This window comes from Nycticebus coucang, chromosome 5 (genome assembly GCF_027406575.1).
Source record: "Nycticebus coucang isolate mNycCou1 chromosome 5, mNycCou1.pri, whole genome shotgun sequence".
Taxonomy (NCBI): Eukaryota; Metazoa; Chordata; class Mammalia; order Primates; family Lorisidae; genus Nycticebus; species Nycticebus coucang.
In genome coordinates, this window is record NC_069784.1 from 44,421,499 (window position 1) to 44,564,451 (window position 142,953).

The following is a 142,953-nucleotide window of genomic DNA, read 5'->3' on the forward strand; positions in this document are numbered from 1 at the left end:
GTTCACTTACTGAGCAGAAGCTTTCCCAGGGAAGAGCTTGTCACTGGAATCACTGCTGAAGTGGCTATCCACTTACCCTGTGTGCCAAAACTGGTCTCCCTCTGTCCCCGAGGGTTAGGGCTGCAAGGCGGCTCAGACCCCACCCTTAGGCTACTTGGTCGCTGGGTTACCAGCTCCCATCCAATTCTAGCTCTGCGACCCTGAGGGCGGAGCTTGCGGGGCAGATCGCTCACAGTGGCTGCCTGTGACCCAGAGCCAAACACTATTAGCTCCGTCTGGCTCAGCGGCTCAGACTGGGGCCCTAGACAACGGCCAAAGTTCTCCGCACTCCCGCTCAGGCTCTCCCCAAGGCAGTTCAGCTGAGTGCCAAGTCCAAAGACACCAAAACTGTTCACAGGTAAGGCCTTTCTGGTTTGCAGTCTCACTGCTACTGAACTTACAGTTTTGGGTGGGTTTAGACGGATTGAACACACGCGACCACTTGCCAGTTTTCCACTGTTTTAGTCCTCCTCTTGGGGTCCAGAAGTCTCTCGCTGACTCCCTGTATCCTCTCAGGGGTGATGATAGGCAGATCCCACCAGCCAGAGATGCCTGGAGTCCTATCTCCCCAGACTCACGGTGCCCAGATGCAAGGAAGCTGTTACTCGGCTGCCATCTTGCTCCACCCTCTTATCTTTTTTAAATACCTTCCTTTTCTGCTTTAATTAGCTAGCGTGGATTCTATTGTCTGCTACTAACAAAACTGAATTTTATCTCCTTTGTATCTTTTATGATATCATTACAACTATTTATTAATATGATAATTTTGCAAGACTTTACTTTTGCAGGGGACTCTACTTCTTTAGGTAACATAGTAAGCAAATATTTGGGCTGGCACCCTACTCCTTGAGCCACAGGTGCCACCTGGAAGTATTTTTTTTTTTTTTACTTTTTTCAAATGATGGAGCCAATTGATTTTGATTTACCATCATCACTAGAACAGTTGAAAAAAGGAGTTAGAATCAGTGTAACCTGGCTTATTGTACCCTCAATGAATCCCCAACAATAAAAAAAAAAAAAAGAAAAGAAAAAAGGGGTTAGTGTCAGCTTAGCAAGAATGAGCTGACCCTCTCAAAGCTTGGAATTAAGGTTACTTCAGGGACAAACTAATAAAAACAATTTCCAATGGATGTGATTGTATGCCTGTGGGAATAAACTAAGAGATTGTCTATAATGTGGGATTTAAGAATTTAGAATTTAGGAACATTGGCTAGGTGCAGCGGCTCATGCCTGTAATCCTAACACTCTGGGAGGCCAAGGTGGGAGGATCCCTTGAGCTCAGGAGTTCAAGACCAGCCGGAGCAAGAGGGAGATCCCATTTCTAATAAAAATAGAAAAATGGGCTGTGCCTGTGGCTCAAAGGAGTAGGGCGCCAGCTCCATATGCCGGAGGTGGTAGGTTCATACCCAGCCCTGGCCAGAAACTGCAAAAAAAAAAAAAGAAAAGAAAAGAAAAGAAAAATGAGCTGGGTGTTGTGGTGAGCACCCGTAGTCCCAGCTACTTGGGAGGCTGAAGCAAGAAGATTGCTGGAACCCAGGAGTTTGAGGTTGGTGTGAACTAGGTTGAGGCCCTGGAGCTCTAGCCTGGGCAACAGAGTAGGACTCTGTCCCCCCTTCCACCCCCCAAAAGAAGAATTTGGTAACACATAAAATTCTACTCAACGTGTTTTGGGAGGAATCTCAGGGAGGTAGGACTAAAATGTGATTGTAATTTAGTGAGTAGTAACCTAGTGATCAAATTCCAATGATTGCTGTCATTTCAGAAAAAATATGTGTGTATTAAAGAAGAGTCAGGGTTTGGCACCTGTGGCTCAAGTGGCTAAGACGCCAGCCACTGCACCTGAGCTGGTGGGTTTGAATCCAGCCCGGGCCTGCCAAACAATGACAGCTGCAAACAAAGAATAGCCGGGCATTGTGGGACGCCTGTAGTCCTAACTACTTGGGAGGCGGAGGTGGGAGAATTGCTAGAGCCCAGGAGTTGGAGGTTGCTGTGAGCTGTGATGCCAGAGCACTCTACAAGGGCAACAGCTTAAGTCTCTGTCTCCGAATAAAAAGAATAGGCAGGTTCAAACCCCAGTGCTATTGATATAGACAGTCTCTGAATCTTCTGTACACGTTTCTCTGACCAGTCATTATGGCAGCTGTTCAGCTGTTCTTCCTAGAGCTCCCCTCGCTCCCTTTCCATAATTCTCTGGCCCACCCGCTCCTTCTTTTCTCCTTTCTAGCTCCCTTCTCCTCACACATTCTCAGTCTCTTTTCCTCCTGGTACTTTGCTTCCATCAATCTGATTAGCTTTTACCCTCTCATTCCACCCATACTCTGATCCAAAAGGTAAGAGTGGGAGAATTTTCCTTAGAAAGCAGAGGGTGGGGGCCAGACTGAATACATTCATATTTTTGTCCTTATCTGAAATAAAAGGACTTATTAGTTCTTAGATTCTTTTGATACAAGTATCCAAAATCAACTCAACCCAGGTAAAGTTAAAAGGAGAATGTATTGTACATATTCATGGATTCAAAAAATGTGTTGACTAATGAGGTATCTGAAAGGTTGAGATTCAGGGCAGCTCGGGGGGCTTAGCTCTTGAGATATCTGTGGGTCTTTCCTCCAGGGTAGAGATCTCAAACTTTCCATGGTGATCCTCTGATGAGAGACAAAAATCTCAAAACTTTTCAATTATTCCCGATTTCCAGAAGACAAAAAAAAGTCCATATTACATGAATTACCACTATAGTAATAAAATTGCAAGGGGCGATACGTATTGCACGTACAAGGTTGTGATGAACCTTATTTGAATTATAATGTATAGTTTCAAAGTGTAATTATTGAAAATTTGTAAGATCACTACACGCAACAGCCACCAACAAACTTCACTGATAATTCTGAAGCTAAAGAATCATGCAGCCAAATTTACAGTAATTTATAATTAATGACCAATGTAATTAAGCTATGAAAAGTCATAGTTAATTCAAAGCCACGCTGGTGAAGCACCAACCATAAAGTGCCATTACCCCAAACTGCAGGGACTCCAGCTCTCTGTGTGCCTGTGCTGGTGACAGGCCACCTGTGTAGCAGAAAATGCCATTAGAGTTCTTAGGACACTCTCATAATAATCATTTTAGTTTGTGAATTCTAAATTTTAGCAACCCATAAGAACCATTCAGTAAATTATTAGAAAATAGTCCCTTATCATATACAAAAATGTATGGCTTTATATGTAAAAGTCATTTGCACGTAAGAATTATCACATAGGCCTGTAGTCCCAGCTACTTGGGAGGCTGAGGCAAGAGAATCGCTTAAGCCTAGGAGTTGGAGGTTGCTGTGAGCTGTGTGAGGCCACCGCACTCTACCGAGGGCCATAAAGTGAGACCCTGTCTCTACAAAAAAAAAAAAAAAAAAGAATTATCACATAGGGACTTGGACAGGTCGGTTTGTGGCTCCCCAGGGAGCTCCTGTGGTAATCTGGGAGTCACTGCTCTGGAAATCTTCATGAGCGTGTCTGAGCAACTAACAGCTCATATTCCTCAGATCAAAATCACTGAATCCTAAGGTGGAGATTCTGATGGACTAGCTTGAGCCAGACGTCCACCCATCCATGAAGTTGGGGCAGCGGGGGACAGAGAGGCAGGACCTCTTAATAGAAGATGTTTGTTGGGACTGCTCTGTGGGAAGGGACGGCCAATTCTTGAATAGGGGGACTCTGCAGATGGCAGTACCCACTGAAGTAACAACAAAAGTAAACACTGTATCAGGTCATAAAATTTATTTCACACCTTGAACATGCACAGGGCACTGGAATCTATTTTTGTCTTTAGTCTCTGGGTAGCTGCAAGGAAAATCTAGATTCTGTTCAATTCAAGACAACACAAACAATACTTCTAGGAAATATTCCATCTCTTTGTGTAAAAATACTTGGTCTCCCAGCTTTTGGAGTCTCTGTCCACTTGTCCCCCCACTACTGCTCTCTTGGAATCATGTGATGGTGTCCCTGGTCCTGGCTCCTGGGCTCTCCCTCTTGTCCCTAATCCCCGCCTCAGCTTGCACTGCCCAGGGCGGCTGCTAGAGGGAGTTGTGAGTTGGTGTCTCTCAGCCTGGCCAGGGCCCTGACCGACTCCTCGGCTGACTCAGCTGTCCTTCAGAGTTTGTGACTGGGTAAAGATCCCCCGAGGTTCCGTTGTGTCCCCCACTGGCTCCCGGGTGGTCTGCTCATGGTCTTGTGGATGGGACAACTCCCAGAAGGCTCTGGAACTGTGAAGCTCAGGAAAGCACAGTAGACCCTCATTCTGCCTAGCAGGCTGCTTAGGCCTCGGATCTGTGTGTTACCTCATGAGGCCTCTGTGTTCTCAGCCCTTTTTATTTTCTGGGTATTTCAGAAGCCCAGGTGCAACTGTGTTGTGTTGTGTGTATGTGTGTGTGGTGTGGTATGTGTGATGTGTGTGGTGGGTAATATACATGTGATAAATGGTTATGTGTGGGGCATGTGGCAGGGTGTGTGGCATGGTGTGTGGTATGTGGCATGATGTGTGGCATGGTGTGCAGCATGTGGCATGGTGTGTGGTGTGGTGTGTGGTATGGTGTGTGGCGTGGTGTGTGGCGTGGTGTGCAGCGTGTGGTGTGGTGTGTGGCATGTGGATGATGTGTGGCATGGTGTGTGGTGTGTGGCATGTGGTGTGGTGTGTGGTGTGTGGCATGGTGTGTGGTGTGGGGTGTGGCATGGTGTGTGGCATGTGGCGTGGTGTGTGGCGTGTGGCGTGGTGTGTGGCATGGTGTGTGGTGTGTGGCGTTGTGTGTGATGTGGTGTGTAGTGTGTGGCACGGGGTGCTATGTGTGTGTGGAGGTGTTTTCTTTTCCTTCTTTTTCTCCCTTTTTTTCCTGATGCCACAAAGGCTCCCCCCCCCCATTAATATGAGGGCCCAAACGCTTAGGCTAAAGTTTGCATTTATCAGGTGGCTGTGCCGTGTACTCTCACACTGTGCCCATTAGGTGGGAACAGACCAGTCCCCTCCCTCCTCTCTCCTCCCACCTACGCAAACTTGAATTAATGGAGTTGTTCTCTGGTGTGGGCCTGAATCAGTTCCTCTCCTGGCTTCATATTAGTATGGAGAACGTTGGATACTTGCTTTCTTTTTCTCACTTTTGTCTTCACAAGCCCTTAGGACTGAAAGGAAAGGCTTTCCACACTCTAGGTCTTCTGCCCTGCTACATGGAGAGGGCTTCATGGCCGCCTTGGCACTTAAAAGCTGGATCTTGAGACACTAAAAAAGAAGATAAAGGAGTTTTGACAATGGCAGCCTGTGTTTATTGAATACTTGCTATGTTCCAGATGCTTCCTGACTCCTAGGTGTTACAGTGCTGGACGTCTAGAAGGCATCTCATAAAGCTTTGTTGAATGTGTGCTGTATGTGTGTCAGCTCATCTTTAAATTCACCTTTCCCGCCCTCCTTCCCTTCCTCCCCCCAGGTCCTCCCCCCAGGCTGGGGTGCAGGGGCTATTCACAGGCACCTCATGGTGAATACAGCCTCAAACCCTCCCATCTCAGCCTCAGGTGAGCCCCCCTGCCCCTGGCTTGGATTAGCTTATTAAATTCTCATAACGATCCCCTGAGGTAGGTCCTATTATTACTCCATTTTTTCAGGTAAGGAGACTAACTCTCCTGTAACTCATCCCAGGTCACACAACTGACAAATGGCAGGCCCTGGATGTGCCCCGGGTACTTTGCCTCCAATTCTATCATTTTATCTTACCAACAATTCTACCTCTCTCAAGATAATACCTTGGATCTGCAAATTAATGCCTTACTGAGAAATCTCATTTTAAATGTCAGTAGCAAAATATTAGCTCTCTTTATTTCTTTTTGCATTATTCCGTAACAATTTAATCTCTCCCTAGGCAGATGGATGCGTGGGGCCAACCAAGGAAAAAGGTTATATTCTCTGAAGGGCAAAAGAGAAAAGCACATTAATCATTTTCCCAACTATTACCCTCTTTATGGTAATAATAACAATAAAAACAATACTAATGACAAACAAACGTAAAAATAAGAACGTGACAGGAGAAAACTCGGAGAAGTCTTGGCCAAGCAGACTCCCCACCAAGACCTCCACGAGGCTACTCCTGGTGCTGACAGGGCCTCAGGCTCCGCAGCTAAGAAATGCGTCCTGAGATGATGAGAATCCCCTAGAATGCCAGGGCTTCACTGCTCACCACGTGGCATTTCAATTGTCTCACCTACAGGTAGAAGATGCCCTTATTGGGTGCACACAAGTTTTCTTTGACAGTTATGTTTTCCAAGGCCACTAAATAGACTGGAATTCTGTGGCTTGGATAATGTGAGCTGCTCCTTTGGTTTTGAAAAAATTAAGTTTTTGAATCAACAAGGCTAAGGACAAGACATGGAGAATGATAACCAAGACAAACACCCTCTTATGGGACCCAACTGGGCAGCCAGGCGTTCCCAGGGCTCCCCCTCTCTACCTCTGTCAGAGTCGGGGCTCTGTGGGCAGAGGAGCCTGAGAGACGCCGGGCGAGGGGGCTCCTGCCTGTAATCCTAACACTCTGGGAGGTGGAGGCAGGTGGATCGCTTGAGGTCCTGAGTCCGAGACCAGTTTGGGGAAAAGTGAGATCTGCAGCTACTAAAAATGGAAAAATTAGCTACGCGTTGTGGTGGGTGCCTGTAGTCCTAGGTACTTGGGAAGCTGAGGCCAGAGGATCTCTTGAGCCCAAGAGTTTGAGGTTGCTGTGAGCTATGATGATGCCGTAGCTCTCTACTCAGGGGGACTGAGTGAAACTGTCTAAGAAAAGAAAAAGAAATAAAGAAAAGGGGAGAGGGAAAGAGGGGAGGGGGAGAAAAAAAAAAGGAAGAGCCTGAGGCAACAGCTTAAATGGGAGGATTTTATTGGAGAGGGGGAACCAGACAGTAGAAGGAGAATCAAAGATGCGTTAGCAAGTGGGCTGCTTGGTGGTTGCTTGGTCGAGAAGGACTGCGTAGGAAGGGATTTGACATTCATGTCAGGACTGTCTGTCCAGAGAAAAGAGAGAATGCATTTACTCATCAGTTCCCATCCCATCCCAAACGCGTGGTCAGAGATTTGTCCCTGCACATATTAGCCGAAGTTCACTGCTAGCGTTCCTGCATTCCCTTCCACACAGCCAGGAAGCCTTGATCAGAAGCCAGCCGTGCCGAGGTGACGGTGATCAAGTTTGAGCGTCCAGATGGTCTCAGCTCATGGAGGGCTGAGTGCTGCATGCAGAGACTGAGGCAAGGCCAGAAGTGTCTGGACAGATGTAAGAGGCATGAGGGCCACCCTGGCCTTCTTCGGCAGTCCATTTCAACCCTCGGGGCATTAGTTTCCTCAGCTGTGGAGGTGGGGGCCTGAAGGGGCAGCAAACTCAGTCTTTAGGGCCTCTTTTGGTTCTGCCACAAAACTTCCAAATGTAACCTGAGGTGAAAGGGTGGGTCAGGTACCAGACCAGAGGGCAGGCAAAGACTTCTTGGGGGAGTGTGTCTCCAGAGTCAGGAGAAGGAGGTAAGGCTGAGGTAGAAAATACGGAAAGGTTCTCAGGATATGGGGACAGCAAAAACCAGTTTGAGTAGAATGTAGGTGATTTGGCAATTGAAGAGATGACAACTTTTAAAGACCAGTTGGTTCAAGACATGTGATGTGATGCAAAGATGGGACAGAAGTGCAGATTCTCTGATCCCAGCTCTGCCACTGACAAGCTGTGTGACCTTGAGGGGTCATTAACCAGCTCCAGGCCCCAGGTCTTCACCCATAAAGTGAAGAAGGTATTTAGGGCCCTTAGAAGCTCGAGTGTTTACTCACAGCAGTTGGGTAACAGCAGAGGGCCCTTAAAATGTGGAACTGGTGCTGGGCAGCTAACCCAGCCATGGGGGTGGGGTGGGTGGATGTGGCCTTTTTCCCCCTCATAGGACAGGGCATGGATGTCTACTGATGGGGTGGGCACTCAGTTCTAAGGCTCCTGATTCAGTTCTAAGGCTTCTATAGATAGTGGAGCTCTGAGGGGAAGCTGAACTAAGTAACTGTTGGCCCAGGGAGAGGAATCTGGGGTTAGTGGGGCCCAGATATCTAGTTGGGGTTCATGGTTTGGGGTCCCTTCTGCTGGGAGAAAGACTCATATAGACTAGCAAAGCAGGCCTTTAGTCATCAGCCCCTCCAGGTAGCTACTGTGGCAGTGGTGGTAAGTGACACCAAATACATAAGCTCTCCTTCCACAGTACAGAGGTATTCTTCAGATGTAATTGTCTAGCCAGACACCACAGTTCTCCGTTCCTGTCTTTAGCTATACGCATAGGACTAGGTCAAAGGAGCATACACAGATATGATGTGTGTCATTTTTAAGCTGAGGAGATTAATTATCAGCTGTGATTCCTTCACTCCCTTGCCCTCACAGCAATCCTAGAGCCTGCATTCTAAATATGGCAGCCTTGCAACCTAGGAGGAGCCTGGATCCCTGAGTCATTGCTCGGAGGAGAGGTGCCCAGGATCATTCTCACTGGATTTTTCATGAGCAAGAAATAAACTTGCTTTCTGTTAACCCAATCATATTTTAGAGTTGTTGCCACAGCAATTAGCTTTTTTTTGAGACAGAGTCTCAAGCTGTCACCCTGGGTAGAGTGCTCTGGCGTCATAGCTCACAGCAACCTCCAACTCAGGCTCAAGTGATCCTCTTGCCTTAGTTTTTTTTATTATTAGTAGAGATGGGGGTCTTTCTTTTGCTGAGGCTGGTCTTGAACTCTTGAACTTAAGTACTCCACCTGCCTCGGCCTCCCAGGGTGCTAGGATTACAGGCATGAGCCACCTTGCCCCGCCTGGTTAGCTTATTCTATCTAACATAGCTGTCCTAGAAACTTCCAACAACCCCCAAAGCAGAAGCTCATTATTTGAGGACCTGCAACTCGGGAAACTGAAAGATGAGTTCATTGATCAATCTTTGATGATATTTATTTTAAAATATTTACAGGATGCCTTCTATCCACCAGGCCTTCTTCTTGTTCTGAGAATACAATAGTTGCATGACAAAGTATGCAAGGGTGCCCACCAGACCTTCTTCTTTGTTCTGAGAATACAATACTTGCATGACAAAGTTCACGGTCATATTCACCGTGATGCCACTGGAAGGACAGATAACAAGCTGATATACTAAGTGTGTGATTTATAGGATGGAAGCCTAACTCACGTTTTGTCATCCACTGCCCGTTTGAAGTGTATTTGGTGGTGCTGATCTGTTCTTGTAGCGTTGGCAGAGCCCGTGATTGTTCTGACCACTGGTAGCTGCCTGGAAGGACTGAAGTCCTGCCTTGCCTGTATAAGTGAGTCCTCTCCTCAGCAGAATGGCCCCAGACCATGAAGCCCAACTAGATATCTGGATAACCCTGGATTTGCCTCTCTGGTGCCATCTGCTACGTGGTTCAGCTTCCCTTCAGAGCTCCACTATCTGTAGAAACCTTGCTATTTCATCAGGAATCTTAGAACTAAATACCTGTCACATCAGTACAACTCCTGGGCTATAGATCATCCTTTGGTCTCTTTAAATTTGAGATTAAATTTATTTATTTATTTATTTTTGGCCAGAGCTGGGTTTGAACCCGCCACCTCCAGCATATGGGAACAGCATCCTACTCCTTGAGCCACAGGCACCGCCCTAAATTTCAGATTAAATTTAAAAACTGGAAGGTCAGATAGAGGATAATGATTAAATGCTCTCAATTCATCCAAAGGTTGAATTTGTGTCCTGGAATTATGGCCTGTAGTTGACGGCTTCCTGACTCAGGGAAGGCAATGTAGCTTTCTTTTTTCTTTCTTTTTTTTTTTTTTGGCAAAGTGATTACTTAATGTCTCTGTTTTTTTTTTTTTTTTAAATGCATTTATGGGGTACAATCTACTAGTTTTATATACAATTTGGAATGTTACATCGAACTGGTTAACATAGCCTTCACTGTACTTTATTAATTATTGTGTTAAGACATTTTTACTTGGCTCAGCACCTGTAGCTCAAGAGCCTAGGGTGCCAGCCACATACACCAAAACTGGCGGGTTCAAATCCAGCCTGGGCCTGCCAAGCGACAATGACAACTACAACCGAAAAATAGCCAGGCATTGTGGCAGGCACCTGTAGTCCCAGCTACTTGGGAGGCTGAGGCAAGAGAATCGCTTAAGCCTAAGACAGTTTGAGCTTGCTGTGAGCTGTGATGCTATGGCATTCTACCCAGGGTGACAGCTTGAGATTTTGTCTCAAAAAAAAAAAAAAAAAGATATTTATTCTCTCTATATAATAGATTTGCCATGTACCCTTGCAAAATGCACCATAGGTGTGGGGATGTAGCTTTTGCTGTCTCTTGTTTTATCTTCTTCCACATCTGACTTCTTCCTGGTTGTATTTTGTTTCTTTCAAAGGTTATAGGGTGTGTATTTTTGCGTGTGTGAGGTGGGGGTGGTGGGACAGTTCTTACTAGCCTGGGAGATTTCCTGTTCTTTTGGCCTACCAGATGGTTAAAGACGACTCTTTGGCCCAAATAACTGCCTCTTCAGAGTGGTAAGTTGTTATTCTTTAGTCCCCAGGAAGAATAGGACTTCACCTTCAGTTCTTTGTTGCTGGGGTCACTGTATCCCCTAGGTACCCACATTGGGCAGAATTTAAGGCAACCCTCTCTGATTTTTATCTCATGGTCCACGTTAGTCCACAGGATGTTCAAGCCTCTCTCATTACAGCAGGCTCTGGAAGTGCAAACCCAACCCAACCCAGCACCCTCTGTGCTGTTTTCCCGGGCTAACCACTTTAGTGTTCTCTTGAGAGAGTTGGGAGCAAGTTCAACTTCTAACACTCCTCCTCCCATCTCACCAACTTGAGAGGGCACAGCACACTCTCTACGTGGCTCCCTGAAGCTGTCTCTCTCCAGGATCCAAGGAGGCAGCGCTCTCCACATACTCCTTCCCCTCGGCCAGAAGAGGTGGCTCTCACAGAGCAGCAACAACTCCCTCCAAAGAAATCCTCCATAAGCCTCCTTCATTCTCTTAGCTCTTTTTATATATTTGATTTGGCCAAGGAGCCCAAGAAACATCAAAAGCTTCTTAATTATTTCCTTTGTAGGTTTTGCATATGGTTATTTAGCTTCAAGTTTTACATTTATTGTCTCTTGGTGTTTTGTCGGAAACTTCCATTTTAACATCCTGTGGCACAGGAAAACAAATAAAAGGTAATTTTAAATAGTAACAGACTCCACGAAGGAAGGAAAATGGAGTGATGTGAAGAGAGCAGCCTGGGGAACAAAGAGGCAATTTTGAACGTGTAATCAGAGAAGGCCACTGTCTTCGAGGAGATGGCAGTTTGAGCTGTGACCTGAAGGGCAGGAGGAAAGTTCTGGAAGATCTGGCAGGTGTGTGATGGGGGAGTTGGGGGTGAGGATAAAGCACTTCTGGCAGTGAGACCAGCAAGTGCATAATTCCAGGTGGGAACACATTTGGGGTGTCTGGGGAAGGCCGCTGGGGCTGGTTGTGCCCAGCTAGTGGTAAGAGAATGCTGGAGAGGTGGGCAGGGCCTGGGGCAGAGTCAGGGTTTGGGATTTTATTCTAACTGCAAAGGGAAGCTGTTGAGGGGGAGTTAAGCAGAAAATGGCCTGATCTGATTCATATTTTGAAGAGAATGATCGATGACATGAAAAGAAAGGAGGATGGAAGACTACGCTGGAGTAAAAGAGCCTGAAGGGAGAGAACCAAACTGTGTTTGGACCTAGTTGGATTCTTTTTTTTTTTTTTTTGGCCAGGGCCGGCTTTGAACCCACCACCTCCGGTATATGGGGCCAGTGCCCTACTCCTTTGAGCCACAGGCACCACCCCCTGTTGGATTCTTATTCAAACAAACTGATCGTAAAAAGAAGTTTTTGAGACAAGGTAGGAAATTTGAATATGGAGTTGGTATTAAATGATATTGAATAATTATTATTTATTTTGTTGATGTGATAACAGTATGATTCTTAGGGCAAAAGAAAACTTGTATTGGTTTGAGATGTATGGTCCAGAAGTGGTTTTCAGTGATGTGTTAGATGTCTAGGATACACTTTGAGAAATTTCAGGAAATAATTAAATAACTGAGGTTTCACTATGCTCTCTGCTTTTGTGTAGGTTTGAAAAATGCATATTGAAAGTTATAAAGAAAAAGCTAGGCATGGTGGCGGGCACCTATAGTCCCAGCTACTCAGGAGGCTGAGGCAGGAGGACTGCTTGAGCCCAGGAGTTTAAGATTAGCTTGGGCAACATAGTGAGATCCTGTCCCTAAGGAAGAAAAAGTAACAAAGAAAATAATCTGACTATTGTGTGGAGAATGAGTTGCAGGGGAGAAGAGCGAAAGTAAAGAAGAGACTAGTTAAGAGACTGTAGGAATCCAAAGAAAGGGAAGAGGTGGTGGTGACTTGGAGTGTAGGGTGGGTGAGAGATGGCAGTGGAGCAAGTTGAGAGGTAAGGCCAGCACAGCTTTGCAGGTGGGATGTGAGGATGTGATAGCAGGCCATGTAAGAAATATGAAGGTGACCTTGGGAACAATATGGGGCCCATTTTTTCCACACCAAGGATTGTTTTCTCAGATTAGTCTTCATCAAATCGAGGATGAGAAACTGGAGAACAAACATGCTTCAATTATTTATGTCTCGAGTCAAATTTACAGTTTTGGGACTGTGGGTAGGCGGAGCCCAAGGTAGCAAGGAAATGGCTAAGAAGTCTGGAACAGCTAGAAATTCTGTATTTCTACAAGGCAGACAGCTGGAAGAAATTTCATGTTAGAAATTGTTGTTCTCAGGCCGGGTGTGGTGGCTCTCACCTGTAATCCTAGCACTCTGGGAGGCCGAGACAGGTGGATCCCCTGAGCTCAGGAATTCAAGACCAGCCTGAGCCAGAGTGAGACCCTATCTCTAAAAATAGCCAGGTATCATGGTGGGCACCTGCAGTCCCAGCTACTTGGGAGGCTGAGGCAAGAGGATCTCTGGAGCCCAAGAGCTAAGGTTGCTGTGAGCTATGATGCCACAGCACTCTATGGAGGGTAACAAAGTGAGTCTCAAAAAAAAAAATGTAGTTCTCAATCTTCAGGTAAAAACCATTGGTTTATTAGCTCCTGGATTAGTTATTTTTTTTCTACACTGGCCATGGCATTATACATTTCAGTGGTGGATCCCAGAAACACAGATCTTGAATTTACTCTCTGTCAGGTCAATTATGCAAACTCAGGTTTAGCTGCTGGAACTACTGTGTCAGCATTCGGGAGCTTTGCTTCAGCCACAGTGCTAGACCAGGCAAAGGAGCTCCTGAGGCCTGAGACTGCCCAGGGGCGAAGCTGTGGTTGTAGCTATTTGTTTCTGGTGTAGTCCTTTCTTTTCCTTTTAGACAACGGGTAATACGAACGGACACGTGCATCTGTCCCTGTGGACTGTCAATGGCTTGGGTTTCTGGATATATAGAATCTTATTTATGAAGACAGGGTTATTATTATTTTTTTCTCTTGAGTTTTTTCCCTATGCGTGAAGCATTTTTTTGGTGGTAAGGTGCTCCAATGTATTGGCACTAAAATAATAATAAAATGGCAACGGGTCACAAATAATGTTTTTATTGTTCTTCAAGAAAGGAGGCTCTGAATAGTACTCGGAATGTAGCTGGACCGGCATGTCAGGTGGGCAGCCCTCAGCTCTCTTGGGCAGCAGCCGCTTAGCCCGTTCTGTATTCCACATCCTCCCTGACCCTCGATTTCCTCCCTTTACTTGGCCTCCCTTGTCATGTTGTTCTCTAGAAAATCAGGTCACCCTGTACCTAACTTTTCCCTGGCCAATGGTTTTTAGCAGCTTACTGAGCTTGTTGTGTTACATCTAATCCTTGTTCAGCCCAGCCATGTGCGTTGCATTAGGGAACATCATAAGTCATCGTTTAAGGCCCAGAATATCCACCCTCATGGTCAGAACGCGGAGTCACAGCCTCCCTTGTGTCTAAGTGGCACATGTTCCTCACCATCGTCCTGTTGGTTTGAGACCCTCGGTCAGGGTCTCAGATTTTTCTGGGATTTTTCAGGGTCTCACAGTTTTCTTTAGAATGTGCTCACTTTTGTGTTTTCTCTGCCACCAGAGATTGGTACCTGCTCCCCACCTGTCACTTATAGATGCCCCTAATAGGAATTAGCCCTAGCCATTTGCTGTCAGGCAAGCCACCGGGTATATTTGTTTTATTTTATTGATTTATTTATTTATTCCACTGAGCATATTTGAATTACGTTTCCTTCTTAGGTAAATAAGAGTAACACTCCTCTTGTCCCTCTTTCTTGGCATTGTGCTAGAGCTGGGAAGACTTTGCGTGGGGTTTACAGAGATGATCTAATGAGATAAGACTTGGGAAGGCCCCGGGAGAGGCGTCAGGCACCAACAAACCTGAGCCGAAAGAGAGACTAGAAAACATGGCTTCTGGGGACTGTGAATTGTTCAGACTGTCTCTGAGAGTGAAATCAAGTGGGAAGGCTGGAGAGGTAAAGAGCAGCTAGGCTGGGGAGGGGTTGAACATTGGAGTGCTGCTGAAAGGATTTGACTGAACGTCATGGGGGGATGTTTTGAAGGAGGAAACACGGAACAAGGGAGATCAGTGAGAACGCTACTGAAGAGACCATAATACCCTGTTTCCCTGAAAATAAGACATCCTCCGAAAATAAGACCTACTCACAGAAAAGATAAGACATGCCCTGAAAATAAGACCTAGCGCATCTTTGGGAGCACACCTTAAAATAAAACGCTGTCTTATTTTCAGGGAAACAGGGTAGCATGATCTAAGATAGTGCTGGAGAGTTGAGGAGAAGTGGGTGAATTCAAGAGATTTGGGAGGTAAAAATCAACGTTTGATATTTAATTAGGTATGGGGAATAGGGTAGAAGGCTAGTGGAGGCTGACTCCATCCCTTCTCGCTTGGAGAACTCTATGGGTGGTGTAATATTCACTGAGATCAGGGTCAGTGAAAGCAGAGAATGACTGAGGTATGGAAAGATGATCATTTCAGTTTAGACTATGACCCCTTCTTGGGGACTATGGAGTCCATGTAGAGATATATACAGCACTCAGATATTCTGATATTTACGTTTCATGATACTTGGCTGCTCACAGCTCCAGGAAGGGACAGAATTACAGATTGCATAGTTCTCACACGACTGCCTGTGCTGGCTTGCCATGGAATTGATATCAGACACAACAACAGTGAACACTGGCTGTTCAGTAATTTTTCATGCATGGTCTGGCTTAAATGAGTTACGCCAATTAGATTCTGTCTCTGGACAAGTTCAACCAACTAAGCCACTGATTACTTTGATCCAGGAATGGAGATAGGTATTGGAAGGTCTTACAGACTCAGGGGCTATGGTAGCCATTGAGCCCAAATATAAGTTGCTAAAAGGGCAGAAGAAAAGAAAAGAAAAAAAAATATATATATTTATTTATTTATTTAAATATTTAACTTTTTAACTTTAGTTTTTTTGAGTATATAACCTGAAAGGCTGTAATTAGAATAGAAATTGGTACCAGAAGTGGGGTTTCAAGATACAGAGCCTTAAAATGTGAGCCTAGATATAGTATCATTGGGGTGAGACATAATTTTTAAAAATTTATTACAGGATGGGAAATTTGCAGTCTGTTATTTTTGGTGGAAACACAACTAGTTAAGTGTCATCTACAATTCTTTGAGACTCAAATCATATGCATACCAAAGGTAAAGGTTTCAGAGGTTTAATGACTGAATGTAAGAATAACGGAGCAGATTGCTTATTGCTTGTAACCTTAGATAAAGGTTAGCTGCAAAGAGACAGGTTTCTATCCAGAATGCCTGTCCATCAGCAAATAAGAAAAACAGGATGATTATATAACTCTGGTGCAGGAAGCTCATTTTGGCTATAGCTGGAGCTCTCTGATTACTTCAAGCCAAGTCCAGAAACTAATGGGCCTTGCCAAACTATGATCTGGGCCTAATTTTCTGTCTCATTGAGTTTCAACTGCCAAAGCTAAAGCTCTGATTGACAAAGATAGACATGTAGGCCATCGGAGAAGGATTGTACAGGGGGAGCAGAGGTTTCTAGGGAGCACGGTACCCCCACAGGCTCCTCCAGGGCCTTTCTCACTCTGCATTCTTCACAAAACAGGAAGATACTTTTCTACAGAGAAGCAAGTCTCACAGCTACAGTTAGTTTTGGATAATGAAAGACAGATACAGAAAGATATGCCTAGTACTTTTGCCTATATCTCTTTCATACCACGTGGCACCAGCCCCTAAGAGAAGCACGGTCAGAATGAAGAAGCTAATCCTGGGTTCCAAACAACAGAAAATGTGCAGGCCTGGTCCTCAGGATTCACTTCACTATTAAGGATGGGCAGCCTCTGGGTGGCACCTGTGGCTCAAGGAGTAGGGCGCCGGTCCCATATGCCGGAGGTGGTGGGTTCAAACCCAGCCCCGGCCAAAAAAAAAAAAAAAAAAAAAAAGGATGGGCAGCCTCTGAAGGACGTTGGCCTTACAGTGCCAACCAGGGGCTCTGCAGCTTTGGGATTAAATATAGGCTTGGACAAGGAGCCACTGTAGGGTTCTTGGTCTAGATACCGCTTTCTTTTCTCTAGTTTTCTAAGTAAATGCTTTTTTAATGCTGTCTCCTGGTTTTGTTCCATATTGGATGTTGAGGGGATGGCAGAGGTTAAATTTATCATTTAGTTTAGAAATTGTAGGAAGATGAGCAGTCACTTTAGGCTCTCACAGAAAAACTAGAAGAGGAATGGCTATAACGTAAATGTTGTGGATTCTGCAGCAAGCAAGGAACCTTCGAGCTGGCCTCATGACACCCACTGCCTTGGAATGAGGAGCAGACTCCGCCTTCCAGTCGTTTCCTGTGGGAAGAAGATGTATGATTTGTAGTTGTAAATGTGATTGAGTTAGATGGAAGCATCTTTGAAAATGTCTGAATAGGGAAAAAGATACGTGTGCCAGGCAAGCAATAGAATGAAACTGACAGGCTTTGTTACTTGTCCTGTCTAGTGATGCTGGAAAGGACAAGTTTATACACTACCTGGACCTGGGCGGGATACCTAACCCAGGGCAGCCGATCTTGTGACTTCTGCTGTCATTCGAGCAGACTCTTTCTCCCAAAATTTGAACAAAGAGACATGGAATCCATTGCCGTTGGAGTGGGCTCTTAAGCTGAGTCCTATACATTGGGGGAATGATGAGTAGACGGAGGAGGGTGCTGAGGTGCCAGTGGAGAATGGAGCAGACGCTTGGAGAGACCCATGACTCCTCAGACAGGCAGAGCTGCTGCTTCTGGCTTAATGGGTGTCCCTGGATTTGCAGATCCTCTCAGATCTGTCCTGGGAGTTCATGGAATTTCTTCTTTCTTATAACAAATCCCAAACTGTAGCAGAAATCTAGAGTTTAGGGGAAAGAGTTGGATGGAAATGTGTTTTTCAGATCCATCTACATTTCCATGAAATCAAAACCCAAAGAGTGGACAAAATCACACAAGGAAGGTGCAGAGAAAGAGAACATGTCATTATTCTGATCATTATAAATTCCTAACATTATATAGTATATCACAAGATATTAAATGTTTGCATATGTTATTTTATCTAGCCTTCTAGAGAACTCTGTGAAATAGCTGTTATTGTCTTAATTTTATAGATGAGGAAAGGTGATAAAAAAAAAACCAACAACAAGGGTTGAGTTACTTTGCCTGAGTCACACAGCCTGTAGCAGAAGTGATGGGCCGTGTCTTCTGACTGAATCCATTTTTCAGTTTCCACTAGGTACAGAAAGGACTCAGAATTTGCAGGGAAGAGCTGTCTGCCTGGAACCAGAATCTGGACCAGAATTCTTCTCCTGGGGTGGGCACCACTTTACAATTTTAAGGACCAGCATTGCCTTGTGTTTGCAGGAAGTTGGCAAGAGAGTAAATGAATGAAACGAAGGACGTTTATCCCAGAGCCTCTGCCTCCCACTGAGGGTTTCCTCCTCCCCACACCCATCACTTGCCCTGATGCTCTCCCCTTTGGGGGGACCACCCACCTGCCCCTTCCACAGAGCAGGGAGAGACCAGTGCTCTAAATGAAGCCAGGAAAGCGGCTGCAAGTAGAGTCTGAGCAGCTCCACTGACACAGTGCAGCTGACCCTGTCTGCTCAGCCTTCCATGACCACCTAGTTCAGGTTTCACCACGACTGTGAAGATACCTGTCTCAAAAGACTTTAGGGGAGGTCATCATAAACAATAAGTATTTTAGTTTCTTTTCTTCTCCCCCTCCCCCCTCAGTTTTGGCCGGGGCTGGGTTTGAACGTCTCCGGCATATGGAGCCGGTGCCCCACTCCTTTGAGCCATAGGCACCACCCTAAACAACAAGTATTTTAGAACAGAAGTTACTTTGATGTTGTTCTCCTTGATGATTCTCTTAGATATTTTGTTGGGGTACATGTTACTCGTATTACTATTTTGTTAGAATGAAGTTTACTTTCTGGTTGTTTAAACATGTTACATCATTAGAGTGAAGACTACTTTGTGTTATTTTTTTTGTCAGATAAAGTTAAAATAGTCTACGTTTGTTTCCTTGCATTTCATTATAAAAAGTATTCAAATTGTAACGCAGACAGAATAGTCTTCGAGAAGCTCCTCTCTCTGTTCTCCACAATTGCTGGCCTTCTGATGATAAAGCTTGTTGGACCTAATCCCCATCTCTGCATTTGGCTGACAGTGACTGGCGGCTGGATCCTCTTCATCCGGTAACATAAAGTTATCCTTCAATATACCCAGTTCTTGGTCCCTGGGGCTGTATTTAATGCCCCAGTTTGACTACTTGGGGGTGGGGAGTGGAGAGGGATGGTAAATGGTATTTTGTGGAAAGAGGGGTTACATGGTCAAAGTGTTTGGGAAATGCTGAGTTAAACAAACAAAAAGAGGTTCTCGACCACAGTTCTTCTCGAGCTTTACATGTGTTAATGAGGCTCTCTCAGAAGGGCATGTTATGGGAAGAATTTCCCAGTCTCACTTGACCACAGAACAACTTCCTAATGTGGTAGCATTTTAAGCAGTTAATGGGGAAGGAGATGAAGACATTGTGGAGGTGGGGGCAGCAGGAGGTGGTGGGCAGACAAGAACATCTCAAGTCCGCCTCAAGGGGTAGCAGCCGTCTACTCTCTATTCATGAGCCTTGGCCCTGGTTGAAATCTCATCTGATAAGCGGGGTTTGTTTGTGTGTGTGCCTGAGAAGAGTGTGTGTGCGAGCTATTGTGTGTTTGTGTGTTCACGTACCCACGCACACAGGCAAAACTCCTGGCTGACAGCTCAAAGGCAGAAGCTGGATTGATTTTTATCACTTAGCTCTTAAGGTTTCCCATCCCCTAATATTTGTTCAGGATTCTTTGGGGACTCCCGGTTAAATAAGGCACAGCCTGCCTCGCACTGGCTCTGGTTGCTTGGTTGTGTGCTGCGGTGGTGAGGGGGAAGCTCATTATTATTCTGAAAAGTCTAGGAAGAAGGAAAGGCAAGTTCAGAGGACCCTGGAGTCCTGGCTCCTTGGGAGGGGGTGGCTCTCTCCCTCTTTGTCCTGCCCTAGCTACTGAGGATGTGATGGAGGAGCCTTCACAGGGAACTTCTCTCAAATTGACACCCTCTGTTTATTTTTGCACCTCTAATTACCCTTTTAACTTGCCATGGTTTATTTTTAGAGGTTCCCCATCCACCTCATTAACAACCCATAAAAGCTCCTGTCTCATATTTCCACCATTTATACCCTTAATTAAACACAGTGGCCTTTGTTATCACAGAATACAGGCCTTGTTAGAATTTAAATGGGATGAGTCCAGGCTACCACCTCTCTGGCTTTTAAGCATTCTTCCCATTTCTTCTAGTCCTGCTGTCTACCCTGGGGGGTTGTCCAGAGCCCTGTCCCCAGGGTTTTCTCTGTTCTTTTTTGGTTATTTTTTTTAAATAATCAAGGGCTGAGAGTGCAAAAGAAGGAGGCTTGGGGTTCTGGCTGCTGTTTTGCATTTTGCTTTTGTTTTGTTGATCTTTAGGGGGAGAGGAGGTTTTGCCTCCTTCCTCCACCCTCACCAGAAGGAAAAAGGTTGGCTGGATTTTTTTCAAGCTTTGCCATCCAGCATGTGAGGAGAGCACTGATACTTAATTAAATGCACACCAGGACTCTGATCCCTGACCTTACACCTGCTGATCCTCCTCCCTCATCAGAAGAGCACCACCTGATTAACTTTTCCTGCTGGCCCAGTTTATATTCAAAGCTCCTTAGTGAGACTGGCCAAAATGTTGAAAGCATCCATCATCACGGGCCCTTGGCACCAGGTACCCCTTGCAGAGAGAGGAAATCTGGTGTAGGGCAGAGTAGTACATTCAGTCTGGGGATACTGAGTGGCATGGGCCCAAGTTGGAAAGGATGATGTTTCCTGGGCAGTGCTTGGGGGTCTGTGGGGGAAACTACACTTTGGCCAGGGCAGAGCAAGCCCGGTCTTGGTGTGTCTTTTGTGCCTGGGCCAAATATGCCTGGTGCAGCTCTCAGCTCCCTGGCAAGGGAGAAAGCTGTTGTCTGAGCTGTCAGCACAGGCAGAGAAGGTCCCCACGAGCTCTAGAGGTAGGATAGAGCAGTTAGGGTCAGATGCACCCAGGTTTGAGTCTCAGCTTTTCTCCTTGGCCTAGGGAAGTTACTTTATTTCTCTTGTTTCCTCATCCATATAAAGAGATGGCACGGACAGTACTACCTTGCGGAGTTGATGTCAGAACTGCCTCAGATCCTGTGTGTACAGAGCTCGGCACAGCGAAGGAATAGCATCATCACTTAACAGACGGCAGCTGCTGTGCTGGGTGTTAGTATTATTGGAAGACAGTGGCCAGTCTGGTCCTGTGTGGCCACTTGAGACCAGAGGGGCCGTGGGATCACTTAGAGACTCTTCCAAAGATGCACTCTTTTTAGCTTATTTCTCCCAGAAATGACCCTGTGCTCTGTGGCTGGTATAGGATAATTCTGTGAATTTTATCCTGCAGAAGTCATCTAATCATTCATTCACATTTCTATTTATCCAACAAACATTTATCAAGCACCAATATGTGCCAGGCACCATATGAAGCGGGGACAAAGCAGGGATGTCTCTGGGGAATCAGGTCTCTTCGCTGATGGAGGAGGCCCTATCCATAATGTGCATTAGACGGAGTAGGAACCAGGAAGCTGCTACAAGTGTTGGGCTTACAGGAGAGAGGAAAGGGCTGTTAGTGTTGATCTGGGAGATGCAGAACTCAGGGAGGAGAGACGTTTGAAGAGGAATGCGAAGGATAAGAAAGGTCTCCGTGGGCAAGGTAGGATGGGAACATTCTAGGATGGAGAAACAGCTCTAGCCAAGTCGTGGGGCAGTGGACATTCCTGGTGTACAGAAAGTGCAGACCGGGTGGGCAGAGAGAGTGAACAAACACACAGGGCCAATGGCGGCTGCACTTGAACGCCCAGGAAGGAGGCCGAAGAAACAGGAGTCTTGAGTGAAGTGACATTAGACCTTTGTTTTACAGAGGGAGCTAATTGGGACTCTGTGAAGTAGATTGGCAGTGGGTCCCAACATTTCACCACTAGAAAACCCCTTTCATTAATTTACCCCCGCAGATCTGACAGTTTGATTTTTGACATTTAACACATTACATTTATTAATAGTCCATGAGGCTTTAGTGAGGTAAAATATACAGTTTCCAGCAGTTCTTTTAAATATTGAAGATCCTTTAGCTATCTGAGAGTGCCAGGTTGGGAATCAAAGGGGGAGGGAGGTAGAAGAGCAGAGATCTGAAGACCCCTCAGTATATTCCTATGTCCCCTGGGCCAGAAGTTAAGACCTAGACTAAAACAGGATGGGGGCAGGTCTGAGACAGGTTACTGGTAGATTGGACAGAATTTGGTGAGTGGTTGGGGCTGAGGTGAAGGAGGAATAGAAAGAAAGTGACTCAGAGGTTCTGGGTGTGGGGATAAGAGAGGGGACCCAGGGGGACTGGTGGCTGGGAGGGAGGAGAGTCAGCTGGGAGTGGAAGCCAGCTCTTGCAGCCATCTGCCTGGAGTTCCCAGCAGGGAGTAGGGGAGCGACATCACTGCTTTGGGCAACTCAAGGCATTTCCTCGTGGACAGAGAACTCAAGGCTCAGTTAACCTCCCATCTTCAGACCCAATGACTAGGGCTGGTGTCCTCCCAGGTCCCCACCTCCTCTCTTACCTTCTGTCCCTGTCAGACCCTGACCATCTATAGTCCACTTCCTAAAAGTCTCCTAAGGTCCTGCAGAACTTAGGCAATGCTTGTTGACTACAGGAAATAAAGCCTGAGTTAGGGAGAGGGTGCATGGAGGGCTCCCGAGGAGGGGCCGGGCCAGGGCAGCACGCCACCACTGCCTCCTGTCCTGCTTGTCCTCGCCTGCAGCCAGCCTGCTGTGGAACAGATGCCCTCAGTCATCAGCAGCCTGTCTGCTTCTGCTTTTGCTCCATGGAGGCAGAGGCAGGGAAATGGTCACAGGAAGCAGATGGCTTGCTCCGCTGTAGTGGGGACTGAATTGCAGTGGCAATGGTGGCACCGGGCGAGCTTCCAGAGTGTGTGCCCTTGCTAACACCTTCCTGTGCAAGTTAGCAGTGTAGTGCCCAGGGAGGTTCAGAAAGATGCTGGGGAATAATCACACCCTAAGACTACCAGACTGGGCAGACACGGACCCTCTGTGACTGCCATGTCATGTGGAATTCAGAACACAATCCCTCTGTGAGCTGGGTCTGTGTCAGGTTCTTCTTGGCTTGGAAACAACTGTCCTACTCCCGTTGCAAGTAAAGCCACATCTCTACTTCTTGGTACTAAATGTTCCTCAGTGTAGGAGCCTGGACCTTATTATGCAGCAGAACCACCTGCCACCTTGTGGAAACGGATTCCTAGGCTCCCCCAGTGCATCAGAACCTCTGTGGGTAGCAATTTACTCTTTTCTTTTCCCTTCTCTCTCTCTTTTTCTTTCTCTTTCTTTTTTTCTTTGTTTCTCTCCTTCCTTCCTTCCTTCCATTCTTACAGAGACACAATCTCAAATTGGTGGCCTCAAGTGATTCTCCCACCTCAACCTCCCAAAGTGCTGGGATTGTGCTGGCTGTAATTTGCATTTTAAGCTTTGTGGTTCAAATGCACGGAAAATGTTGAGAGTGGCTGCTGCAGATCACGCCCATTGAGTTACCTGAGACTTCATTCTTCTTGCATCCTCACGTCTTAGAACGTGTGTGTGGGGTTACCATCAGGCTTGGTTTTCTAGAAACTGTTTGCTGACACCCACAGAAAGGGTAAGCCCCAAAGCATGTTTTTAATCTGTGTACTTGACTCTGGTCTTATGCGTCCTGCCCCTTTCTAGCAGTAGGTGTCTCCTCTCAGGCAGGCTCTCCAGGATGGGGCACCTGGCTATGCAGGGTAGTCGGAAGGAGTCAGATGAGAAATAGGCACGAAGGAAATGACCGGTCGCCAGCATCTGCTAAGGGAGTGCGCTCAGCACCGGCTTCGGGGCGTGGAGGGGAGCACTGCCCCTGCAAAGGGAGAGGAGGGGGTTGCGTTTCACCATAGGAATGGGTGGTGAAAACCCATCAAGTGTCCTGAATGCCAGAGTAATGCATTGTCAGTTTCATGTAAGGCAAAGTCCCAGGTAATTTTTATTTTATATTTATTTTTATTTTTTCCAGTTCTCTGAATTGTTTGGAGCTTGGCAATTTTTAAAGCTGTATGAAGACATTAATCATTCCTTTCCCCTCCTGTGGGCAGAAGGGAAGTCAGTACAATTCTTTGAGTAATAACGGTGGGATACATACCAAAGGTACTGGAGTGATTCAGCTATCAGGAAGTGGAGCCCGGTGGTGTACAGATCCAGAAGCAGTCGGCCAGGGACAGAATCTGATTAGTCTGCCTGGCAGCGAGTGTTTGTTTTTCAAATACTTTGAATGTGAATGTCTTCAGATGGAGCTTTCACCTGCCAGTTCTTAGGACCTGCCACGTTACCTTTGTTTTATAGCCTCCCACTTAATTCTGGAAGGTATAAGAAAATTCAGGCCCTGGGTTGGCCTGGAGGAGGGTGAGAGGATGAAATTCCAAGTCGGAGAGACTACAGCAGGAATCCAGGAGGGACGCACTGAGGGTCCAGAGAAAGGGTGGGGCAGCAAGATAAGAAAGGAGATGACGCTGAAGAAGAAGAAGTAAACAAGACACAATGACTGACTGAGGGACAGAGGGAGGCGGGGATTAAACCAAGGGGACAGTGCTGCTGACGCCCATGGAGGCCGAGGAGCCAGCTCTGAAAGACGTTTACTTTGAGGTTCACGGGGTTTAGGTTGGGCCTTGTCTAGTGGCAGCTGGCAGTTTGGGTCTGGCCCTCAAAGAGTGAAGACACTGGGGGCAAGGGTCAGCCCAGGCCCGGAAGTGGTAGGTGAGCTGGACGCAGAAGCAGAGGTGGGTAAGAGTGTGGGGGAGGGGCGGAAGGCTGGGGAGAGGTTTCAGACTGGGCCTGGGGACTTCTCGCTTCCAGGAGTTGTGTGTAAGAGCTGGGGCGGCAGCAAGACTGGACCCCACCACGGAGACCAGAGTTGGATAAGGAGAGAACCTCAAAGAGGGACTGCAGGGGGCACTCTGCCAGCTGCGAAGAGAATTGATGGAGCATGCTTGTCACGTGGTGTGGCTTTGCTCCCCAACAGGGTGCACTTAGACGGTGGCTCCGGCTTCCCCTGGGGGGCTGGCATGGACTCCCTGCAAGACCTGGCTGTGAGCTGGGCAGAGGGGACGGCCTCTCCTCTGACATGTCTCGGGGTCTTCCCTGAGCAGCTGTGCTTGGCCACCGCTGAGCTGTTAACATTTGTCCGAGCTGGCGCACCTTTTCCCTAGCTGGCCTGGAAGGCCACGGTCCTCTTTACTCCTCAAGCCAGAAGCTACACTCTGGTCAGTGAGCTGGGGTTGCTGGAACTTATAAGGCTGCCTAGGCCACGTGAACTTCCAGGCCGCTGAGCACGGGACAGTTCTCTGCCTGGTCTTTGACAGTCCCTCCTCATCCTCCCTCAGCACCCTGCCGGGTTAAGAGACCTGCCGGTTGCTCAGCTGTGGCTGTTGTGGGGAATCTCACTTTAGGGGGCAGGGACTGGAGTTTGGGATGAAAACTGTTTGGTGACGCTTGGCTTCACGTATTCCCCCAAAATGAAAACCCAGCTGGTTCGTTCCCCCGGTTTGTCACTGAAGCAGTATCCGGTATTTATAGAAGACGGAACCAAGGGCCAATCATCTCAGAATGGAAATTCCTGAGCCTGGAGTTCTCTGGAGCAACCATCTCCTGGCTTTCTCTCTCTCTGGAGTTCAGCTAAGGTTTTCTCTTGAAAACTTTCAAGCTTTTAGAAGTTCGAAGAGGCACAAGTGTGAGAATGGACACTAACACACACTCATTCTGGTGCAGACACTTTGTGTGCTCTTTAGAGTCCACGGCAAGAAGGTAGGTGGAGAGCAAGGAGAACGGCCCAGTGGGGGCCGAGGAGCAGCTGCAACGTCTGGCTCTCTGAGGGCAGTGGGCATTGTCTCCTGTCCTGGCAGCCTCTGGGACTCCTGCTTCTAAAACTACGTGCCCTGCTAACCTACTGGGCAGAAACCAGATTGTCTTTGTTAGCGCACACCTCCCAGCTGCCAGGGAAAAGAATTGTGAGATAGTTGACATTTAAAAAGGCAGCTGAAATGAGTGAGATATCAATTGACACATCCATTAAATGTCACCACTTTTGTTTCTCTTCAACGTTCAGTGCTTAAGTTATTCTAAATTAATTATACAGCCTCTTGATTTATTCCTTCCATCCCCCTCCCTGCTCCTTGCCACCTTCTCCAAGCTTAAGAGCAGCACAGTGGCTCATGACCTTTGTTCTCAAGTTACCCAGCTGAGAACGGTGAGCAGAGGCCTTCAGAGAAAGAGCAGACTGTCCCATCGTGTTCCCTGGGGGAGGTCAGAAGCTGAGCCTGACCACTGCCATTGAAGCGGTTATAGCCCTGTTTTCCAGATGAGGGAAATGAGGCTCAGAGAGGGTAAGTGATCCATCTGGGTAGAATGAAGAGGCTCAAGGAGCCAGAATTTAAGCCAGGCCTTCTGGCTCCAGGCTCCTGAATTTAGCAAATCTATTAGGGTCAAAGAAAGGAATTCATCTTCATGTGGCGAATCTGGCAGGAAACAGCATTCCACGTCAGGTAGCCACTGGGATTAAATACACTGGAGAATTAAATAAACTGTCCAGCTCCACTGCCAGGGAGGATGATATGGGGGATCAAATTAGTGTGCATGGGCTGGGGGCCGTGGCTCACGTCTGTAATCCTGACATTCTGGGAGCAGGAAGGCAGCTACGGAGCAGAGTCCAGGAGACACACGGGCACTCTCTCTGCATAATAAGTCGGGCATATTTGGATCATTTGGAAAAGAAAGTTATTTCTTCCTTTATTTTAATTTAATTTAAGGAAGATCATATCTGAAGCTTGTCTGGTTCTTTGATTTCACAGTCCATTTTAACTGCTGTGTGTCATTGTCGATAATTTCTCCAGAGAGATGAAAGACCATGGTACAAAGGGCTGTAGCCCTTTCAACTGTGATAAGTAAGTCCTCTGTCATCGCAGGGACTCACATTTTCAAAAACACTTAGAATTTCTAGCCACCGGTTTTCATTCCTTCTCACCCTACCCTGAAGAGCTCCCACGAAGCTGCTCAGGCACAGACTGCAAGGTGACATGGAGAGGAAGAAGCGCTGCATGGCCCCGCGGGGCCCGAGGCACCACCCACACCAGGGCTCTGTGTCTCTCTCGATCATCCCTGATGTGTCACCGAACTTCCCCAATCTGTGTGGAAAAAGAGCCACCTCAGGGGAAAGAGTCGCACATCCCCTGGGTTCCTGCCCCCAGCACTAATTTACTGCAAGTTAGTCATCCTCAGCTGTGGTCCCCGCAGGAAGAGTTGAAACTATGCTCCAGAAGGGAGAGGGACCGGGGGAGGCTGGAGAGGCGAGCCAGCCTGTGAGTGTGCCTGAGTGGCAGGGTTCCTCCGAACCCCTGAGTTCTGTCTGCTCTCTCTCTTGGCAGCTCATTGAATTTTCCTTCTCATCAATGGCCTTGGTTTTGTTTGGAGCTCCATGTGGTAGCCGATGAGGCTGCCTGTCTTTACTGAGCTCAGCCCTGCTTTTCGGGAGAGCTAAGTTACACTGAGACTTGACTTTTCCCTGCGCTGTCTGTCATAGGACACATTTGTAGGGTGACTGACTGGGGTTGGGTGAGATGGGAAGATCCCACAACTTTTTATCTGTTCCTGGAATAAATGATATGGGGGATCAAATTAGTGTGCATGGGCTGGGGGTCATGGCTCACGTCTGTAATCCTGACATTTTGGGAGGCTGAAGTAGGAGGATTGCTTGATCTCCAGAGTTTGAAACCAACCTAAGCAAGAGTGAGACCCTGTCTCTACTGAAAACAAACAAACAAAAAAACCAACTAGCTGGCTGGTGCCCATAGCTCAGTGAGTAGAACGCTGCCCATATACACAAAAGCTGGTGGGTTCGAGACGGCCCAGACCTGCCAAGCAACAATGACAACTGCAACCAAAAAATAGCCAGGTGTTGTGGCAGGCACCTATAGTTCTAGCTACTTGGGAGGCTGAGGCAAAAGAATTGCTTAAGTCCAAAAGTTTGAGCTTGCTATAAGCTGTGATGCCACAGCACTCTACCGAAGGTGACATAGTGAGAGTCTGTCTCAAAAACAACAACAACAGCAACAAAACCAACTAGCTGAGTGTTATGGTAGGCACCTATAGTTCCAGTTACTGGGGAGGCTGAGGCAAGAAGATTGCTTGAACCCAGGAGGTTGAGGTTGCTATGAGCTGTGATACCACGGAACTTTACTGAGGGCAACAAAGTGAGACTCTATCTCAAAAAAAAAAAACCCAAAAAGCAAACAACAAATTAGTATGCATGACAGATGGTCCTCAACGAGGCCATTACAGGGTCTCTTCAGGAAGGGATGAGGTTGGGGTTGCAGAGGGTACAAACACCAGTGCACCAGTAAAGAGTATGCCCAGATGTCTGGGTTAGGGAATCCTGCTCTAAGATGCCTTACATCTCTGGCATATCTCTAGTTTTGCCCTTATCATATTATAGAGTAATTTTTACTTTATGTGTCTGTCTCCTCTGGATTGTGAACTCCTTAAAGAGTTGTGTTTATTAGACGGCACTTAGCATCATGCTTTAACATTCGAGCTCTGGGATTTAATTACCTGGGTTTAGTTTTGTGACTTTGGCAAGCTCTTAGGGTTGGCGGGAGAACTAAATGAGATTATGCACTCAGAACAGTGCCTGGTATGGGGTCAGTGCTTAGTGTATGTGGGTTGTTGTTGTTATTACTTTGCATGTCCTCAGACCTAGCATGAGACCTGATATACACTAGATGCTCAACCTGTGTTTGCTGAATGAATGGGTGAGTAAATACGTATGTGCCTGCAGAGAAAGGGGAGCCTGCCACGACAGGAGTAAATCCCCCTGGAGTTGTTGAGCTTTCTGGGTCTAAGGCAGGGAAGGAGAGAGAAGTTGGCTCGTGGGCTTGCGTTTTGTTGGCAGGTTGGGAGTTGGGCCAGGACATTTGCAGACATAGGAGATGACTTCCACAGGAAACTGGCAAAAGTTGAGTTTAATGTGAAAGATCTGGTCGGCTGGATTTGACTTCTATGCTGTACTTGACTCTAAACTAAGGTACGTGTGTGTATTGGGTGGACCCCAGAGATGAGATGGATGGAAGGTCAGCAAATGACACCTTGTCCTCAAGAGTTGGGTCCCTGTAATTATTACCCGAAGCAATCTGCAGATTCAATCCTATAAAAATCCTGATTTTTTTTAAGAAATAAAAAAATTCATATGGAATCTCCAAGTAGCCAAAACAATTTTGAAAAAGAACAAAGTTAAAGACCACACTTGACAATAAACGCAGATATATATACCAATGAAATAGAATAAAAAACTCAATAAGAAACCCTTGCAAATATGGTTAAATGGTTTTCGAGAAGGGTACCATACCTACTTCGAGAAAAGACAGTCTTTTCAACAAATGCTACTGGGAACTGAAACTAAAACTCTTAGAAGAAAAATAGGAGAAAACTGCATGAAATAGATTTGGCAATGATTTCTTGGATATGGTGTCAAAGGCATAGGCAGCAAAAGAAAAAAAGACAAATTGAACTTCATCAAAATTAAAAACTTTTGTGCATTGAAGTCCAACAGCATTAGAAGGCAACCCACAGAATGGGAGACAATATTTGAAAATCACATATCTGATAATGCATTAATATCCAGAACACATACAGAAATCCTACAACATAACAACAACAACAGAAACAATCTGTTCAAAACAGGCAAAGGGCTTGAATGGACATCTTTCCAAAGACAGAATGCAAATGTCCAATAAAGACGTGAAAAAATGCTCAACATCACTAATCACTAGGAAAATGCAAATTGCAAATCAAAACCACAATGAGATATCACTTCACACTCATGAAACTGGCCACCATGAAAAAATAAATATTGGCAAAGATATGGAAAAATTGGAACTCGGTGCAGTGCTGATGGGCATGTGTAACGGCGCAGCTACTGTGGAAAATGGTATGGTGGCCCTCAAAAATTTAAAAATGGAATTGCTACATGATCCAGCAATTCCACTTCTGGGTCTATATCGAAAGGAATTGAAGGTGAGGTCTCAAAAAAAGATATTTGTACACCCGTGTTCATAGCAGCATTATTCATAATAGCTAAAATACGGAGGCAACCCAAATGTCCCTTGATGGATAAATGGATAAGCAAAACGGGGTGCGGGCATACAGTGGATTTGTATCTCTCCTTAAAATAGAAGGGAATTCGGACACATGCTACAACACAGTTGAGCCCCGAGGACATTATGCTGAGTGAAAAATGTCAACCACAAGAGGACAAACATTGAGGGATACCACTTGTATGAGGTGCTTCTTGTGGTCACATTCACAGAGACAGGAAGTAGAACAGTGGCTTCCAGGAGCTGGGGAAGGAATGGGGAATTATTATTTGATGGGTATGGAGTTTCAGTTTTGCAAGATGAAAAAAGTTCTGCGGATGGCTGGTGGTGATGGTTGTACAACAATGTGAATGTAGTTAGTGCCACTGAACTGTACACTTAAAACAGTGAAAGTCCAGGCGCAGGAGCTCACGCCTGCAATCCCAGCACTCTGGAGGCCGAGGCAGGCGGTTCACCTGAGTTCAGGAGTTCAAGATCAGCCTGAGCAAGAGTGAGACCCCATCTCTACTAAAAATAGAAAAACTAGCCAGACTTTGCGGCAGGTGCCTGTAGTCCCAGCTACTTGGGAGGGTGAAGCTGGAGGATTGCTTGAGCCCAGGACTTTGAGGTTGCTGTGGGCTATGATGATGTCATAGCACTCTACCCAGGGTGACAGAGTGAGACTCTATCTCAAAAAAAAAAAAGTTAAAATGGAAAATTTTATTTTATATATATTTTACCAGAATTTTTAAAAATATCAAGGGCACAGTTGAGGGGGTAACGTTGGGGGGTCCCACAAACATGGGCAAAAATGGACTTTTGTGAATTAAGTTATATTTAAGCAACTCGAATTATCTTGTTATGAAGAATCATTTTAGGGAGGCCTTGATTGATCTGTTTTTGTTCAGTACTTTCATCAATTAGCTTTGCCTGGGCACCTCTTCATTACTATTCACATCATTTTCTTTTTCCCTGACCTCTAAATGTTGATGGTTCCTCAAGAACCTCTTTTCAAGGCTCTCCTTGTCTACTTGTGCTAGCTTCACAGCTCAGCCTCCTCTCTTACATCTCATTGTGGTGTGTAAGCATTCTGTGAGCTAACTTCTCCTGCCTGACCTCTCTGCCAGCTGCGTCTTGAACTGCAGCTGTCTGCTAGATATTCGTCCAGCATCTCAAACTCAGTTTGGCCCAAACTGGGCTCATTGTTTTTGCTTGCTCTGCTGAGTCTCTGGTTTCTGTGGAAGGCACAGAACACTTGGTTTCCAAGGCATAAAAGCATACAACATTTATGAGTCCCCTTCCATCTCCCTGTCTTCCAGATTAGCTCAGCTGTCAGCCCTGTTGCATTTTCCCTCTGTGACCACCCCATGTTGTACAGGTGCCCTGTGTCCAGTGACCACCTGTGCCGGGCTCAGCCCCCTGCCCACCCCCCGCCCTTGAGCAGACTGCTGCAACTGTCTCCCCCCTCTTTGCCTGTAGTCTGTCCTCTGCTGTTAACCATGCAGAAGAAAGCTGGGGAGAAGCCGGTCCTGTTTGCTCTACCAGGGAATCAGACATCGGATAGTTCTCACCCTGAAGGGGAGCAGAATACAGCACAGATCATAAAGTTTTGAGTGGCTTCTGGCTGAAAACAGCCCAGGGAGAAGAGAGTGGCTAAGTGAATGGGCTTGGGCAGCTGGACCGATTCTCATACTCAGCCCATTCTTGCAGTTCCAGGCTACTGGTGCATGTGGGAGTAGGCGCCAAAGCAGCAGGGGAGAGTGGATGTGGTTGGTAAGAGTGAGGCAGGGGCCAGGTCTAGAGCCTGGTGCAGTGGGGTTCAGGGCAGGGGACAACAGGGCTCCTTGGGCAACAGTCCTGCAGTCTGCCTGGATTGACCAGGGCAAGCAAGCAAGGTGGTGGCTGAACCCAGGGGCTTCGCTGTCTCCCTAGGACTCAGGGTGGTGGCAGCCCTAGGAATTCCTCAAAAGCTCTGGGGCTTTGATTGTATGGACCCCTCAACCTCCAAATCCCACTTATCCTTAAGGACCTAGATTAGATGCCACTTCCTGCTGGAAGCAGCTGCTCATTCTGCAGAGCTGTGATGTTCTTTCTTGGATATCTACAGCCTTCCCTTCCTGCACTTCCTCTTTCTCCCCTGAACTATCATTACTTATTGCCTCTTTACTAGACTAAAAGCTTCATTGTTTCCCTATATTAGTGTCTCTGGATCTGCGGCTCAGTATCTATCAGCCTCCACAGGCCTGTTTGAACTCACTGTGATCAACTCAATATTTCCAGTTATTCCCCCTGGGTGCTTGGGGCCCTTATGTCTTGGGAGGCCCTATGAGCAGCTCTGGCCATGGGCTATGAAGGAAAGTGACATGTGCCACTTCCAGGCCAGAGCATCTAGAGCAGTCTGAGACCCTTCCAAGTGCTCTCTGCCTTCAGATGTGGCAGCTAGCAACATTTGTGATGTTGGCCATTCTGTCATCCTTGAGCCCCCTGAATAAACAGGACAGCAGAGTCCCCTTGCTGACCTGTGATGGGCACCCAGCATGAATGAGAACTAAGCCTTTGTTATTTTCACACACCGAAACCTACAGGTTGTGGCTGAGCAGAGCCCAACCCAGACTGCAAGGCACAGTTTAGCTATGTCCTGCTGGCTAGCTGGTGACCTGACCAGAAGCCACCAGCCAGGAGATGCTGCCTCTTTAGGCTGCAGACTGCTCCTCACAGCAGTGCTGTTCCCTGGGCCTCTCGTGTGGAGCTCCAGTAATTTAGATGCAGATGGGCAGGAATGGCTGCGCCTTCCACTCTCCTCTCTATGGGCTGCCCTCTAAATTAATTAAAAGCTGGAGGTGAGCCGAGAGGATACTCTATTAAAGTTAGAATGTTCTTTTCTAATTTTCAAGGCTGCAATAGCATTTTCCCATGGCATTGCCAAGTTGTGCTTCCTGAGAGTTAGCAAGATTACTCTGCTGCTGGGCGACAGCACAGTACTTTCCAGATATGAGTGTGTGACCCACTTCCCTGGAGTAGCTTCTGCACTTAGAGGGGCTGCTTGTTGAGCTGAACAGGTTATGGAGCAGCTGAGCCTGTGCACCAAAGGCTCTGGGAGCCATAAGCCTGACAAAACACAGGTGGATTCCAGCTGTTGGAGTTCAGAGGTCTTCCTTGGGCAGAATTAACAAACAACAAAACCCCAAGCCCTTCTGCTGCACCTCTGATAGAAGGGAAGTGATTATCTATGTGAAGCAAAGATTAAAAATAAAAGCTTTGCGTTGGTTGTCCTGTGCGTGTGCTGACTGCTAAACCTCAGGAACATAAAATGACAAGAGAAATGGGCAAGAGACAGAAATTTAATTGAATAAAAACTCCAGGCTGTGACGGGGGTGGGAAGACACAAATCAGTAATTAACAACATAATTTTTTAAATGACAATGCAATTAATTAACATTCTGGGTAAGTGCAGGAGAGGGGGCATCTTTCAGCACAAAACAGCTGCTAAATAAAGGAGAAGGGAACTTTGTGTTTCTCTTAAAAAAAAAAACAAAACTATATGCAAATGGCCCTGGTTATCACGACTTCAGAGAAGCTCACACCATCCCAAAAGGTTTTGCACTCCAGAGGAAGCCAACAATGAATCCACTTTATATTTCATTTTATTTTCATCTGTGAGGGAGAAATACTGGGCTGGATGATGAAATTAGCAAACGTTCAGGTTTCATTCACGATTCAGGTTGAGGACTAGTCTCTCCTGAGGGCGAGGCTCCAGGAGCTAAAAGCTTCTCTGGGGTGGGGTCCCATGTCTGCAAGGAATTTATGAAGATTGCTAGAGCAGGAGTGGGAACGGTTGGTCAGCGGTGTCCGGCCTGGCCACAATCAGTCCAGAAAATGATTTCCTGAAATTTCCGGGATATTCACTCACGTGAGATAGCTTCTTGAATACAGGAAGAATCTCTCAGACAAGCAATACTATTCACTGATTCAAACTGACCCCACTTACTCCCTTCTCCAAAAGTTTAGAGTAGGTATCCTCAGCTACCTGAGGGTTTAAAGATGACAGCTAGGCATGGATTTTCAGTTCACTTCTGGAAAGACGTTTTTACACTAATTTCTGGGCTCCTTATGACCCAGGGAACTCAAGTATTCCCTTGGTCACAGCAAGACCCCCAGCTTCTGCTCACCGACTGAGATGGTCATCCTGATGGAGTCAGTCTCACATCAAGAAACATAATGAAGTTTGTCATCTGCTGAGCGTCTTGTCATGACCTTGAGTTTTTTCCCTGCTCTCAGGAGAACACCCAAATGCAGGGCTGCCTGACTAGGAAGGCCTGTCAATCAAGACATTTGGGGAGGAAAGTTATCTTTACACATTAGTCCTTAGCCTAAGGCTGAGTACAGGGTGGAATTTAGACGTATCTACATTTGCTTTACTAAGTGGAAAACTTGTGTCTCCACAATATCCTGTTAGCTCATGCCCAATCTGGTTCATTTTTGGTGCCCAAGTTGAATCAGCAAAGAAACCTGATAACTTGGCTTATAAACAGGGTTACTGCAGAGGTTGTTTCTTCAATAGCATATGACAAATATAAAGAGTAAGACACAAGGTGTGTGAATGGTTTTTATGCTCTTGGTCTTCTGTTGGTGCAAGGAGGGGTTCTCAAGCAGACTTGCCTCTTGCAAATCATACACACAGCTCTGAAAATTGGCCTTGTGTAGTTACAAGGTGAAGTAGAAACTCACCTCCACGTGCTTACCAGGGACAGACCGACCGAGACTCAGCAAACCGCCCTTCTTAGGGGTTGGTGGGAAGGCCGCTATTAACTCAACAGATATGTGCTATTACGATACAGAACAGTTCAAATGTGGTTTTTTTTTTTCCCTAACTGAACTTGGCCTAAGGTAGATATCTAAAGGAAACCAAAACCCCTCACCAGCACTGCAACAAACACACAGAAGTACTTAGTAATTTATAGAATTAAAGTTTAAGATAACTATCGTCCCAGAGTCAATGGGCTGACATAGATTTAAGCTGTCTTGATTTCAATCAAGAAGATACTCTTCCGAGAAAGGTGGACTCAAACTGTTATTTGGATTTCAAAACTCCCCATTCAGAAAAGAACATTTTTATCTAGGTTTTTCGTTGATCTGTTTAGGCATTTTAAACAGCTGCTTGAGATTCCATGGAATTATAAAGCTATGTATAACACAGAGATCATTCTGGAACATATGTGCTCTCTCTTTCTTTACAATGAAGGTTATTTTTGAGAACAAAGATTCTGTTTTCAAACAAATGTGATCATTAACTGTGGTGCGTCAGAAAACATATGGCATGTTTAGTTTCAGCAGAATCATTCCTAAAGAAAGTGACTGAGTTCCTGTGAGGAATCGAGATGTTTTCAGTTCATGAAGAAAGCCAAAGGGGGGGGGGCACCAGGAACCCTGCCCCCCAGCTCGAGGTTCACAGACACCTCAGAGGTCCTGTGGTTTCAGCGCGGGACCAGGAGTCCCACCATCCCAGAGCTCCAGAGAAGAATAATTAGCCTCATAAAGGCTCTTTGATCGATTCGTGCCATTCTACAGGGTGTTGAAAACACAGACACCGTTCCGACCCACCTCTTCCTTCTCCAGGGTTGCAAAGCTTAGTGGAGACACAAAATTTCAGAAACTCCATCCATTTCTCCTGAAAAGACTACTTTTTACATTTGTATTTTATAGAACCAACTACTGGGTTCTTCACCCTTTGTTTTTTCCTGCTCTCTCTTTTTTTTTTTTTTTTTTTAATCTTTTCTTGACAGAGGACCCATAAAGAGTGAAAACCACAAAAACATCACCTTGGGAGACAGAAAAGAATAAGACAGATCTGACCACAGACAAGTGTCTCAGCCTTGACCTACACAGGAGTAGGTAAGACTCTGGAGTGACAGGCAGCTGCTGCTGCCACTGCCACTGCGCGACACTGCATTTAGATGATTGAACAAGTGTAAAAAGAACATCGCTGAGTCCCGTTTGTGTCACTCGGCTGTGCAGCTCATGGTGTCGGAGGTGGTTTTGGAGACGGACAGGAGCTCTCACTGTCGAAGCTGGCAGCTCGGCCCTGCCACTGCCAAAAGGAGAAAAAAACCCGGTTACTGGTGGCTGAGAGATTTACGTTTCAACTTGCAAAACTTAACTGGCCCATGCACTGAATTCACTTTTCCCAGCTTCTCATAAGCTTTCTTGAATTTTGCTGTCAGCCATGCAAAAACAACGAAAATAGCTTTGAGCTTCTAGTTTGGAATACCTGATTTTCAAAAAGAACTATTACAGAGATAATTGAAGCTTTCTTTGTTGTGTGTGTGTTTTAATGAGGAGCTGTGACTAGACCATTTGTGAGTGTGTTAGCCATTTTTCACACTGGGAATTGTATTATGTTAGCAGCAAAAGAGGCAGTCTGCCGAGTGTGCCCTTCCTGCCAAGAGCCCGCGATCATGAATTATTAGCAATTTGTCTGGGAGCTGTTAGTACAGCTCAGACCCTGATAGTGCTTCAGCTCTGGGCTTCCTTCTGTCTTAATTCTCCCTCTGGGCATTTGTGCCCCACTTGTGAGGAGGTAAGAGGTGTGAGGAGACCCTTTGGGCTTCTCCAGCCCCTTCTTCTCCCCAGCTCTCCCCAGCTCACAGATCCTCCTCTCCGCCCGACTTCAACCCTTCTGCGAACATGTGTAATGCAATGAGGAGTGATGGGGTGAAGGAGGGGGCTGGCGATGGATGCACCCAAGCCATTCAACCCTCATTTGAATGGAAAAAGCCAGCCTCAGGTATGGCAATGTTTCCTCCGCAAGGATCTGAGCCTGTGAATGTTCTCGATGTGTCTGGGGGATGCATAGCTTCAAAGCAAGTCAGCGTCCCCTGCACCCCCCAGCCCCATGTGAGCTGAGGAGACTCAGTATTCTCCCAGGTGCCTCCAGCACAGGGCGCCAAAGACAGAGGATAGGTCGGTGGTCAAGGTGACTTTGAAACTGAAGTACAGCCTATTTTGCTTCTCTTGAGCACTAAGGGTCCTCCCTGTAGAGAGATGAGGCTGAGTAGAAGCTGGAACTGCATATAGACTTGCGTGTTTGGGGGTGGGATGGGGAAGGATGCTTCCCCCCTCCCCCCAAACAGCTATTTTTAGACAGAGAATAAAGCATGTGCCATCCAGCTTCAGCTATGGAGGAAACCCACAAAGCTGAGCAGCAACGCAGACCTATAGAATGACCTTAATGTTGCCAATTTTAAGGAAAGCTTCTATTAACCCTTCTCTGGGCCCAGTTCTTCATGGGCTTTTTCTAACGCCTGTGCAGGCCAACCAACCAAGGGCTGGACCGATGGGTCTCCATGAACTTGACCTAAGGAATTGTGGCATGTCAGGCTTGGGCAATCATCCAGTCTAGCCCTCTTATTCTTGCAAATAAGAAATCAATACACAGCTAGTTAGGAGCAGAGCCAGGACCCCAAACCAGGTCTTCTAACTCCTGACTCAGTGCTCTTTCCGCTTGCTCTGCTGCTGTCTTAGCACCTGGCCACTCTAGGAGAAGGAGACACAAAATGTAATCAGAAACCTAACCTCTTGGGGTGCACACCAGGTACTTACTCCTAACTCCGGGGGGCAGTCTCTCTGCTTGCAGCATCCACGTGGATGAAATCACAACCGAGGGTTTCCCTGGTGAAATATTTTAGATAAATAAATGCCTGGTTGTTGAGCCCACTGTGGCTTCTGACTCAAGTGTTTCTTACCCAGAAGGTGACATAAGACGATTACTAAAGCTTTCATTTAACAGACCTTCATTTTAGGAGTTCTACTTTTTCCTGTTACAACCTTTAATGTTAGTGGAAGGTACATTGTAATTACTGGCTTCTTCCCTGGGTGAGCATGCCACTCAAACAACCTGATTGGTAGGCCAGGTTGGAGGGGAAAACATGAAGTGGCTACACAGAGAACCTTTTTTCCTTTATGTAACAGGCCAAAGAGTAGTCACAGGGAACATAATTGTTTATCCAGAACAAATGAAGAAGGAACACTGGCTCCCCTGCTAGTCCCTGATTTTTCCTATGAAGATGAACAAAGGGAGGAGATGGGGCACATGAACAATGGGAAGGCAAATGATTGCAGGAGGCTTATGGTAGCTGTAAAATAGCAGAGAACCTGTCCCCAGCCTGCAGGGAGATTATTGTTCTAAGATGGCTGTGCTCCACTAAGTTCTTCTATTGTTTCAAAATGGGTCGTGTTCCAGCAGAGATCTAAACTCTCTGGCAGATCATCTGAACTTGGCTCTGTGTACTCAATGCCTGGAGAAGAGAACTGGTCAACCCAGCTGTGGTGACAGTAATGACACAGACACTGGGCAGCAGTGCTGAGAGGAAAGGGGGCTGGCGCCGCGCTGGGGAAGGGCGCTCGTAATGGCTCAATAAATTTTTATTCATGAAAATAATCCCAGAAAGGACAGACACCTTTTCGGTTAATTTGTTCCCCTGAACCTTATTTTAAACCCCAAGCAAGCAAGCAAGCAAGCAAGCATGATGCCTTCTGTTCTGATTAATAAAAAAGAAATGAAACTTGAAACTCTTCTAAGAAAGGTACAAGATAAAAACTGAGACCTATACAGATACGATGCCATTTGTCTTCCTGGGAGCTGGAAAAGATTTCTTTATGAATGGGAGATACAAGTTTTGGGAGTGAGGCTCTTGTTCCGTATCCAGAACATGATGAAAGGAAGGCAGGTTGTGAGCTCCTCGTATGACTGGGAGGATGTATGTCCAAGTACAATGCATTACATGACCACAAAGGGTGTTTACTTACTGTTAGCCTGCTGGGTTTTTAGGTGCATTTTTGATAAAGATATTTAAACTGTGGGTGCTAAAAGTATCAGTAAAAATGATAAGAGAATGTGTCTGTTGAAATCCTAAGTTGCCAAAACGAATGTCATTTTCAGCTTCTTCCTACAGAGAAATAATCAGCTGAGGAGCGGATTTGTGTGTGGGGGAAAGGCTAGCCAATAGGGGAGGGGTGGGCGCAGCGTGGTGTGCAAGGTCAAGAAAAAAGAAAACCCAAAGGCCCTCAATTTATTCTCTTTTCATTTTCCATATACTGTTTCTTTCCCTTCACTGTTTCATCAAATATTCATTTTCAAGGGCTTGCTTCTACTTTATCTTTCTTTTGTAGTCTGGACGAGGGAGCCAGAATTCTCAAAGAAATGGGGACTTGGAATCAATTATTTGGCTTAATTAGGTTGTATGCATCATGAAGGAGAGGGATTCTTGGCCAAGTCCTGGCCCTGTGTGGCACACTGCACCCCAGCCCCGGCTCTGGCCCCTCTCTTGCTTACTTTCCATTTTCCATGGGCAGGCCCAGGCTTGGAACAGTGATGGGTTACTGCAGGTTCAAGGGCAGTCATGGTGCAAGATGTGAGCTCGCGGGCTTAGCCATCATTTAGGGTGGGATTTTAGAGAAGCAGAGATGGGAGGAGCTGACCCCCTCGAAGCCCTGTGGCCCACTAGAGGCCCCTTAGCTCTCATTCCATGCCCTGGCCTTAAACCATCCTGCACAGTTAAGCATACCTGTAGTTATTTCATTCTTAAACATCTCAAGGGATTAAAAAAGAGGGTCCTATTATGAGCCCTCCTTGAGTTGCGTCAATGCAGCGTTCAGTGAGCTGCTGGGTGTGGCCTCCAGGTTGTCCAGTGTGCTGCCCGGTCACGCCTCCTGAATGGGGGTGGGGGGTACCTCACCCACACTCTGCAGAACAGGGGACAGGGTCCCCAGGAGAGCTTACTCCTTGTGGTAGAATAAAAGACAACTGCAGGACAGAATCATGAGGCCTCAGCTGACAGGGACTTTGTGTCTTTTTACGCCTTGGTGGTGCTTCACAAAGCACACGCCTCCCTGGGGCGGTAAATCCATCAGCACAGTTCTCAGTTAGGAGGTCTCTATGCCCCTCAGTGGCTCCTGCTACTGGGGCAGGTGGAAATAGGCTTGTTCACCCTGAGACGGAAAAGGATCCAGCAGGTTCTCCGAGTTTGCTACTCTGACTTTTCTGCAGCACAGAGTGTGGGGAGTGGATTACTCTGTTTTTAAGGGAATTCTGATTTTAAGCTGAGGGGCCATGTGATAGAAGAGATAAAGGTTTATTTTTGTATTAGTAGATTTTCCAATTGTACACAAGTCTCTAGACTTGCTGGTTTGGAAGCCTGTTGAGATGCTGCAATCATCACCCAGCTTTCTAGGACATGGGCTGGGGTCTGAGATATTGAAAATGAGGTTTAAGGCTTTCCTGGTCATTCCACATCCCAACCCACTTGAGAAAAACAAGGGCTCGTGACACCGAGGAGATAGATCACAGAATCTTAAATTGGTGAGGGTCAGTGGATGGTGGAACAGACTGTAAACATCAGCCTAAGAAATACCACCTTTGCACTTGTGAGAGAAGTGACAGGTCAAGGGTATACAGCAAGTCAGGAGGGGCCGAGATTGTAGCCCAAGTCTCAGGACTCCCAGCCCAGTGTTCTCCGTTACATTTCTGGTAGAACCCACACGGATCCAGCCCCACACCTTTATTTATTTATTTATTTTTTGTTATTGCAGTTGTTTAGCTGGCCTAGGTCGGGTTCGAACCCGCTACCCTCAGTGTATGTGGCTGGTGCAGTAACCATTGTGCTATGGGCGCTGAGCCAGCGCCACACCTTTAGCCAGAAAGTGCAACACCGAGAGTCCACACTCCCCTCCTCAACAATGGTAAAAACCAACATTCATAAAAGGAAGAATTTGCTCTTTGGCAATCTCCATTCAGCAGTGAAAAGCCAAGTCACCGCCTGGCTTGAGCCTCAGGGAACTTACTGGTCCAACAGGGGTAGAATTTCTTGCCAAGCTCTGATCTCACACCCCTGGGGCCTTTTCCTAAAGGACTGACTTGGCCAGGGGCTTTGTAAAAGCTTTTCAGGCCTCGTAGTGGTTTTCTGGGAAGGCTTCCTCAAAGTTCTTATTTTCCATTAAGAACTCAGTGCTGTTTTCACAGTGCCTAATGTCAGGGGCTTTTTGTCAAGCGGCCTCTACCTCCCTCCTTCATTTCCTTCCAGCCTGTTACACACTGGGCAAGAAGTATGTGACCCATGGCCACCTTCCCACAAGGGCCCATGGTCTCGGAGCAGCCGACTGCCATTCTCCAGCCCACACTGCCATGCAGCACACATGCCGAGGCCCAGGCGACCTCACCCACCTCTTTGAAGGATTTCTTTACCTCCACCAAGGAGTGCCAGTGTGCAATGGGCTTCCGAGGGTACGCCAGCATCTCGTTCCAGTGGTCCCTGCCCAGGCCTTCAGCATTGATTCCCACACGGCAGACTCCTATGATCTCATTGTGGCCCACTCTGAGGAAGAGACAAAGGGCCCAGCATCGGCTACCACACGTGCTCTCAGAAAGGGAGGTCCCAGGGCAAGACTCTGCCCAGTGGGTCTAACTCTGAGCACTGAAAACAGATGGGCAGGGGCTTTGGATGCCTGCAGCAGTGAAGCCTTGCCCAGCCTCCTTGGGTGGACAGTGGACAGATGAGCAAAAGTTGTAAGATTCTTTGGACTCTCAGGAAATGGTGGGCGAATAGCCTGAGTTTGGGAGGTGGGAGAGTTTAAGTTCTTTTCCTTGTTTGCCTTGGCCAGCACTTCACAACCTTACTTGAGACATCAGCATTTGCAAATAAATCAGCCCTCTCTGAGCACCATTTCTCCACACCCCTGGAAGCTGGCATGTGATACAGTCACTCAGCGAGAACATCAATCATCGCTCAAGTATGTTCATCAAGCATCCACCATGCAACAACTTGTGCTAAAAATCCTGTGCTGAGACTTTTTTGCATGGTTTCTTTTTCCTTTAGCTAAAGTGATTACTGAAGGCTGGAGTCCTAGAGGCTCTGATGTCTGGGGGCCAGCCTAGATGGAAGAGTGGGATGAATGGAAGAGAAGAGATATTAATATATCTGAGGAAGTAGAAATCAGGTTGGACAGGTGTGCTGGGTCCAGATTGTGGAAGGCCTTGAGAGTTCAGGAGAAAATCCTGGACAATAGGAACCACCAATGGTTCTTTGTCTCAAAAAATGAAAAAGCTCATTCTGTTGCCCTGCGTAGAGGCCCATGGTGTCATAGCTTACAACAACCTCCAACTCCTGGGTTCAAGCAATCCTCCTGCCTCAGCCTCCTGAGTAGCTGGAACTACTGGCACCTGCCACAACATCCAGCTAGTTTTTCTATTTTAAATAGAGATGGGGTCTCACTGTTGCTCAGGCTGGTCTCAAACTCCTGAGCTCAGGCGATCCACCTGCTTTGGCCTCCCAGAGTTCTAGGATTACAGGCGGGAGCCACCACACTTGAGAAAAGCAGGTCCAGGAAAAAGGTGGTCATTTAGGAAGATATGTCCTCAAGATGGAGGCAGAGATCAGCTAAGAAGCTGCACAGCCATCCCACAGTGAGAGGGGGAGCAGCAGCAGAGATGGAGAGGACAGAGACCCATGTCAAAGGACAGATGATAGGACTGGGTACCAGATAGGAGAATGGGAAAACCTAGGGGGCAATTCAGGCCAGGTGATGGGTGGCGCTGCCCCTGATGGGAACAGGGCAGCAACAGGGGAAGCTTGAGGCCTGTGTTAAGGGGGGTATCCATGCTCTTCCTCAAACGCCTGCACCCTTCTTGGGTGGAGTCAGATTTGAGGTCACTGAGCACCTGAGCCCTGAAGCACAAGGTCTAAGGTCAGGGAGCCCTGTGCCGCGTGGGACGCGCACCCACCGGTCATAATCCATCACCGAGATGAGCAGGCTGACTTGGTCCATGTTCTCCGGGGGGATGTCAAAGATGATGGCCTCGTTGTAGACAGGATTGAGAGTGTTCTTCTTGATGGTTGTTTTCTTCTTCTTCAGCCTCCGCCCATCACAAAGCAGGGACACTTTGACATATGGATCTGTGACAATGGGGCATGGAAAGGGAAGGGAATGTGTCACACAGATGTTCTCGAGCATCATTTTCAGTAAGGGACCGAAGCCCTAGGCCTACTGCTGCTTATCAGATGGCAGCAGTGGGTGGTTAAAATAATTAAACCACCTTGGGTTTATGTAGCACACCTGCCTCTGAGGACACGCCGTGCTTAACAGAGTCTTTAGCTACCTCAATATTCTTGGGAGAGCACTTAACAGACTTTCAGTAATGGATAGGCTGGCCCCAAATCAGATGTGACACCTGCCCATGGGTATGGCGTTCTCAGCCTCACATTGGCTGGTGGCTCAGAAGTGTGGCGAAGCTGAATAAGGACGCTCTATTTCTTTCTTTGTTTTGTTGTTGTTGTTTTTCCCAATATTATTAACCAAAGGACAAGGGGCATAAAAATAGAACTTAGTGATGCCCAAGGAATAGCAACATGTCAGAGTTAAATGAACAGCACCGTCACAATGCCGCTCATGTCCTCTCCCCTGACAATGTGATTTTGAGTCCCATTGTCCCAATAATCTCCTTTTCATTTGGCATCTGAAGGGGTAAGTGGCCCTGCTGTCTGCTCCCCTGGAAGCCATTTCCTGCCCACTTCTGAGCAGCCCAGGAGGAGGGGCTGTGGCCAAGGGAGTGAGAGAGGCAATCTCATGGATTCAAGGCAGCTGGTTGACATTTCCTTTCTCAGTAGGATCTTGGATTCTCTCCATCCTGCAAAGAGATGTCTTTTTATTGAACTTCATGTGCCTCCTACCCTAGTCTCTTCTTTTGTTTTCTGAATGGGTATTTCAGGGTCATTTTTCTACCCTGAAATTTTCTACTCATCCAAGTGAAGTATCTCATAGCACAGGTGTCTGGGTCACTATCGTAATTGTTATTTATGCCGCACAGCTCAAGAAAGGAGAAGGCAGGAGTTTGAGCTTGCTGTGAAATATGACACCAAGGCACTCTAGGCTGGGGCAACAAGTGAGAGTCTATCTCCAAACAAGAAAAAAAAAAGATGTTTTCATGGGTAGCTTCTTCACCTCTATCAAGTCTTTGCATAAATACAACTTTTTTCATGAAGGTTATTCTGACCTCCGTGTTTAAAATTCCAACCCTTCCTACCCTATACTATTGATCACTTCTATCATTTCTAATTTTTATCCATTATACTTATTACCTTCTAATATGCTATATAATTTACCTATTTGTAATTTTTTCCATCTTTCTCCATGAGGACATAAGATCTATAAGAGCAGGTATTTTAATGTCTTGATCACAGATGTATCTCAAGTTCCTAGGTTAATGATGAATAAGTCTTCTCCTTTTTAAGTTATTTTGTATATTAAAAAAAAAAAAAGAAAGGAGAAGGCGACTTGCAGGTTATAATAGCTTTTGAGACGCTGATGTGCTGTGACACCTTTTTGCCAAGAAGCCAGGTCTCCTGTGAGTATGTCAGGGGGTGGCTGCTCCCTGGCTCTGTGACTCACAGGCATGCAGCTCCATCCCCTCCCCTGGGCATCTGAACACACTAGGCCCTCATACTCCCTGGCACTGCTCAGGTAGCAGATGAGGCACACACCGATGGTGGGAACCAAATCAGAAACTCCACGCCTTGAAGGCCTTTCCATAGACATCTAAATGAGCCGCTGACTAATCAATGTGACAGTGACAGCTATGCCTTAACCACAGGGACACTATGGGGAGACGGTGAAGCGTTTAATCAACCTGCCACCTCTGACTTCCCACTTGAATGAGCTCTCTCTCAGGCGATGTTTGGTGAAAAGCAAGGCCAAGTTGGGAGAAGGCACGAGGCCGCTTTCGGCAGGCTCCATCGTCTAGTCCCAAGACCCTTCGCACGGCACCTTTAAATCCTTCAGGGTGCACACTGCCTTGGAAAGTGTCCCCAGGCTGGAGGTTGCTGGAGCTGCCTTATCCCCTGCTCTGCCTATTTCCCTGTGCCCCACATCAGAGCAAGTTTCCACATCATGAGGCTTCCAAAGTATAGGAGAGGTGCTTGTCCCATGGGCCATTGAGCAGATGCCTTAGCACCTTCCCCACCACTGTTCACTCCTGTGAGGCATAACCCATTTGTGCAATTCAGCGGACACATTTCCCTCACCGGACCCAGCATGCTCACCAGCATTTCTGGGCCTGGATGGACCAGTGATATTCAACCAGAGTGCTGTGGCACCCTGGGGTGCCATGAGAGGATCTTAGGTGTGCTGTGAAAAAATTTTAAAGATAATTACTTAAATTATTTTTGAAAGAAGTTCAAAGCATAGTAAGTATATTCTTTTTTTTACTTGTTTTTTTTTAGCAACGTAATTTAAGTGTGCCATGGAAGTTTAACTGTAGGTTCAAGTGTGCCGTGAGATAAAAAAGGTTGAAAAAACACTGCTCTAGACTATTCACTAGGGTTCCCTGGTGCAAAAGAGAACTCTGTCTAGTGGAACCTGGTCCCAGGTGATCTTGGAGGTTCCTTCCTCTTAGCCTGTGATGCCCTATGCAGCTAAGGGAGGGGACACAAAGACCATCAGTGTATTTCAGCCTCATTGTCATGGGGGCCATCAGAATTCAGCATTTAGGATGTGCCAGGCACTGTGTTAACAGCTTTGCATATCATGTGATTTCAACTCCACATCAGCCCTATAAAATATCATCATCATCCCCATTTCATAGATGGGGGAATTGAGGGTTAGAGAGATTAAGGAATGTGCCTAAGATGTGAACCCACATTTGTCTGACTCCAGTGCCCACATTTTTGACCACCGGATTCAGAGCAGGACAGAGCAAATATAGTAGAGATGAGTGGGTTTACTCACTCAGTAGCCCTTTGTCGCATACTGGTCCTTATTACTGTTTTGTACTATTTTTATCGTCAAGGATCTAGCAGATAGGTTTAGAGAATTGATCCAGGGCTAGTTTAGATCACAAATAGTCAGATGGTTGGTTTTAGAGGTCAATGGCATGAGTTTTAAGAACAAACAATTAATAAGCTCTATTCACTCCCTGTGTTTACTCCAACATCAAGCCAGGCTGGGCTCAATGCAACCTCAAACTCATCCTCAAGAACAGGAGATCTATGCCGGGTGCAGTGACTCACACCTGTAATCCTTGCACTCTGGGAGGCCAAAGTGGGAGGATCCCTTGTGCTCTGGAGTTTGAGGCTAGCCTGATCAAGAGCAAGACATCATCTGTACTAAAATAGAAAAGTAGCCGGGCATTGTGGTGAGTGCCTATAGTCCCAACTCTACTCAGGAGCCTGAGGCCAGAGGATCTCTTGAGCCAAAGAGTTTGAGGTTGAATGAGCCATGATGATACCAAGGCACTCTACCCAGGGTGACAGAGTCTCTGGGTAAAAAAAAAATAAAGAAGAAAGAAATAGGAGATTTAGTTTTTGAGGCCCCTGGCATGTACGCCTGTGCCTACATCACCCTCAGGCCAGGTCCCTCATGCTATAAATAAATAACAAGTAAATTCATTCATTCAATACAATTTTTTTTTGAAAGCTCACGGTGTTCCAGGCACTGTCCATACCCTTGCTGTAAACAAAATAGAAATCTCTGCCAAAAAGAGGGACCCCTGTATCTTTGGAACCAAGCTGAGATTTAACACCAGCTTCCAGACCCAGGTAGAAAAGGGAAATTATGAGAGGGGAGTTAGAACTCATGATAAAACCTCTCACCCTAAACCCTCTCATTTGGAACAGCCTTTGCAATGACCTCAGTGGCTCCACCATACACTCCCGCTCTAGCACATCAATTTAATTATACCAGAGAAGATAGTGTGGGGACTTAGGCAGCAAAATCCTATTTCCCTCTGCAGTCTCGGGAGTCCTTGGTGAATTTCTGTCCCCAGCATGTACTTATTTTGGTATTAAAATGAAATCTGCATTGGCTGTATTTGGGGGGGACGCTGACTTGCTGCTGCCTGAGAGCTTTTCCCAAGTCAGCAGAGGTCCGCTAATCAGTCTGGGGGTGGGGGTGGAGGGCTGGCCTGCAAGGCAGGAGCACTGCAGAGAGACAGCTGGAGGCTGGAGCAGGGGCTCCGAGGGATGGATGCGAAGCCGCCCTACGCACAGATGATTTCATGGTTTCCTGACCACCTCTCCCTGAAACCTCCATTCCCAAAGCTTGATACCTTGTCTTCTCCCAACTGCAGCAGGTTGCACCTGTGCCCAGATGTTTTCAGTTGAACTGTCACTTCTTTATAGCCACTGTGATTACACTAAGGCATTTTCCAGCAAATAAATAATTAATGCATATAAAGGAGATATGAGGAAAAATCTTCACTATATTCCCAGCCAAGTTCAGAGGCACGTCCTGAGTGGTTTTACATTGATAATCTCAGTCATCAGAACAGCCTCTTGGACTTGGGGGCGGGAGTGGGTGGTTGGAGTTTTGTTGTTGTTGTTGTTTTTGGAGGCAGAGTCTCACTATGTCACCCTTGGTAGAGTGCCACGGTGTCACAGCTCACAGCAACCTCAAACTCTTGGACTCACGTGATCATCCTCCCAAGTAGCTGGGACTACAGGTGCCCACCACAACCCCTGGCTATTTTTTTGTTGTAGTTGTTGTTGTTGTTTAGCAGGCCTGGGCCGGGTTAGGACCCACCAGCCCCGGTGTATGTGGCCAGTGCCCTAGCTGCTGAGCTACGGGAGCCAAGCTGTACATGCCTATTCTTTTGGGAGTCTCAGCCCATTTCACTCCTCAGAGAAGTTTGAGCTGGGGTGGGGGAGAAGGTCCCCAGGACTCAAGCTACTCCTCTGTTATTCCCTAATTCAAACACCTTCTCCTATATCAACTCATGGAATTCAGGGGGAAGGCTTGAACCTCGGACACCATGTCCTGCCTGCAGGTCTCCGCAGCTGTCCCCAGATAGCACTGCCTCTGTTGCTGCACTGGCACCCTCTGCTGTGCTCCTGCTATGCCTAGCAGCTCTCTTGGTGCTGAGGCTGGGGCCAGGAGCCCCGCAAGAGAAACTCAAATATAAATGCTCTTTGCTTTTCAGTGGATTTTCTTCTTTGACTCAGTCCTCAGGGCTGCTGCCGTAGGCCTGCACAGGCCTACAAACATTTACACACCCTTCCAGAAGTGCTGAGGCCTCACATGAACAAGAAACACTGTCCTTAATTTTTTTTTCTCCTATATATTTACTTCTCTCCCTCCTCTAACAGAAAGGATGATAGTAACAGATGGTATCTACTGAGTGCTTTTTATGTGCCAGCCATGATTCTAAACATTTACATGAATTAGCTTGTTTATTCCAAAAGCAACCCATGTAAGGTATCACCATTCCCACTTTTCAGTTTAGAAAACCAAAGCATTCACAGAGCAAGGAAGGGGCAGATCTGGAATTGACTCTGGGCAGTTTGCTCCCAGAGCTGGTGCTTCTATTCCAAGAATACTGACAATTCTTTCCCCTTCTCCTCGAACACCCTTCCAAATCCTACTGTCCATGCTGCTGGCAGCCCGCCGGGGTAGGAGGTACCTGAGTAGCCTGTGATGTCCATCGCCTTGAGGTTCCGACATTTGATCACCGTGAGGGTGAGCCTGCCTGCTGTGGGCAGGTAGCAGAGGGAGAACATGATCTCACCCAAGTCCACGCTTTCCTGCAGAGAAGCAGACAAGAGAGCAGGTGAGGGGCACGCCCAGCTACTCAGGAGGTAAAGGCAGGAGGATCACTTGAGCCCAGGAGTTTGAGGTTGCCATGAGCTATGATGACACTAAGGCACTCTACCCAGGGTGACAGTGTGAAACTCTCTTGAAAACAAACAAAAACTTCAAGATGGTAAACTTGTCCTTCCAGTAAATAGTGTCATGCCAAATTGCTTCCTCCGCTTGACGAAGGAGGGGCTGTCATGGTGAAGCCTCCTCCTGCAGGTGTGAGGCTGGCTTGGGCTCTGAGATAGGCAGATGTTTCTTCCCTCAGTGCTCCCAGAGCCAGGTTTGAGCAGGTTTGAGTTTGAGGAGGTCAGGGTTTGGGGTAGCTCTGATTTCAGGGGGGCCATTCATCCATCCAGCCGTCCGTCCATCCATCCACTTGAGAAATATTTATTGAGCACCAGCTGTGTGCTAGGTGCTGATCTGAGTGCTGGGGATATAGAAGAGACCAAAACAGACAAAAATCTCTTCTTCATGGAGCTTACATTGTATTTGGGCAAAGGACAATAAAAAAGGTGAATAAATAAATTAATAGTCAAAAGTATCAAGAAGAAAAAAATAAGGCAGAGAAGGGGATATAAAACATGACCACAGGGGAGACGATAGTTGTATGTTTAGCCAGGGATGGCTCCCTGAGGAGGGGATGACTTCTGGGAAAGAGAGGAGTCAAGGGCGACACCAAGGTTTTTGTCTATTCTTTCCACAAAGAACAACCTTCTACCGGAGACTTCTAGAGTCTTGCCCCCACCTGGAGAATAATCCAAGACCCCCTCTTTCCCGCAACCCTCCTCATCAATAGCATACGGTCCCAACATTCTTCTCTAGGTGGCTCCGACACCCGCTTTTCCCTAGCCCTAGATTTGTCTTTCTGTTCGCCCCGTGCCCCCCAATCAAATCCCAAGAGTAGCAGGAGGTGAATATACCCCACTTTCCAGGAGAGGCTCTGGAGGGGCTGGAGCTGGGCACCCTGCAGAGATGGTTACCCCCTCTAGCACAGAGCCCTGGGGCCTCTGCAGAGCCAGAGGTCCAGGGCCAGCCCCTGTGGACAAACATCCACCTCTGAGGGTCACAGCGACTCTGGGGGCAGGGGCTGCTGTCATTACTCCCTCCACTTCACAGACAAAGAACTTGAGACTCAGGTTTACAAGCCTTGCACAGCCAGCTGGACCCCTGAATTTTGGGAGTGTGCCTTTGTACTCTACCTTGAAGCAGCGCCCTTTCCAGCTCACCTAGGAAGCACCTCGTGGTGACCTTTACTCCTTTGTGCTTTGGGCCACACTTAGGCCATTTATTTGTCCATTTATATTTATTAGGCCCTGCCAGAGACCCTCTCCCACCCTCAACACCCAGGTGGTCTGGTGGATATAACCAGTTAAAAGAAACTGCTACGATATTGACCACCCTCAGGTGTAGCTTCTGTCCCCCTAGTCTCTGGTCAAGAGAGGGGCACGCAGCAACTGCCCTGTGCCATTGATCCGGCAGCAGGGATCAGATGGCAGGTGCACTGGTGAAACGTTCCGTCTCTGACAGAGGTGCTGGGGTCTGTGTACAAGAAGCCCCAGCTCCCTTTAATTCCCTCCAGGGTTCCATCCTGCTCCAAGTTACCGAAACCCTTTCGGACTGTGAAAGCGCTGCAGGAGGAACTAACGCCGCAGCACTTTGCTAAATTATCCTGTGAGTCTTACACCAGCCCTACCAGGTAGGCGCTCTTGTTATTCCCATTTCACACAGGAAAAAAATGAATGTCTGCAAAGTTAAGGAACTTGCTGAAGTTTGCATGACTAGTGTGTGGTTTGGCACCAGACTTTTGTGTACTGATGCCATTGTTCCAACACTCTCAGCGGCTCCTCGAACTTAGTTTCTGGAATCAAGGCTCATCCCCTTAGCTTGCATTTGGGCCTCTGAATGAGGAGCTAAGAGTCGCGTCTTCCCTCCTCGTCTGACTCTCTCCCGCTCTCGCCCTTTACGCCAACCCTCTGTTCTACGTGCTGCTGTACTTGGTCCCTTTTGCCAATATGCCTCCCCTCCTCCTCTTTGCTTGGATACTCCTATTCCGACATCACATCCCCCCGCCCTGGACCCTGGCCCAGGTTCACCCACAGAGAGCGTCTCCCTCACATCCCTCTGTGCTTCCTGCCCCTCAACCACTCACTAGAGTCACTGAGGCCCCCTTGGCCCTGCAGGACGTTGACTCCTGTGCCTCCCTCCCACCTGGTGATGTGGCCTTTGGGCCTTGCCTTACACCCATGGGTGCTTCGGAGTGTCCACCAGCACACAAGGGGAGCCACACAAGTGCCTGCTGAAAGGGACGGTTACATTTCAGCCAAAGAACCCTGGAAGGAGTGATTCTTCATGTCCATGGTATAATCACGTCAGGGCTCTGGGATGAATTCTAGAAGCTCCTAGACCCCCTGAGAAGGCGTGAACTTTGCTGCTGTCACTGTCTCCCCCCTCCCCCCTTCAGATGCAGAGCTGTGCTCTCACCGCTTTAGGGAGTCTGAAGTAATTTGTTTATGGACTTGGGAGACTTGCCTGGAGGGTGTGGGGGTCCCTCAGGGTAAATGGAATCACCCAGGGCTCTATGAACTGCTCTCAAGGATGGCTCCCTCCAGGGCACGTGGAGCCACAGGGCCCCTGCCCTTTCTCACAGGACCATGGCGGCTGGTGTGATGTGGCCCTTCATATAGCAGGGGACTCACTCTCCATCATGCCGTCTGTGAACCCAGACAGGCCAAGGGACTGGCCCAAGATCCCACTATGAACCGGAGGCAGAGAGGTAACAGCGGCCAGGGACGCAAAGCCCAGTTCTGGGGACTTCTGCTGTCGTGACTGGGCCTCACTGGGCCTGATGGCAAGTTGGAGCTCTTGGCTCAGCGGATTGTGAGGACATTGTCCCCTGCACATGCCAGCAGCAGAGGATGGGCTTGATAAACAGAAGTAAACAGGTTAATTTTGAGTAAACAGAGAGATGGATCTAAGCAAACTGAGAGTCAGCATCGCCTGTGGCCACCCTCCCTCTCTGGAAACCATGTCCTCGGTCCACGTTGCCCTTTCTCAGGAGGTGTCAGCCCCAGATTCCACACATCGTACCAGCCTTTTATCCTCATCAGGGTTGTTTGAGACTTTGGACTTCAATAAAACCAGGGGTGACCAGGGCTTGCAGAACAGCAGCACGTTATTGCTTTCCTCTTCACCTGCTGGCAGGAGAGGCTGCCTCAGGGTCCCTGGCTGGTAACGAGCTGCTCTGGTGCAGGAGAGGTCACTGCTGTCCAGAAAGCAGCAGAAACCAGCATGGCCCTCTGGACTCCCAACTGAGGAGCGTTTGGGGTGGATCCCAGCTCAGTAGCAGCTGGCTAAACGTCTTGGCTAGTGCTTGGAGTGGGTGGACCTGCTGCCAGTGGAGGGGAAGTCAGGATGTTGACTCCTAGAGAAATCTGTCCTTAAGCGGAACCTGCCCACTTGCTGTGGCTGCCTGTGATATAGCTTTCTCCCTAGCTGCAGTGCCCAGGATGCCTGGGTAGGGAGACTCCCAAGGGCCATCCATTGAACGGCATTGCTCTCTCTGGCTTTCCAGTGGCCCATCTGCAGCATCTTGTTAAAGAACTTCTCTCTCCTGATGCACTCAAACAGCCCTAAGGCACAGAAAAAAAATCCTATCTGTGAGCTGCCCAGGACAGAGCAGTGAATCACAAGTCAGGAGACCCAGGCCTTGATCCCTCTGCCCCCAACTAGCTGTGAGACCTTGAGCAAGTCATTTTACATCTTTGGGCCTCAGGCTATAAAATAAAGGGGTTGTACTAGGTGAGATAATCTATGCTTAAGGTCCCTGTCAAGAACAAGGATTCAAAATGGAAAATCAGCCATCACCCACTGGGATGGCCCAGGATGCTTAGCTGGTGTCTACTGCCTGCGTCAAGGAATCTAGCAGTTCTGTTCTGAAATCCCAGAGCTCTCATTTCCTCCATCCTCACTGCCCCCAAATGTTTGTCCTTCTCCAAGGCTAGACAAGCTTCCTCCTAAACAGGCAATGAGTGGCATCAATGCCTCTGAGTCTGTCTTGGGAATCTGGGCTGAGCAAAGCAAGACAATGCTTCCCCGTTTCTTAGAGAACGCTTCTAGTCTCTTAATCATTAAGTGGCTTGTCTGACTCTCCCATCAGCAGCAGAGAAGCATCCGCTACATTTTCAGGAAAGCCACAGGAGACCTAAAAAGGATTTCAGAAACACTGAGCAGGAAGTACCGTTAAGTTACCCTGGGTCAGGAGGCCTGGAAAGAGAAGGGGTGGAAGCCAATTCTGCTCTAATGGTTAAAGAAACATCAGTGAGCAACCCCTCTGTGTGGGCCTGGGGCTCCATGTGGCACAGAGATGAGTTAGACAAGGAGTACGGACACTTGGAGCTGGGCCGACCACCCTGGCATCTGCCCCCAGGGCAACACAAACCTCTTCACGTTGATCTGGGGATGATATGATGGGTACTGTGGGCTCTTTGGGGCAGGGACAGGTCTGCATTTCTTCATCATATCTGCTATGTTTAGCCCCGTGCCTGACATATAGTAAGTGCTCAGTAAATACTGGCCAATGAATGAACCATCAGTGACATGGAATTGGGGTCAGGAAGCGCCCTGGAGCCGAGTCGTAGCTCTGACTCCCAGGAGTGGACTGAAAGACTTTCTTAACCTTTCATGGTCTTGGTTTCCTGACCTGTAAAATGGGGTGAAGGCAGGACCCAGCTCTTAGGGCTGTCACTAAGATTAAACGACGTCATCTAGGTCTCTCTCTCACCTTCTCTCCTCCATGACCCCCTTCCAATGCTCTTTGGAAGTGCTCTAAACTTTCTCCTTGTTCTTCCTACATAAAATTTCTCTCTGTTACCTTGAAACGTATGCAGGTTACTTCTGCTTTCTGTCCACACTGCCTGTTTCCACTCACTTTTGCTTTCAATTACTGCCCTTCCTTGGCTGAATTTTCTAGCTCAGCTGAGTAATCGAAAACCAGATCAACTGGGTTGATCTCAACCAGATCAACTGGGACCCCACCTCCAACAGGCCCAACCCAGGCAACCTAAAAGGGAACCCCCAGCCACATTCAAGGTCTCTTTGTCTACTTGCCCTAACGATGGAGACCCATTCACTGTCTGTGGTAACTTTCTCTTCCTCAATAAACTATTCCTTATTTGCCTTAAAAAAAAAAAAAAAGGTAATTTGTGCAAAGTGTTTAGCATCTGGCATGGAGTAGGTGCTCAGTAAGCTTGAGCTGCAGTTGTGATTGTTATACTGTTGTAAAGAGCCCACGTTCTAGGGGCAGGGGAGAGAAAGATGTGTAGGGAAGTAGCGGGGCCATCCTCTGCCATGGATTTCATGGGCTTCCCTGAGTGGGTAATATTTGATAGGATATAGAAGCGTGAGGAATAGGAGTTCACTGGCAGAGGAAAAACAAGCAAGGGCATTCCAGGGAGAGGGCTCTGCCATTCATCAAGATGCAAAGGGGGCGAGGAGTGATGGGGGCCATGAGAGGTTCCAGGTGGCTGGAGGGCGTGATGGGAAATGGGGGGCAGAGAGCAGCCTAGATAAGGCTGGACAGGGCCAGGGCCCAGCCTTGCCTGCCTCCTGGCCCACACTTGAAGCTTGCCCTTGATTCTGCAGGTGACAGTAGACTGTCGCTCCACCTGCTCTTCCTTCTCTGTTTCCTACTTAGCCCACCGTGTCACCGTCCACCCAGACTCCCACACCAGAGGCTACTTCATGTGTGCCGTTCACATGCCTACTCAGTGTTGGAGAATCGAGGGAGAAATAACAGTAAGACAAAGTCCCAGCTCTCCAGGAGCTTGCGGGGAGGGGGCTGGGCAAGAAACTAAAATAAACTAGGCAAGATAGTCTATGAGGGTGTTGGAGGAGCCGGTGACACGACAGAGGGTAATGGTGGGGGGAGAGGGGCCTGGAGGCAGAATGGTCCTCAGAGATAGGGAGGAGCCAGCTGCTTAGTGGTGGCCTTGGGGGCAGGGGTGAGGATGGGAGCAAGGAGGTCAGGGAAAGATCTGCAGGTGTTTGGATTTTGCTCCTTGAGAAGAGCAGGGCCCTCAGAGGACTCTGCCCTCAGCAGCTTGTAGATAACAGGGGGCAGTGACACGGAGCTCAGATGCCTCCTGCAGCCTCTGTCCCGGAGCTACGTGGCTCCTCCCTTCCCAGTGTCCCCATACTGAAGCCCTGGCTCCCCTCCTCCTTGCCCTGCTCAGCTCTGGTGGTTGTCCCATTCTCTCTGCCGCCCCCCCCCCCCCACCCTCCTCGCTGTAAACAGGAGGTTGTTTTCCTGCTCAAAATTCTTCAGTGGCTTCCCATTTCACACTTGTTTTGTGGTAGGAAAAATCTCTTCCTCAAGTGAAAAATTATCCAAAAGTCCAAATATTACAACAGATAAAAAGTGGCTCAGAAATAGCTCCTTCCTTCAACCCCTCAGGCTGTCTCCTTGGAGCTTCCAGGAGCAGCATGAAAATCACTCCTCCCGGAATCAGACAGCATTCAGGCTTCCTTTGGCCCTTGCTTTCTTGCCAGCCTCACCTGCTACCACTTTGCCCCCGGTAGCCGACGCTCCAGCCGTAATAACTAGTGACTTTTATCTGTTACTAGTGACTTTTATCATGGGTTAACTGTGTGCCAACCTGTCCTAAGTGCTTATAAGCATTAAGCCATATAATCCTCACAAAGGCCTTATGAGGTGGGTACTCTTACTATCTCTGCTTTTCACCTGGAGACACTGAAGTACGGAGGACAGGTTATGTCCTGGCCCAAGGACACACAGTTACCACATGGCACAGCCAGGATGTGTGCTGAGGCTTGAGAGCCCCCGTGTTTAGCCACTACACCTCCTGCCTCTCTGTGACGCCTCCTGCCCAACCTCTCTGAGATCGTTCCCACCTCCAAGCCTTTGTCCTATTCTTTCCACCACCTGAAATAACCCGTCAGTACCTCTGCCTGTCCTGGACAACTCTCGTCTTACCAGGCCAGCTGTACTGTTGGTCACCTCCCTGACTCCCTTTTTCTGACTTAGGGATGTGCACCCACTGCCCCTGGATGCTGAAGGCTGAGGGATAATTGTTACAAATCTCCCAAAGGCAAGATGTGTCTGAGACAGGAGCTGGTGGCCTCCGGGATGAGGGGCTGCCAGAGAGGAGAGTGGAGGCTGATGCTGTGCCCATTCTGTGTCCCCACAGCTGGCTCAGCTCTCCTCTGGGAGAGAGGAGTTGTAAGGGGGTTGCTCCTTCCCCACAGCGTGCCTAGAGGGACTCCTGCTGTGCGCACTGAGATGGGATGACCTGAGCTGTCTCTCTGCTCCTCCTCAGCCTTGGACTCCCAGGGCTCCGGCGAGGGTGCTGGGGGAGGCTGAGGACGAAGGGCAGGAGGAGTCTGTCCTGACACTGCTGGGTGCTGGGGCAGGTTCTATTTGTTCTGAGTTCCTGTCTGCTTTTCCTCTCAAGTGCTTCCCTGCCCCGAGGGCTTTGCAGTGTTATGAATAAATGATCAAGCAGAATAGAGGCTCCTTAAACAAACAGAATACTCCAGTGTCAGCCTGTGGTGTGGACACAGAGTTTGGCCCCCGGGGAGGAGAGGGAGCCCCCACCAACGGCTGGTGTGGTGAGGAGCAGAGCAGGCCTGTGGAGGTGGGCTGAGGGCAGCCAGGTTGGGCTGGCTTAGGAAGCCGGGAGCCTCCCACACCACGGGAGGCAAACGCTTCTGTGTCTGCGCATGTTCAGGGAAGCAGAGGGTTTTATTTCGAAAACTTTCCCTCAGCTTCTCCCTTGTGAATCTGCCCCTGTAAAGTGGTTTAGTGTTTCACATGCACCATTACTTTGGGCAAATATCCATGAGTCAGAATCATACTGGGAGATGCCATCTCTTCCTAATGACTTTTAAAAAGGTGGGCGGAGAAGGAGCGGGGCTGAGAGAGGGCGGAAGGGAGCTTGAGGGCAGCAGATTTTGGAGAAATCTTGGAGGAGATGGAGGCGATCCTGGTTGAGCCAGAAAGTCTGCACCATGGGGTGCTTGTCCACGAGAGGCCAGAGCTCAGGCCCTCAGCTCAGAGCTGGGTCTTTAGCCCTCGTCTTCATTAGGGACAGGGTGGGGACTTAGGGACAGGGTGGGGACAGTGATGGTAAATGGTACATTAATGAAGTTAATGAGGAGAAGCTGTTGTCATTTCTTGTTGCCAATTGTCCTGCTGTGTGGATGTCAAACAGCTGTCGTTTTCCCCTTGGGAAGAGGGCAGGCATCTCAGGGGTGAGTGATTGCTTGCTGCCCCTCAGGGGTCCGTGGTGGCAGGGGATCTCCACGGAGGGAGGACACCCTGGTCCCAGTGTGGGGGCTAGGGGTGCAAAACAGGCAGGGCTTTAGTCTCAGCCAAAGGCACATGCTTCAACTGCCAGTGACACTGGCTTTGGCTTTTTCATCTCTTTGGGGACAAGCACCCTGATGGTTGAAGTCTCAACCCACTTCCTCTGCCCACACTGCAGAATTTCTTGGTCTTGCCATGGCAGGCTGCTCTGTGAGGGGACTTTCTACCCCTCCATGGAGGTGACCATCCTGTCCCTGAGACGTCCTCTCTGGCTGCTCCTTCCCAGTCTCCTCTGCTGCTCCTGCCTCACGTCCCTGCCTCTAAACAGCAGAGCTCAGCAGGACTCAGGTCTGGGCCCCCTTCTCTTCCTGCTTATCTGAAATGTTCAAACCCCTCTCCACACTCACAACTCCCAGATGTACGAGGGAAGACAATAAAGTTCTCAAACCATCCTAGAGAAGTGCTACATACCTCATATCTGAGTATCACTACGGTCACCAGATGGCCAAGGGGAGTACTTTGGAGGTGACCGTAGTGATATTCAACAGTGAGATATATAGCACTTTTTCTAAGATGAGTTCTTGAACTTAATTGTCAGACTTTGTATGCCCCCACTGCCCGACCTCTCTTTCACCATGTGGCCATCTCATAGAAATCTAAAACTTCTCAGAAGGCTCATAGGTAACCTTTGCGTCTTCCATTTCATTCTCCTCTCGTTTCCCTTCCATCCACCCAGTTGCTCAAGCCAGAAATCAGATGTCATTGTGGAGTGAAGTCTCCCTCCCGCTCCCCTCTCTCCTTTGCTTTTAGCCATCACCAACCCCTGCTAGTTCTTTCTCCAAATTCCATCTCGAGTTCACCCACCTGCCTGCATCTCCAGTGCCGCACGGAGGCCAAATCCTGTCCACCTACCATCATACGGCCACCGTCTAACCCGCCACCCCCACTTTGTTCTCCTGCTTTGCTCCCCAGGCTGCAGCCAGAGCCTGGGTCACCTCACTCCTGTGTTTAAAACCCTCTGATGGCTTCCCCTTATACTAGGAACAAAAAGCAAAGACGCACCAAGACCTGTAGGGCCCTCCCCACGTGGGGCTAACTCTTCTGCATCCCCGTGCCATGGCTGTCCTCAGTCCACGTCAGCCTCACAGCCTTTCCTAAATGGCACAGCCTCTTCTGTCCCCACGGCTGTACACACTCTGTCCCTCTGACTAATCAGTCTTTCCCCAACTCTTCACGTGGCAGGTGCTCGCTCGCTCGACCTTCTGGCCACTTCCTCCAACACCCCACCATCCAAACATGGGTCACCAGGCCCAGTCCCCTTCGTGCAGGGTGCAGGTGAGGAAAGCAAAGGGAAGGAGACGCTCCCTTTCGGGCCATGCACGTCCCCCACAGCCCCAGCGTCCCTCGCTCACCTCGCCCTGCTCCCTAACCTACATTTAACTCACCATTTTATTCCCAGCACCCAGTACAGTTCCTGATATGTAACAAATGCTGGCAAACTCTTTGTTGAATTAATGAGCGACCCAGCTTGGTGGGGCTTGCGGGGCTAAGAAGGTGGTGAAAAGAATTGGTGGCAGGAGCGGTCTCCTCTGGTCTCCCCAGGAGTGTCACCATGAGTAAGGAGATGGTTTAGGGTGGAGCCTCATAAATGTTCCTTGGGGATGGTCTGAAGAGCTCCTGCATTAGTCACTTTGGGAGGTGGGGACTTGATTCCTGAGCTGCACCCAAGGTGTACTGTGTGCGAATCTCTGACGGCAGGCTGGATATTCGCTATCAAGGAGCTCCTCAGGGGAGTCTTATGCATCCTCAACCTGCAACCTAAGGCAAGAAAGGAGATTCTGAGGCTGCCCTGGGGCAGACCCTGTCAGAATCTCCGTCCCAGGCTGGAACTTGTCCTAGTGCAACAGAAGTCATTAAATATCAGGGCTGCCAGGTCAAGTTAGGAGCATAAAAGTATCTCTTCTTTTTTGTTGGGCATAATCCAAGGTTTGGAAGGGTGGAAGCCACGTGGGATCCTGGGCTGGTCCTGGCGTTGGGGAGCAGCTTGCTCAGACCACGCTTTGCCTTCTTCCTGTGCCCCACAACTATGAAGGTGCCTTACCCAAGTTCAGAGAGTTTAAGACAACTGGATATCCAGTAATGATAGTGCTTCCAAGGCATCTGACTGTAAATACTCCCCATAGCTCTCCAACTGTGGTTTCCTGACTATCAGCCTCAGCATCACTTGGAACTTACCAGAAACACAAATTACAGGGTTTACCCTCACTGGGGCACAGGGAGCAATAATCTGTGTTTTAGCCAGCTTTAGAGAAGTCTCAGGATCTGACAACCATTGTTTTCATCTAGTTAGAAGAATCAATGGCATACACACACTCTGATCAGAATTGTGGAGTTTCTTCCACTTCTTTTAACCCACTTATTGTGGTGTTTGAAGCCAAAGTCAAGATAAGAGAAGGCGACTAACAGTTGTAGAGCATCTACTAGTGCGTAGGGAATATGCTGGGTACTTACTATATATCACATTCACTTCATTCACACCACATTCCTTGGAGGAACCCGTCCATGACTGTCACCACCCTGTACTAGAATCCGTAGCGGGTAAGTGGCTGGCCTGTCATTTCAGGTCTCAGCTGCACTGACTGTTCTCCCTCCTACCCAGCCTCCTGGGGACTGTCCTCCACTCCTCGCCACTCCTGCCCTGGTTATTAAGGATTGGGGTGCTGAGGACCCATGTAAAGTTTGAATGCAGAATTTCTCAACATTCTGGAAGCCAAAAGCACAAGAGGGAACCTCCAAGAATTAGAGCATTTGCCTCCCTTCTGCCTGACCCCGCCTGCTTCTTCTGGAAAGAAGAAGAATGGACGGTGTCACCAAATATTGCAGACTGCAAGAGCGTCCATCTCCTGCTCACTCAGACCAGCTGGTCTGGCACTCCGGCCTCAGCCGGTCATTTCTCACAGAAAGCACCTGTTACAGCTTTGCCTCACTAGGAGCCAAACTGCACCAGCAGATACCACCTCCTGGGGGTCTGGGGATGGGAGAAGTTGGGCCGCAGCAGGCAGAATCCCTGGGCCGGGCTCTTGTCGCCAAGCAACAGCTCAGCAGAAGGACCTGGGCTCTCTCTGCACAGATCTTTCCACCTGAAGTCTCCTGGTGTGGCCTTCAGGGATGAGAGGAGCAACCCACTGATGAAGAAGGTTTGAGCAGGGAAAGTGTTTCCCCGTCTCCTTCAGAGTTGGAGTGATTTTTCTTAGTTTTATTTTCTTGCTTTTTTAGGAGGGGAGAGGAGATGGTCTGTGATTTCTGTAGGCTCTGGAGGACACTTGAACATCTCAAGTCTCCAAGTTCATTCCTTTGGTATGGCATCTTTAAGAATCAGAACCAGGCAACTCCAACCACCTGTAACTGGGCAGGAAGAGGCCACAGGTGATCGGTCAACTCGTCCCATCCCAGCTGCCAAGCAGGAGCACACTAACCTTAACAAGCAATGCCTCTTTTCCAGGGTTTTGCCATCCTGGGGCTCAGGAATTTCTCCTTGACGACTGATCAGTGCCTTCTGGGCTCTCAGCCCTTCCCTCCCGGTTCCTACCTCCTACTGTTCCATCACAACTTAGACATTATGCCTGCAAAGGCTGTATCAGTTTTTACTCCATCCTTTCTTCTCTAAAACCAAGAAATTCAGTTTTCCTGGCCTTCCAAATTTTTCAGGCATTTTAGTGACCTTCATCAGGAACAGTGATTTTCAACCGGTATGCCATGAGAGGATCTTAGATATACAGTGAAAAATTTTTAAGGATCATTAATTAAATTACTTTAAGTGTACGTGAAGTTTAACTATAGGTTCAAGTGCACTATGAGATAAAAAAAAAAAAAAAGGCTGAAAAACACTGGTCTAGACCCATGACTGATCATCGACAAGGAACTCTTGACTGGGAGTCTGGCAGGAAGCTGGAGTCCTGGCTCCTCATGAAACCAGAGGGAGGGACATGGGCTTTGGGCAGAATTGGGATCATGATCCCTGCCCTGCTGTTTTCTTCCTGAGTGACTGTAAAAGTCACTGGCCTTCTCTGAGCCTCTCGGACAGTGGGCAGTGTTGTCACACTTGAGGAGGACCCCTACGGGTAAATGCTTCAAGCCTTAATTTAGAGGCATATGAAGAAACCATAGGGAGGGTGTGACCAACTGTTGGAAAAACCGAGACTCAAAGGCAGCAAGCATACAATCCATTTGTAAGCCTCTCGTTCCCCTGCCAGGTTGGGGCAGGACTGGGAGTGCTATCCCATCTGCTTGCCTGGAGGGCAGAGGGGTCAGGCGTGCCCGGTGGATGTCTGAGTCAGCAAGAGGAAGAGAAAGGGGCAGCTGCCTTGGGGTTGTCCCTGGGTAAGAGAGGAATGAAAATATCTTCTAGTCTGGGTTTCAGAGGTCACAACTCCTGGCTTCAGGACCCAGTGGTAAATGCCTCTTTCTTCCCTCCCAGCCCTGGGCTTCTCTGCCCTCCAGCACCTTGGACAGGTGATTAGAGAGGAGAGCATCTAGCGGGTCAGGCTCCAGGCTCCAGTTCAGGTATTCCCAGCACAGGAATGAATTTAGGAAAAACATTCAACTGAGAGCCAAGGGTCTGTGTTCAAACCCCAGTCCTGCTGCTAATAAGCAGAGTGATGGAGAGCAGGTCACTGTGCCTCTCTGAGCGCTATACCAAATGACCTCACCTCCTCAGCAGTGAAATAGGGCTAGCCCGGAGGGTAAGTGAATGCACGCACTTATGACGCCTTGCATGGTGTCTACTGATCAGCACGGGAGTTTTGACCTGCTCTGTTTCCGACCTGGGCCAGTTCACCCCTCCTTAGGCAACCTGGTGGTCCCCCGCTCCCGGGAGGACACTTATTGATGACAAACTCAGTGCGGACACCCGATCGGCATAGCACACTACAGCCCAGAACTCCTGGGCTCAAGCCATCCTCCTGTCTCAGCCTCCCGAGTAGCTGGGACTCCAGGCGCGCCACCACGCCCGGCTTTGCATGGTGTCTAATGCAGAGCAAACGTCATCCGTGTCATTAGATTTTCAGGCCCTTCCTACTTGTTCCTGCTGTGGAACTAAGACTGGGGGGCTGACTGAGTTGGCCTCAGCCATCTCCACGCTGCACCCTGACACTGCATCACAGCAAGGAGAAGCAGTGGAGGGGAGCACAGGGCTGGGACGCCGGAGGTGCCCGAGGAGGTTCTGAGCTCTTTGCTGGGAGGTTTCTCTGAACCAGGTCCCAGGCTCCCTTCCCCTGTGCTCACCAGGACCATGATAATGAAATGCCAAATTAGCTCCACTATTGTCACTCCTCCAAAAATTATAGGCCGCATGTTCTGCCAGAGCCAGCGAATGTCTCCCATTGGTGAACAGGTGACATTAATGGTTATTTCCTCCCATCCAGGCACCAATGCACGGCGGCAGAAACTGAGAGTGAGGCTCAGGCTGGGAGGCAGCCCCGGGGCAGGGAGGATGGGGACCCACGGAAAAGCTGAGACTCTGGCCTGCCCTGGTACCAGAGCCATGGCTAGCAGGGTGCCTGAACCCCACAGTAGTTTTCAGGCCCTCTTTCCCTCCCTGAGAGAAACTGCCTCCTACTGAAGGAGCCTGAGAAGCTCCCTGCTCAGGGCTGATGCCAAGGGCAAACCACACTCACAGGCAATGTCTCTGGCCCTCAGGCAGGGCACTGCTGGGGTTCCTGCTGTTGCTGCTGACAAGGGTCCTGTGCCCCCAGCTGTCCCATGGCTCAGGCTCCTGCTCTGAGGATGCCCAGCTTTCCCTCCCAGGCCCACGCAGCAGCCAGCAGTTCCTCTGTCGCCTCTTCCCTCCTCCCCCGCCCACATCTGCCTCTGCTCTCGCAGCATGCAGAGCAGCTGCCCTGTGTCAGCTGAGGCAACTCTTCCTCAGTGGGACAGGGCCCCAAACAGGAGTGGAAATAGCCCACTCCTGGGCAGACTCAGGCTCCTTCCTGCCAGGCCCTGCAATGAGAAAGGACAGATTCCTGGACCACGGCCGGGCCTGCAGACCTGTGATCACTGTCTTCCAAGCACCCCATGATTCTGCACAGCTCCCAGAAAGCCCATCCTCTAGGCCAGGGTGGGAACCAAGTCTGCCTAATGCCCCTCTCTAAAGAATTCTCAACCGGGCCCCTTCAACAGTTAGTACTTGCAGAGAAAAGCCCTCTCTGTGACACTCACTGTGAGAGCTCAAGGATCCTCAGAGATGACAAAGACCCTTCTCATTTTACAAATCAGAAAACCAAAGCTTTGAAGGGCCATGTGCGCCCTGTCCCCTGGTGAGGGTAAACGCCATAATTTGTGTTTCTGGTAAGTTCCAAGTGATGCTGAGGCTGATGGTCAGGAAACCACACTTGGAAACACACCAGTGGACTCCAGGTGGAGTTTTCCACCTCCCAGGCCAAGCTGGAATCCCTCTTACTGTTAATTCCATCCCACAGGTGCTACGTGTAAATCGAGTGCTACGAGGTGGGAGGCTGGGGTCAGGGCTATCGGGGGTATACAAGACTGTCGGGTGACTGTGGAAAGCCAAGAGCCCTGGGTTCCAGGGAGCTGCCTAACTTTAACACAGCACAGATGGAGGGAAGACACGACTCATCACTGGCATTCACCGAGCACACGCCATGTACTGGGGTGCTTGGCTAAGACTTCCCCTTTAATCCTCGCAACTTTATGAAATATGGATTATTCTCACTCACACTTTACAGATGAGGAGACAAGAACAGAGAGACCAAGTTAACCAGCCCGCTTAGCTAGAGAGCAGGAAGATGGGGCTCAAACCCAGGCAGCCAGACCAGGGCCTACCCTCTCAACCACCTGCCAAGCCAGCTTAGCTCTCTGAAAGGCTGTCGCTGAGGATCGTCCTCATCACACCCACAGCCCAGTGCTTTGACTTCCCCTGATGTCTCCAGAGCCCTGACTCAGTAAGGTGTGACAGATCTTTATACCTGGTCTCAGTAACTCAATTTTAAAAGTCTCTCTGAAAGAGTCTCATTTACTGGTTGTGACGAATTTATGAGCTAGGTTTAACGATCACCCCCACTTTACAGATGAAGACCCTGAGGCTCAGAGGGATTAATAAGGTCTCAGAATTCAAAGACCATGCTCTGAACTGGCCCCATGATGTTGCTCTTCATGTGATATAAAAAATTCCCTCCAGGCCTGGAACCAGGAATAGCTTTGTTTTTCCTAAGCATCAGGTTCGGTTTTACTTAATGGACACTAAATTCTGGGACTGTATTTCCCCTTTTGTGTTTGCTGCTAGCACGTTTCAAGTCAAATATGTGGCCTGCCTTTTGGCCATATTTGGGCAACGGGGCGTGAGTGTTGTGTAGTGGCCTCAATTTTACATTCTCTGACTTATCCTTCCGCTACTTTTATACGGTGTTTTAAACTTATTTTTAATCTCGTCATATACCCTGTGAGCTAGCTGAGTCCTTTCTGGAGCAAAACAAGACGATGGACAAAATCAATGCAAGTTTGTATTATTAATACTTGCTGTGCAACCTCAGACAATTCATTTGTCTCTCTTAGCTTAATTCTCTCTGTCTGCAGAATTAGGATGATTCTTCCTACAAAGATCTGCTGAGGATTAAATAAGACAATGTGTGCAAAAAGGCTCTATAAATTCAATAGTGCTATACAAAGGCAAGATGGACTCATTATTGACATTGTTATTAATGACAAGACCGAGTCCCCACCCCTGGGGCACCTGCACCATGCGTGATTGGTGGAGAGGGCCTGGCTAGCTGGAACCCACTCCTGTGTCCCTGGGAAGACACTCAAGAGTTTCATGGCCAGAAGGAGCAGCTGCTGATGCCCTGGTAGGGGGCAGAGAGCTGTGTCAGATCTCACACTGCCTGTGCCTGCAGGCCGGGCCTTAGTTGAAGCTGTCTCTACTGCTCTGCCAACTGAGAGCCAACTGGCCACAGAGGGGTAGGTGATGTCTCCAGGGTCATTGGGCTCCCCAAGGGAAGGTCTGAAGTTCCCCGTTAGGTTGTGGAGCTCTTCAGAGAGTCTTCCAGGATATCTCAACTGCATCCCCTGTGGCTGCTCCACCTCCTGACATCTCAGAGAACCCAGTTCTTGCTGATGACAGCTCAACCATGACCTTGGTTTGTGAGAGGAGGCTGGCTGGGGCTGGCCAGATCCATCACCTTGTGCTCATCACCCCATCTCAGCCCTGTACACACGACAACCTCCTTCCTCTCGGTCCCCAAACCACGTCACTCCTTTCTTTGCAGCATTCTTTCAGAGTCACTTAATCCCAGGAACTCCCGGGCCCAGCCCAGCCATGCGTCAGCCCGGCTCACAGTCTCGGAGCTTCCTTGCTCCTGCTACATTCACAGGACTTTCTAAGTAACAGGAAGATTCTGAGTTTTGTCAAAATATTAATTCTCTCTCATGGGAGAATGGGTTTATGGTGAATTGTATTTTTTGTGGCTTTCTGTGTTTTTCAAAATATCTAAAACAAGAATGTAATACTTTGCCTTCAGGCAAAGAAGGCTACAATATATTATAGTTATACAGCATTTAAAGAAAATAATCTGTTTTTGTTTTCTCCTTTATCACTTTAAAACTGTATGACTTCAGGGAATTTCCTCAGTTTTCCTTATCTATAAAATGGAAATGCTAATTTCTTCCTGTATTGAGGACATTAAATGAGAGAAATGTCCTTGAAAATTTTTTTAAAAATTATTTAATTTTATTTTTTGAGACAAAGTCTCACTCTGTTGCTCAGGCTAAGGTGCAGTGGTGCCATCATAATTTAGCAACCTCAGACACCTGGGTTTAAACGATTCTCCTGCCTCTGCTACCTAAGTTGCTGGAACTCTAGGCCCACTACGCCTGGCTAATTTTAGTAGAGACAGGGTCTCTGAGCTATTGCTCAGGCTGGTCTCAAACCCCTAAATTTAAGTGATCCTCCAGCCTCAATCTCCCCAGAGACTGGGATTAGAGGCATGAGCAGCCACACCTGGTTGGAAATTTCCTTATAAACATATTAGGTGTTATTGATATTAGATTCAGCAGTTACAGTCATGAGCCACCATACCTGGCTGTAAATTTCCTTATAAACATATTAGGTGTTATTGGTGTTAGATTCAGGAGCAAAAACTGTGACAAGAAGCTAAGAAGGCCCTTTGTCTCAAAAAAATTTTGTTGCATCCTAATCAGAAGGCTGTGATAGAGATTATTTTCCACATTTTACTAAGGAGGAAATAGGCAACGTGGTTTGTCTGAGGCACACGGCAGAGGCAGGCTTCAAGCCGTGGTCTCCTACTCCCCACCCTGCCCACCGCAGGTGAAGGGCTGGCTCCGTGGCTGCCCTGGGACTCGCATCCCTTGCAGGAGGCCCTGACTGACAGCTCTGAGCCGACTGTGTGGCCCTGAACAGTTCCTCTCCCTTATCAGTACCTGAGTTTCTCAGTGAGGGCACCAACAGGTAACCTTCATCCTTCCTCCTCAATGCCTGAGGAGTTTTCGGGTTTAGCCACCCACCATGGTATTAATAAGCTACACAATGTTCAGGACCCAAAGACTCCTCAGGACGCAGTTTCTTGGGGGGGACCAAAAACATGTCCATCTCTGGGAGGCTGGAGTCCTCTCAGGGAAGGAGGAGTGATAAAAAGCCAATGAAACAAGAGTAAATGGGAACAAGCCCCATGCGCTTCCCGTGTGCGCACGCGGCTTCCCGCAGTCTGGCTCGGGGACACTCCAGCTGGCTCCAGCTGGCCAGCCTCTAGGTGGGCAGCAGGGGCCTCTGCTGAGATTCTCCTTTCCTATCTCATGCAAGAGAGAACGGGAGTTCAGCCAAAGTTTCTCTGGTACAAACTTCCCAAATGGGGTTGGGGGAATATTTTTCCTTAGGGAACACTCACTCCCTAAAGAAAGCTGGGTGACTGCCCAGTCTTGGATAGGATTTACTAAAAAAATAGAAGAAGAAGAAAGAAAGAAAAAGCCCTGTCAGCAAGACTCGGAATTACAGAGGCATTTGCTGCTTGCCTTTCCCCCGGCCTCTTTTTCTCCCTAAACCAACCAAAAGGGCCCTGATGCAACCAGGTTGGTCCTCTTGATCTCCCCCATAAAAGTCACCTCAGAGGCCCAGCCCTTCACTGGCAAAACACCGGCTCAGGGGCTGCCCTCCCAGAACAGCTCGCTAGCTAGCTCAAGTCCTCCTGAGCTACACTCCCCTTCCTTGGGGCCCTCTGGGGGCTGGAGGTCCCCTCCTTCCCACTCCCCAGCCAACTGTTGGCTGATTAATCTGAGGTGCTGATCCTGGGGAAGTGCTTGGCAGGGCCCCTCACAGAGCCACTTAACAAGAGGCCCATAGGAGTGACTCAGCTGGAGTCACTCACTGCCAATGTGGGGGAGGCATTTTCCAGCAGGTGCCTCAAGTCACAAAGCCAGCTCTGTCCCCAACTTTTCAAGGGAAATGCTTATCATGCTGTCATGACACACCACCAGAGCTGTTTTTCTCTCTGGAAGTTGGACTGTTCCTAGCACATGGTCCAATGTGTCACTACAAAGATATGAGTCAACCAAAGGCTCCAGGAGGGATGGACTCACTCAGCCCCGCAGGGAAGGAGCCCCAAGCCAGTGCTGTTCTGGAATCCAAGCAGGAGTCAGGTAGGGACAGCCTCATACTCTCCTCTTCATGAAGAGGTGACCTCCCTTATTCAAACAAATACAGAGCCTTTCTGGGGACAGCAGTGAGGGGTTCCTGAGAAGCCTGGCCAGATGGGAAGGGTGGCTGAAGCTCTCTCTCTGGAGTCTTCCCGTTTGTCCTGTTGGGTTTTCTTTTCAGTTCTAGGTGCCCTTTCATGTTCTGTCCCTCTAATCTCTTTAGAACCCTAACCCTGAACCCTCCTCCTGGTTCCTACAGCATCTGTGAACCATCCTGGCACTGTAAAAAAGGACATCTCTAAATGCTAAGGGTGAACAAAATAACTGCAAATGACAATGGCCTCAGAGTCTTCAGCCACTGGGCTCCGGCCCCAAAGGGCTGGGCTGCTTATACAGGCCCCTGCCTGGGTTCTTCCTTGACATTTGTCTGTGGTCTCTCCTTTTTTTTTTTTTTTTTTTTTGTAGAGACAGAGTCTCACTTTATGGCCCTCGGTAGAGTGCCGTGGCCTCACACAGCTCACAGCAACTTCCAACTCATGGGCTTAAGCGATTCTCTTGCCTCAGCCTCCCAAGTAGCTGGGACTACAGGCGCCCGCCACAACGTCCGGCTATTTTTTGGTTTTGCAGTTTGGCCGGGCCAGGTTTGAACCCGCCACCCTCGGTATATGGGGCCGGCGCCTTACCGACTGAGCCACAGGCGCCGCCCTGTCTATGGTCTCTTAACAGCCTTCTCCATCCTTGGCTGGGGCCTCCTTCTCAGGCCTCATTTCAGCAGATGGACTGGCCTGTTCTAAGCTGGCTGGCAGAACTGGGGGGCTGAGATGGAAAGTGGCTTCCCCCATCTCCAGCCCCTGAGGAGGGGCCACTCCACCGCACAGAATGCTGTGGCCACAGCAGTTCTAAAGTAGGTAGAAAAGAAATACCATTTAAAACCACGGCTGCCATCTGTGGAGGGTGGAGCCTGGCAGAGGCAGCATAACGATCTCAGGGTCCCCCTGCTCCTAGAGAAGCTGGCCAATTCCAACTAAAACCTTTGAAATGTGGGAAGATGAGCCGGAATGGTGCCGGCCGGGGCTGGAGAGAACTAAATCTCCCAAGGGGTGAGTCTTGTTCTCTCATCTCCTCCTGATCTCACTCCCACTCCCTCCCACCCCAAACTACCCTCAGATGCATTCTTTGTGATGAAAATATAAAACCACTCCTAGAGAAACCAGTCTCATGTCAAAGATGTTGTTGAACTCCAAGCTGTGTCAAGCCCAGACCTTTGGTGGGATGGAAATCTACAATGATAGTCTTTCAAAGCAATCATTGGTGTTTCTCAGGCTGTCAGGACCAAGGGCAAGGCCAGCCTATGCTGGCCAGAGAGAGGTGAATATTGGAACATCTTGCCCTGTCCCCTTCCATCCCAGGGGCTGTTTCTTGCCCTATTCCTTCTTTCCAAGGTCATGTGAACTTCATAGAAAGCTCTCCACCCCCCAAGTTTGGATGCAGCCCTTGGGGGACCATCAAGGTCTTGGAGACTTTGACCAGAAAGGAAGATATTAAATATTTGCAGAGAATTAATAGGTGTCAATTCAGACAAAAGAGGAAAATGTGGCTATAGGGGACAACTGATGAGGATGAATGAGGACCAGATGGCCAGAGGATGGAGGGGAGAGGGGCTGGCTGCGATAGAAACCACATTTTTCTATATTTCTGCTGACACAGAAACCTCATACAAATATGCCAGCAACTGGATTAGTCTGACCTAGGACTCCATATCCTGCTTTGTCTCCACCTCCCTCTAATATATAAATATTCATTCACATACAGTGGGGTGGTTTAGGGAGAGGGTTAGCTGGCTCAGGCTGATGGATGGCCTCTTTCCTCCCTGGTTTTCCTGCTGGTGGGGCCTGTCGCCTTGCCTGTTCCCAGTCTCAGTAGATCTTCCTTGCACGGAAGAGACAACTTTTGGCAGAGGGACTGTAGTCTTTCCTCTGGGCCCTTTGCCTTGGACTCAGGTTTTCTGCAGAACAGAAAGGTTGATGGTACAGAGTGAAGGCAGTGAGTGGGCAGAGGGCTGGGAAGGAGAGGCAGGAGTGAGTGAAACACAGAATGTGAGAATTCCCTATAAAACCCTCAGACAAGGAAGGCTGTAGAAGGGCTCTCCTGAGACCTGGCTTCAGGGACCAGATTTGCCTTGACTCACTCCTTGAGCCACCCTGAGCCAGCCGTGTGACTTTTCTCAACTCAACTTGCTCATCTGTGGCAGGAGGAGGTTGGGCCAGATCCTCTCTGAGGCTCTTACCAGTTCTGAACTTCCCCAAGTCCATGACCACATGGAGGCACAACACTGTGGTCTGCAGGACAGTGAGAAACTCCTCAGGGCTGCTCCAGCCATAGTCCCAGCCCATGACCCTCACCTCTCTGCATCACTGTGGATCCAGGGAATTCAGTACAGTCCCTTCCCCCTGAATGAATCGAGGAGTTCAAATGTCTGTGACAATGCCCAGAGGGGAAATGTGGCTGTTGCTTCCCTTGTGACCAACTAATCTCTCTCCAGGAGAAAATGTCATTGTGTGTTATCAGGCGATGGAAACAATGAGACAAATACATATGCTCTTTGCAGACAGGTGGGGGGCGGCCCAGGAAGTGCCTCGGTGTTGGAGGAACAGATTTTTGTTGATGCATAAGCTTGTCACCTAATGATTTCCCATTCATTCTCTTGTAAGAGAAAGATTATATATTTGTGCCATCCAGAGGCACAGCATACTAATGAGGGACATGTTGGGCCAGGGGCAGGCCAGGGTTGGCTTGCCCACCATCTCTATGCCATAGCAAGCTGCGGTCTGGCTGCCAGAGGGAGACAGGCCTTCAGGAAGCTAGCCTGAGTGGGCAGTGGGGATGCCTGGATGCTAGGGAGCTTGTCAGGGTGAGAGTGGCACTGTCTCCGCTGTCTGGGCCTCCAGCAGCTTTGTAAGGCCAGTTCCTTGGAAGCTGCAGGGAAGGACCTATTGTGAAAGGCCAAGTTTAGAAATGACTTCAAGAAGAACACCCAAGGCCAGCAGAGCTGAGCAACTCTGCTTACAGCCAGGTCAGAGCCCTGTCTGGACTCATTAGCTTTGTTTTCCAGCACCACATGGGAAACCTTTAACCCCCTTAGACCCAAAAACAGCTACGGGTCCCAACTGACCCAAGTGAAAGGTGTGGAGGGTTGGTGCACACCCATCACTGCTGCAGGAGGAGAATGTTGTGGACTTGGAGTTCTCACCTATGATGGAGGGGGGAGACAGGCTGTCACATAGCTTTAGGATGTGTGACCCAACTCCTGGACCAAGCCCGGATGACCCTGGTGAAGGCTGTACAAGGGATAGAGCTTGGACCCTAAACCTCTCCTTTTCCTCTTCTGGGTTCTTGATGAGTTTTTAGCAACCCTTTTCTGGGGGAGACTTGGCCTATGGAGCAGTCCCAGAAAAGTCAAAGTCCTCTTGGTTTCAGAACTGGAGCCAGACACATTGAGCCATATTCTCAGAGTCTGAGCTTTGAGCACGGAGGGACCTCCCAGTGCACCCTTCCCCCAGTTCCCTCCCAGCCACTACAGGATAGGAGCTCTGAGGCTGGGGCTGCCATTCTTATTATTCTGGAGCAGAAGCTGCTCCTGGCTTGATGTCCCATCTGACGGAGAAATCCTCCCAGGAATGCTGTGGCTCTAGGAAGAGGCTGGGAAGAGGCTCTGCCCCTCCTCCCCTGTTCAGTGAAGGAAGCAAAGGGAAGTTCCCACCCGGTTGCCCGAGGACTTGTGGGGGAGGGGATGAACATTTCTACCTACCAGCTTCCTGAGGGAGGGGTGCTAGCAGGGGACAAGGCAATCCAGAGAATAACGAGCATAATGAGGCCAGGCCTGAGGGAGTGGTGCAGATGAACTTCCTGCAAAGACACCCAGGCTCCACCGCTTCTGCTGGGCAGCAGGTTAACAGGGAGCCTCGGCCCTGCTGGCCACCCAAGTGGCTTCTGACCCAGGTGGGTGGAGGTCAGGCAGTCAGAGGGTCACAGCCAGAGCTCACTTGGGTTGCTCAAAGAGGTGACAGGGCTGGCTGCCTTCCTGCATTATGCATGAAAGGAGTGCTTGGGCTGCACATGGGCCTGGAGAGAAGTCTTCTGAGTTTGGGCAAGCCGCCCAGGCTCAGGCACACCTGCTGGGGCTTCTGTGTGACCCTGATTTGCCCTGTTGGCCTCTTTTGGAAAGCTCGCTCTCTGCTTCAATCCTGGTCTGGACAGGGATGTGAGAATACAGACAATTGGAGATTGATGGCAGAATTCTAGGAACACTGAGGCTTGCTGCAAATTCCTGATGGAAGGGGAGGTCTTTCAGCTGGGGCTGCTCACTCCAATCCCTGCCCCCACCCCCACTCCAGCTTTAAGGTATGGCCCACAGCTGGCACCCTGCCAAACCCATCTTCCTAGGCCTTTCAATTGCATTTCAAAAGCTACACCCTCCAGAAATTTTCCCTAAAATAACAACAGCCCATGTCCCAGTCTTCCACAACTGATCTTCCCTAAACAGGCCCCACCAAAATGGCTCTTGTCTGGGCCAGTGATGGTCTCCTTGATGAACAAAATAGTTTTCAGCCTGCATTTTACTTGATTTGTCATAGCATCTGATACCATACATCCTTCCTTCTGTGGTCTTGGAAACACTTTCATTGTTTCTTGAGATACATACCCTCCTGGCTCCCCTCCTAGTTCACTGGGGCAAGTTTTCAGTCTCCTTTGCTGGTTTTCCCTCATGGCCCCATATCAAATATTAGGTGTCCCGGGACTCAGTCCTGTGTCCTCTTCTATCTAAACTTATTCCCGCTGGGGTCTCGATTGCTTTCACGGCTTTTAATACCATTTGTATGCTGATATCGCCTAAATTTGGATTCTACATCCAATTTCCTACTCAACATCTCCACTTAGATGTCCAAAAGATAAATCAAATACAACTGTCCAGATCTGAGCTCCTCATCTTCCTCCCCAAATGGGTTCTTCCTCCAAGATTCCCCAACACAATCAATGCTAATTCTATTCTGAGTTGCTCAGGCAGAAAATCTTGAATCTTCTTCTCTTTCTCTACACTTATATCCTCCACTCCACCTGTCAGCCAAAACTGCTGGTTCTACTCTCAAAATATATTTAGAAGTTAGCCACATCTTACATCTCCATCACCATCCTCGGTCAAGAACTCTTTTCTTGACAAAGGCTCCCGCTGACTTCCCTGCCTTGGCTCTGATTGGATACAGTTGTCTAATCAGAGCCTGGCAGGAAGAGGGATCTCTCTAAACTTTTACTTGCAGAGCCTTATTAACCTCTCCCAACCCTTGGCCTCTCTCACTTTATCTTCTGTGCTTTCCCCTACCCAGCTCCTTTTCTGCTTTAGCCACATTGGTCCCCTGCTGTTTTTTGGTCAAGCCAGGTGCCTTCCCACCCCACAGCCCCTGCATTTCTTTCTCTCTGCCTGGACCTCTCCTCCTCCAGATATCTGCATGGTTCACTCCTTCTTTTCCTTCAGGTCTACTCAAATGGTGCCCTTCAGGGAGGTCTCCCCTGCCCGCCCTGTTTTACCCTACGATCTCCCTTCAACTCACCCTTCCGAACCCCTCCCCTCCTATCACACTCCCCAGCTTTAATTTCTCCCTGCCATTTATCTCTCTCAGACATACTGTATAACTTAGTTAGTCGCTTGCCTTCCTCTGCTGGAGTGTCAGCCCAATGAGAGCAGAGACTTTGTTGACTACAGAATCCTCAGTGCCAGGACTGTGCTGGGTACCTCGCTCATGCTCAGACAGATAACTGCTGAATGAAACAGTTCCCGAACTGTTCCTCTTTTAACTTCCTCAGTTCCCCTTTTCCTGGAAATCCTGTCTGCTCCTTCATCTGGCTGCGGGTATTCCCCAAAGCTCAGTTCTGGGTCTGGAATTCTTCCTTCACCTGTATCCCTCACCCCATTCATTCACTCTTCTAGTTTCAATAATCACCTCTATCTCCCCTTTTTCCTTTTAATGCAATTTAAATAATCGTTCCTTTCATTACAGTTTTACTTGCTCTGAAAGCCCTGTTCAACTGTAAGCTCCTTGAAAGCAGGGGCTATATCTGTCTCTCCAATGCCCAGTTGTTCTAGGACCCACGTATGTTCTTGGCAGGCTCAGTGAAGATGCCTGTAGTGGATGAAGATTCAGGACGCTTCCCTCTCGCTCCTGCCTGCCTCCCAGGTCTCCCAGAATGACGCAGGAGCCTGACTTCTAGGTGGACACTTAGAAGGCTCTGTGTCACGCTGCTGCTCAGTGTGCTTTTGGAAGTCTTCATCCCAGGGTAGTTTAATGAGTCATAGTGGATCAGTAAGCCGATTCTCTGCTCTACTTGAAAAAGCCTTTTGTGGCCGCTCCTAGATCTCATTTGACTTAAGTATGTGGGTGTGAGAAGAACATGCAACTGAGGTATTTTCTGGCAAAGAAGGCAATTCCATTGCCTTCCCTTGACATGCAGGGCCAGCGAGGACCTGTGTGTCCCCAGAACAACAGAGCTGCTTTCCTGCCTCCCCAGTCAGACTCTGAGGCCTTCGGACTGGAGTTGAAGTTGGACTCCAGCCTGGTGCCTGGGGTATAGTATCCATACCACAAGTAGTTATTACACACAAAACAGGGAAGTTCTCTCTAGGTCCTTCCCCCAATACAAAGAAGATAGAGAAACATACTCCCCCTCCCTGAGTCTTCTGTCACTCTCTGTCCTTCCTGTCATCAAAGCTTGGCCTAAAAATTTCCTTTTCTAGAAAGTTTTCCAAAGCAGTCTCATCTGACTTTGATTTCTTTTCTTGGTTTTCCTCAGTACTTCTGCACCTGACTGGGGGTACAGCAGACTACATAGTTGTACTGCAAGTGTCCTGAACTGTTCTGTCCCTGAGTGCGTGTCCTGGGTAGGAGGGCTCGGGGGTCTGGGCCTGTGCACGCTGCTGACGAGGGCTCTTTCTTTGCCATTCTTTCCACAGCCGAGCCCAAGGCTCTGTATTTAACAAGTGCTCAATGATGCACTGACCAGCACATAGTTGGCACTCAAATATCTGTTAAGTGAAAGAGGATGAATGTCAAACCCAGTGTTCACAGAATGAATATTGGTTAAAAGGTAAAGGAATCCAAGGGTCAGAACAAAACCTGCTCCCAAAACAACCAGCTTTTGAGACAAATGAGGGAATGTAACCAGCCCATACACAAAACAAAACAAAACAAAACAAAACGTACTCTTCTGAATTCCTTGAAGAGCTGCACAATTTCAGTGCCTATTTTCTGTCCCAATGAGCAATGCAATCACTTCCTCTGGCCACACAAAGATCATGGGTTCTGTTGAAGACTGGACTTCAAATCTTGGCTGTACCACTTTCTCTCTGGGTGACGTTAATAAGTCACTTAACCTCAAACCTTTTCTTCTTTCTTTACATGTAGCAGACAATCATAGAGTTGTAGTGAGGATGAAATGTGATGGAGTAGATTGTGCTCCTGGACTCTAGGAGGGGCTTGTCAATAGCAGCCTGCATATGGCCGGTAAATAGGGATCTGAAAGAGACCAGGCCAGAAGGACTGAGTGCCCACATGGGACTGTGGCTCATTGGACAAGGAGGAGGAAGGGTGGATGGCGGGGTGTCCCTGTGGCAGAAACCTCCCAGAGGACATTCCCCAGGGGCTTGAAGAGAGGACAGACTCTACTGGCATTTAAGGTAGGGGAGGGGATGTCTGGACATTCTGCCCAGTGGCCTATCACTCTCTGGTTTAAGCCTTGGCTATGGTGACTGGACTTCAAGGTGCTCTGCTCTGTGACAGCAAGAGGGCCAAGAACGTCTCCATGGGAGAAGCTGAGATTCTCAGAATTAGGGACATGGTTTAACACCAAGGAGAATGCAGCCCCGAGAGGGGACGTCACTTTCCAAAGTCACACACGTCATAGCTAAGACAAGAAATAAAAAAGAACAGGAAACAGTCAGAAAAGCTGGCAGGGAGAGAAGGGGAAGGTGGGACCCAGGAGCGGTTCAGAGGTGACCCACAGGCTGAGCCACAGGGGAACGGGGCTTGGCAGATTGCTCTGTGTCAGCCACTCTAGGTAGCTCACGTTTTGTTTCACTTGCTACACGTAATACCGTGAGAAGCTGGCTGCCATTATTCTTCCCATTTTGCTGATCTTAAAAGTGAGACACGGTTAGGATAACATCTCAAGGTTTGGAAGCTAGAATATGTAGAAACTAGAATGCAAACAGGTTTGTTTGGCACCAAGGCCTGAGCTCTTTCTGCACAGCTCTGCCCATTCCCAAGCGAGTGGCTATTTAACGACATACAACCTGTCTTCTTCCCTGCAGACCTAAATCTAGGCCCCTGGAAGTATACGGTGTCCTCCACCACCACCCCCCAACACGTGCACACATGCACACACGCACACTCACACACAGGCACACACATAGACGTGCACGCACACAGTACACTCGGACCCGGTGGGGGCCTAGTGAGGCAGGAAGATGACCGAGTCCATTAGTGCACCAAGCACAGCACATATTTATGGCCCCAATTACAGCCTTCGCTTCCCGCTGCAGCGAAGGAGCAGCTACAGTGACGGGAATAGTTGTGTGCACTGGGGTCTGAGGCCTCTGTAGCAATAACTACAAGATTACAGAGATGTTAGCAAACCCTGGTGACGGCAGCTCTATTATAATGATAAATCTACAGCTTTATATAGAAATAATGAGACTGGGGGCAGGAGACGGGGGACGGAAGAGCAGGTGCTGTTCTGATCCGCCCCGTCTGCCCGTCCCGTCTGCCAGCTGGCTGCTTGAGCTGTTCTTTGGGACGGCATTTCAGGAATGCAAAGGTAAGGTGGCACCGAGACATGGCACTCAAAGCTCTGGCTGGATACACAGTGGCAAATCCCTGGGAATGCTTCAGACACCAGCAGGGCCCTCAGGCAAGCCAGGCGGGAGGAAAGGCAGTGGAGCTTGGGGCAGCCCTGCCCAGGGCTAGAATGGATGCAGTGAACTCCCAAGATTTCCCTCCTAGGCCTCTGTTGCTTGATTCAGTGGAAACCCAGAGGCCTCCAGCTGCCCTCCAGCCAGTGGGGCACAGGGCAGCCAGACTTCCCTCCAGAGCAATCCGGGCTGGGGGAGTGAGTGTCCCTGGCTTAAGATTTGCAATTAACGAAGAGCTAGACTCCCTGGGTGTGTACCTCCCCTTCATAGCCCTGAAGCTCAGGGTTCAGCGGCTGTGAGAAAACAACAGAAAGCTTCAGATGTGGCTCTTTCACACCAACAGGGGCACCATTCACTGCACTTAATGTGACCACAGAACAGGCTCCTGAGACCCCTTTCTCACAGCCCCTTTCCTTTTGCGCAGCCTGTGGGTCACCCTCTGCTTTGTCCAGTCTACCTGATCTGACTGGTTATTCTTGGCCACCCAGATGCAAACCGTCTACTTGATTCATACCCCTGAATGAATGCGCAGACTGGTCTCTCCCCACCAAGTTGGCAATACCCATTTTCAAAATTCTACTTGAGCTTCTTTTCCAGGAAGCCTTCCCAGGTTAACTGGGCCCTCTACCCCCAGCTCCAACTGCTTCTTTAATAATCCTTTCCTTGGGTGTTGACATATAGTTGTAATTGAATTAAGTAAGCCATTGGTCACTTATCGATGACCTGAATGTGCCGGTTCTTACACTCAGCCCTGAGGGAAAATATAAGAGAAAGTCCAATGCAGGACATAGCCATTCCTGAGCCATTGGGGGGGACTTTACAAGACAGAATGTGATTCAGGACATAACTGAGGGATCTGGAGAATATATTGGGGGCGGGGAGCAATTGCTGTGAAACCAGAAGACCATGAGGAGGACAGCTTTGGGCAGGCTCTGAACGGTGGAATTGGTTTTGGGCCAGGCAGAGGAGGGGGACAGGCCTGCCTGACAGAAGGAACCTGGTGGGCAAAGGCAGGAGGCAGGAAGTTCAGGCAGGGGAGCTGCCGGGGGTCCTTAGCTCAGGTCCAAAGGGCAGCTCTGGGAACGGAATCTGGCATGTGGGAAAGATAGGAGCCCACTGTCAACTGTGCCCATCTGTACTGTCCCCTGTTGCGCTGGCCACATGATTGATTTCATATACACTGAGTGCTCTGCCATCCCTGACTGTGACTTGGGCCTCCCTGGCCTACAGATAATTAAATTTTGTAGTCAGCACCATACAAAAGGTAAACATACCAGCTCTCTTGGCTCTCTTCCCTCTCCTTTGCTTGAGTCCTTGCCTGCCAGGGTGATGACCTGCTCCTGAGAACCATGCCTGCAGGTGGAGGGCCCCAGGGGACTCACCGGAAGAGGACTGTCCAGCTCTGACTGTGAGTAAGGCCAGGTGTCTGAGCATGGTCCTCAGCTCTGCAGCTTTGGAAACTCCTGGGCCTGGACTCCCTCTGTTCCTGGCTATAATGCTTCTTCTTCCTCCTCCTATCGGGGTATTTGTACAAGTCCTTCCCCACCTAGTTTAATTCTGCTCATCTCCTTCCCAGCTGTCTAATGCTCAGGGATCTTATAACTGCAGACAGTATGTAGCACTGGCCGCCCTGCATTGCTAGTCACTGTGAGGACATTGCTTGTCTCTGTGATTTGATTATGCTTTTGTGGGTCAAAGAGGCTATTTTTTATCCCAGCCTCACCCCAACCCCCACCCCCACCCTGTGCCTGGCCCAGGGTTCCTAGGAGGAAGAGATGGAGGAAGACTATGGTGATATTGACTGAGGGTGATGGGGGTGAGTTGATTTGTGTGGTGCTCTTGGATCCATCTGCCTCTTGGGGAAGCTGGGGTAGGGACTGGGCACGGGACTGGGGCAGGGAGAGCCACAGCAGCTCTAGGGTATGAAAATTTCCATCCTGGAACTCAGGTCTGGAGCTAAAGGCATAATATAGGAAGGTGGGGGCTCTAGTAGGAAGCAAAAAGGCTCCTGGGGGACTGGGCTGAACTCCGTTTCCTGTAGCCTCTGGCTCTCACCTGCCTGTCTGGGCTGCGGCCTCACTGTGAGGACAGAGTTGCTTTTCACTACCTACACAGTCACCATAATGAAGCTGCTGCCTTATAAGACCACAAGGGACAAGCTACACCAGATGTAAACTTCACAGTGATTTATAGAGCAGAGCTTCCAGGCCTGGGGTGGCGCACAGCTGCTGTTCTGATCCGCCCCGTCTGTCCGCCCCGTCTGCCGGCTGGCTGCTCGAGCTGTTCTTAGGGATGGCATTTCAGGAATGCAAAGGTAAGGTGGCACCGAGACACGGCACTTGACTTGGCATAAGTCAGCACAAGCTATGACCACAGGGTGTCCCAGAGACCCTTCCTAGGGTGGAAGTGAACCCATCAAGCTTTCTGTCTTTGAACAAATCAAGATCTGTACCATTTGCCCACCAGGACAGGGCTAATTTTCCAAGCCTCTCTCCTCAAAAATTCAATCCAGAGATACCTGAGTACTAACTGTCCAAAGGGAGGTCTGCAGACAGAGTGGGTCACCTCTTACAGATATGGTGCAAGAAATACCCAGGAAGACACTCAATCGGTTAGCACTTGAGGCCTCAGACACGAGGACCCTGGAGCTTGGGGGAAACAGCCCTGTGAGCTCCCCGTGGGTTAGATGGGCTTAGAGAGAGGCACACCAGCTACCCCTGCAGACCACAGTTACACAACTTCCTCCGTCCCATGGGCTACACACACCATCTATGCCAAACCAAAGGGCTCTGGACAAATCTGTCCTCCCTTTTCTTCAAAGCCAGCCTGAGTCTTTGCTCTTCAAAACTGTCCCTGGCTAATTCCAGTTGGTTGTGAACAGCCCAGCTCTCATGTGTGGATTAGCTGCGTCTCCCTCTGAGACAGCCTCCCCCATCCCCAGTCTGCACCAGGAAGACAAAGCCTAAGAGAAGGGACTCTGTTGGTGCTGTTAGGTCATGAGGTCTCTGCAGATGTCCTTCTGGGCACATGGCAGGATTGCTTAGCCCCTGCCCCTTGATAGTAGTACTTGCGATGTGTCTTGCTTTGGCTAATGAAATGTGAGTAGAAGTGACATGGGTGGCTTCTGCATGGCAGCTTTAAGAAATAGCACATGATACGCCACATCCTCTTCCCCTGATGTTTACTTAACTGTGGGAGCCCGTGTCCACATGGAGCCTCTGTCGGCTTGGATCCCTGGGTACTGGAGTGGAGCAGGGCTCCCAGCCAAGCTGCAGAGCTCACGTAAAATGAACAAAACATAAACCTTGGTTGTCTTAAGCCACAAAATCCTAAGAGTGTTGCTGCAGCATAGCTTGGTTCATCCTGATTGATATCGCCTGACCTTGGTCTTCTATTCTAAGCTTCTAACACACATCAAGGCCCTCGGTAGATGTTGTTGTCTGATTCAGTCCATAGGCCTGGCCCAACCCTTCCTTACCCATGAGCAAAGGTACACGTAGCATAATTTTATAGGCAGCAAAACTGAGGCCTAGTGGATAGGAAGAACCACCTCAGAACATGCACTCAGAAGCCACAGATAGTTCAGGCGCTGTGGCTCACGCCTGTATTCCTAGCACTCTGGGAGGCCGAGGTGGAAGGATCCCTTGAGCTTAGGAGTTTGAGACCAGCCTGAACAAGAGTGAGACCCTGTCTCTATTAAAAACAGAAAAAATGAGCTGGGTGTTGTGGTGGGCATCTGTAGTCCCAGCTACTAGGGAGGCCGAGGCAGAAGGATTGCTTGAACCCAGGAGTTTGAGGTTGCTGTGAGCTGTGATGACACCACAGCACTCTAATCAGGGTGACAGAATGAAACTCTGTCTCAAAAAAAGCCCAATAAAAACCCAGCGAAAGAAGCCATGGATAAAATTCCCTTCCCTTCCCATCCCCCTAGAAACTCTGCTGTCCACCACCCCAACCCGGGGCAGAGTGCAAGGAACTTCCCAGGGCAGGCAAGGCCATCAGGCAGCTTCCAGAATCCCTCTTCACATCCTGAAGGGCAAAGGCCCATTTGTCTCTAGGGGGGAAGGAGGCTGGGGACATGTCCCACCCAACTCAGAACTGCAAATTCTCTAGAAGCCAAGGGAACAGAGTGTACTCACACTCGTGGCATACTGGATGTCCTTCCAGATGGAAGTCTCCCGGGACAGGTCAGAAGCCTCAAAGAGGTTGTCCAGGATGACCTCACCGATCATGTCGTGGCGGGAGAAGCGGTCGAAGTCGAAGACGCTGAGGTGCAGCTTGCGGTCAGCCAGCTCCTCATAGGGCACGGGGAAGTGGAAGTTCTCGTCAAAGGTGGGGTTCAGGGTCTTGCGGTGCACCCGGGTCTGCAGCTTGCATTTGCGGTCGGGCAGGAGGTAGATCTTGACGTAAGGGTCAGAGCTTCCGCAGAAGTCCTTGGCAGGGAGGTCGAAGGCCTTCAGGATGCGCACGATCAGGGTCTCGCTCTCATAGTCGTAACGCAGGCTGAAGTTAATCTTCCCGCAGCTCTTGGTGGCCTCGGACTTGGCGTCGTCCCCGTCCACTGACTTCTGCTTGTACAGCTCGGGCTTGATGCGGCCAATGCTGGTGGGCTGCTCTGCTGCCGGCGGCAGCTCATTGCCGTAGTCTACGCTGGAGACATGCATCTGCCGAGGCAGGTGGCGCTTGAAGGATGTGTGCCTGGCAGAGGGCAGGAGGGGGCGGAGAGAGCATGGTCAGGGCTCGGGGGAGGGCAGTCCTGGTGCCCCTGGTTCACCCTATCCTTGGTTGAGCCCGCTTTTCCTTTGCACGTGCTCTGCGTGCAAGGGAGTTGAGAGCATTATATGTCTTAATATATGTGAAGAAGCTGGAAGGGTCCCTGGTACAGAGTAAGCTCTATAAATGTTAGCCATTGCTATCATCATTTTTCCTGCTCTTCTGTTACTTGCTTTCTAGGTTTCTTTCCTAGGAGACTTGACTCCAATTTCCCCATTAAACCATAAAATCCCTTAGGGAGATGACCATCATGTCTTACCCTCAGTGTGGCACTCCCTTCATCACCATCATCACCGCTACCACCATTTATTGAGTACTTACTATATGGCAGGTAGTGAAGTGGTCAAAGCCCGGGCTTCAAAGCCAGACTGCATAGGTTAATTTTGGCTCTGCCACTTTCTGCCTATATGATCTTGGGCATGTTATTCAATCTCCCTGTGCTATAAAAATATTAATTGCATAGGACTGCTGTGAGGGTGAAGTGAATTAAAGCATGTAAAGTACTTTAGTATAGGGTCGGGGATAAAATAAATGATATTACGTGTCAGCTCTTGTCATCAGATGGATTCTTTCACTGGTTCCACACAACAACCGTATAAAAGTGATTAGCCCTGTTTTATAGTTGGAGAAAGTGAGGCTCAGGGAAGGTAAGCAACAGACCCAAAGCCAAACTCTGTCAGTGTGATCCCAAGTTCTTTCACTCCCGGTCTCCAGTCTGAAGACAGGGCCTCCTTCCCTTGTGTTGGTCCCCTGGGAGCCTGGAGAGATATTGCAGGGACCCAGGAATCCATCAGGGCCCTAAGTTTTGAGTTAATACAATGCTGTGTCTGAATTTAGTGTGGGGGTTTGTCATGAAGTGTTTCTTGTTGCTGTTTTCAGTTCAAGGATGACATATGTACAGCGCTGTCATGCATAGAACCTGAAAGGTCTTCAAAGAATATACATTATCCAGCTACTGGAACTCTCTTGCCTTATCTCCCACACACGGCAGACTCCAGCTATGAGCCTTCACCGGCACATCCCTGAGCACACCTTGAACTTTTCTGCCTCTGAGCCTTTGCTTGTTCTCTTCTCTCTGCCTGAAGCCTTTCCTTCCAAACACCCAGCACTCCCCTCCACTACTCTCCCATTCCTCCCACACCCACACACATCCTGAGTGCACACCACACACCTCAAAGGTTTTCCTTTCATGAAATCTTTTCCCATGGCCACTTCCTAGTCGACCGCCCATCACAGATCACACCATCTGACATTTTTCAGTCAAAGGATATGTGTTATTTTTTCTGTCTCTGATCCTCCCAGGCTGGAATCTTGTGAATGTATTAATTAGGGTAGCTTGGATATTGGGGCGGGGAGAAGGGGGCCAGGTTAGGGAAGGGAAGGGTCCACGCCTCACCTGGTGGATGACGCTGGCTCTGTGGTTTGTCGCTGCAGCCGCGTGTGACGCATGATGTGCTCCTTCACTGACATCTGCACCTCGGCTGGGATGTCTGGGGACGTGTGGCTGATCTTCACAGCCGCCTCCAGGAAGCCCAGGCCACTTGGGTCCTTCAGCTTGTCTGCCATGGTGCCTCTGGAGCTGGGGCTCTGGAGGGCCTCCAAGGTGGGGTTAGCGGAGGAGGGACTGGAGGCCTCCTTGTTCCTCCAGGGCATCCAGCACAGCTTCCAAAAGAGAAAGAGAAAAACTGCCACCAGGGCCACGCCACACACAATAACTACCACTGCGAGGAGGCTGACAGAGCTGCCTGCCCTCGGCACGAGCCGGGCAAGGAGGGACAGAGACAGACAGAGGCGGGGAGAAGTGGGTGAGGGTGTTGGAAGAGGGGGCACACAGAAGGGACAAAGACGGAAGAAGAGAAAAGAATGGTCGTGAGAAAGCTGCCAGGTCAGACGGAGAGATGGTTTCAGGGTTGACTCTTGATTGTCCACTTTGTGAAATGTCTGTAACCTGCGTTTATCCCAAGCATCATCCCCCTACCTCCTGGCCAGCGTGGGGAACACCAGGGTTGCCTCCCCTACTGCCTATAAAGGAAAGTAATTTAAATAGCAGCCTAAGCAAATGTGCGAATTCTGGAAACATTCCGTTCACATTTGGATGCTGTGTGAATTTGTATTAGAGCTGTTAGTATGGCCAGACTTAGAGTCATTTCTGTATACAGCTCTTTTCCTTAACAGGCTGTGAGGCCCTGTGGGTAGAGGCTGGCTAACTCGGCTTCGCTTCCTTATCCCACCCCCAGGGAGCCCGAGACAGGAGCTCAATAAACACTGAGTTGACTTCAAGTGAATAAGATGGGGCATAATCTCTTTAAGGGTGGGGATTAATTTCTTCTGGACTCCCAGAACTCTGAACATAGTAGGTTCAATAAATACTTCTATTAAGTTGGAATCCAATCCACACGTTATATTTCAAAGCTAACTACAGGCACACCTTGTTTCATTGCGCTCCCCTTTATTGAGCCTTGCAGACACGGCATTATTTTTTCAAATTGAAGGTTTGTGGCAACCCTGCACCAAGCAAGTCTTCTGGTGTCATTTTTCTAACAGCGCGTGCTCACTTTACGCCTCTCCATCACATTTCGGAAATTCTCACGATATTTTATTATTATATCTGTTATAGAGACGTGTGGTCCGCGATCAGTGATGTTACTATTGTTACTGTTTTGAGGCACCGTGAACTGCATCGATGTAAGATGGCAAACTTAATCAATAAATGTTGTGCATGTTTTGACTCTTCCACTGAATGGCTATTCCCCTCCTTGGATTTTCCTATTCCCTGAGACACAACAATATTGAAATTAGTAAATTTCCTAACTCTACAATGGCCTCTAGGTGCTCAAGGGAAGGGAAAAGTCACACATCTCTCACTTTACATCTGAAGCTAGAAGTGATTAAACTTATCAAGGGAGGAATGCCAAAAGCTGAGATAGGCCTAAAGCTAGACCTCTTGTGTCAAACAGTTAGCAAAGTTGTGAATGCAAAGGAAAAGTTCTTGAAGGAAATTAAAAGTGCTACTCCAGTGAAAATACAAATGATAAAGCAAAACAGCCTTACTGCTGATAAGGAGGTCTGGATAGAAGATCAAACCAGCCACAACAATTCCTTAAGCCAGAGCCTAATCCAGAGCAAGGCCCTGGCTCTCTTCAGTTGTATGAAGGCTAAAAGAGGAACCCACAGAAGAAAAGTCTGAAGCTAGTGGAAGTTAGTTCATGGGGTTTAAGGAAAGAGGCTGTCTCCGTAACACAAAAGTAAGAGCAGGTAGTGCTGATGCAGACACTGCAGCGAGGTATCCAGATAACCTAGCTGAGATAATGAAGGTGAATACACCAAACAGATTTTCAATGTATAAGAAACAGTCTCCTACTGGAAGATGATAACACCTGGGACTTACACAGCTAGAGGAGAAATCAATGCCTGGCTTCAAAGCTTCAAAGGACAGGCTAACTCTCTTGATAGGGGCTGACACAGCTGGTGACCTTAAGTTGAAACCAACGCTCGTTTGCCATTCTGAAAATCTTATTGCCCTTAAGAATTATGCTAAATCTACTCTGCCTGTGCTCTATAAATGGAACAACAAAGCCTAGATGACAGCATATCTGTTTACAGCATAGTTTACTGAATCCTTTTTTTTTTTTTTGTAGAGACAGAGTCTCACTTTATGGCCCTTGGTAGAGTGCCGTGGCCTCACACAGCTCACAGCAACCTCCAACTCCTGGGCTTAAGTGATTCTCTTGCCTCAGCCTCCTGAGTAGCTGGGACTACAGGCGCCCGCCACAACGCCCGGCTATTTTTTGGTTGCAGTTTGGCAGGGGCCGTGTTTGAACCCGTCACCCTCGGTATATGGGGCCGGGGCTTTACCGACTGAGCCACAGGCACCGCCCTTTACTGAATCTTTTACAACCACTGTTGAGACCTACTGCTCAGAAAAAAAGATTCGTTTAAAAACATTATTGCTCATCGACAATGCACTTGGTCATCCAAAAGCTCTGACAGACCTATACAATAAGAGGCATGTCGTGTTCATGCCCAACACAACACCCATGCTGAGCCTATGCATCCAGGAGTCATTTCAACCTTCTTATTATTTAAGAAATACATTTTTGTAAAGCTGTAACTGTCATAGATAAAGCAAATGCAAAGTAAATTAGGCAAAGTAAATTGCCCACTTTAATTGGAATCTGGTCAAAGTAAATTGAAAACCTTCTGGAAAGAATTCACCATTCTAGGTACCAGTAAGAACATTTATGATTCCCGGGAGGAGGTCAAAATAGCAACATTGACAGGAGTTTAGACGAAGTTGATTCCAACTCTCATAAATGACTTTGAGGGCTCGGTGCCTGTAGCTCAGCGGCTAGGGTGCCAGCCACATACACTGGGGCTGGCAGGGTCAAACCTGGCCTGGGCCTGCTAAAAACAACAATGACAATTACCACAAAAAATAGCTAGGTGTTGTAGCAGGTGCCTGCAGTCCCAGCTACTCGGGAGGCTGAGGCAAGAGAATCACTTAAGCCAAGAGTTTGAGGTTGCTGTGAGCTGTGATGCCATGGCACTCTACCGAGGGCAACAAAGTGAGACTCTGCCTCAGAAATAAAAAAATAAATAAGGCTCAGTGCCTGTGGCTCAAGTGGCTAAGGCGCCAGCCACATACACCTGAGCTGGCAGGTTCAAATCCAGCCTGGGCCCACCAAACAACAATGACAGCTGCAACCAAAAAATAGCCAGGTGTTGTGGCGGACACCTGTAGTCCGAGCTACTTGGGAGGCGGAGGCAAGAGAATCGCTTGAGCCCAGGAGTTGGAGGTTGCTGTGAGCTGTGATGCCACAGCACTCTACCCAGGGCAACAGCTTGAGCTTCTGTCTCAAAAAAAAAAAAAAATAATAATAATACATAAATAAATAAATAAATGACTTTGAGGAGTTCAAGTCTTCAGTGGAGGAAGTAACTGCAGACGTGGTGGAAATAGCAAGAGAACAAAAATTAGAAGTGGAGCCTGAAGGTGTGAAGGAATTGCTGCAATCTCACGATAAAACTTGAATGGAAGAGGAGTTTCTTCTTATCAATAAGCAAAGAAATGGTTTCTTGAGATGGAATCTATTCCTGGTGAAGATGCTGTGAACGTTGTTGAATTGACAACAAAGGATTTAGAACAGACTTAGTCGATAAAGCAGTGGCTATGTTTGAGAGAATTGATTCCAATTCTGAAAGAAGTTCTACTGTGGGTAAATTGCTAACAATCAGCATTACATGCTACAGAGAAATCACTTGTGAAATGAAAAGTCAATTTATGTAGTAAACTTCATTATTGTCTTACTTTAAGAAATTGCCACAACCACCCCAACCTTCAGCAACCACCATCCAGATCTGTAAGTGGACATCATCATGGGGGCAAGACCCTCCACAGACAAAACATTATGACTTGCTGAAGGATCAGATGATCATTAGCATTATTAGCAATAAAGTATTTTTAAATTAAAGTATTTACATATATTACACATAATTCTATGGCACACTTAATAGACTACAGTGGAAATGTGACTTTCATATGCACTGAGAAACCAAAAAAAAAAAAATTGTGTAACTTACTTTACTTTGATACCCCTTTCCCCGAAAATAAGACAGTGTCTTATTTTCAGATGTGCTCCCAAATATGCGCTAGGTCTTATTTTCAGGGGACGTCTTAGCTTTCCTGTGAGTAGGTCTTATTTTCGGAGGATGTCTTATTTTTGGGAAAACAGGGTATTTGCTTGATTGTGATGGTCTGTAACCAAACCTGCAGTATCTTAAATGCATGCCTGTACAAATGATTTCTATAGCTGTCCTTTTCCGTAAAACTGGTATTTTTAGTGTTGTCATAGGTTTGGAGGTGGGCACTCACTGCCCTAACCTCCAGCCCACCCATGACCACAGTGATCAGATGGCCATTATCTCGGGAGAGCTGTGAGGGATGCCTCCCTTCACAGGAAATTGTCAAGCAGACCTCTCATCCCACTTCCCTCCCCAAATCTTGGATGAACCTTTGAACCTAAGACCTCTTCTCACTCTGAGCAGAGAAGTCAGAAGGCTCAAAGCCAATGGCATGCCTGGCAGTGTTTGCAAAAAGTCACTTGTGGCCAGAAGCAGTGGCTCATGCCTGTAATCCTAGCACTCTGGGAGGCCAAGGTAGGTGGATTGCTTGAGCTCACAAGTTAGAGACCAGCCTGAGCCAGAGGCTCATCTCTAAAACAATCATCTCTAAAACAATAGCTGGGCGTTGTGGTGGGTGCCTGTAGTCCCAGCTACTTGGGAGGCTGAGGCAAGAGAATTGCTTGAGCCCGAGACTTTGAGGTTGCTGTGAGCTATGACACCACAGCACTCTACCAAAGGTGACAAAGTGAGACTGTCTCCAAAAAAAGGAAAAAGTCACTTGTGGACGAGCCAGCAGAAAAGTTTCATCTGGCGTCTATAATGATTGAAAAGTTAGGACGTTCCATCATCATCATCACCCCAGTTCTGGCTTCTCTGGAAAAGATCAATGAGTTGGTGACCGCACATGTGCCCCTGCAAGGGTGTAGGGTATGTTCTTACCAAGTCAATGCTCAGCTCCTTGTTCCTTGCCTGGCCCCTATTGGCTTGTGAGTTTGCAGCCCCTGGATCAGCCTGTTCCAGTACCTTAAAAATTTTACCATTTAAGGTGAGAAATGATCCTACAGGTACTGCGCCATGCTGTGCTTTTATAGCTGGGAGCCGAGAGGGGACTTGCCTGGAGGGTCACACACAGAGCAGAGTCCAGATGTCTACCTGGCATTCTCTCCTCTGCCTCTGATTAAACTGTGGGCGACCCTAGGCTACTACATCCCTGTGTTTTTCCCATGTGTCTGACCCAGGGCCTTACATAGAAACTGGCATGTGGGAATGAATGAGTGAATGAACTAATGGCACATAAAAGGGTGGTAATTATCTCACATTGCAACCAAGTTCAGCCAACATTTACTGAATACTGGCCATGTACCAGGTTCTGAACTAGGCGTGGAATACACAGATGCCCACGTCCCTCCTGGGGGGATCTAGGGGACTGTCATAGCACACAGGGAACGCTGTCCCACACCCAGAGGAACTGAGAAGGAGGGGAGGCCATCAGCTGCTCTCTCTGGGAAGCCAGCACCGCCTTTGGATTCCCTTGCTGCAGGTTATTTACCTGGCTCAGGTGCTTCCTCCACAAATAGAGCAGAGAATCCTCAAGCTCGGAGCCACCTCCCACCCCTCTCCCCAACTCCCAGCCCAGCTTCCTGATCAGAGATATGGGGGCCTTTTCCTGGCCAGGGAGCTGGAGTTAGTCCTTAGAGACTGCCAGGAACCAAGAACGTTGATTCTAAATTAACGTCTAGACTAACGGTCTCCAGTGTGGTGTGCAAACATCTCAGGGGCCCAGAGGGGGGAAAAAAAACCTAGGTTATTTAAATACTTATTATCTTAAAAGAAACCAAAGCTTTGATATATAGGTTCATTGTAACAATAGCATTTTATTATTGGATTTATTTATTTATTTAGAGACAGAGTCTCAGTGGCATCCTAGCTCATAGCTAAGAGACTCACTTAGGCTCAAGTGATTTTCTTGCCTCAGCGTCCCGAGTAGCTGGGTGCCCGCCACAGTGCCTGGCTATTTTTAGAGATGGGGGTCTCTCGCTAGCTCAGGCTGGTCTCGAACTCATGAGCTCAGGCGATCTACCCACCTCAGCCTCCCTGAATGCTGGGAGTGAGCCACCGCACCTGGCTTATTATTGGGTTTAGTTCATTTATTCAACATTACTATGTCCAGACTTTAAAGTATATTTTTATATGTTCATTCACTTAATCCTCTCCAATGAAACAGATATGATTATTATCTTCTTTTTACAAGTATGGAAACTGAGACGTAGAAGGTTAAATAAATGCACAGATCACACAACTAGTAAGTGGTAGAACTGGGCTAGAAACCAGTTTCTAGTCAGTCCGGTGCTGCAATGTCACCTTTGTAGAACATGTATGTAACTTGGGAAGGAATAAACATATATTGGTGGTACTAAGTCAATTTTTTTTTTTTTGCTAAATAATTTGGAGACCAGTCTTCAGCTCCTTATCTCACCAGGATCACCAGGAAAACTACCACAGATCCGTATCCTTACTCCACATAGCGGACCATTCCCAGACCCATCACATCTGTTCTCTGTTACAGTTGTTTTGAATTCATTCTCAGCAATATGAGTCACCTTAAAACAAAAGGTATTTCTAGGGCTTTGCTTCCCTTTGATCATACATCTTACTTGTTCTGATAATAATTAGAATTTTAATGAGAAGTGGGGTGTAGGGGGAATCCAGAGAGCATAGAGTGCATTTAAATGTTCAGCCTGACAAAAAACTGAATTCATAAATGAATAGAGAGATGGGGGAAGGGTGCGAGCCAGTTGAATCAGTTCTCCCTTGTGTGGTTCCTATTTAGATTGCTTCTCCACGTGACCCTCAGCTGTGGTTCCCTTGGAGCTGTGATCAGAGAAGGCAGAGGGTACGGATTATCAGTAGTCAGCACCCAGCACCCAAGGCTGGTAACAGAAAACCAGGAGACCCTTCGGGCCTGAAGAATCTTCTTCCAGAATCAGGAAAGCCAATAGCATCTCACCGGCAGGCAATGAAAGGAGAATTAGGTCTGGAACTGAGAGAGTTCATCCTCACAGGGGGTGCAAGGTGGTTGGGCGGGGAGTACTGTAGAGGATTTAGCCCCTTTAAAGTCACTATATGCGAATTCAGACAGTTCTCACCCCCTGGTCAGGGGTACATTAAGTTTAGGAAGGGGTGTAGGCTCCTGTAATGTCCTAGGGCAGTGATTTTCAAACGGTATGCCATGGCCCACTGTTGGGCTGTGAGATGATCTTAGTTGTGTGGTGAAAATTTTTAAGTCATTTGTTAAATTATTTTTGAAAGAATTTCAAAGCACAGTAAGTATATTCCTTTATTTACTCTTTTTTATTAATATAATTTAAGTGTGCCATGGAAGTTTAACTATAGGTTCAAGTGTGCCAAGAGATTTTTAAAAAAGTTGAAAAACACCAGCCCAGCCTAGGGATATGCTAAAGCCTAGATGATCTAAGATATGTGACTTCTAAGACATGTGACTACTCAGGCGGGCTGGGGCCAACCACTGAGAAATGTTACCCCCTAGGAAACCGCAAGTGCACAAATAGCCTTCAGAACCTCTTTGCTACTCACATCTTGTTCTAACCTTGACCCTGTGAGGCAGATAGAACTCTGATGCACAACTCTGCTACCTTTCTGCATCCTGATCCAATGTTCTTCCTATTCATACCGTGTGTTAGCTTCAGGACAAGAGAGAGGTAACCCTCTAGTAAGGGAGAAAGTGCTCAGCACAACACTGAACCAGAGAAAGTACTTCCTGAGTATTTACTTTCTTCTTCCCTCTCTTCTTCCTTCTTAACTTCCCCTTCAGCCTAGAGAGAAAGAAGCACAGGAGAGCCAGACTGGGGTCATTCTATGTCCACCTCCCCTGGTTTTAAACTGTGTGACTTTGGCAAACAATGCAAGATATCTCAGCCTCAGTTTTCTCATCTGTAAAATGGGTATAATAGTCGGAGTGCAGTGGCTCACATCTGTAATACAGGAAGCTGAGGCAGGTGGATCGCTTGAGCTCAGGAGTTCAAGACCAGCCTAAGCAAGAGCAAGACCTCATCTCTACTAAAAAATAGAAAAAATTAGCTGGGTGTTGTGGCAGGTGCCTGAAGTCCCAGCTACTTGAGGAGGCCGAGGCAAGAGGATCTCTTGAGCTCAAGAGACTGATGTTGCTGTGAGCTATGATGATGCCACAGCACTCTATCCAGGGCCACAGAGTGAGACTCTGTCTCAAAAAATAAAGTTACAGGGCGGCACCTGTGGCTCAGTCGGTAGGGTGCCGGCCCCATATACCGAGGGTGGCGGGTTCAAACCCGGCCCCGGCCAAACTGCAAAACCAAAAAATAGCCGGGCGTTGTGGCGGGCGCCTATAGTCCCAGCTGCTCGGGAGGCTGAGGCAAGAGAATCGCTTAAGCCCAGGAGTTGGAGGTTGCTGTGAGCTGTGTGAGGCCACGGCACTCTACCGAGGGCCATAAAGTGAGACTCTGTCTCTACAAAAAAAAAAAAATAAAGTTACATAAAATAAAATAAAATGGGGGTAATAATAGATTCTACCTTGTAAAGTCACTGTGGAGTTTAAAAGAGATCAAAAGTGCTGACAACACCCGCCAAACAACAATGACGGCTGCAACCAAAAAATAGCCAGGCATTGTGGCGGGTGCCTATAATCCCAGCTACTTGGGAGGCGGAGGCAGGAGAATCGCTTGAGCCCAGGAGTTGAAGGTTGCTGTGAGCTGTGATGCCACAGCACTCTACCCAGGGCGCCAGCTTGAGGCTCTGTCTCAAAAAAAAAAAGTGCTGACAACAACACCTAGAATTTAGTAACCAATATAATAATTATTACCCATTGTTATTAGCTATACCCAGTCTAGTTCTGAATATCCCTTAGTTTTGAAATTTGTTTAATAGGCAGAATATCTCCAAGCCCTGAACACTAATAAATAGAGATAGCTTTAACCTTATCATTATAAACCAAGAACAATATTACTAGCAGAAATAATATAACTATTTCATCCATAAATAATGTAACTCTCTTTATCTCTAGACATAATACATACTATATTAAAGATCACACATCTCCAAGTTTTTCTATTAATATTCATCTGCTTGCTACTTTCCGAGTTGTTTTGTTGTTACTATCAGCTGGTGAACACTAATGAATTCCAAAGGAGTAAGAAGAGGTTCATGGGAGAAAAATAATTTGAGAACATCTCATGCTCTTGCAAAGTTTTCTTGGAAATTGTAGGAAAGAAGTCCCTTCTTCAACATTCATTGTTAAATATCTCCATTCGGGTTTCAGAGGAGCTCCAGTATTCCACGGGCATCTGGTTTGGTAAACCACAGCAGTGAATTATCCAACGGCCTCTGGGAGAGAACAGAGCTATAGAACTAAGCCTTGGAAACATTCCCAGTGACATGGCTTTGTACAGGGAGGGGCACATGGCTCCTAGTCCTGGCTGGGAGACTGGACTTCACAAGCAACTCGGGTGGGCACCAGTGCCCTCATGACCACAGGGCACCTGCCATCTACACTGCTTCCTAATTGTATGACTTTGAGCAAATTATCTAACCTCTCCAAATCCTGGTTTCCTCTTTTATTTAGTGAGGATTCTAGTTACCTCACCTCACAGAATCACTGTGAATATTAAGCAAGCGAAGACTTTGAGCACAGTCCCTGGTAGGTGGTGAATGTCCCCCAAATGTAAGCTGCTGTTATTCATCATGTTTTGGTTTTTGGAGGAGCATAACAGTTTGCTGTGTACAAAACAAAGCTAAGCCTCAGAGAGAGACAGGGAAGGGAGACACGAGACAAGAGGGCAAAGAATCTGTGGGACCTTAGTCCCTTCTCCTCTCCTGGGAAGGTAAGAGCCCCCAAAGGCCATCAGGGCAGGACCTGCTTGTCCCCTTAAATGAGACTATGGCCAGAGTAATGTTCCACGCTCTCCTTTCTCTTCCAGAAAGTGCTTCATTATTCATTAGCAGCCCAGAGTTTCTTGTCTTTCTCGATGACACTTCTTTCTCCAAAGACAGCCCTGGAGCCCCCTCCCCTTGTCTCCACCCATAGTGTTAGGATTCATCAGCAGTTTTCCTCGCCTGCTATTGGTCCCATTTTTCTGATGGGCTCCCACGTCAGGAAAATCCATTTTGTAACAGTAACGGGCATTCTCACTAACAGATTGTAATTGAAAAGGTAAACTGGGGAGATGAAGCAAAAAGAAAGGATCATTTCCCCCACTCACACCAAGCCAGAGAAGGCTGGTTTCAGGGCCTGAGATTGCTGCTGGACCCTTAGAAACACACAGGGCCAAGGCTGTGGAGAGCAGGAGCGGCTTTGGCTGAGGACACAGACACAGACCAGAGACATAGACAAAACACAGCCTGGAGACTGGATAGCAAGTGACACAGAGGCCCAAGAGCCTGGAAGAACTACACTTCGTCTAGGAAAGGAAGAGAAGCTGGGCAGAACCATTAATATTAATTCTAAAATACCACTTGTTATTTATTTCTACATGATAAGCCCTATGATCCTTACATTATCTAATTAACCTTTGCAGCCTCCCTAAGAAATTGGTATTCACCTCTCAAAGATAAACCAAGTGTAGAGATGTTAAGTGACTAAGTTCTTCAAGAGTACAATGCAATTAAGTGGAAAAGCTAAGATTCGAACCTAGGATTTTCTGATGCCAAAGGCTGGGCTCTTGATCCAGGCATGTGAGGGGACTGAAAGTTGAGCTGTAGAGTCCTAGGCTGGGCAGAGAAGCTGGAGAGGCATTTCTCAGCTGTCCTCGGGGGCCTCCTCCTCTTTTTGGCCTGACCTGAGCAGAAGCCTGGAGATGGGGATTATGAGTGGCCTCCTCATGACCCGCCCCCTTCTTCCCTGGAAAGTAGACACTGCAGGCTGCCTGCCAGTTACCAGGTGGATAACTGGTGGCCTCTGGAGAAGTCCCGTGTAGAGATGTACTTGAGGAATACCTGACTCTGTGAGTGTGTGTTGGGAGAATAGGGCTACTGTGTACTGAAGCTCGCAGATGAGGTCCATTAATAATAAGCCCTGCTGGGGTTTGTACGTTTATTAGGAGAACCCGGTGTAATTAAAATTCAGGGTTGGGGGCAGGGGAGCAGAGGGCCTTTGCCTCCTTTCCTTCTTTCAGAGATGCAGGCTGAGCTACCGATGGGGATAATTAGCAGAGTCCAAACAGAGAAGGAATTAATGCTCCTGAAAAAGCTGTGATGAGGAGAGACAATGCTGAGCTAATTAAGGCGCACCAAGCTTTATGACTGGTGCCCATTTCCACCATGATTATGGATTCGGAGTTAAATTGGAGACTAATGTAGAGTGTTATGGCTAACAGAGCATTAGCACTGATGGAGCAATTATTAATATTATTTTGGCAGATGGTAACTATACCTGTCTACCTGACGGGTTAGGGTGTGTGGCCCCCCTGAATGTGGGATCAAGGCTGGTGGGACAGAGGGGAGGGGCAGACAGGAAGTCGGAAATTCTCTGGAAATTCTCTTCCCTCTCTACGCCTCCCTGTTTACACCTGCAGCTAGTGAGAGGGCCCTTGTGGAGCAAGAAAACTAATTCAGCAGCCCTAAAAGAGAGAAGGGAGGGATGAGGCAGTGTATTATCATACTTTCCTTTTTGCTTCTACTTTTAAAGGCCTCTCTGATTTCAGTTTCTAGTGTGGCCCAGTCCTCAGAGGGTTCTTTTCCTAAGCAAGGCCAGCAGGGTGCTACTTAGCTTAGTCAGAACCTTTTCTTGCCATGCTTTACCCCACTGTAGACAACCTTACACAGATCCTAAAGAAATGTGACTTTATCCAGATGCCTCAATGCCAGTCCTAATCATTTGCAGCCACAAGTTATATACAAGTCAAGTTAGAACATTAGATCACATCTTTCGCACAGAGCTTAGGCATGGGGCATCCTGAAACCACCACCTCTCTCGAAATTCCCAGCTTCGGAGGGACCTTCTAGAACCATAAATTAAGAGAATTTCTAGAACTATGAGACTAGAACTATAACTGTAATTAACGCATAGATACTAAACCATGCTTCTAGAATTCTAAAGCTCAAAGCACCCAGAGTCAGGATATCTTTTCCACAAGTTCTAAAGGATCATGTACAGCACCTTTCCTCAAAAAAGGCAAAATCTGCAGAATTCCTTCCTTCCAGGGAAGAGTGAGGGAGTTGCCGATTATTTCGTTATAGAAACAGGACCTGGTATTTTAATGACATGTACATTTAATTTGTCATCACAAGCAGGCAGGAAAATATTCTGTGTTGCAAAAGGCTCCTTCAAAGCCAGGCGGCTGAATCACAGAACATCTCCAGAGTCATTAGTGAAGTGAAAAAACACCACATACATCTCACGGCCATAGGTGACCTGGAGAATAACCACTCCTGGTTGTCAGCCTGGGAGGGAGAGAGCAGCTCAGGGTCTTCTGTCATTTTCTGGAAGGCTTCTGCGTACCACCTTAAGTCCAGAACCCATGCTAACCATATCAAACCCTCTGCAACTTGGCCTACAGATAAAGTTCATTCACCTCCACAAGGCAAATGACACAAAGGAAATTCGGAGAACTGCCTGTTAGTGTACACTTGGGGTATACTAAGGAGGAAAGCAGACCCTTTCCCTTTAGAGTTTTTAAAGAAAAAGGGGAACTTGCTTGTAGTTGAAAGTTTGTATACAGGTGTTTCCAAGTCATGGTCTGATTAACTGAGATATCTGTGCAATTCCTGGCACAGACCCTGGCAGGTGAGAAGCTCTCCATAAATGACAGTGAAGTCATTTGTTGACTTGCAGGGTGTCACTAGAAATCCAGAGAACAGGAGGAAGGCAGGGAAACATAAAGTGGTAATGGGAGCTGAGCACGCTCTAGTGATCACCTGCATGCATTTTTCATGAAACTGCAATTGAAAAAGCTTCAGCATAACTCTGGCCAGAGAATCTGGACCCAGGTAAGTAGCTCAGAGCTGCAGGGAGCAGGCTGGGAGGTGGGACACCTGGAGGCTTGTCCTGAGCTCTGCAGCAGCTCCCAAGACCCTGTGGTCACCTAAATCCTCAAGATCTCAAAGCCACTCTCAACCACTTTCTTTCTTTCTTTCTTTTTATTATTATGTGTATTTCTTTTCTTTCTTTCTTTTTTTTTTTTTTTTTTGCAGTTTTTGGCCAGGGCTGGGTTTGAACCAACCACCTCCAGCATATGGGGCCAGTGCCCTACTCCTTTGAGCCACAGGCACTACCCCTCAACCACTTTCTTTCTTTTTCTATAATCAAGGCCTCCTTCTGCCTCCTCTGTCCCTTTCAGCCTCCCAGCATGGCCCTTGGGCTTCTTGGGATTTGTGACTCAGCAGCCAAAGTTAAAGTTTACCAGGGCTGACAACTCTGACTCCCTTCTGAGGCAGCCTGTGGCGAAGGCATACTGATTCATCTGAGCCTGCTGACTCTCACCCCTCCGGTTTCTCTCCCCTTGACCTGGCCATCCAGACACCTGTCACTCTCCACCACGGGGCATCCCTCTGGAGTCAGAGCACCCATGCCGCCCCCTATCAGGACATGCTGAAACCACGCACCTGTACTCCCCAGCAGCCCTCACCCCCACCCCCAGCACTTCTGCTCTGGATGGACAGGAGGGGCAGCTTCCTTCCCAGGGGGAACTCAACAGGTGTGTTCTCACCTCTGGCTCTGAGCGGTCAGGACCTGTTTTAAGGCCCCACTGGAGATGGATCATTGGTGGAAAAGATGGAAAGGAGCAGGAGAGTAGGGAGAGTCAGGAAAAGGCGCCCTGGCTTGGGGAAAATTCTGTGTCTGGTGGGTATAGGGAGACCGATGGTATAGGAGGCATGGCACCAGAGAACCGGAGTCTGATAATACTTGCTCTTCTGAGAATCTCCAAAAGGGAGAATCAGCTTCCCCACTCTCCATCACTATACCCCACCCCCAGTTCTTCTTTGTATCTAACCTTAGTCCCTTCTACTGCAGTAATCAACCCATTGGTTAAACATTTCCAGGGCCAAAGAGAAAGTAGCGCCCCCTATGACTCTCAGAGGACTGAGGTGGGAGCATCACGGACCCCGAGGCTGGATACAGCCCTCTCCTCACACAGGCACACTCACAGCCTTCCCTGGGCTCACTACCCCCGCCCCCAAACAGCTGGGTGCCTCATCCAGAATCCACCTCTATCTCCAACCCTTCACCTCAGGTAAAAACAGGGCCTGGGAACGGGCGGCCGCAGGGGGGCTTACCCCACCTGTACCTGCTCCGGAACCCTCTCTCCTGTCCCTGCCTTCCTGTCTCTGGAAAGGCGTTTGGGGAGCAAATTCTCACCTCCCGCAGCCCTCTCCTCTTTTTCTCGCGCCAGCTGTGCAGAAACACCGGGCAACTCCCGCGAACCCTTAGGCCCAGTATCGCACTACTGGGGATGGGGGGAAAGGAGGGGTGGAGTCCGCTGAGCCTCAAGGAACCCCAGCGCTTCGGTCCCCGCTAGATCTCCCCACCCCCATTCCGCGTTTTCTCCAGGCCTCCAACTCCCCCAGCCGCTGCCCCCCGGAGAGGACCCGGCACTCGCTCCGGCCAGGACCCTCCAGCATCGGGACAAAGAAGCCGCACCGCAGCGGGTGAGCGTGGCCGCACGGCGCTGGTGCAGCAGGTAATACCCGGGGCTGGCCGGCCAGCACGCTGCCCACCCTCCGGCCCGCAGCTCCCGCCTGCAGGGAGCGACACGCCATTCCAGCTGTCGCGACTCTCGGGAGACGCCGCAGCCGCCGGGCGCGGGCTCGGGACTCACCCGCTCAGGCGAGCTCGACTCGGCTCGGCGGCCGCCCCGGGCTGCGTCCGACGCAGGGTCCGCGCCGCCAGGGCAGGAGGCGCCCCCCGGGCAAAGTCGACGCGAGGCACCGGCTCCGCGGAGCGCCGGCAGCGAGTCCGAGTCCGAGGGAGACCCGGGCGGGTTATAGGGGCGCGGGAGGCGCGGGGGCGGGCGCAGCGACACCCTCCCCAGCCCGCCCCTGTCCCCCGCCCCCCGCGGAGACGCTACACGGTACACAAAGACCTCGTGCCAGCCGCAGACCCAAGTTTCTCCCGGAGGGACCCAGGAGGCTCGGCCGCTGTCACCGAGAGGACAGACAGACAGACGCGCAGGCCGACGACCCTGGACCTCGACACCGGGGAGACGAGCTTTCTTCCCGTGTCGGATGTCCCGGTCTCCCGCTTTATCCGCTGACCCCTCTCCTGGCAGATCGCCGGGGGACCGAGCCCGGCGTGCCGCGTCCCGGAGCCGGGCTTTCCGCTGGGGTCCCCGCGGGAGTCACGCGGGAGGGGCTGGGGGTCTTCCCTCTCCTGTCCCCTTTGGGTGGCTCCACGCTCTGTGGGCCATGGACCGGGGACCGGCTGGGGCTGGCTTCCAACCCGGACTCCGGAGCTGGAGTCATCTCTCCGGGTTCCGGGGCTCCCGGGACCGCTGCCTCGGGGAGGGGACAGCCTGCACGAGGGTCCAGGAAGGGAGGGCCCGGGTCTCCGGTTACCTGAGTCGGCGGCGCTGGGACTGCGCTCGGGGGGCTGCAGCTCGAAGCTCCGACAAGTCTCCACGTCCAGCCCGAGAGGGGGCGGCCGGCCCCGGCACAGCGAGGCAAGGACCGCGAGCGCCGCCTGGCACCGGGGCCCCCCGTCCCCCCACACCTCGCTCATGCCCCAGACACCAGGCCTGCGGAGCAGCCACTGGAACCCGCTCCGCGGCGGGGCTGGGCGGGGCGAGGCGGCCGAGAAGACCCTCCCGCAGCGGCCCCCTGCGGCTCTGTTCTGCTTTTAATCACTTCCCCGCAGGGTCCCCGCCCCTCACGTGGCATCCCGCGGCAGCTGACAAGTCTGGCGCCTCGCGGCCGCCCCCTCTACACCCGGGGACCGGCCTGGGCCCGGGCGGTTCGCGGCGACAGAGCCCGGTGGTCCCGAATGTCGGAGGGTGCCAGGCCGGGAGAGAGCCCTGCTTCCTGCTCCGTGGTCACTGCCTGGTGTGTGTGACCTTGGGCCTCTCTGAGCCTCAGTTTTCCAATGGGTAAAAGAAGTATGATGATTTTGAGTGTTTTACGGGCTCCCTGGGGATGTAAAGACAGTGTTTGTAAAACACACAGTGAACTGCTACATGCCACAGAGTGGCAGCGAAATAGATAACCCCGTAGTGGAAAGAGGGGTGACCGGGCTGCAGGTGGGAGGCCCTTGGCTGAGGTTCCTGATGGGAGAAGTTAGTCACACTTGCCCTAAGTCCCACCTTCGGAGGTAGAAGACCCCAAGACAGCGGGGCGATGCGAACTGCGAGAAGACTTTCTGAGCCCCGCAATCCTGCGGTCCGCGGTCCCGCACGTTGCTATGGCGACAAGAGGCAGCGGCTGTCTCTCTCCATGGCAACCGGAGGGGAAAGTTTCTGGCGAATAGGAATGGGGGGCATTTCAAGACGTCGCTCAGTTGCCACCGACCCACCTCCCCGCTTTGGTGCAAAGACATAATGTATCTACGTAGCATAACTAGGGGCGAAAAGGCAGAAAACTAAACTGGAGGATTGAGGCTAGACTTAAAGTAGAGTGACCGCCCCAAAACTGTGGAGCGAGGTTCAGGAACAGATTGGGTGAGGGGCTACGACGTGCCCCACTCTGTTCTGGAAATGTATGGGCCGTCTTCAGGACGGTCAGGGAATCTGGGCCCTGCAAGGGACCTGTCACAGCCTCCTGTCCTCCACCTGTCGGCGGTGGGGGGGCTCACCCAAAGCTCCAGACTCAGCTCCTTTTGCTTCCTGAAGCTGCGAAGGAAACTTTAGCTGGAGACTCCGGAAACCGCGGGACTGTCGTCTGCCTGGTGACTGGTGGGAGAGAAGGGTCTTTCCTCCTAATTAAAACGTTAATTAGAAGTGGCTCGGGCAGTGACTCACTTTCCGGAGGGAGGAGATTCGGAGCCCCAGCTCCTGGCGGTCTCCACTGCGCGCCATCTGCTCCAGACGCGCCAGCCGGCCCATGGACATGCAATCCCCGGGTAGCTCGGGCCTTGGGCACCAGGAGCCAAGGCAAGGCCTGCGCGAACCCTGGACTAACCAGGCGGTTTTCCTGCCCGGACAAGCGCCTTGGCTCTGTCCACGGTGCTGAAGGCCCAGTTGGTGCTACAATCTCGCAGGCACAGGATTAGGAGAGAAAGGGGTGGGGGGGGGAGGAGGTCACTGGGGCAGGCTCGCAGCTTCCACTCTGACTCCAGGCGCCTGCGATTGGTGAAGGCTAGAAAGTCGGGCGGAGGGACTGAGCAGGCTGAACTCAGCAGCACTGTACAATCCAGGCTGCCTTCCTGCGGAAAGTATTCGGCTGCTGTTCAAGAACTGGTGAGGCTCTGGGGTCCCCTTTAGCCTCCTGGGTGCTTCTAAGAACCCGGCTGAGGAGCCCAGAGACCCTATCACCGTCTCCTCCACCCACGATGCGTACCTCAATCCCTGGGAGGGACCGGAGCTTGGAGGACTCGGTTAGATGCTCATTAGCAGTTTCCAAAGCGGCAGGTTTGTGTTTATGTAAAATACAAATGGAAAGGAACTGCTCTCTGCCCGTGTTTATGGCAACTCTGTCACTCCACCGGCGATTTGCTCCCTCCCCTTCTCCAGTTCCTGGGGAAATTCGCAGAACAAAGCGCCTTGTTTTGCCTTTGCAGGGAATGAAAAAAAAACACAAGATCGTTCCAAGGGCCCAGCCTGTGAGGCAGGGAAATCAATATTTTGATTACATCGAGTGGGGGAATTTGCATCTAAACTGAAGGCAAAGGAGCCAGCTCAGAGCAGAGCAGGTGGCAGGATCCGAGAATTAACAGATAATTTCTCATTGTTCCCAGATTCAGCCTCCACACTCGGCAGGCGGTTCGGCAGTGTCTCTGGCGCCCCAGCAGCAGCTCTGGACCTGGCATTTCTCAACCTACCAGTGCCAGGGAGGTTCTCCCCTGGCAGGGTTGTAGGAAGAGGCTGGGGCTCCCAGGTCAGTTACTTTTCAATCTGGAGTAAGGATGTTTGAGAGCAACCGAGAAAAAGAAACAGAGACAGAGATAGAGATAAGAGACAGAGAGAGATACGGACATGGAGGGGCGTAGGGTTAGATGGACTTGGCCGTAGTCACAGGGGATATGGAGACAGATGCAGAGAACAGAGAAACAGACAAATGCACATTCAGAAAGAGACATTTAAAAAGTTGTCTCTTTTAAAAAAATAAGATAAAACCTCATTCTAGTTTTCCTCTGCTTGCTTCTCTCCTCCCCCAGGATACTTGCTGATACCACTGTGGTCACATAACTAGCCACTAAATGGGAGGGGAAAGAGTCTCAAAAGATGAAAACTAGGGCCAGGCCGGGCACAGAGGCCCACACCTGTAATCCTAGCACTCTGGGAGGCCAAGGCAGATGGATTGCTTGAGCTTGGGCGTTCAAGACAAGCTTGAGCTAGAGCAAGGCCCCATCTCTAAAAATAGCCAGGTGTGGTGGCAGGTGCCTGTAGTCCCAGCTACTGGGGAGGCTGAGGGAAGAGGATCACTGGAGCCCAAGAGCTAAGCTGCCACCACAGCCCTCTACCAACGGCAATAAAGAGAGACTCTGTCTCAAAAAAAAAAAAAAAAGAAAGAAAGAAAAGAAAACTTTTCCTCTCCAAGCCCAACTCACAAACACACTTATGCTCCTCATATGAAAAGACCGAATTTGGTCTCCCAGAGTCGCATCCGGACCTAGAAGGAAGCAGCCACCGTCCCACTCAAACCCAGGAGAGGGGGAGGTGGACAGAGTGGAATTGTTGCCCCTCACCCTGCCTTTCAGAGAACGACCATTCTGAGTTTGGGTTTAGGGGTGGGGAGGCGTGAAGAGAACAAGCAGCATGACACGGTGGCAGGCAGGGCCACGCGGCAGGCCCCAGGAGGCCTGGGCTCCAGGACCGCGCATCCAACAAGCCCCTATCTGGGGTTCAGTGTCCCTTTCTGAAGTTAGATTAGGAGCTCACTGAGGTTCCTTCCAGCAACAACACTCTAGGATTTTACAGGAAAGGAAAGGAGGAGCCTGGGGGTGAGGAGGAAGGAGGCAACTAAAGAGCAGCATTTTCTAGCTCTGAAGAAGGGGGTGGTTTTACATATGTTCAACCCACGTTGGGCTTCCCCTCCCCCATTGCTTGCTCTCATCAACAGGCACGGATGGAGCATCCTGAGTCTGTACACCCCGAGCCAGTCCCCACCCTACAACAGCCAGACTGCTCAGAAGCAGGAAGAGGGGCTGGGACGGGGTGGGAGGCAGAATAAGAGGAGGTTTGAGGCAAAAACCAGAAGCCACCCGCTCCTATGCCCTCCTTTCCTCAGAAACAACCAAAGCCCACATCCCCTGCCCCCACCCCAAGTCTCTGCCCTTGGGCAGATTCCCACCCTGTTCTGAACAGCAATGTCCTATTGAGTTATGCTCCAAATAAAATAAATTGAAATCAAACAATAATTTTTAAAAAATTGAACCTTGGTAGGAAATTGCTAATGCTGTAGGCGGGAAGAATGAGCTCCCTTGACATGAGCTGATGTGTCATATTGTCTTTCCATCTCAGTGCGATTTCTAAATAGGGAGCCCTTTCCCCATTCCCTCCTCCCTGCTAAGCCCCCAGCAGAAAAGTAAAGGGAGCAGTCTGAGATCTTAGCTTGATTGTTTGACATGGAGGGAGGGACACAGAGAAAAAGACACAAGTGGATCCACTGCTCTGCCAAGTGGATAGAAGCTGGGGGGCTCAAACCCAACATTGAGAGCCCCCATCTCTTCTCTCCACCCCAACCTCTGCGTACTGAGGCATGTGGCCATGTTCTGCAAAGGTGTAAAATTTAGTCCAAGAAAGGGACATCAGTTCAACCTGAGCTATTGTTGTTGGAGAATTAAATTGACTATATTTGGGGATGGTGGGTAACTTTATATCATGGCTTGGAATGAACTTTGCTATAGATTTCCTATGGGCTTTCAGGCAGAACAGTATTTATCAGTATTTTCAGCAGATTTCAACCTCTACCCCTCACCCCCACACCCATATCGCAACTCTAGCCAAAGCCAGGTGACTTCTGCAAACCATGCCATTCCAAACCAACCCCGACTTTTTAAGGATTTCTCCTTGTCTGAGAAGACACAGAAGACAGTGCACAGCTCCAAGTCAATGCCCAGGTGATTTTTCCAAGAGGCTAAAAGATGTCTGGCACTTCAAACAGCCTGAACCAGGGATTTATTTGCCTTTCAAACCAGGGGTTTATTTGCCTCTCTCCTGCTTCTCTCCCATTTCAGAGAGACCATCTCTGTTCTGTGTTCACTGCTCAAGTGCACAATATTCCAGATCAGACTTGGGAAGAATGGACAAGGTTGACTGCTACCAGTCTAGTTTTATGGACAAAAGCAGACTGGAATCCAGAAAAGTAGAGATGGGTTAAAGGTCAGAAGGCAACATCATCCCTGAAATAGTTTTAGAGCCAGACCTAACCTTATGGGTCCAGGGCTCTCCTCTGCACTATTGAGGAAAGAAAATGATGTTGCAGGGGAAGGGTGAGGAGGGAAGCCAAGCACTCCTCTACTCACTTCCCAGTGTAGAAGAGAAAGCACAGGTTTTGGAGTCAGATCTGTGTTCAGATCCTGGGCTTGACATTTATAGGATGTATTACTTTACTGTATTGTACTGCACTTTAGCTCTCTGAAAATGGGACATATAAAGCCTGCAAAGCAAGGATCACATGAGTGGGGTTAAATGCTGAATATACTGTTACCAATCCACGGCAGGTGTTAAACGAATGACAGTTCCTATTTCTTTCTTTCTTTTCTCAGGCCACAGAGGAATGGTTAGCAGGCACACTGTCTAGAGGTTGACCTATACTCTTCCCTGGGGCAAGTCCCTGAAAATTGCCAAGGAGGAATTTAACCCTTATAATATAAAACTGAGGGCAGAAGGAATGGATGCTAATAGCCCACGTGGCATTTTGAGAAAATTAAGTGACTGATCTTCAGTCACATAAGCTGGGAAGTGGCGGAGAACTGGAATTCAGGCCTTCTGACACCTGATCAGTGCACCTTCCTTCATTACTAGACTGGGAGAAGATGGTGGAGATATGAATAATTTTTCTTCTTAAAAAAGTTTGTGATATAGGCGGTGCCTGTGGCTGAAAGGAGTAGGGCGCCGGCCCCATGTACCAGAGGTGGTGGGTTCAAACCCAGCCCCGGCCAAAAACTGCAAAAAAAAAAAAAAGAAAGAAAGAAAAAAAGTTTGTGATATCTTAAAATTGGCTTTATAAATTATTTCCAATAAAAAACACTTGGAAATAATTTATAAAACAGTGAAAGATTTATTCCTGGGCCTCTTTGCAGAATGCTTTGCTCTGAACTTAACCATCCCAATTATCTCCTGGACACAGCTGCTGGTCCAGAGGAGAGATAGTGTCATTGATAAAACACAGGGCTGGCCAGACAGCTTCATGGCTCAGGTCACGCTGGGCTGCATCTCTCTTGACAGAGATAGGACTCTTCAGAGGGCAGCTCGGGGAGTCTCAATTGCATCTGGATTGTGTCCTACGGTCAGAGCCCTGCTTCCAGGAAAGAGCCAAGCCAAGATTCTTGTAAGACTAAGACCCCAAAGACTGGAATTCTCCCCAAGGAGCCTGGAAAGAGTTTGCAATCTTAGAACTCTGGCTGTTCTACTAATGAAAGGAAACCAGATAAAATGCCAGAACTAATTAAAGTGACAAATCCAAAAAAGACCCTATTGAAACTAGGAAGGCTTAATCCCTGATTTCAACAGAGTTCAGGCAGGAAGAATCAACAGAGCATGCTTTAGGGCAGGACCCTAAAGCCCCCTGTGGACCCCAGGGGCTGCATCCCCTGGAGAGAACAAATCTGTTCACCAAATTCTAGTTTCTATCTATTTGCTGCAATAAAAATCCTTTTCTATTCCAGCCCCCGAGCCTTATCTACATTTCTGCCCTTTCCAGAGGTACCATATATGGTTTTAGCGAGTCAGACCCCCAACCTTTATTAATACTCCCATACATGTGTAAAGCATAGTCGTTTACACAACAGTCGCGCACACGTCATCTCATCTCATACGGCATCCCTGAGAGGTGGATATTAATCATTCTCATTTCACCGGCGAGGTCCCAGAGAGGCTAGAAGTAACCGGCTTGGGTTCACAGCTAGCAAGTGGCAGAGCCAGAACTCAAGCCTGTCTTTTCACATCATTAATTCATTTGTTCCTTTATCCAGCATTTCCTGAGGTCATACTAAGACTCAGTCTGCACCAGGCATGAGGGACGCAGTCCTGTGCTGTTTCCTGTACGCAGTGGTCTTCAACCACGCAGTGTGCAGAGCTCTGAGCACCTGGATGTGCCCGGAGGGAGTGCACACCAGCAGTTGTGGAGAGAGACCACAAAAGTTGATTTCAGATGAGTTCTTTAACCTCTTTGCTACATCGCTGGAAATTCTCTTCTGATAGGATGCTCTCTGGATCTCTCTCCCTTCCTGACTTTTTCACTCTCTCCTCTGCATCCTTCCAACCCTTCCATGTTCTCCAGGGTTCAGCTCTTGGCTCATCTTTCTTTTTTTTTTTTTTTATTGTTGGGGATTCATTGAGGGTACAACAAACCAGGTTACACTGATTGCAATCGTTTGGTAAAGTCCCTCTTGCAATCATGTCTTGCCCCCATAAAGTGTGATACACACCAAGGCCCCACCCCCCTCCCTCCGTCCCTCTTTCTGCTTTTCCTCCCCCCCATAACCTTAATTGTCATTAATTGTCCTCATATCAAAATTGAGTACATAGGATTCATGCTTCTCCATTCTTGTGATGCTTTACTAAGAATAATGTCTTCCACTTCCATCCAGGTTAATATGAAGGATGTAAAGTCTCCATTTTTTTTAATAGCTGAATAGTATTCCATGGTATACATATACCACAGCTTGTTAATCCATTCCTGGGTTGGTGGGCATTTAGGCTGTTTCCACATTTTGGCGATTGTAAATTGAGCTGCAATAAGCAGTCTAGTACAAGTTTCCTTACGATAAAAGGATTTTTTTCCTTCTGGGTAGATTCTTGGCTCATTTTTCTTGTGTCTCCGCACTTTCTCTCTGAATGGTCTTGTCCAAGTCTAGGGCTTCAAATACTAAATAATACCAATATTAATAATAGTAGTACTAGGCCGGGTATGGTGGCTCATGCCTGTAATCCTAGTACTCTGGGATCCTGGGGTAGGTGATTACTTGAGCACAGGAGTTTGAGACCAGTCTGAGCAAGAGCAAGACCTCATCTCTACCAAAAATAGAAAAACTAGCCAGGCATTATGGTGGGTGCCTATAGTCCCAGCTACTTGGGAGACTGAGGAAAGAGGATCACTTAAGCCCAAGAGTTTGAGGTTTCTATGAGTTACCATGACACCATGGCACTCTACCTAAGGTGACAGAGTGAGACTCTGTCTTGAAATCATAGTAGTTAACACTTCCTGGGCACTTACTCTGTTCCAGGCTCCATGCTGCTTGCTTAATATGGATTATATCATTTAATTCTCACAATAACCCTATTATTGTCTGCAATTTGCAGGTACCACGTGATCGAGTCAGGATTTGAACCCATGTGGTTTCACTCCAGAGCCACACACTAAGGATTTCCAATTCTCTAACTCTGATTCATTTCTCTTTGCTTCTCCATGTACATTTTAAAATTCCTTTTCTGACCAACTTGACCCTGGACCTGAATCCAATGCGTCCAAGGCGGAAATCAGCCTTTCCTTTGTAAACCTGTCCCACCTCCTTAAAGACAAGCATGACTAGGCCAGAGAGTTACTTAAACTACAAGTTGCATCTCCTTCCTGGATGCACCCCTCTGCCTTGCCCACTGCGAGAGGAGGACGGACTCCTCTTATTTCTATCTCTAAGATGTTTTGAACCCCTGCCTCCTCATCCTGCGTCCACTGTCATGGCCTCAGCTCAGCCACCCAACATCCCTCCTCCACTAGTGGCAGTTGCCTTGTGGGGTAACATGATTATGTCACCCTCTCTCTCCTTCATAGACTTTCTGGGGCCTTCAGGATGAAGGTGACACCCTCCAGCATGGCATACAAAGCCCTTACGTACCTGGGGCTGTCCAACTATGTAGCCACCTCTCCGGACACTCCTGGGTGTGCTGTGGTCAGAGAGTGGCAATTCCCATCCTGTCTCCTCACTCTCCACCCCACCTTCCGTGTTCCTCTTACCTCTCTGTGCCCATTCTAGATTCTGGAACTTTGCAGCCTCTTGTCCCTCTGCCCTGAACACTTGTCCTCACTCTAGATTCTGGAACTTAGAAGCCTCTTTTCCCTCTACCCTGAACACTTGTCCTCACCCCCTAGCTGGTTCCTACCAGATGTAGTGGTGCATACAAGTTAACAGTGCAGGCTTTGGAGCCAGGTTGCCTGGTTTAAATTTTGCATCTGCCATCCAATTGCACGAATGCCATCGTAGCACTGTAACCTCCGACAAGTTACTAAGCAGCTCTGTACCTCCATTTTCCTGTCCTTAAAATGAAGACCATCATATTAGTTTCTCTCTCTCTTTCTTCTTTTACTGGCAAGTACAGAGAGCAATGTAGTACCTCTCTCATTTGTTAGCTTGATATACATGAAGCGCTCAGAACAGCCCCTCTCTGACTCCCAGAGCTGATTCAGACGCCCCTTTCTTGTCAGCCCATTTCACTCAAAGCTTTCCTTTGAGGCAGAGTTCAGCAGCCATACTGTTGACTGTTACCAGACCATGAGCTCCTTGAGCTGAGGTCTGTCTCTCATTCATCATTATACCCTCAGGGCCTCAGTAGCTAATCCACGTTCAGAGAATACCACTCGGAAGAGAGATGCAAGCGTGGGCATAAAATAGTGGAAAGGGAGCATGAGAGGAGAGTTAAATGGCCAAATCAGGGAAGGCTTCTTGGAAGAGTAGAATTTTGGAGGGTTTTTGTTTTCTGTTTTGTCAGGAGAATCTTGAACTGAAAGGAATGGAGGAACACATTTGTTCTAGCTGCAGGGATAACCTGTGACACAGGGTTTCAGACAAAAATAAGCTCTTTGCCTAGAGGAGGAATGAGCAGATTTTCTTGCCTGGAGCAGAGTGAGGGAGAGTGAGAGCACCTGCAGCCCACGGTCCTGCTCCGACGTCCCATCACACTCTGCTTTCCTCAAAAACTTGGTCATTGTGTCCAGTCAGAAGACAAGGGAGGGGGGACCCAATCCCTGCCCTAAAGGAGATTATGATAAAGCCACAGGAAGCTGGGAGTCACCAGCTCAAAAATCCTCGCAGACATACTAAAGATGGGTCGTGCAAAGTTTTGTTTCCTTCCTTCCTTCCTTCCTTCCTTCCTTCCTTCCTTCCTTCCTTCCTTCCTTCCTTCCTTCCTTCCTTCCTTCCTTCCTTCCCTCTCTCCCTTCTTTCCTCCTTCCCTCCTTCCCTCCTTCTTTCTTTGACTAGGTCTTGCTCTCTTGCTTGGGCTAGAGAGCAGTGTTGTCATCATAGCTCACTGGAACCTTAAACTCCTGGGCTCACATTACCTCGCCTGGCAAATTTCTATATTTTTTGTAGAGATGGGGGGCCTCACTATGTCGCCAGGCTGGTCTTCAACTCCTGGCCCCAAGTGATCCTCTTACCTTGGCCTCTCAAAATTCTGGGATTCCAGTTGTGAACCACCACGCCTGGTCTATGGAAAGTTTGTTTTTGAGAAGAAATTACTCATGTTTCTCCAGTGTCAAGCCATCACTGTGAAGCAAGTATGTGTCTGCTGGGGCAGCTGACTGTTTTCCAGGATAAATTTCTGATAATAACACACAGTCATTACTGTGCAATTAGCGCTGCTAATGAGGTATTCAAAGTTTCCTTCCCACTCCTTCCCTCCCTCCCTTTCTACCTCTCTCTGCTTTTGTGTCTGTCTTCACGCCCATTCTTCTCAGACCCCTCCCTCCCAACCACAGAGCTGGTGGTAGGAGCAGGGAGGGCCCTGGGTGGGACTGTCAGAGATTGGGTTATCAGATCAGCTAAGTGCCTGCAAAGCTGGGAGAGGGGCTGATGCAGAGGAGGGAGAGGCTGGCCTTGGAGTTGGACATCAGTAAAGTTGGGGAGGAGGCAGCCAATAGCCCAGGGGCAGGGAGCTACTTGCCTACAGGGTATGTAGCAGTGATCGGCCTCACTAGACACCCTGTCTGTGACCTGGGAAGATTTGCTCCAGTTAGTGGGGAGACAGCCCAGCACTAAGGCCAGGTAACAGGGCTGTGTGAGGGTGATCTTGTGTTTGTTTAGGCTGCTGGTAACCTTGATGGAAACATCTTTTATTTCATTCTGAGTAATTTTTTTCCCTACACACACACACACACACACACACACACACACACATACACACATGCAAGCACATAGACACATGTGCAGAAGCCCCATTCAGATACACACACACACACACACACACACACACACCGGGATTTTTTAGCCCTCCCTGGAAACACCTGACAGATTCTCTGACACGCTCCCTCTAGGTGACTATTGAGCTTCTAGGAAACTTCAGCAGCCTTTGTAGGGTGGAGAACTGCTTAGAAAATCACTCAGAGGTTCCTGGAGCTCACTGATGCCTCTGTTTCTGAGTCAGCTTCTTCATGTGGGCTGTGGAGCTGCTCACTGACCTGGTGAGCCCGGCGATGTCAGGGGTGGCCGACCCCAGCCCCATCACCTGGGGAAGGGGGGCGGCAGATGAGGCAGAACAAGGAGCAAGGGGAAATGGCTAAGCCTAGGGCTTAAGGAGGAGGACACAGGGCCAGGAGGTTGCTGAAGCGGGGCCCTGAGCCAAAGGCCACTTGTGAGGAGAGCGGCCATGGGGGTGGTAACCCAGGCCACTGAGAGCAGGAGGGGGATTGGATGGCCTGGCTTGCCTCATGTCCAATTCTTTATGATTCTTATGCATGAAAATTGCCAAAAGCCCATCACTTCCCTCACAGCTGTGCTAACCTAGGGTGGGGAGTGGTAGGGAGGATGGCAAGGGCTTAAACTATTAGAGCCAAACACCCCAACAAAGGAAAGTCCCTGGTTTTTTCTGAAAGCTGTGAGCTGAGCTAGAGAGTGAGACATACGGAGAGGCTCATGGTGGCTTTATGCTGCCTTCGGGTTTATGAACAGAACTTGGGCCATGTTGCCCTCTGTCAACCCTCAAATCTTCTTTAGATGGTTCCCTGGCCAAGTGTCTCCCATTCCACACAAGGCTAGGCCCAGGGACAACCTGGGGGGCCCTTCTTCAATTTGAGCATCTTCTTCGGGAGGAGGGTCCCCTCTTCCTGATTGTGCTTCAGCTCCACTAGAGCCCTCTTTTTCTGCTGCTCCAGCTGCTCCCGACTTTACGGTAATCACTAATTCAATGAAATCTAATTATTCGCCTCCTAGACAAGACAGGGGTTAGACCACGGGCGGTGGGAGGGCAAGCTCTGTTCTTTCTTGTTCACTTTGGGGTCACCAGGCCTTGCTATGGCGTCTGCTGCCTAGTAGGTGCTCAGTCTATTTTAATTGAGGGAGTTAGCTGAGATAGGAGTTTAAAGTCTGGGGCTGGGGGAGTTATTTTTGGTTATTTTTAGTTATATCAATTCTTGCTTGCCAGGGAGAGAAGGGAAAACCATAAAGTATCTAAAAAGGGAAGGTTTGCTGATTACAAAGTAGGAAGCAGGGCACATCCTTCTCCTCAATCTGGAATTCCTAAAACACAGGCCACACAGTGAGAGCAACCGCTTTGGAGATCTGCTGGGAGAGATTTGAGATCTTCCCGTAGAGCTCCTGGGCCAGGGTAACCCTCCTGGAAGGCCTGGGCCTCCCCCCACCCCCCCCCACCCCCTGCCCCGTGCCCTCCAGAGACCCTGGGCTGGTGCCGTCTGACAGCTCTGCGGGGTTAGGCAGGTCAGGCACCAGCAGGGTGGGGGCGGATGCAGTTAGGCTATTTTGGACTGCTTTGCGTCAGCCTGACCGGGCTATTGTGGGATGGGGGCTGATCACTAACTGAGGCCTTGCAGGTGGGTTGTTTGGGGGGACTGATTAATGTCCCTGAGACTTTCTGATGTGGACAGACAGAAATAAATTGTTATAGGAACATGTTATCAGTACAGAGTTGATCAAGACCCTGGGAATTTCCAAGAAGCAGCTGAACCCCTCAAAAGTTGCGTATAAAATCCACACACTGCATTCTCCACACTGCCTGCAGCCGCTAGGATGAGACAGGGCCTGCTATGCACGCTGTTAAAATTAATTTCCCTTCTTGCTAAAACTTCACTTGCTCATGCTCTCTTCAGTTATTTCAGCGACTACTTTGAGCCATCACTGGGCAGTCCTAACATTTGGGGAGCCAACCAGGAGAAGCTCTTGTTTAAACTTTGGTGCTCTGCCTACTTGCCCCTGCCCGCGCTCTGCTCATCTGCTCTGGTGCTCTGCCTACTCGCCCCTGCCTGTGCTCTGCTCATCTGCTCTGTCCACTCAGTACCAGGAACCATTCTATAGTACTGGGAACCTGGGAAGAAGGGGACTTGACATCTGCTCCCACCCCTAACAGCTCCATACCCTGGAAATCCTCTTCCTTGAACCCTGGCCTCACTCTTCCCTTGGTGTCATTCCCCCAGGAGCTGGTGCTTACTCCATAGTCTGCTTTCAGGGCCGCAGTCCTACCTCTTGCCACTGCCCTCTAAATGAGGACAAAAGTCCTCTTTCCAAGGAGAGGGGGAGGAGGAGGGGTTGTGCTACCCCCTAACGGGCACAATGTTGTGGTGTATGACACACCTCCTGGGTGAAGGACTCAGCTTCAACTTGGACTTTACCTAACAAATGCAAACAATGTAACCAAATCCTTTGTACCTTTATATAATCTGAAATTTTAAAAGAATCCTCTTTCTTGGTTCTCCTTGGTGTGCAGTGACAGCCTGGCAATTGGAAAAGAACCTCAAGGATGACTCAGGAAGGAATTACAGACTATATAAAAAATTTCCGGCTTGGCGCCTGTAGCTCAGCGGCTAGGGCGCCAGCCACATACACCAGGGCTGGCGGGTTCGAATCCTGCCTGAGCCTGCCAAAAAACAATGACAACTACAGAAAAAAATAGCCAGGCATTGTAGCAGGCACCTGTAGTCCTAGTGACTTGGGAGGCTGAGGCAAAACAATCACTTAAGCCCCAGGGTTTGAGGTTGCTGTGAGGGTGATATAGCAAGACTCTGTCCAAAAAAAAAAAAATTTCCTAATCTCCAAGAGTTGCCACACAAGAAAGAGCAGGTGCTACATCACGGGCTCCTCACTGTGGTCCTGGCCTTCTAGCTACAGCCAGTCTTCAGAGGGGTAGGTCAAGTCACACTGGTAAAAACTTAAAAGAAGACCACAGTAAATTATCATCGAAAGGGTTGGTTGATCCTCCTTTTTAGCTGAACACTATTCCAATTGCTAAGTCACAAAAGAAGTTAAGAGCACGGACCTCAGAGTCAGTAGGAGGAGGTCCTAAATCATCCGGCTGTGTAATTTATTTGTTGTATACAGTACACATGCACACGCACCCACATAAACCCCTCTCAAACTTACATTTCCTCAACTGTAAAGTGGGTATAATATGATCACCTGTTGTATGATGCCCCATAATCATATCATTGTATACAGTTATGATTTAATAAAAAAAAAAATTAAAAAAAAAAAATATGATCACCTGTTAAAATTTTCAGGAGAGGTTAGGCATGGTGGCCTGTAACTGTAGTGCTCAGGGAGGATGAGGTGGGAGCATCACTTGAAGCTGGGAGTTTGAGACCAGCCTGGGCAGCCTAATGAGACCCTGTGTCTAAAATAAACTAAAAAAAATTGCTAGGCATGGTGGTGCATGCCTGTAGCCCTAGCTGCTTAGGAGTCTGAGCCAGGAGGATTGCTGCAGCCCAGGAGTTTGAGGTTGCAGTGTGCTGTGATTGGACCACTGCACTCCAGCCCATGCAACACAGAGAGACCCTGTCTCAAAAAGAATTTTGGTTTTGTGTTTTTTTCAGAATTAAATGTAATATACCTGAAAAAGACCTAGCATACAATAAGTGCCCAATGAATGGCAGCTCTGTGATTACTATTTTGACTTAGTAAATGCTTACTGAGTGCCTCAAATCCCAGAGTATAATATTGATAAAGTCCCCTATTACAGGTCACCAGCTGAACATTTAAGCACATGAGGGCAATAATTCAGCACAACAGAAATTGCCCTCAGCCCCAGAGAGCAGGCCACCTCCAGGTGAGGTCAGCAGTTGTCTTCACTGGCTTGGAAGCCTCCAGAGGGCCCCTTTCCCTTCCAAGATGAGGCGGGCACTAGTATGGGCTAATGGTTAAATTGAGGCTTTGGACATAAATTATGAATTGATGACCTTTCCTGGCTTAATTACCCCCTCAGCTGGGTGGTCTGGGCTCTGGCGCTAGCCCTCAGGGGGCAAATTCTGCTCACAGCTAGCAAAGCCTGGGGCCTGGAGCTTCTGCTTTCATCCCCCTTGGTGTGGCTATTTCTGTGACAGGAAAACTCACTGTGATGAAGGTCATGCCCTAGTCTAGGGGCAGACCCCCTTTGGGCTCTCCTAATCCCTTTGACCTTTGCAGAATCACCTTATTCTTCTTTTAAGCTTGTTGCCATCGTTACCAGCTCATTTTTAAAAAGTTGAATCTGAGGATTTTTAATAAAGCCATCACACTAACAGATCTGTGGGCTCTGGCTGAACTGATACACAGACGCAAATGCATTTAGACAAAAAGAGGACAGTCCATGGAGGGTAGACCCTCTGGGGCCTGAGAGGACACTGCTAGCTTACCGCTCCAAGGGGAGAGAAGACTAAGAAGTTTAATTATTTTATTTTATTTTTTTAGAAGTTTAATTATTTTTAAAGAAAAATTTCCAACATGTACAAAAGTAGAAAGAATAAAAAATGAAATCCCACATCCCTATTCCCTAGATTAAAAAAATTACCAGCTTTCTGCCAATCTTTCTTTGTCTCTTGCCCCCCACTCCTTTGTTTTTCTAAAATATCTTAAAGCAAATTCCAGGTATTATATCATTTCACTTATTAATTCTTCTGTTTGCATTTTTGGTAAAACCTTTCTAACCTTTCTAGACTCTAAATAGGTATGACCTTATTTGTAGACAAGTACTTATCACCCTAAAATGAAACTAACAAATAACAATTCTCTTATATTGCCTGTCTATATTCAAGTTACCCAGATGTCTGAAAATGTCTTTTTTTTTTTTTTTTTTAGGCAGAGTCTCACTTTGTCATCCTTGATAGAGTGTCGTGACATCACAGCTCACAGCAACTTTAAACTCTTGGGCTCAAAGCAATTCTCCTGCTTCAGCCTCTCTGGATACAGGCACCTGCCACAATGTCCGGCTATTCTTTTAGAGACAGGGTTTTGCTCTGGTTCAGGTTGGTCTTGAACTCCGGAGCTCAAGCAATCCTACCCACCTTGGTCTCCCAGAGTGCTAGGATTATGGATCTGAGCCACCGTACCCAGCCTGCAAATGGCTTTTTACAGTTAGCATATTTTTATTAGCATCTAAAGTGGTTGGTTTTTCCCCATCCAAGGTTAACACCCGGTGGAATGACCCAGACAACAACCAGGTGTGGGTAGTCTTCAGGTAACGGTAGAAATGGGAATAGGAGGTTTTTCCAAAACAGGGCCTGGGCCCCAGAAAAGTCTATTTTAAGTGTGGGCTTCTTCGAGATGTGCTTTGGAGCCTTGGGTACAGAGACATCTCTTTGGCATATTATAACAGCCATCTTTGGGGGTAGGAATCTCATAATTACTACCAAACCAGGCTTGGGCTTCTGCAGAGCCTTTATGCCGTCCTGTCTCAGAAGCTGTGGCTGTCTGTTCCATTCAAAGATTTACTGAGCACTTCTTGGACGCCTGTTCTGAGCCAAGAGTTGGGGGAACAGACAAGGGACAGACAGGCCAGATGTTCTGGGAGCTGTCTGGTACAGTGACAGTCCAAAAACAGCCTGTGACGCCCTTTGTCAAATGTGTGCGAAGAGCTGCAGGAGCCAGAGGAGGAAGGCCCCAAGCCTGCTGAGAGCCGAGGAAGGCTTCAGAAAAGGTGACACTTTACACTGATTCTGGAGGTGTTGGAGTTTCTGAGGGAGGCCAATGAGTCACATCTGCAGATTCTGAAGCAGAAAGAGACCCAGAAATTGAAGAGAGATCAAATATCTGCCGTGTTACAGGTGAAGCTGAATTGGAGAAAACAGCTTAGATCCAAGGCCCCAGGGGGCTCGTTGCTTCTCCTCATGAGTGATTTTAAATTAAATGCATGGGGGTGCAGAGAGGATGCAGACGGCAGAATGAAGCTTTGAACACACACTATAGTTTGTCAGATGTTATTATAAACTAGCCGGAGCGTCGCTGGAGTAGACTCTGGAGAATGACAAGTCTGTCTCAGAAAGGGTGGGCCGGGGAGACGCACCGAGTCAGTTCAGGGCAGCCTCGGTGTGCTGGAGAGGAAGGCTTTCTCTTGGGTCAAGGGCCGTCATGCCCTTGCTCCAGGTGTTCTCCTGGCCTGGGACCCTGCCTGAATCTCCTCAGCCCTGTCCCTCACACACCCTTCCTCAGAAAATCTTCTCTTGCTACTTCTTGTTCTCCATGTCAGTTCCTGTAGACCTGCTCAGCCATACTCACACACCTGGGGTTGAGCCCCTGGCCCTCTACACGGACTCTTTCATTCACACAAATTCTTGTTGCCAATGTCAAGTCATCATCTGTGAACTTCTGGACAATTCTCCCTGCCCTGAGCTGCCTTTGTATCCCCAGCATACTTCACAAAGGTGCTCACGCTTGGCAAGGGCCTTTCTCGTTCATTCATTCATTCAACTAATGGCTAAATCACCCACAGAGCACAGGACGCACAGTAGTGAATAAAAACAGACTTCTCACCCTCATGAAGCTTATAAACTAATGGAGGATGTGGGCAAATAAACACATGTGTGCAAACAAGTGTGTTATATTGCAGCTGCCAGCAGTAACTACCAACATAAACTGAGCAGGGGAAAGAGAGAAACAAGGGATGCTTTTATTGACAGGGTATTTAAGAAAATGCTCGTGAAGAGATGACCTGTGACCGAAATAAAGTCAGGGAGGGAGACACTTGACTATCCAGGAAAGTAAATTCTAGATAGAAGAACAAGGCCAAAGGCCATGAGGTGAGAATGAGCTTAGAACATTCAAGTAGCATCAGGAAGGCCAATGTGGCTTGAGCAAGTTGAGTGAAGGGGACAAGAACAGGAGGCTGTGGGGTGTGCAAGCCAGCACGGCAGTCACTAGCCCCATGTGCCTATTGAGACTTAAATTAATTAGAATTGGATAAAATTAAAAAATCAATTTCTCCCTTGCTCCCTCATTGCAAGCGCTAACTGCCTGTGGCCAGTGGCTGCCATATTGGACAGCACAGATACAGGACATCTCCATCAGTGCGGACAGCTCCATGGGACAGAGCTGGTGCAGTCTGTCAGCCCCAGTGAGGACTTAGGACTTCATCCTAAATGTGATGGGAAGCTCTGGGAGGGTTTGGGGCAAGGGTGTGCCTGTTCTGATTTGCGTTCCATGGGATGATTTTGGCTGTGTGGAGAATGTGGTGTAGGGGGAAGGGTGGAAGGAGAGACCAGCCAGGAGACTGCCGCAAATTTCAAGACAGGCATGATGGTGGCTCTGACTGGGATGTGGCGCCAGAGGGGTGACACTTAGTTGGATTTGGGACCTATTTTAAAGGTAGAATGAAAAGAATTTGCGGGTGGGTTAGATGTGAAGGACAGGCGTCAGCAAAGCCTCACAGTGTATTGGTCTGAGAAACAGGATGAACCGTGGCACTGTTTAGCAAGCTAGAGATTCTGGGTAAGAGAAGGTTTGATGAGGGTGAGGCCCGTGGAAATCACACATTCCGTGTGCACATGCTGAGAGCAAGGGTCTATCAGACTTCACGCAGAGACATGAGCAAGCAGCTGAACACTCAGGTGTGGGGTTCAGGTCAGGATAGGGGATTCAAATCTGGGAGAAGGTGGGAGACTTCATGACATCATGCAGGGAAATGTGAGCTAAATATTTGTCTTTCCTCCCCCACCAGATTCGCATGTTGAAATCCTAACCCCCAAAGGGATGGTAATAGGAGCTGAAGCCCTTGAAAGGTGATTAGGTCATGAGGGCTTTGCTCTCTGAATGGAATCAGGGCCCTTACAAAAGAGGCCCCAGAGCTACCCCTCATTTACCGCGTGACAGTGCAGTGAAAAGGTGCCATCTAGGAGACACAGGCCCCACACAGCACCAAATCTTGATGTTGGACTGAGCACCTTGATCTTGAACTTTCAGCCTCCAGAACTGTGAGAAGCAAATATGTGTTCTTTATAAACTGCCTATTGTGTTTTTTTTTTTTTTTTGCATTTTTTGGCCAGGGCTGGATTTGAACCCACTACCTCTGACATATGGGGCCAGCACCCTACTCCTTTGAGCCACAGGCACCGCCCAAACATAACTCCTTTTTTTTTTTTTTTTGCAGTTTTTGGCTGGGGCTGGGTTTGAACCTGCCACCTCTGGCATATGGGGCCGGTGCCCTACCCCTTTGAGCCACAGGCGCTGCCCTTGTGTGGTGTTTTATTACAGTTGCCTGAAAGGACTAAGGCATGTGGGGAGCATGAGGGAGGGAGATGAGCAGGTCTACAAATTGAGCCTGGAGGCCCACACTTTTCACATGCTGGGAAGGAGGATCCACAGGGTACCTGGGAAGGAGCGGCCAGCAGGGTGGGAACTTGCCACTTCCGGCATATGGGGCTGGTGCCCTACTCCTTTGAGCCACAGGCGCCACCCAGCAGGGTGGGAACACAGGAGCTCAGTGCCCTGGAAACCAGCAAGGGTCAACCACACTGCCAGCAGCTACGAGGGCTGGTAATAGGAGACCCGAGACCCAACTGCTGGATTTGGCAACACAGGACCTTGACAGTGGTGCAGGAGGGGTCAGAAAAGCAGGCAAAGAGAACAGTAGGTGGGGTTGTGGACATAACAAGCATAGAGTCAAGTCTGTCAAGTTTTGCTATAAAGGGGTACAGGGGAATGAGGCTGTTTCTGGAGAGGATTACGGGGTCAAGGGAGAACTTTATTTTTGAGAGGGAAGATATTACAAGATGTTTGTATGCTGATAAGGATGACCCAGTAGCGAGGAAAGAAAGGGGAGATAGTGCAGGAGCAATGACCTGGATTAGGGAGAGGAGCGATCCATAGCCCAGGCCTTGGGTGGAGGGATGGGCACTTCCTCCTTGCAGGAGGGGGGCTCTGCAGATTCAGCGTGCAGGCAGGGTGAAGAGTGTAGGAGTGAGCATTTCTGTTTCCTCAGTGAAATAACATGCTAGCTCATCAGCTGAGAGTGAGGAGGGGACTTGAATGCAGGGAGGTTTCGGAGAGAGAGAAAGTAAGCAACAGTCCACTCCTCTTGGAGAGGAAGAGAGAGAATTAACTGGGCGAGTGTGGGAGCACTGCCGGCAGCATTCAGGGCACACGAGAGGTTTGTGGTCATGAATCTAAAATGAGACAAATCAATCTGGGTGTGTATTTTTTCCAGCAATGATTGCAGGTGAAGAGTAGCAGAGAGTCATATTTAATCAGAATTGGAATTTTGCCACACAAATAGCAAGAATGAAGCGGGGCAAGATGGCTGATTATAATAACGCAAGGCAGCAATTGTATTGATGGGTGTGGGAGTCTGAACTAGGTAAGGAGGGAGATGGGTGTAAGCCAGACGGGGGAGTAAAGGGGTGACACCATCGACAGTTAGGAGGTCCTGATTATAGATGTAATGACGTGGTAGGTGATGACAAATGGGAACCATCTGAGGAAGAGAACAGGACGGGGGCAGTGAGCAGCCTGGGAACTGAAGGGCGGGGGGGCATTATATGGCCATGGAAGCCACCAAGATTCACAAGTAGATGAGGTGATGAAGTGATCAGTGGGGGGGAGGGGGTTTAGGAGGACAGTAGATAATTGCAAAACAGGAGGATACTGGGTGGTGTCTTCTGGTGCTTCAAAACAGTTGAAGAATTTTAGCAGGGGTGGAGGGAAAAAATAGTCTGCGAGTGGCAAAGAGGAGTGAAGGCGCTGACCCTAACTCCATCCAGGTCCAGGGAGAAGTATGTGGTATCCGATTCCTGGTGCTCGCATTGAGCTATGAACCAGACAGACAAGAACTCTGATTTTATGGAGAATATATTTTAATTGAGGAAATACATTAGTAAATATGCTGCATACTATCCAATAATAAAAGGTGTTATGAAGAAAATGAAAACGTGATGTTATAGATGGTGTCTGGCCACAGCAGCTTGGGTGGGATTGTTTTAGTTCAGGTGGTCTGAACAAGATGGCCTTGGGGGTCGGATGTCTCAGACAGAGAATAAAGGAGGTGCAAAGGCCAAGTTCAAAAGCATCACATGCTTGAAGCAAAAATAGAAAAGATGAGGATAGGACTGGGCTCCTAGTCTGAAAGAGGAACTTTGCTGAACAAAGCCTCCAAGAAACAAGGGTCTGAACAGGAATTGTTTGTCAACAATGTCTAATGATGTGTTAGAACTGAAAATACATTCCAGATGAATCCCTTCATACAGCTCAGAAATGTTGCAGTATTCCCAATACCTGCTTTCTATAAAGTGCTACATTTTTTTTTTTACCCTTAACAAAATTCTTCTTCCTTTGTCTCAAATCGAAGAACATTTTTATTCTGTTTGCATTGTTGGCTGAACATTAAAATTGCATCATTGCTTTTCTCTCTCACTTGTTCTTGTTTTTTTTTTTTTATTTTATTGTTATTCAGGGCAAAACAAAAAGCTGTGATCAGAAAAAGACAATAGAGCGAAGCTTGTCAAAATAACCTCCTGTTTAGTAGTTTTGCTTCTGCTCATGCTTCACTTTCACATGCATAAAAAGGCCAGAAATTTATCACAAATGGCAGAAAATTGCATTCCATTAATTTCAGAGCCTTTGACTCCAACAGCTCAATATTCAGGAGCGGTTGCTTCTATGATGTTCAAGAAAACAGAGAATAAAAGCTATTTTGCTTATCTGTTTTATATTTTAGAAGAATATATTTCACTAAATTATCCAGAGGGGATTTAGCTCAGAATCTCATCAGCTTGTTTAGAGTCAGCCTGTCTACACAAGCCCTTGACTTCAACTTGAACACAAAAGCTTAGAATCTACGGGTGAGGTTGGTGAAAGGAGATCTCTTCTAGCAACCAAATTAAGAAAAGTGAAATACATTTCAAAATGAACTGAATTACTTCAGAAGCAGAAATTGAAAACTGCAAACCTCAGAATTGTTACCCACACTGTATCCCTGATATGTGTCCATTCAGCCTTTGCTTGAATTTCTCCAGTGACAAGGAACTCACTACCTTCTAAGATAGACCATTCCTTTTTTTTTTTTTTTTTTTGCAGTTTTTGGCCGGGGCTGGGTTTGAACCCGCCACCTCTGACATATGGGGCTGGTGTGCCCTACTCCTTTGAGCCAAAGGCGCTGCCCTAGACCATTCCATTTTTAAACAGTTTAATTTCTACTCTATCTCTGTCAGAGTAGAAAGGGACTCCCTGAAACTTTCATCTACTGATCCCAGTTCTACCCTCCAGAGTCTCCTGGACACGATTCTTTATGTATCACGAGATAACTTTCCTGCCTGCTCTGGGCTCAACACCCCCCATTGCTTCTCCCTGGGATCTCCACTTTCAGATGTCTCTTCTACAGCTAAATCAGCCTTCGAAAATCCAAAATGGTAGGACTCCAAGGCTGCAACTCAAATTCAGACTTGCCTTTATCACTTGTTTAGGAAATATTGAGCAGAGTGACACCAAATCTCCAGAGGCTGAGGGACCAGAAGTGACTGTATACCAGTCGGTAGTGCCAGCAAATGGCTGGTGCCGCCCTCCAAATCAGAGCTTACTCCATCCCCACTCCTCCACTAGGGCCAAGGCCAAAGATTACACAAGTGTATGAAACTCTTATGCTTTTGGGGGGATCATGGGTCACTTTGAAAAGCTAATAAAAGCTATGAATGCCCTCTCCAGAAAAATGAACATACATATACTATATTGTATTCCATTTCATCAAACTTCCCTCCCCTTCCCCTGTATGAACGCAGGGTATTTAAGCTCCGGGTTGAGCATCCCTGCTACAGACAAAGTCTACACAGCTCAGCACTAAGTCTCCATGGTATTTCAAAAGCTTTTCAATTGAGGGCTTGAAACGAGTCAGCCAATCCACCCATCCTTTCAATCAAATGTACCAAGTATGTACTACCTGTCTTGCCCAGGAGGGGTATGGCACTGAATGTGACCCAGTCTCCATTCTCAGGGAGCTCATGGCCTAGGGCACAGAGCAGGGGAGCAATTGCTTTTACACCATTATGCTATTATGACGACAGTGCTATAAGAAATAAAAGGACACAGCAAGCACGGATGTGTAGACTTTGTCTGTAGCAGGGATGCTCAACCCGGAGCCTAAATACCCTGCGTTCATACAGGGGAAGGGCAGGGAAGTTTGAGGGGAGACACCTAACTCAGCCTTGGAGGTTTTCAGAAGGACTATTCAAAGGAGATTGCAGAATCCTGAAAAAGTTTAATATTCGATTAAAAATAAAATTTAAATCCCAGTGGTACTAATTGAATAGGCCGAACTGCCCACACTTGAGTACAGCACAAAGACGCCCTTCCTCCTCCTTGCAGAGGCCTCCCCGCTGCAGCCTCACAGTAAAGCCGCCAGGAACCCCCTGGTCCTTGCCATCCTGGGGGAGATTTTCCGTAACTGCTAACCCTTCGCTGGCCTGTAGGCAGGTAAAATTGGTACACATCTCCTTGCGAATGAAGAAAGGATGTTTCTCTAATGAAAATAGGACTTGGTGCTGGGAGCCCGCTACAGATGAATAATTACACCCTAATTAAACTCTGTCTTTTGTTTCCCCATCATGTATTCAAGATTAGAGATGAATGAAGTTTGCTTTGCTCAAGACTCGGCTCTGACACATGCCTATGGAGTCACCAAGAAGCTATTTTTCCCACGGTACTTGGTATTCCTTTTAAAAATCAGAATGTATATATAACCTTTGTAGGTGGCAAATATGCCCTGCAACTCTGGATCCTCTTCCGACAGATGATCTGCACTGGGATTGTTTTCTGAATGAGCCTTGCCTTCACGTGGCATAATCCTCCACTGACTGAATCCACTCTTCAAAGCCACGATGACCAATTGTGTTTACTCTTCAGGCCCACCACAGCCAGGCAGGGAAAGATGAGAAAACATCTCCTCAGCTCAATTCTTGACATGAGGGGCGTGGGGGATGTTGTCTCCTAGCACAGAGTAAGGCTGACTTGGGAGAGTTAGGCCATTTTTCAAGTCCTTGTAGATTATTTCTTCATAGTTTGGCTTTATCATCTGTTCAGTAGCTTTGTAATTACTCTGAATACTACAAATCTTCATATTCAAATGATTTCAAAGCTCAGAGAGAATTTTTCTGGACTGAACAGACTTGTCTGGTCAGCCTGGAGAATCAAGGACTGTCTATATTTTGCAATGATCATGACCCCCAAATGGGCGGACGCCAGCGCGACTGTGGAGAAAGAAGACCAGATGGGAATCAGGAGTCATGGCTTTTCCCAGCCATGTTTGCCAGGATGGCAATGCTGCTTTCCTTGTGTTTGGGCCCACAGGGTTAGTTTGGGGCAATGAGTTGTGAACAAAAGAAGCATGTGACACTTTCACACGAAAGCATTTAATTGCTGGTGTGATAGCCTAGAGCACTGGCGCTGGTGGCAAGGCCATCAGCATCAGTGGGACCCTCACACACACATACTACCATAATTCACTCACTCCTCAAGGCCCTTAGGGTGACAGTCAACCACTAATAAAAGAAAAATGTAAACTCACATTTCAGAAAGCGTTTCTGATCATTTCTAACTTTTTTTTTTTTTTTTGGCCAATGTCTTGTCCGATCTGATTAGATCATCATTGTTTTCCTGCATAATAAAATAGCTGCAGAACTTATCTCAGAGTCCAAATGTCACTTCTACCTCTTTCTTACTGTTCACTCAGGCTTATTATCATCAGCATTAACTTCAAACCACAGAGACTCTTTTAAGCCATTTATCTATTTTATGAGGACCAGTGAAGTTAAAGCTAGATTACATAATCTCTAACTCAATACAAATTAAAAATTATGGGCATACAAAAGAGCGCATTGACAAGGGAGGGCATCACATTAACCCTTCCTGGGTGTGGAACTCCCACTTTTGTCCCTGTGTCTCTCATACGTGGTTCAGGACCATCCAGCATGTGAACCAAACAAAGGCTCCAGTGTCAGCTCGTATGTTAAATACTGGTAAGGGTAATTTCTATCTTATTTTTTAAAATTATAAAGTAAAAACACTGCATTTTATTGATTTAAAGACAATTCATTTTTCAGATTTTATATTTCTGTAATTAGAATGCATCTTATATCATGTCATATTTTAATTGCTAGCTTTTAAAGACTTTTCCTAACATACATAAAATAATGGCAATCTATGGCATCTTCAGGAGATAAAATATGGCAAATAGAAATTCTAGATTCTTCTTCTCTTAAGCCAAAGGGATTGTTTGGTGATCACTTTTAGAGGCCAGTGCTCTAGAGCCTTGCCTCTCAAAATGTGTTTTTGGACTAACACGGGCATCACTGCGGAGTTTGTTAGCAAAACAAGTTGCCTAGGAAAGGGTAGAATGCCCCAGGTCAAAAATGGAGCAGGTCGGCAGGGTTGGGTGGCACTCTGGGAGGCCGAGGCAATAAGTTCACTTGAACTCAGGAGTTTGAGACCAGCCTGAGCAAGAGTAAGACCCTGTCTCCACTAAAAATAGAAAAAGTAGCCAGGCATCATGGTGTATGCCTGTTGTCCCAGCTACTCGGGAGGCTGAGGCAAGAGAATCACCCAAGTCCAAGAGTTGGAGGTTGCTGTGAGCTGTGACGCCAAGGCACACTACAGAGGGTGACAAAGTGAGACTGTGTCTCAAAAACAAAATAAACACATAAAAAGAAAAAAAGAAAAGAAAAGCAGGTTTTCAGGCCCTGCCCCAGACCTCCTAATTCAAATTTGCATTTTAACAAGATCTCCAGGTAACTCATGTGCAGAGTAAGGTTTGAAAAACCCTGCCCCTGGGTGGCACCTGTGGCTCAGTGGGTAGGGCATTGGCCCCATATACTGAGGGTGGCAGGTTCGAACCCCAGCCCAGCCAAACTGCAACAAAAAAATAGCTGGGCGTTCTGGCAGGCGCCTGTGGTCCCAGCTACTTGGGAGGCTGAGGCAGGAGAATCACCTAAGCCCAGGAGTTGGAGGTTGCTGTGAGCTGTGATGCCATAGCACTTTACTGAGGGCGAGAGAGTGAGGCTCTGTCTCTAAAAAAAAAAAAAAAAGAAAGAAAGAAAAGCCCTGTCCCTGAGGCACTGAAATTTGGAGCTTGTCCAGTGAGTGCGTACATTATACTTGATGCTAGCGGGCCTTCCTCAAAAGTAAATGTCTTATCCACCTGGCTGAGGTCTACTCTTTAAGATTCTGGGGGTACCTCATCAGTGGTGTGCAGGTAAACGTTTAGCCCTCTGGGAAAGGAAAAAAAAACAAACAAACTTGATTCGTCACATTTGAGAGTTTCCATGTATAGATTTTCCTTCCATAGCTGATTTCAAGCTGCAAATGATCGTTTTGTTTAGCATTCTTAGAAATTTGACAAGCAACTCTGCCAGTGGGCAATCTCTGTGCGTCCCCCAGAAAGTCCTTCCTGAGTCTTCCTCCTCTCCCTTTTCCAAGGCTGGGTAAGAACCACACCATTTGTGCATTTCTTCTTCAAGGCAGAACCATACTGTGCTATTTATTCAGCATTTGGCAGGCAGAATAGTGTCCGGGCCTAATCCCCAGCACGTGTAAATATGATCTGTGATATTACCAATCAGCTGCTCTTCGGACAGGAAAATCATCCTGAATTATCTGGATGGGGCAAATGTGATCTCCAAGGTCTTTGTAAATCAGAAAGGCGAGTCAGAGTGATGCGATGTGAGAAAGACTCAATCAGAGTCAACGGAAGGGGCCGCAAGCCACGAATGTGGCAGCTTTTGGAAGTGGAAAAAGGCAAGAGAACGGATTCTTCCTTGGAGCCTCCAGAAAGGAATGCAGCCCTACATTACAAATCTCGATGTTAGTAAGATAGATTTTAGTAAGATTGCTAATAGGGAGACCCATTTTGAACTTCTAACCACTAAAATTATAGTCATACATCTGTGTTATTTTAAGTAAATAAGTTTGTGGCAATTTGTTACTTCACCCTAGAAAACTAGTATAGTTTGGTTCTTAATCTTGGCTACACATTGGAATCATTAGTAATATATAAAAATTACAGATGTCTGAGTCCCTCCAACAGAGAATCTGATTTCACGCCAGCCTAGGCACTGGGGCTTTCTAAAGCATGGACAGAGGGAGCTCAGGCCTCTTGACGTTTGAGAACCAGTGCTGTAAAACAGTGTAGCAGCGTCTGACAGCCTGTTAGAAATGCAGGACTTCAGCCCCTCACTCAGATCTACAGAATCAAAATCTGCATTTTACAAAGTCCCTGGGTGATTTGTATGCACACAAAATTGAAGGAGCAAGTCACCAGCTCCTGAGCACACCCAGCACAGTGCCAGCCCCGGGCAGGCACTGAGGAAATGCTTAGTACGTGGGTAACTGGTTTCTGAGCAAACTGGAATGCTCGAATGCTAGAGGGCCTCAGAAAGAAACTGATGGTTGCAGAAAGGTCTAAGATGACCCTTTTAAAATTTGTTCTTTTAAATAGGGCAGCTCTTTATGTTTTAACTTACATATTTTTAATATATAAGGCAGATAAAAGCAGCACCAACAGTTTTCCCCTGCTTAGCCTCTCCTTTGGCCCCAGGAACCCTTCGGGGTGTTCCTCTGAAAGCTGACAACACAGCAGGACACTCTTGCTAGAATGAGGACGGGGTGGGGCCTGGAAAACAAGACGCTGGATACAGGAGGCTTGGAGCAAAAGCAGGTGGGGGCGGGGAGGGACTCACAGCAAGGGTCACTCCTAGATAGAAAGCAGAACAATCGACCTCTTTGGGGTCCATATCCCCGTTAGCAGGAGGAGGACTGGTTGCCTCCATTTACAATCTGTCAAACACATATCCAACAGGAAAGAAGAGATTCCCCCAAAAGAAATCAAAGTGCTCACAGGAGTGGATGATCAACAGACAGCACCTGGTTGGTATGAGCAGATAGGGGTTATGCCCATCTTTCAGATAAGAAATTCAGGCTCAAGCTGGTTAGAAAACTCGCCCATGTTTGTATAGACAGTAATTGCCAGCCCTGGGGCTTGAGCCCAGGCAGTCTGACGCAGAGGCGGAGCTCTCTGGGAGGCAGAACATATGGTAAGAGCCTACTGCCTATGACTGGGGCATGAGGACAGGGCAAGACCAGCAGCAGCCCCATGCTGAGCAGCTTGGGAGGCCTGCACCCCTCTGCTCAGGACAGGATTGGGGCTCAGCCTGCAGATGGGGGCTTGAAGGAGCCTTGCTGGTTGATACAAAACAGGGGGCACCGTGCTTCCTCATCCCCAGGCAAACCCACTGATCCTCACCTGCAGGGGGCTGCATACCTTCTGCTCATTTTAAGCCCCTGTATCAGTCTGCCAGGGCTGAGTAACAATAAGTGCCACAAAGACTGGGTGGCTTAAACAACAGAAATGTGTTGCCTCCTAGTTCTGAAGGCTAGATGTCCAGAATCAAGGTGTGGCAGCTTCCTCTGGGGCCTGTGAGGGCAGGATCCCCTCTGGGCCTCTCTCCTTGGCTTGCAGATGGCCTTTTTCTCCAGTGTCTCTTCACATCATCTTCCCTCGACGCTGTGTCTGTCTCTGTCCAAACTTTCCCTTTTAACAAAGTCAGGTCATATTTAATTAGGGCCCATCATAATGACCTCATTCGAACGTGACTATCTTTATAAATACCTTACCTTCAAGTAAGGTCACATTTTAAGGTAGTGCGGGTCAGAATTACAACATAATGGATTTGGGGTGGGAGGATACAATTCAGCCTATAACAACCCCCTTCTTGGTGCCAAGAGAAAATTACTGGCTGGTGTCTATTCCTTCCTGACTCAGGGCAGGACTGTACCTGGGGTGTGTTATTTCCAGAAGCTTTGGAACATCTACTGTGTACTTGGTGCTAAATCCCAGCCCTTATATAACTCATGGACTGGTAAGAGAGAAAGACGTGTAAATGGATGATATCACAAGGCATTAGGTGCCACATTAGAGGAACTTCAGCCCAGTGGGGAAGAGCTCAGAATCTATAACCATATTGCAGGGTTTGAATTTTGGCTTTGCCCCTTACGGGCTGTGTGACCTTGGACAAGCTTCCCAGCCTCTCTGTACCTTTGTTTTCTCATCTGTAAAATAGTCATAATAATACCGACTACTTCATTGGCTGTTACAAGGATTCTGTGAGTAAATAATGCTAAAAGTGCTTAGCAAATCCTATACAGTGTAAATGTTTGTTAAATAAAACCATTAAAAGTGGACCCAGTGCCCCAAGGAAACCCAGAGGTGAGGTACCTAACCCAGATTCAGAAGACTGTCGGAAACTGTCAGGATGCTTCCTCGAGCCTTCACCCGATGGAGGCTTCTGAGAAGGACAGAAAGGCGGTTCTCTGCAGCGTGTCATTACAGAGGGACGGGGTGAGGGAATGGGGGTGTCAGCTCCTTGGAATGTGTTCCTTCTCTTCTTCCAGACATGGTGAGGACAGGCTAGACCTGTTCAGCCATACAATTGGTTCTTGAAGGAGAAAATGGCAACCAAAAGAAACATAAGCCCATTTGAGCCCTATTATGTGAGCCCTGTGTGAAGACTTCCTGCTGCTGGGAGGTCAGATGGGCCTCGCTCCTGTTACATGCACCCATCAGTTCTGCAAGACCTGAATCCAAGTCCAGCCACCCACCCTTGCTAAGTACATATCAGACTTGCCTCACTGGAGTCTCTGTACATCCAAAGGGTTTTTCGAAAAATGAAGCCAAGACTGATTAGAAACCCAACCATTCTTTAACCCTATCTCAACCCTACTCTCATCACCCAAATTGTTTTAATCCCCTCACAGGCCTTCTGTAGTCATCCAGTCACTGCTGGATAAACTGTAGTTTTAAAAATTGTCCATGTCCCAAAGACTCACCCCAGAGGGTGGAGGGCTTGGATAATTAAAGGCAACCTGATTCCTACAAATTGCAACTACAGCCCACCTTTGATGTGAGCAAGCGCTAATGAGCTCTTTTGCTGATAGGTGGAGAGAGGGCCACAGATAGGAGTCAAGGGTGATACCCACAAAATTCAGAAGCAGAAGAGGCAGACACCATTTAAAAGGCTTCCCTCTGAGGTCTGTAATCAGAAATGCAAACTAGGGACTCACATATAACCAAGCCACACCGCAATCTCTTGGCCCAATCTCAGGGCCCTTGTTCCCTCTCTCTTCCCAAGTGCTCCGAGGAATATAGACCTGATACTGAGATCTCTCATTATTTCCATTTCTTGGTTTGTTTGGAATGTTTCTTTACTGTGCTGTGAATGACACTGAGGAGGAGGTTAGTAAGGATAGAGCCCTCCACCCCCCCACCCCCCCCCACCCCCCTCCGCCTATTGTTTATGAGGAGTTTCCACACTGAGACAGGCTCCAGCCTGGGGCTGTTTCCTCTAGAGAGGTCACATGCACTGAGGCCTGAATGAGGCCAGTGTGCAGGGAGGAGGAAAACCCGCTTTCCACTTGTGTTACTATTGATGAATGTGTGTCTGCCAATACATTGAAATAGAAAAGAGCATCAGGTGGCTTGGATGGGGAGGCGACTGCACTCTGGGGGAAGATGAGGGGATGGGGAGAAAGAGGGGATTTCTCAGAATCAAATTTGCCAATCCCTGGAAGCCCCAAACATGCCACTCGACTTGCTGTCTCTGCTCCTGTCCCAGAGAGGAAGGAGCAGGCGATGTCTGAGATGGTGAAGTGGAATCGCACTAAAGTCGTGATGCCTGAATGATGGGGCTCAGCGCACCTGCTCCCCTTTGCAGACAAGCTTCTGCAGGGCCAGAAGCCCCCACTGATCCCCTTCAGTGTTCTCACCGATGGGGATGCAGGCTAGTGCAGAAACTGCTGTGGTGGCAGAGGGGGGAGGGGAGAGGATGCCAGCTTCTGCAGTGTTGCTTAAGACCACCGAAGGAAGGCGAGGGGTGGTAAAAGATCGCAGTGACTGGACTAACGTTGTGAGTTCTGTTTATTGAGCTCTTACTCCAGGGTGGGCACCCCATGTGCGGGGCACAGACCCCTGGGATCCTAGAATCCCAGCAGTGGGAGAGCTGTAGATCCCTACCCATTAATTTTGTTCCAACACACATGCGTTGGGGGTGTCTTACCATAATTATCACAGCAACATTAAAAGGTAGGATGCATTATTCCCAGTTTGCACACAAGAAAACTGAAATGGAGAGATGGCAAGGGATTCGGTTAACAGCTTATAAATGGCAGAGCGTGGATCCAAAGCCTGACTGGCCCGTCTCCAACGCTGGTGCTCCTGAAGTCTCTCCCTGCAAATACTCACTAGGGGAGGCCTAAGCACAAACACAGGGTCAGGTCCCTGGCAGGACTCTTGCACAGGTGTCTCCCTGAGGGTTAGCGGCAGTTCAGCAACTGTCTCTACCAGCCAAGGAAGCTGATCACTGTGGAAGTGTGGAGAGCCGTGCCATCATGTCTGTTTTAGTCAAAAAGTAATTTCCCAGATTGGGTGCTTTAATTATTACTAGCAGAAAATTAATTTGCAATAGCCCTCACCACTGCTTGTGACATATGCCCCAGTGGTTCCTAAAGGAAGCAACATATAAGAGCCAGTTTCCTGAATCTCTACCCCACTGATTCCAAGCTACTTGGTCTGGGCTGGGCCTCAGAAACCTGAATTCTAAGCCACTTCCCAGGGACTCTGAGTCAGTCTCCCCACAGGCCTGCGCTGAGGAACCCTGCCGGGAGGATGCTGTGTCTTCGCCATCTCATCGTGGGGTGTGGAAGGAAGGGCACTAAGATCACGGTCAAGAGGCCTGGCTTCTGATCTCAGCCCAGCAGCTCCCCAGCTGTGGGGCTTTTTTTTTTTTTTTTTGGAGACAGAGTCTCACTTTTTTGCCCTGAATGGAGTGCTGTGTCATGAGCCTAGCTCGCTGCAAACTCCTGGGCTCAAATGATCCTTCTGCCTCCACCTCCTGAGTAGCTAGGACTGCAGGCACCCATCACTATGCCTGGCTAATTTTTTCTGTTTTTTTAGAGACAGGGTCTCACTGTTGCTCATGCTAGTCTTGAACTCCTGAGCTGGAAGGATCCTTCCACGTCGGCCTCCCAGAGTGCTAGGATTACAGGTGTGAGAGTCGCTGTGCCCAGCCGCTGAATGGCTTTCACTGCCCTCTCTGGCACTCAGTGTCCTCCTAGGCTGTGGGACTGGATGTTCTCTGAGGTTCCCTAAAGCCTTGGAGTGGACGGTCTTGAGGCAGGGCCCTGGCCTGCGGGTCAGGAATGGAGATGCACGCTGTCTCAAAGGCAGAGAGGAGGGGAGGGACCTGGGGGAGAAGGGAGGTGAGAGGGGAGTTGATAGACAGTTGAGTTGATAGACAGTTGTGTTGATAGACAGTTGTGATTCTGCCAGCCAGTGAGCAAGGCCCTGCGGCCAGGGCCATACCCAACAGGCTTCTGAACAGTCCAATCCCCTAGACCTGGTTTCCTGGAAATTTGCAGCCCTGCCCAAGGAAGGGCTGACTGACTGGGCTCTATCTTGCTACAGACAGATTCCAGGTAGAAAGACTCCAGACCACAGCAGGTGCAGGGCGGGGATTTGAGTGCGTGGGGCTGTGGGGAAGATGCAGGTGGCTGGATTCTCCCTGCTCTGGTGCGAACCGTGTGTGTCCTTCCTGAGTTCCTTTAACTCTGGGTCTTAGGGCCACACCATAAAACAAGGCCCTGGGATAGACCTGTACCCAAAGCCTCTTCTAGGCCTATGATTTGATGATTTGGAGACATCACTTTTACCTGGCTGTACCCCACATCTTGTAGAGCCTGTCACCATTGCCAAGCTCTTGAAGACAGCCCCACGTTGCTCCACACCTCAAAGGTGAATGAAGAGTGACAGAGGGAGGAAGCTGTCACAAGCCTCAATTCTATACAAATGAAACATCTCAGCTCAGAACTGCCACTTGTACGTCTGCACACGCTCAAAATTAATGTGCCATTACTACTCGACAGCCTGTTTCTAACACCGCAGCCGAAATCACTTTGCTCCTGAAGCAACATTAGGAGGGGGCAAAGCACAGCACCAGCTGTGCCCGTGCAAATGGCTTTGTGTTGGGAGCGAGATCCTCCTGGTACTTTCATTAATCTGACTACAGAGAAACTTAGGGGACAGAGACAGTGTGGGGGGAGAGGGGGAGTGGGAAGAGGCTGGGAGGGCGGGAGCAGCCATCCCCGCTGTGGGGGGGCTGGAGAGGACAGTGGGGCTATGTTGTGGCAGGTGCCCGCGACCTGTCCTAGCCCTGACTGTCAGCCCCTGGAGCAAGACCCATGATGCAGCAGGGGACTGTGCCTGTCCATTTAGCATGGACTTGTCAAGCCTCAGGGGAGGAGAGACTGCAGGTGCTACATGTACGGGATGCACCATCTTTTATCTACCACCGTCTTGTGCCACAGATTGGCCTGATTCCTGCCACTGGGAGACACCCGCAAGGCCCAGCTGGAGGGAACCCCTTAGATAAACAGGAGCAGGCTGGGGTGCAGGGCAAGGCGATGCGAGGCTCTAACTCCGTGACATCGGGGATCTCTCTCTCTGCTCTCCATCATTCCTGCCCTAATTCAGCTCTTTATAAACCTCCCCTGGAAGTTATGAAGGCCTCCTCATAGTCATGAGACCATGTTCTAACAGCAAGGAGCTGGGTAAAAGAGATGGGGCCTGGGGCCATGCAGTAAGTTGATAGGTCAGTATCTCAAAGTCTTGAATTCACCCTAAGACCTCTTTATTTATTTTTTAAATCAGTCTTAAGAGCAGTCTTGTTAATACCTTCCTTCCTTCCTTCCTCCCTCCCTCCTCTCCATCCCTTCCTTCCCTCCTTCCTACCTTCCTTCCCTCCTTCCTTCATTTTGAGACAGAATTTTGCTCTACCAGTGAGGCACTATCATAGCTCACTGCAGCTTAGAATTCCCGGGCCTCAAGTGACCCTCCCACTGTCGCCTCCTAAATCTCTGGGATTACAGTAACAAGCCGCTGCACCTGACTAATTTTTTTAATTTTTTTGTAGAAACAAGAGTCTCACTATATTGCCCAGCCTGGCCTCAAACTCCTGGTGTCAAGTGATTCTCCTTCCTTGGCCTCCAAAAGTGCTGGAAACTGTGGAAAAGACCCCATACTGAGGAGCTTTGCTGGGAAAGGACGTCACTCTTCTGCTCCCTCCTTTTCCCTCCAACTAACCAGTCTCCGGGCTTCCACATTTTGTGCCACATTTGTGCGCCTTAGCCCTCCCAGGTAAACCTCTCAGGTTTGACAGGTTGTGCTGCTGCTCATAGACCCCTCAGCTTCAGGCTGACTGATAACAGTGCTTACAGGAACAGCTGTCACGGCAACCATTCGCCATCTGCTGCATTTTAGAAGCTGTTATTCATGCTCTGCGCGCATCACCGCATGTAATCTTCATGCAATCCTATTAGCTGTTATTACTACCCCATTTTATATAGATGGGAAATCTGAGCTTCAGTGAAGCTAAGTTGCTGTGGTCACAGTGTAAAAGTGACAGGATTTGAAACCTCAGCCTGTTTCCTCGCCACTCTACTCCAGCATCAATCTGTCCTTCCAAGTGTCCACTAGGTAATGTCCATGCTGAGAAGCAAAGGCCAGAGCTGGGCACATTAGCAGTCATCTGGGAGTGCACTTTCCCAAGGTATATTCTGTGGAACGAATGCTGGAGACGCTGGGCAGAGGGGCGCCTGCAGGTCATATACCCACGGGAGAGGCTTTCACTTCTGTCCACCCTGGAGGGTCACAGTGCACAGCAGCTCTGAGATGTTCTCCGAGAAGGGAACAGTGTCTCTCTGCACGACTGGGCTGTTTAGTGAGATGCTCTTTGCATCTTGTTCTCATTAGAGTTCCTCCCCCAACCCTTTCTCCCTGAGAAAGTTCTTGGCCTTTTGACTGAGGGGAGATTTGTTTCAGAGGATCTCAGTAGCACCTGTTGACACACCCTTTCTGCCTTTGACTGTGGAAACTCTGCTAAATCCTCCCTAGGCAGAAGGAAGCAGGCAAGTGCTTTGCCCAGTACAGAGTGGGTGGGAGGCGAGTGCAGAGAGGGAGCTAGAAAGTCTTCAAGATGAGGAGGGAGCAGAGGTTGACAGGGTGGGAATTCTGGGGGAAACTGGTACTAGACAGGGCCCCTTGGGGCTGTGAGGACTTGGTGGTGAGTATGAGGAAGCAGGGTCCCAGGCACAGAGGCTCCGGCCTCTGCAAAGCTCCCTGAGCCCAAACCTGGCCTGCGCTCAATGGAGCCACGCTCTTCCTACGGCCGTGCAGGGGCCCAGAGCACACTGCTGATGCCACTGCTGCCTGAGCCCTGCTGAGTGTCAGACCTGAGTGTCAGGCCCTGGAGTGCAGTGTCCTGGAGGGCAGAGGCCTGGATCAGGAGGAGCTTTTTGTGGCAACTGAGGATGAATTTTTCATTCACCCAGAGGGTTGGAGGCTCAGGCTCAGTCAACCTGACTTTAAGAAAATAAGGTAACATGTGAGTTCTTACATATCCAAGTTTGTATTTGAATTCTTACCCATGATGTTTGGTAAGTCATAATTTTTTTTTTTTTTTTTTTTTAATTTTGGGATAGTCTCACTCTGCCACCCTGGGTAGAGTGCCATGGCGTCATAACTCACAGCAACCTCAAACTCTTGGTCTCAACTGATTCTCTTGCCTTAGCCTTCCAAGCAGCTGGGACTACAGGTGTCCACCACAATGCCCACCTATTTTTTAGAAATGGGGTCTCACTCTTTCTTAGGCTGGTCTTAAACTCCTCAGCTCAAGTAATCCACCAGCCTTGGCCTCCCAGAGTGCTAGGATGATCTGCTATTTTTTTAAACACATAAAACCTGCATTAGCAACTGTTGGAAATGTTCATCATTAGATTACCTTTTGGGAAATTCTGACTTCAGAACACTGGCCTCCATATTTGTGCCTTAACCCCCCATGACTAATGCATCTGAGTAGACTGTGTAAGAAAGACAAGGGCCGAGGGAGCAGGAAGGGAGAGTGTGAGAGGGAGAAGGGAGGCGGCAGGGAGAGACAGCAAGGGAGTCAAGGGGATCGCACCAGAGAGCAACAACAGAAAGGGACAGAGAGGAGAGGGGAGGGAGAGACTGGAGGAGGAGAGGTGGGGAGACTCCACTGTGCAGGCAGGTGGGGACTTGGCCACACTACGCAGAACTCCTGGGACAGCGCAGCACCCCACCTGGCCTGTGAGTAAAGCAGACCCTGGGTGTTACAGCACCAGCTGGGCGCACTGTGAGAGGGAGGAGAGGGCTGGGCAGGGGACTGAGAAGAGGCCCAGCTAGCTCTGAGGACAGAATCCTTTCGGAGAGGTGTCCTGGTGCTCGTGACATCCCGGAGGAAAAGAGGGATTCCTGGCTGGAGTAGAGTTGCACAGCTAGAGGCTCGGTACCTGGGCTCTCTCTGCCTGTCCAGAGGGAAGGCTGATGGCAGGTGCCCCCTCCTGGCTGCGCCCCTCCCCCACCCCCGAGAGCTTCCTCCCTCTTTGCCCTCCCCCTTTCTTCAGAATCACTCCTCCCACCTCTCTTCCAGGCACCTCCAGGGAGGACGTCTAATAAACCCACTCCCACTGGGGTGGCTTAATTTGTTATCACGGTGGTTTGGGGAGAGAAAGGAAACCTCTGTAATTGTGGGATTTTCATAGACAGTGCCTAGACAATGGGAAAGATGCTTTGGAAGGAAGGGGATCAAGTATTTTGGCCAGATTCTCCCTGGCTTTTCTTAGAGTGAGACAAATGACTAAGCTAAGAAGGGTGACTCTGACCTTGGAGCTGAGTGGTGAAGGGAGCTGTAAATCAGGAGACTCGGTACAGATCCACCTCGGCAGGTTGGCTGGGTGACCTGGAGCAGGTCATTAGCCCAATGCACCTTCCATCCCCGGGTGGGTGGAACTGAAGGATTTGATTCTCTGGCAGGTACCTCCCAACTCCAATATTCTATAGCTCCATAAGTAAAGTTCACTATAAAAATTGAGTAAAACTTACAACCTGGTACAGATTTGAGATGCCCGTAGTGGTTACTGAGCTATATAGATATATGCTGAGGACTTATTCAGACAGCTATTCTTAGTGGTACTTTGCCCTCGGCAATAATGTTTCCAGGGTCACGTGCACATTGATGGACTGAGGAGAGATGGGGACAGAGAGTCTGTGGGCTCTGCCTTCCCCTCTCCCCGCCCTCCCCCCCCCCACCTGGGCCCCAGAGAGAATAGCTCTCTGGCTTCTACCGACTTTGGGGCTGGTACCTGAGGCCCTAGCCTGCCCCAGTCTGGTCTTAGGAGAGAAAAACATAAGAGAGAAAAACACTGTGGCCCAACCTTAATCCCCTTACAAGCTTTATTCCCTCAAAAGCCTCAAGGTAATATACTCGTCAAGACTTTAGGAGATGAATGGCAGAAGCCCAAGTCAAACTAATTTAACAAAAAAAGGAAATTTATTGACTTAGATAACTGGGATTCAGAAATGCGTCTGCTTTCAGCCGTGGCTGGAATTAGGAGATGCAATGGTTTCCTTAGTACTCTCTTTTTAACTTCGGCTTGGCTCCATTTGTTAGCTTATTCCCTGCACTGCAGACTCCCATTCTTTCATTTTGGCAGCTCCAACAGAAAGAACCTTTCTTAATAGCTCCACCAGAAAGGCCTGCTTGACCAGTTTGGGTTGTATGCTCCTTGCTGAATCAAGCGTATGGTTGGGGAGGATGAAATACTCTGATCAGACATAACAGAGGCACAAGCCTCCCCACTTACTAGGAGAATGAAGTAGGCGTTGGCCACATTTAGACCCCATGGAACGGATTACTTACAAGAAAGAAGGGGCTAGAGAAGGGATTCTAGACAGATGAAAACATCAGATTTCCCCAAATAGAATGCTTTAAAGCCCATTATACAGACAAGAAAACTGAGGTAAATAACTGAGATAAATAACCAAGGTTCACAAAAGTAGGAAGTCGCAGAGCCTGGACTTGAAGCCACATTTGTCTGGCCTTTACATATTTCAACCACTACACTCTGCTAGCTCCCAGCATCCCCAGCATCCTCAGCTATCTCATCTCGGAATACCTGGGCTTGTCACCCAGAGCTCCCCGAATAATGCATGTTGCGGGGAGCTACACAGTGCATTCGAGAGTCCTGGCCCCTCCAGGAACCTGCTGCTCTGCTCTGCTCCTCTTCTTCTGCCTTTCCCTCTAGTTGGAGGGGAGGAGTTGGGCAACCATAATTTTGTTTGTCTTCACCTGTTCCAAGGCTGGGTATGCAAGTGTGTGGAAAAGGTTGAATGCCAACCTGTAGGGCAGACATTCCCATCACCGTGTGCTCACACTGTCAGCAAACTGTTTGCTAGGTGCATCACAAGTATTTTGTTCTATTAAAGTTCAAATACTGGAGTTTGCAAGTGATTTCTCTTTTTATAAAAATAAACCAGAGAAAATTCAAGGTTATCCCTATAACAACGTCTACTGTGTTTGCTTGTATTTTTTGAATGCTTTTTTGAGCAGGAAAGAGAGAGATGGAGTTAGATAGAGCAAGCAGGCAGACACCTTTCAGCACCCTGGGGACAGCACCCGAGATTGCCTTGCTCATGTGCCCAACTGGGAAAGGGGTTGGGAGGTATTGATTTAACGGAGGACTTCGGCCCACATATAGCTCTTCAATACCTACTTTCAATCCCGCCAGGTAAAGATATGTTGGTTTTAAAAGCTAAAGCTGGGTGGGGAGAGTATTCAACAGTCACTCACATATTAGTGTGAATTATAGGACACTCTGTTCAAGAATAAAGCATTCCAGAAATCTCAGATGAATGGAGACATTTCTGAATATTTTCAGATAATAAAAACTTCTGAAGGACTAAAAAAAGTCAAACTTTAAAGTGACGCTTTAAATAGAGTTGAAAGCTTTGAATTAATAGATAATTTTATGCAAAATGACTTTCACACCAGCAAGCAAGTTCCAAAGTGAGTGACAAAGTAGGCAGCTGATTTTTTTTTTTCCATTGTGGCAAAGTGGAGCTTTATCCTGTCAGTTCTTTTTTCATTTTGGATATTTTTAAGGTAGTCGTATTACAAGAGAGAGCCAGTTTGCACAAGCATGTTTATGGAAGCATTATTCACAACAGCCAAGAGGTGGAAGCAATTCAAATATTTATCAGTGGGAGAACAGGGCAAGGTACCGTGTATAAACACAACAGCGTATTATCCAGCCTTAAAAAAGAAGGAAATTCTGACACAAACTACAATATAAATGAACCTTGAAAACATTACACTAAGTGAAACAATACAGTCACTGATAGACAGGTACTAGATGATTCTATTATATGAGGTACCCAGAGCAGTCAAACTCTTAGAAACAAAAAGTAGAATAGGGGCTGCCAGGGGCTAGGAATGGGGGGCAGGTCGGAAAAGATGAATTATTGTTCAACGGGTATAGAATTATAGTTTTGCATGAGAAAGTTCTAGAGACCCCACTGCACACCATTGTAAATATAGTGGACATTACTAAACCGTGCACTTAAAAATGGTTAAGATGGTAAATTGTATTTTATGCATTTTAGCACAATTTTTGAAAATATTTTTTAAAAAGGAAGCAAGAAAAGAAAAAGTAAAAAACAGAAAACTAAGGCTGTTCAGTCATTTGAGACAAGAGCCAACAAAAGAGGGGGAGGGGGTATGGTGGCTCATCCCTATAATCTCAGTACTTTGGGAGGCCAGGCAGGAGGATCACTTCAGGCCAGTTGGAAGCAGCCTGGGTAACATAGCAAGACCCCATCTCTACAAATAATAATAAGAAAAAATTAGTCGGGTATGGTGCCACCTGCCTATAACCCCCGCTATTCAGGAGGCTAAGACCGGGAGTTTGAGGCCGCAGTGAGCTATGAGCAGGCCACTGCTCTCCAACCTGGGCAGCCCAGTAAGACCCTATTTCTAAAAAAAGAAAGAAGCAGAGAGAAGAGAGAGCAATTGGTCCTAGAATCTAATTTTAGGAGTGTCTGGAAGTCAAGAGCATGTCCTTCTCTCATGGGCAAAAGACGTGTACACGGAGAGATTTATTCCAAATGAGGATGCAGGGAGCAGCGGGAGTGAGGTGCAAGTTGAGGTAGATTCGAAAGAAATAACTATTTTCAGCAGTACACAAAAAAGAAAATAATGCAGGGATGCCATACCCAGTATTGTACAAAGTATCAAAGTTCTGCCACAGCAATTCCAAAGCCCTCATGCTGCAGGCAGGGACAGGAGGGACTACTTAGAATTTATCAAAACAAAATCTCACCAATGTCACTGGTGAGGACTTGGGAGTTTACTCAGATAGCTTTTCCCACACCCAGCATAAGAAAATGGAGGGAAGTTGAGCATATTAGTCCCTTTTGTGCTAAATTCCTGAGGCCATAATTTATAAAGAAAGAGGTTTATTTGGCTCAGGGCTGTACACGGCTATGCTAGAAGCCTGGTGTCAGCATCTGCTTCTGGTGATGGCTTCGGGAAGCGCCGAGTAAAGATGGAAGGGGGAGGGGAAGCAGGCATGTCACATGGCAAAGCGGGAGCAAGAGAGGGAGGAGGTGGTGCCAGGTTCTTAAAACAACCAGCTCTCCTGTGAACTATAAAGTGAGAACCTCGTCATGATCGTGGGGAGGGCACCAGGCCATTCACGAAGGATCCACCCTATGACCCAAACACCTCCCACCAGGGCCCACCTACAACACTGGGGATTAAATTTCAGCATGAGATTTATAGGGAACACTCAAACCATAGCAAGAAGGAATAATTTGAAAGCGTGGAATCCTATGAAGATGAACAGACCAAAGCTAGTCATGGGTGGTCATAGGCTAGTTCACGGAGATGACAGGGAGGAGAGGGAAAGAGACCGTTCTTGGCAGCCCGGATGGAGGCAGTCAGGCTGGCCAGTGAAAGAAGAGAAGGAAACAAAGATGAATTTTATCAGTTTAAAAAATTGCTGAAATTGGTTCTCTCTTCTCCCTTTTTGAATGTTCCCTACAAATCTCATGCTGAAATTTAATCCTCAGTGTTGTAGGTGGGCCCTGGTGGGAGGTGTTTGGGTCATAGGGTGGATCCTTCGTGAATGGCCTGGTGCCCTCCCCATGATCATGAAACAAAATGGCTTTTACTTAGACTACTAAGGTCCCTGCTATGTGCCACCCCAGTTGCCTTGAGCACTAGGGGGCTGAGACAAGGCAAAAATAAACCCCGCCAAGGGGAGCAGACTCAGTGACAGTGAGAGAGACTCCAAGGACTGCCCCAGGCTCACTGCAGGATAAAAGGGGGAATGTGCTGGGTTACTGATGCCATGAAGTGATGTACACAAAGGCCACTTGGTGGAAACTCTGTCACACAGATGGCTACAAAAAAGCCAACCTGGCCGGCAGCCATGCATAGTACCATTGTAATGTGCAGCCCTGCTGGGCCAGGAGAGGGAGGCTGTGTTATTTGCCCTGCCCACTCTGGATGGAAGGATCCTCTCAGCGGGAGTTAGGTGGGGCTCTTTTCTCAGTCAGATTCCATTTATGAAAATCCTGGAAAGTGTTCTTTAATTTACACTTCAATGAAGATAAGACAAAGGTTAATTGAGAATGGCTGAGTCTCACATTATGTAATAAGAACTGCCTAAAATTTACTGTATTGTTAACTCAGAAAATTGCAGCAGAATTCTGATATTGATTTCCATACCTTCCAAGCTAAGCAATTGATGAGTCTGCTGATTTTATCTTTTCCAAGTCCAGCTGATCTGCTGCTTCTTGGTTCTTACTGGTCTGGGTTCAGATGGATTTTTTTCCTTGTGTCAAGGCTCTTGTTACTAATTACAGAGAATTCTCAATCTCTACATCTGTGATTTCTCAAAGTTCAGATTTTAAATAACAAAGGCCACATCAATTGCTATCTAGGAAGGTTGCCTCTTCCAATGTGTTCTGCAAAATGCCTACAGTCAGTTATTTATAACCTAACCATGGTTCCCTTCTCCACTTGTAAGGTGCTGCTTTGCTCCACCGTCAGCATCTGCTTTGCCTCCACGCCGTTGCCTGTATGGTGAGCTGGGCTGGGAACTGGCTCCTTTTAGTAGCAAGAATTATTTCTGGACTGAACATCCTCTTCCCCCTTAGGAAAGAAACACACAATCTAGAACAACATTATTCAACATCCTCCTTTGGCTTCAGCTGGTTTTAGGGTTTTACTCTACATATTCGGTGTTTATGGGTGGTGGCAAGAAAAAACTTGAAGACTGGGCCCTGGGGATGGATGTGAGTCTGTACGCTATGCAAAGGTGCCCATCCACGGGGGTGACTAGAACTGAATTCTAGACTTTGGGCAAAGGCAGCAGCCTTCCCTGACACAGGTGCTGCGGGGTGGGGAAATTAGGTTTTTAAAGAGCTAAAGAAAAGTTTTCTAGGAAATGTCAGTATGATCACCCCCAAAGAGGAATCCAGCAATGATCCATCAAAGGACCAAAGACTAAGAGTCCAGGGCTCCCCAGCTGACTCTCCACGGGGATATGCGTCCCTTTTTCAGTCTCTTTTTCCCTCTCCCCCTACCTTTATTTCTAAAAAGGTGAAACCTGATTTTTCTATGTGAAATTGGGAGGAAGAGAGCTTAGAGGATGCAACAAATACCACAGGGTCCAGCGGCCAGTTCAAAGACGTGTTAGATGCCGCCCGTTAAGTGCTCCCCTACCCAGTGGAGTAACTGGGGGACTGTGGCTGGGGGGCCACCTGCAGCTGACTCACATCAGAGGGCGGCTTTGTTCAAACATTGCTTCTCCAGGCTTCCCTTTCATTCTCTCCTTGCTGGCACCTTCCCTCTTGCTGCTTATATTTGATGTTCTGGAATTCTCACTGCCTCCCAGACCAGGCTTCGCTTTGATTGATGCTGTTTGTTCTTTGCATGAGTGGAGCACTGCTGAACAGAACAGCACCGTCCTTGGTCAACTCCAGTTGTCCCTCCTGTTCCTGCCCTTTCCTGATCTGGCACACCAGTAAACGTGGGAACAAATGTTCCTGAGCACCTACTACGTGATACATGATTCTAGGGATTCTGGGAATACAGCAATGATCCAGACAGTCAAAAATCCCTGCTCGCATGGAACTTACTAGAGGCAGCAGGGTGAGGGAATGGACAATAAACCAAATATATAAATAAGATGTAGAGTATGGCACCACCTGCCATACTGTACATGTAGTTTGTTATTTTATAACAAGTGGACAAGAAAGCAATGAATGAGAAGATGTATTTTCATTAAATATCTGAAAGAGGTGGGTGAACCTTGATGTATGTGAGGGAAGACATTGCAGTGATCCTTTTGTAATTCTCGAGCTTCTGGTTGGCTGTACCAGGTCTATAGTTTACGAACTCTCACCAAGTGTATTACTCATTACTCAAACCAACTCGTTACTCAGTTGCTGTGGAACAAATCACCCCAAACCTTAGTAGTTTAAAAATGACAGCATTTTATTTTCTGACAGTGAGTTAAGGATCCCAGTGCGGCTTAGCTATATCCCTCTGGCCAGTGTCTCTCACCTGTATTAAGGTGTTGACCTGGGCTGTAGGCATCCCAAGACTCCACTGGAAGAGAATCCACTTCCAAGGTCACTAGGGGGAATCTCTCCCTAAGGCAACTGACAACAGAGCAAGCCAGAAGTGAGTGAGCAGGTCAGAGGTCACAGACTTTGACTAGCCTAGTCTTAGAAGTGAAGTCCTATCATTTTGCCTGCCGTATTGTATATCCTGGGAGCAATTTATCAGGTTCGGCCCACAGTCAAGCTGATTCACTCTACGTGAATCCCAGGAGGTAAGGATGAGGGGCCCTCTTCGAGGCTGGTTGCTACCCCAGGAGGAGAAGAAAGGTATGCCTGTCCTGGAACAGGCACCTGCATGACACCTCCCAATTTTGCCCAAAGCAGCCAGAGCAGTTCTTACAAAACAGGTGAGAGCATATCCCACCTCTGCAGACCCTCTCTCGCAGCTCAGAGCCACGTCACAGCTTTGGGCCTGGCCCCCTCCCCCTTATTCTACCTTATGGCCCCCATCACACTTACCACTACCTGAAATCACCTGTTGAGTATCTGTTTATTATCTGTCTGCCTGACTAGAAGGGAACTCCACGGGCGAAGGGATTTCTGTCTATTCACTGCCATAGTCCCAGTGCCTGGCACTTAGAAGGGTCTCAGTGGACATTTACAGAAAAAGGGAATGAATTAACGGCATTCAAATGTGTGCAAAGATGAAATCATCTCTAACGCGGTGATAACAGTATTTTCCATCTGGGGGGTTTCTCGTATCCTAGGCCATTTACAAAGAGAATTTCATTTAATCCTTACAAAGATCCCATTAAACAGGTATTGTCATTATCCTCATCACACAGAGGAGGAACATGAGGCTTGAGACCAGGAAACCTACACAAGTCACACAGTGAATGGAAGGACCGGGTTAACCCAGGGCTCTCTGAGCCTGCAGCCCACACTCTCACCTGCCCAGAGATAGTCTCTCCCCAGCAGTAAAGCGAAGACAGTGGCCCTCGGGCTGGCCGTGCACAGGAGCACCTGCTGGGCTTGGGGCCACCCCCACAGAACTGTAGTCACTATGACACCATTTCTGCTCCCCCTCAAATCCTGATGTACGGCCAGGATAAAGACCTTTTCTCTGAAGGATCATGTATCACACTTCAAAATCTAGTGAAAAATATGAATGCAGTTCCTACCTCAGCCTGTAATTT

The 142,953-nt window shown here is 48.4% G+C and overlaps 1 protein-coding gene across 8 annotated transcripts; it reads right to left on the minus strand.

Moving 5' to 3' along the window:
* Nucleotides 1–35,635: 35,635 nt before the first annotated feature.
* Nucleotides 35,636–99,849, minus strand: SYT6 (synaptotagmin 6). 8 transcript variants are annotated; one of them, XR_008380048.1, is made up of 8 exons: nt 98,361–99,849; nt 82,594–82,859; nt 80,564–81,122; nt 48,308–48,428; nt 42,641–42,812; nt 41,105–41,234; nt 37,465–37,533; nt 35,636–35,953 (listed from the first exon to the last, which is right to left on the minus strand). XR_008380048.1 is itself a non-coding variant. In XM_053590520.1 (7 exons), the coding sequence occupies exons 2-7, from the start codon at nt 82,848–82,850 to the stop codon at nt 35,882–35,884; spliced, it is 1,311 nt and encodes a 436-aa protein (XP_053446495.1). In that variant the 5' UTR covers nt 82,851–82,859; nt 98,361–99,849; the 3' UTR covers nt 35,636–35,881. The 8 variants fall into 8 exon arrangements, 5 of the variants coding, with proteins under 5 accessions (XP_053446495.1, XP_053446493.1, XP_053446494.1 ...); XR_008380047.1 differs by having other exon boundaries at nt 41,084–41,234; XR_008380049.1 differs by lacking the exon at nt 98,361–99,849 and having other exon boundaries at nt 41,084–41,234; nt 82,594–83,166.
* Nucleotides 99,850–142,953: the final 43,104 nt, after the last annotated feature.

What these genes read in the sequence shown, in the direction of transcription:
- SYT6 (XM_053590518.1), bottom strand. Translation starts at nt 82,850, where the DNA reads ATGCCCTGGAGGAACAAGGAGGCCTCCAGTCCCTCCTCCGCTAACCCC. An exon ending in TCGGTGATGGATTATGACCG is followed by an intron (nt 41,235 to 42,640) that starts GTGGGTGCGCGT and finishes TCTCTTCCTCAG; the next exon opens with AGTGGGCCACAATGAGATCA. An exon ending in TAAAGAAATCCTTCAAAGAG is followed by an intron (nt 35,954 to 41,083) that starts GTGGGTGAGGTC and finishes TCCTTTTGGCAG; the next exon opens with TGGCAGGGCCGAGCTGCCAG.